This window comes from Paroedura picta, chromosome 3 (assembly GCF_049243985.1).
Source record: "Paroedura picta isolate Pp20150507F chromosome 3, Ppicta_v3.0, whole genome shotgun sequence".
Taxonomy (NCBI): domain Eukaryota; kingdom Metazoa; phylum Chordata; class Lepidosauria; order Squamata; family Gekkonidae; genus Paroedura; species Paroedura picta.
Genome location: NC_135371.1, coordinates 10,820,941 through 10,961,876, shown reverse-complemented (window position 1 = coordinate 10,961,876; position 140,936 = coordinate 10,820,941). Strand labels below are relative to the sequence as shown.

Genomic DNA, 140,936 nt, shown 5'->3' with positions numbered 1-140,936 from the left:
AGATGAGAAGAAGGATAAAAAAACTGATTAAGAAGAATCTGAACTTGCGTTGTCCACCTGCCTGCATTGAACTACAAAAGCTATTTATGGGACAGAATGAGATTCGTTGGCTTGCTGGATGACCCTATTAGTAGCTGGATAAAAATGTGTTAGTTTAGCTTGATCTGCCAGCTACCTTGAATGCAATAAATCATTTGTTGCTTTTGAAGCATCCTGAGCTTAAATATTTCTGTTGTGGGACAACGTACATCTCCATTGTGGGTCCAAGTGAGCTGCTGTGCAAAGCTCAAGGTGTCAGGCTTTTATTCTAGGTTTTGATTTCTTTTCAGGTGTTGTCATGATGAATTATTGTTTTAACTTCTTCTCATGTCACTCTTAATGTGGCAGAGCTGCCGCAGCAGTAGTAAAGGTGTGTGCGTGGGGAGTGAAAAGGTGGCAAAGGGTTTGGGTGGTGATGTCAGTTCCGGTGACACATCACTTCCAAGGGTTGTGACAAGGAGGCTTGGCCAACTGACATCACTTCCTGAGGTCCTCGAAGCTTGAAAATTTGTTTCAAGGGCTCCTCCACAGTCAAAACTTTGAAAAAGGCTGGTCTACAGTTGTTGAATGCTGTAGTCATATGTATCCATTAGATCAGTGGTCCCCAACCTTTTTGAGGCTGGGGACTGGCAGGGCAACTGCCCGGCCGCGCATGCTGTGCATGTGCGCCCGCGCCCGCGCATGCTGTGCATGTGCGCCCGCGCATGTGCGCATGCATGGCCCAGCCGCGCATGCGCAATGCGCGGCCACGGTCCTGATTCCCTCCCCCCCTTTCGCAGTAAGAAGCTTTCTGGGCCGCAAGCTTGCGGCCTGGGAAGTTTTTTACTGCGGGGGGGGGCGGGGAGAGGAAGCCGCAGCCCGACGTCAAGGCCTTCGCGGCCCGGCACCGGGCCGCAGCCCATGGGTTGGGGACCACTGCATTAGATTGCCAAATGGTAATTCATAGCAGTACAGATACCACCATAGCAACAGACCTGTATATTTTGGTGTGGCTCCAAGAGTCGCCAATTTCATTGTGCTCCACCCCACCACTGCCTGCAGTCAGGGCTGGCCCTCCCATTAAGCAGGGTGAGGCAACGCACCTAAGATAGCACATCACAGGGCACCGTTATAGAGCATGAGGTCACATTTATGACTTGACCACATCTGAGTCAGGTACCAGAGGAATGTCTTGAGTCATCTCCGTTGAGCAGGTTGGAAACTATTTTTAGCGTTTTAAAATAATTAAATATGCAAAAAAGGATGAGCATTTCACTGTGCAACTTCATGTCCATACAAGTAGCCCTTTAAAGAGGAGAGGGGGAAACCAAAAAAGGAACTTCTCCCTTTTCATCAATGCCTCACCATTCAAGAGCTTGCATTCCCTCCATCTTTGGCTGAGTAAAATTGATTTGACTGTAAACTGCTCAGGATTCAGTCTAGTAAATTTTGCTTAGAATCCTCCAACTTTAATGAGTTGTCTGGAGCCCCTTTGCTCTCAAAATTTTACTGTAAATAGTGGAGGGATAATAATGCGTGTTGCCCTGTTCCTTGTGGAAGAATCAGAGGATACAAATATAATGTGTGGAATAGAGATATGGGACTGTGGGTTTAAGATTGGGATTAATGGAACTGAATTTAAAAAACGTTCTCCTCTGTTTGTTTCATATCTTCCTTATTATATTTATACAACCTGGGGGCCCATGAGGAATTGTGGAAGGGGGCAACCATTTGAAAAGCCCGGCTCTCTCCTGAAAAGCCCCCCATTCCTGATTCCCTTAGACGGAAGAGCCACGAGCAGGCTGGTTTCTTTTCCTCCAACCAAACGCAACTCATTTTTCTTTTTGGAATACAATCAGTTCTCTTAACACTTTTTGTTTCACACAGCTAAATTACAAAGTCACATTTTCCTTTGCCTGCGGATATTCCGATCTCCTTTAGTTTTGCAGCATTTATCATCCACATAGGGACCGGTCATATTGCTATTAGACAGTGACCAATCAGTTTGACTGTTTCATCACCTGATGAAACTGCCTTACATGGAGCCAGTCCATTGGCCTCTCAAGGTAAGTATCATCCATTCTGATTGGCAGAGGCTGTCCAGCATAGAATTCTTTGGTCCTTTCAAGTAGTGATGCTGGGGACCGAACCTGGTACCTTCTGTATGCAAGCCAGCTGCTCTCTGACTGAGCTACAGCCCGTCCTACGTCGCTACTTGTTGATGTTATCCGTTCAGTCGTGGCCGACCCTCGGCGATTCCATAGGAAAGTCTTCACCATGCACCCGTCTCTGACTGCTTCTTTTACAAATCATAAAACTATGAACAAAACACATTCATTGGCCACAGATCCATAAAGTCTAAATTGCAGGTTGACACATAAGGCCGTTAAATCAGCAAACAACAATACCACAATACCTTTTATTCAGATCAGCTAAAACATTGCTACATGGCTCATTAGCTCATGCTAACTGATCTGGCCCTAATAACAGGTAGTGTATTAGTATTGTTTCGAAAGCCAAACTGGTTAGATTACTGGAATTTGCTGTTAGGGGATGTAGTGACAGCTTCAAAAGGAGATGAGATAGATTAATGGAGGAGAGGTCTATCAGTGACTACTAGCCATGGTGACTGAGGGGAACCTTCACATTCAGAGGCACTAAAGCTTTGAATCCCAGAGCCAGGAGGCAACGTCAGGGGAAGGCCTGGCCTCCATGCCCTGTTGTTGGTCTTCCAGAGGAACTGGTTAGCCACTATATCAGAGGTAGTCAACCTGTGGTCCTCCAGATAATCATGGGGCTCATGGGAATTGTAGTCCATGGACATCTGGAGGACCACAGGTTGACTACCCCTGCACTATATGAGACAGGATGCTGGATTAGATGCACTGCTGGTTTGATCCAGCAGGGCTGTTTTTATGTTCTTATGGTTTATATCCCCTGGGCCAGGACCTTCTTGATTCTGGCTGCAACCTGGTAGAATGAACTCCCAGAAGAGCTGCGGGCCCTGCAGGAATTGCCACAGTTCTGGCCTGCAAAATGGAGTTCTTCCACCAGGCGTTGGGTTGAGGCCAATGAACTGATAGAACACCATCAGAAGAGCCCTCCTCCGTAGCTTTCTTCCATCTTAGATTAAGGAGGGATCTGCACAATTGTCAACCTAGCAGCTCTAGTGATCTGAAACATTTTTTAAAGGTTTTAATGTTGTTAAATGGTTTTGCTGACTATCATGTATCATATCTTCTGGCAAACCGCCCTGATGGGGCTGTGCCAAGAGGGCTGCTTATAGAAATCTTCTAATTAATAAATAATTGGGGGGGGGCCAAGCTGAGGGTGTCAATATGATGTGGAATTTAATATCTTCCTCAGATGCTTATTACAATGCTTGTTTTCTCTTAGATTCAAGTGGGTAGCCATATTGGTGTGAAGTAGCAACAACAAAAATAGAGTCCAATAGCAACTTTAAGACCAACGAAGATTCATTCAAGGTGTGAGCTTTCGAGTACATGCACTCTGAGGAAGATTGCACGCACTCAAAAGCTCATGCCTTGAATTAATCTTTGTTGGTCCTAAAGGTGCTATTGGACTCTGTTTTTGTTGTTCTCTCTTATTTATATCTTGCTTTGCTCCCCTATCAGGAGAATCCCAAAGGGCTGCTTTGTGTCTAATATCAAAACAACACATATGTTAAAGAAGAGCTTTATTATATTTGTGTGTTGCCATTTCCCTGTAGCTTGGTTTCACATACATTCTCCCTAACTGCACCTCAGTCAGCAAGTCGGCTTCATCAAAGGCTTTCCAATCATAACTCAGGCTTGTCATTTGCGCATTTGATGACTTGAAGCTCTCCACACAAGGCATTTTTGGTGATAAGGTTTCCAGCAATGTCATCGCCCTATCTGGAGAGGCGTTATAATGAATGGTGTTCCTCTCAGCTCAGGAGGGATGGCATTTACCAAGGGGGGGGGGGGCAGAGGGAAAGCCATGTCATTGTTTATTAGCCTCTGCCAGATATGTTGAACTAAGGTCAGGCTCTGAATGAGGGCTGCTAGCCGAAATGCTGAGCGCAAGTAATTTATCAAAAATGCTACATTATCTAATCAGCCCACACAAACCAGCTTGCCAATTAAGACCTATATCAGAGCCCCTGCCACGTGCATGCTCTTCCCCCCACCCCCAAACTTTCTAAATTAGGATGGATGGCAAGTCTAGATAGGCCTTCTCCATGAGCTGTGACTTCTTTGTGGCCGTGACTTGATTATGGATGAAATACCCTCCCTGCAAGAGTTGACCTAGCACTTGAAAGGATGAGCTTTAGGACTTAAAAACCTCACTAATTTGTTTTGCTTGGGAGAGGAATGGGAAGGCGACTGTAAGCCGCTTTGAGCCTCCTTCAGGTAGGGAAAAGCGGCATATAAGAACCAACTCTTCTAAATTTCCTCCTCATTTTTATCTAGTGATCACTCTTTTGATTCTAACTTTAAAACTGCTGCTTTGATCTGCTGCACTTAGCTGCGGTCTTTATTGATAATTTTATCTCTTGTTATTTTGATGGAGTTGTGATACACTTGCTGGAGTTGTGACAGTGTTGCTGGGGGACAAGGGCAGGGACTCAACAGAATGCTGCCCCATTATGTCATAGGTATATGAGACCCCTTGGTGGAGGTGGGGATATCCCACTGCCAGGCCACCACCGATCAGCTGGCTGGTGAAGAGGGCTTATTCCCAAAACAAGCAAGGCCCAGGCGATGTGCTTGTCTATGTGGTTTCCAACATGACCAGGAGGTGATGCCATTATGTTGGCACGGCGCTCTGGTATTTGGGCAACGACTCTATGGTAGAAACCAAATTTACTGTACAGTTTTTGCCCAAATACCAGAGTGTCGCCCCAATGGAAGTGATGAAACACAGTTGGCTGGGTCTATCTCCCACTCCTGATAAGTCTCCTTCATCCCCTGCTGGGCATGATGTCATGATGTTATTTCTCGCTACATAACTGGAAGTGACTTCATCTTGTGGGCTGCTCTAACTTGCTTCATTCAGAAGCCACTTGGGTTGTTGAGGCTTGAGGGTGAGATAGAGACCTTGTCAGTTAAGCTTTGTGTCACTCCAAATAGTGGTTTACCTCAGGAAGTGTTAAACCTCTGTCCAGCAGTAAGTAGAGGAATGATGACCAGGGGGAGGAACAAGAAATATGTCACCCATGTGGGCAGGGGCTTAAAATATGCGTATTCCTACCCATAGAACAAGCAAACCTACTTCCATTTCAATATTTCCACAAAGGTTATACCAGAGCAGGTTTGGGAAAACATCAGAGCAAAGCTTGGGAAAACTTTGAAGATGGATGATAAAAGAATGACATCTTAAGGATGATTCATAGAAACCTGTTCCAGTTTGAAAGCCCTGTTGGGCTGTTCCCACACAGATCTTTTAGTCTGCCTGAGCTTCCTGATTGCAGGGCTCTTTTGGGGAGCATCCAAATGATGCAGGAAGAGACCTCAGTGGAGTAGAATACTATAGAATCCAGTCTCCAAAGCAGCCATTTTCTCCAGGGGAAGGGATCTCTGTATGAAGCCCTCCAAGACAGGCTGGTTCCTCATTCCCCAAGGAGCATTTTTACTGTTGACCAGCAGTGTTTCACTTCTATCCATTGTCTCTCCCATTGTTTTTGCCATGCATTTGTTCAGGACCTGTACAGGTTCTCCTGACTGAGCTGTCAGGGCTCAAGTAGAGCGTAGCGTCCCTCATGTATGGACGACACCCATCTGCCTGAGGTGAATTAACCAGTACTTTCTTTACCCAACGAGACAGGCCAGCGAACTACTGTTTGCTCCTGGAGCCAGCATCATTAAATACAAGGGATTGCAAAGGAAATCCTACCCCTGCAAATGATCAGGTGAAGTAGGGCTCAGGTTAACAGCCCTGCACCAAGAATGAATGGCAGAAGTTCCTTGCGTGCGAATGAATGCAGAAGTTGGCAACCTGCCTCAGTAGGTGCAGGGGGAAATGCTAGCAGAGCTAAATCCAATTCACTTAGCATCGTGCTATTTTTATCTCTGTGCAAAGAGCAGCAACCTGTTTCCCCCCTGAAATATCCTCGCCCTTCTCTTTCACGGTTAAAAACTCTGAGACACATCCTTCTTGGCTGATGGCCAAGGGACTCCAGAAAGAAATGCTTCCACTGAATGCTCCTTCTGCTTTCAGATAAGGGAAGAAAAGAATACAAGAATTATCACAAAAAAATCATCTGGATGCCCCTGGGAAGTTACCAAGCGACTAAGGCTGCCATCCTCCAGGTGAGGCCTGGAGATCTCCCAGAATTAGATCTCCAAAGATCAGTGCCCCTGGAGAAAATGGCTGCTTTGGACTTTGTGGCATTTAATAACGATAACGATAACGATAACGATAACGATAACGATAACGATAACGATAACGATAACGATAACGATAACGATAACGATAACGATAACGATAACGATAACGATAACGATAACGATAACGATAACGATAACGATATCCAGCTGAAATCCTTCCCCAATCCTTGCTCTCTCCTGGCTGATGCACCTCCCCCCTCCCCTAAAACCTCTTCCTCCTCAGTCTCTACCCCCAAATCACCAGAGATTTCCAAAACTGGAGTTGGCACTACAAGCAATGCATATTTGTCAGCTTTCCACTGACAATCATAGAATCAGAGTTGGAAGGGACCTTCTGGGTCATGTAGTCCAACCCCCTGCAGTATGCAGGGACAAATTCGTCAGCTTTCCGCAGGGCCTGTAAGACGGAGCTCTTCTGCCAGGCGTATGGCTGAGGCCATGGTAGGGTCCCAGAGGTACCCTTAACATCAGTTAGATCAAAACCCTCGCTCCAAATGAAAGAGATTTCTTGGCCTCAGTTGGACAGTGGGAGAGGTTGGAGGAGAGTTAGAACTCTATATTGCCATCTTTTAATGTTAGTCAATGTTTATTTGTTATATTTGTAAGGGGTTTTAGGGGACTGGACTATTTTTTTTTAATTGTAAACTGACGCGAGTCCAAATGGAGTATGGTGGTATCTAAATATATAAATATATAAATGAACAAACAAACAAACAAATAAATAAAATAGTTGCAAAATATATATCCCACCTTTTAGACCAGCATGGTTAACAATTAAATTAAAAACTACATTATAAAACCAGTTAAAACAACTGATAAAACATATTGAAAAACAGCAACTGAAACTTGGGGAAGGAAGAAGAAATCATTAAGGAAATACTGGATTTTAAAAGAAAATCTATTCACTGGTGGAATACAGTGGTGGAAGCGGACAGACAAATACACTAAGAAAGGGAGTTCCAAGGTTTTGGGGCCACAACCAAAAAGGGCTTTCCTTAGGTTGCTACCAGCATAAATGTGGAAGTTGGGACCAAGCAAAGCTGAGCATCAGAAGATTATTGTAGTGGCTGAGTAGGACCATAAGCATGTAGGGATGCCAGTCTCCAGGTGGGATCTGAGGATCCCCTAGAATTACAGCTCATCCCCAAACTGCAGAGATCAGTTTATCTGGAGAAAATGGCTGAGGGTGGAATCTATGCCATGGCACCCCAGTGAGGTCCCTGTCCTCCCCAGGATCCATCTCTGAATCTCCAGCCTAACTCTGGCTACTCTAGCCCCCTCCCCACCTTCGGCCAGTAGTCCTTGGGCCCCTGGCAATCCGATAAGCATGAAGGAGATTATTTTGGGGATTTATTTCCAACACCTGATCGTCAGAAGTACACTGCCTTGCTAACCAAATTAGATATTTATTTTAGCCCACTCTTCCCCAGAGGAGTTCAGGCCCCCTTCCTGTGCACAAGGGGAATTTGTTTGTGAACCTTACTCCATAATAATACTTCTGGCAACCCCTAGCAAAGTATGGTTCAGCAAGGGAGATTGCACAAGCATCTCTGCATGGCAGAGAAAGGCCATGCTTGCTGTAGTGAGGTTAACATCCAGCAAGAGGATTCTAGTTATCACAGAGTAACATAATTAATTGCAGGATGGGGACTAATCAATGACCTTTCTCTCACCTGGGATTGCTTAAACAAAGAATCCTTGAACTCTGGCAATTTGCTAATCCTCTCAGCCCACAGTGCTAACATCCTGAGCCATTCTTCTCCTAATTTCTTCTCTCATTAAGTTATCTATGAGCCATTTCCCCATCTATGTGCACCAGATCCTCAGACTCATTTTAACATAGTGGCTCTGCCACACCCAAACACCTATTCAGGTAGAAATACTAATGCTGCAGCTACCTGAGAAAATTCTTTTGGAATTAGCTCATTCTGGAGGTTTAATTCAGTCAAGGTTTCTTTTTCACACACTTGCTAAAGCCATTATCTGGTCTGTGTTTCTTTATTTCAGATGGGTGATTAGGGGCTAACCATTCAGACCTAGTTTTAGGACACATTTTTGAGTATTTAAACACCACACTGGACCCAGTGTTGTGTGCTGTCCCTGGATCCACAACACACACCCAACTCTGGTGCCGATTTGTCTATCTGCTTCTCTCTTCGCGGACATCTGCACATCGGAATGTAGCTATTGATATTTTTCTGACGCAAAATATTGATCCTCTTTTGTACCATTTCAACTATTTTCTTTCTTCTTGTAAGCTTGTTTAGTTTAAACAGTGTAAATATGTGATAGGAACTTTTTCAATAAAAATCCTTTTTTGGATTAATCTCAAAGTTTGCCTCTGCCTGAGATTTTTGGCTAGGGTCTCCCCCCCCCCCCCATTATTCATAAGTGGAAGATTTCTGCTCCCTCTCACTCAGCGAGTTTCCTAGAATTGCTCATTCCCCCATCGTATATTTAGGTAACATTAAAATGGGGAATTTTACTAGCGAGAGGAGTGACAATGGGATCTGTACAAGTGTTCACCGGGGTTATTCCCTTAGAAACTCAGTTTAAGGGCAACTAACAAACTTTGTACACCAAAACTCAACACACATACAAGAATTTAAACTAAAGAAAGCAGGTTTAATGGGTATAAGAGAGGGAGTACGGTGGGGGGGGCAGTGGCACTATAGCAACCGCATTGATAGGAAGACGTCTGCAGAATAAATGACTAGTGTCTTTGGAAAAAGAAGGTACAGTCTACAAAAATGTAGGAATCTGCATACTGGATCCAAGAACACACACATGGAATATGAATGCATGCCTACACGTAATGGGGACTAATGAGAATCCCAGAGAACACACACAGAGGGATGCTGGTGTCTGGCTTAAATATAAAATCTGTATCTTTGGGATAAGGCTGGGTGCTTTAGTTCCTAAAACAATGTACACGAGGTGTATAATAAAGAAACTTGAAGACATGCAATGGTCTTATCTGTTTTGAGACAAAACCTTGGGCAAAACCCCAGTTTTTCTCAGAATAGGAACAATAACTGTAATTGTGAAGTAATGTTGGAGAAGGGTGTTTGTGGGCAGACTTCTCCTCAAAGCATGATTATAAGTGGGTGGGCAGAAGGGACTGTGTCGGTGCTTGGCTCTTGTGGCCCTTTCTTGCATGCCCAGGGAAATGCTGATCACCACTTTGGGGTTGGGAGGCGAATTACCTCCAGGCCAGACTGGCTAGGGATTCTTGGGGTTTTTTTTGGGGGGGGGCATCATCTGTGCATGGAATTGGGTTCCCTGTGGGTGGGCAGGTAGTTGTGACTCTCCTGCATTCTGCAGAGGGTTGGACTAGATGACCCTGGAGGTCCCTTCCAAATCTATGATTCTAGGAGAGGTCTGGCCACTAACAGCCTCTGAACATGGAGGTTTCATCATTAATTCACTTAACTATCTTGCATCTTTTCCCTAAAGCTCCCAAAAGTCTATTTGTTGTTGTTGTTATGTGCGAAGTCGTGTCCGACCCATTGCGACCCCATGGACAATGATCCTCCAGGCCTTCCTGTCCTCTACCATTCCCCGGAGTCCATTTAAGTTTGCACCTACTGCTTCAGTGACTTCATCCAGCCACCTCATTCTCTGTCGTCCCCTTCTTCTTTTGCCCTCGATCGCTCCCAGCATTAGGCTCTTCTCCAGGGAGTCCTTCCTTCTCATGAGGTGGCCAAAGTATTTGAGTTTCATCTTCAGGATCTGGCCTTCTAAAGAGCAGTCAGGGTTGATCTCCTCTAGGACTGACCAGTTTGTTCGCCTTGCAGTCCAAGGGACTCGCAAGAGTCTTCTCCAGCACCAGAGTTCAAAAGCCTCAATTCTTTGACGCTCGGCCTTCCTTATGGTCCAACTTTCGCAGCCATACATTGCAACTGGGAATACCATAGCCTTGACTAAACGCACTTTTGTTGGCAGGGTGATGTCTCTGCTTTTTAGGATGCTGTCTAGATTTGCCATAGCTTTCCTCCCCAGGAGCAAGCGTCTTTTAATTTCTTTGCTGCAGTCCCCATCTGCAGTGATCTTGGAGCCGAGGAAAATAAAATCTCTCACTATCTCCATTTCTTCCCCATCTATTTGCCATGAATTGAGAGGGCCGGATGCCATGATCTTTGTTTTCTTGATGTTGAGTTTCAAGCCAAAAGTCTATAACCATCGTGAACTCTGGTAAAGGGCCTTAATAAGGGGTCAAGAGTGTCATCCCGTGAAGCAAGAATTAAGTGAGTGGAAATTTCTTGGTGCAGAAAAAAAAGGATGACTAAAGAGAGACATGGCTAACTTTGCATAATTTATGAAATGATACTCTCACATACACAACAAGGAATTGCCCTTTTGTGTGTGTGTGTGTGTGTGTGTTCCTTGTTGTGTTGGATGACCCAAAGCTTCAATGTATGTGAGAGTATCATTTCATAAATTATGTAAAGTTAGCCATGTCTTTCTTTAGTCATCCTCTTTTTTCTGCACCAAGAAATTTCCACTCACTTCATTCTTGCTTCACGGGATGACACTCTTGACCCCCTATTAAGGCCCTTTACTCGAGTTCATGATGTCTGTCATATCCTGTCCTTGCTTCAAGTAGCTCCGCCCAAGGGAATGTCCCATTTTATCCTCAAAATAACTCAGTGTGGTAGATTAGGCAAGAAATAGTGACTTGACCAACATCACCTGGTACGTTAGTGAGGCTTTGAAAGTCCGGAAGTAAGATTGAAGCCTTCACTCTTCTGGCTGGTTGGATCTGATTTGTTAAAGTTTCTCGGCTTTCTCCTGCCCTCTGCTAGCCTACAGGGCCCCACACAATCTGTTTTCACTCATTGCAGTTTCCTCTGGAGGTGGATCCTTGACCTTGGCCTTCAGTCACAGAATTGCACTTATTTTCCTTTTTACCCAAATTTCAATCATAGCTCTGCTGAGTCATGACCTGACCTAGGAGCTTCTCAGGCTTGCCCAAAGCGTGGGTGGTCGCAACACAACAGATAAACCCCCTTTGTGTAAACTCTCCGTCTCTCTCTCTCTGCAGTGCCTCAGGAGGTTAAAAAGTAAACATTCCGACCGGCCAGAGGAGCTTGGACAAACCGGTCTGTCTCATTTGGGTCTCCAGTGAATCTAGTTTGACTCCGGTATCTCACTTGATCTCAGCAGGGGCAGACCCCATTGTCAACACCTGGCCCTCTGCCTTTGTCCTCGGCCACAGTGCCTGGCTTGCTGGAATTCACGGAATGCCACCGAATGGTATGTTTCTGTGTATAGTTTCCTCCTTTGTTGTAAATCCTCAGCTTGGACGTCATCTCTTGCTGAGTCATCATGGCTGCACCAAGCCCAGAAACAGCTGGGCCTGTGACAGATACAGAGAAAGGGAGGAAACTCCTTCACTCCAGCCAGTAATAGTAGAAGTCCTTTTTTGTATGTGTGCATGTGCCCAGTGAGGGAAACCATGTTCCAAAAATAGAGTCCAGTCACACCTTAGAGACTAACAGCATTTATTCAGCAGCATTAAGTTGCATAGCCCAGAGTTCACTTTTCCAGATAGCTCCCCACTGGTATATGCAGACCTGTAATGTATGCAGAGGTTTGAGCAAGCCAGCAGCAGGGTCATGAAATTCAGGAAGCACTGGCCAGTGTTAATTTATGAAACTTATGAATGGTCTCTGCTTTTCTTAGAGTTCAGTGTTTGCTAGTTTCCTTTCACCCTTTATTTCCTGCATTTCATAGTGCCGTGGGCCCTGCTTTCACCCCCCTTTCTGCAAGTCCTAAATAAAATGTTTACCCAGCAAGGATTCATTCCCAGCATCAAATGAAGATGGCTCCAGTTAGGGTTGCCAACCTCCAGGTGGTGGCTGGAAGATCTCCTAGGATGACAACTGATCTCCAGATGACAAAGGTCAGCTCACTAGGAGAAAATGACTGTTTTGAAAGGTGGACTCTACGGCATGAGAGCCAGCTTGGTGTAGTGGTTAAGAGTGGAGGAGCTGTTTTAGTGCCGTTAGGGCCTCGATCTCCTCAGGGAGTTCGTTCCACCAGGTGGGGGCCAGGACAGAGAAGGCTCTAGCCCTGGTTGAGGTCAAGTGGACTTCCTTGGGGCCAGGGATCACTAGCTGGTTGGAGGTGGCGGAGTGCAGAGCTCTTTGAGGGGCATAGGCAGAGAGGCGGTCCTTCAAATACATTGGTCCCAGATTGCATATGGCCTTGAAGGTAATTACCAAGACCTTAAGCCTGATATGTAATTCAACTAGTAGCCAGCACAGTTGTTGGAGGGCAGGCCAGATGTGGGCCCTCCATGGTTTTGCTGTGAGCAGCCTGGCTGCTGCATCCTGAACCAATTGCTGTTTCTGGATCAAAGAAGGGTAGTCCTGCATAGAAGTCTAGCTTGGAGGTGACCATGGCATGGATCACTGTGGCTAGGTGTTCCTAGAGGAATGTGAAGGCGACTGTAAGCCGCTTTGAGCCTCCTTCGGGTAGGGAAAAGCGGCATATAAGAACCAACTCTTCTTCTTCTTCTTCTTCTTCTTCTTCTTCTTCTTCTTCTTCTTCTTCAGGGCAAGTAGGGCATGAGTAGTTTGGCTTGGTGAAGGTGGTAGAAGACCAGCTGTACTACTCTTGTGTCTTGTGCCTTCATAGAGAGGGAAGCATCCTGGCGGAGTGAGCCACTGATAGCTGCACACTGTCCAGGTTGGGCAGATGCACTTCCTCGCTTGGACCCTTACTGCCCACCCACAGCACCTCCATCTTTGAAGGGTTGAGTTTCAGATGACTCTGCTTGAGCCACTTCGTCACTGCTTCCAGGCAGCTGGTTAATGCTTCTGGCGGAGAATCAGGGTGGTCATCCATCAGGAGGAAGAGCTGGGTGTCATCTGCATATTGGTGACGACCCAGCCTCAACTTCCATACCAGTCGGGCAAGAGGGCACATGAATATGTTAAATAGGATTGGAGGGAGGACCGTATGGCCCCTTCCAACTCTTTTCTTGCCATTGACTCTACAGCAGGGCTCTTGGTCTGAGTAGAAGGAGGTGTTAGTCCGGCTGTAGTCACACGTGAAGTCACACAGTTTGGAGGCTAGACAGCCTCTGTATGATTCCATGACTCCAGGTTGTAAAATTCCAGGAGATTTGGGAATGGAGCAATTCAAAAGCAGGAAGACGAACTGAAAAGAGAAGAAAGCAGTTTTCAAGAAAACTGGCTCTGCTCTGCTCTGCAAATGGGACACAAGTGGCTTTGTACGAAAAAGTAAAAATAATCTGTTATCAGCCAGGAGCCAAAACAGTTGTGTCTGAAATAACACCAAATGGGCATTAAAAGGGATTATAAAGGCTGTTTGAAAGGGGCCCAAATGTTCCAGGCATAAAACAACCATCCCAAGTCCCTTGGGCCTTGATATCACATGTGAAAATGCCCCTTGTGTCAAAACCACGTTTGACGTTTTTGCTATGATGCCTGTTCTTTGGTATTTATGTGCCTCTGTCAGTTAATTGTGCTCTCATGCCTTGTTAAGTCTTTGATCCCTTAGCTAGCCATCCTGCCTTAGATCTTAGGTGAATGCTCATGCTTCCTGCCCCATCCCCTCCCCGCTGGAAATCATCTGGGAGACCATCTCAGGGACCCTGGCTGCCAGGACTGTCTATTTTTTCAACATGGACCGTTCTCACCCAAACCATTTGGTTAATGTGGACTGTTCACATGCAAACCATTTGGTGCTGAGAGGGGCTGTGGGCACTGGGTAGATAAGGAGGTGCTTGCCTTGCATCTCCAGTCTTAGCAAGGACCCCATTAAGATCGAATCACTTTCCTCTTCAATAAATTGCTTTCTTTTTCTTAAATGATGCCTGGTTATTGGGAGCATTATTAGATTCTCACAGTTTGGGCAGCTCAGACACTACTGGCTCACTGATAATAGCGAAATAGCACATGAAATCACTTCAGTGCACATTAGCTCTAGTCTTCCTTCTTAGTCTTTGAGCACCTCCAAAGAATGTTAACAGTTAGAAACTTCATCTTGTGGCATACCAGAAAAAGCCTGTGAGACTATGACTGTTTATGCACTTCACTGCCCCAGCTCCCGTGCAGGAGCACAAATTGGGGGCAGATGAGGCGCAGATGAGGCGCACCGGGCCAAATGCTCCCTTGTACGGGTACAGGAATTGGTGGTGCAACCTGCCACAACTAAAACTCCAGCCTGCAGCCCGGCATGAAACCTCTAGTGTGTAAATGGTCTATGAGAGAGTCTGGGTTGCTTGGTCCAACATCCTCTATGGCTGAATTTAGGGTTTCGGTATATAGCTTTGCTCCAGGCAATAGTGGGTAAGAGGCCATCATTTGATAAGTAGGATGGAGATGAAAAGAGAGGCTCAATATGTGGAAATGGGCAATTAAAACTTTTCATGGCAAAGAGATCAATCACAGCCCATTTGGCCTCTATTATTAAAGCAATAGGTCTTTTTCTTTTTCTTCCCTTTTCACCTAGCCATTTGCCAACCTGACATCTTCCCAGTCTACTCCATCATTCCGACTGATGTAGGAAACATGGCACAAGTTAAATATGCTGATGAAGGCAGCCCAAACAGTTAAGGGGCTCTGAGAACCATCCAGTGGGTAGTATAATAGTATCTCTTCCAAAAAGGAATTAGCAGACAAAGTCCAGTGACAAGACTAACAAAATTTGTGGCAGGGGATTAGCTTTTATGAGTCACTGCTCACGTCTTCAAATACCCAGATGAAAGACTTTAAAAAATCCAACATTATGGATTGCCACAGGAGAGTGCTTACATCTCTCCCCCTACAAAGGTTTATAGCTTTACTCTGTTGGGATTGTATTCTCTAGGATTACCAATTTATTATGAGAGAAAAAAAAACCCAAGCCAGTCACAGCCTTGAGCTAGCTGTTATCTCTTGCAGAGGAAGCTGCTGGTGTAGGGACAGGCGCAGGGGATTGTGGGGGGGGGAGGGGGGGGGAGGAAGCAAAGAAATTGCCAGTCTTTGTACCCCCAGGGTGCAACCCAACCAGCCCATTCCTTTTGCAGTCAGTTCCACAGCGTTCCACATCCCTCCCTCCCTTGTAAAAGTGCATAAGGTAGTGGGAGCATTTGCTTAAACCCATTGTTGATTTTAATTGGCAAAATTGTGTGCAACCGTGTTGGACTGTGCCTGAGAACCAGGGGGAATTGCGCATATTCCCCATTAAACTTTGTTAGCTGTCCTGTTGTGAAACTGCAGGGCCGCTAGCTGGCTCCGTTCTGCCTTTTTGTGTAAGCATACTAATCAAGATCTGTCTCAGTGGTGAAGTTCATTGAAGCCATAAAGACAGTCCAGCCGCTTCCAGGAATTCATACTTGAGCAGGTTTTGCATATATATGTTTGCAGCATGTTGTCAGGGGAACAAAAGGCATGAACCTCTCTCCCCCCCCCCCCATGTTTACTAAACATAGCACTGGAAGGACTTGCTAATTTCTTTCTTCCTGGCTTGAGGTTCCTTGGACATCTGGTTTTTCAGAGAGACTTTTCATAACACTGAGGATGAGAGAAAGAGAGTCAGGTTAAGGAGCTGTGGTCTTAGCACGAGGAAATCCAAAGGAAGATGAGGATTCCACTCATATATTTAACTCTGAACCTGGCCCAGGGGTTAAAAAAAAACCAGATACTGGGGCTAGGCACAGATTTGGGGTATGTTTGTAAATAAAAAATCCCAAAATGAAATTAACATGCATTCTTAAACTTAAAAAAAAAAACTTAAAGGAAGAAAGGGCCAAATTATATTTTAGGGATTATTAAGAAAGGAGATATATAAAAACACCAATATTGTAGAATGCCCCTGTACAGATCTATGGTGTGTCCTCATTTGGAATACTGTGCACAGTTCTGGTCACCTTATCTTCAGAAGGACATTTCAGAGCTTGGAAAAGTACAGAGGAGGGCGACCAAGACGATTAGGGGGGTCTAGCACCTTCCCTATGAAGAAAGGCTGAAGAATGTGGGACTTGTTCATTTAGAAAAGACACAACTAAAGGGGTACATGATAGAGGATTATACAATTATGCCTGGAGTAGACAGAGTTGACAGAGAGAGATTTTCCCCCCTCTCCCAAAATACTAAGACAAGGGCATCTTAGAAGCTGATGGGCAACAGGTTGAGAACAGATCAAAAGGAAATACTACTTTACACACAGAGTGATTAAAATGGTTTTTTTTAACAGGGTTTTATTATTATGGGGTTTTATCCTGTGACCCGCCACGAGCCGGCATGCTGAGAGTGGTGGGTAATAATTATAATAATAAATAAATAAATTTTAAAATGTGAAATTTGCTGATAGAGGATGTAGTGATAGCAACAGAAATAAATAACTTTAAGAAGGTATTAGATCGATTCATGGAAGTTAGGTCTATCAGTGGTTACTAGCTATGGAACCTCCACATTCAGAAGCACTATGTCCATGAATCCCCAAGCCAGGAGGCAACATGAAAGGAAGGCCTTGACCCTGTTGTTGGCCAGCCAGAGGAATTGGTTGGCTACTGCGTGAGACAGGATGCTGGACTAGTTGGACTATTGGTCTGACCAAACAGGGATCTTCTTACGATCTTAAAACCCTGAGATCTCATGAGGCTATGCGGTAATGTCAGCCACCATTCCGAGAGTTGTTTAGCAATCCCGTAACACTCAAAGCCTGCAGGAGCAGCTGGAAAACAATAACACCACTCAAGGACAAGTCAGGAAGAGGAGCTGCTGCAGTGGGGAGCTGCAAGGGGGAAGAGAGTAAACATTAACGAAGGAGACAGAAGTACCCCTGCTAGGAAAGTCAGGCAGATTAAGGAAATGGTGCTCTGCCTAGTATTCTCTGGAGCTTATGGGGCAGGGCACAGGAAGTGTTGTGCTGTTGCATAACACATTGATGTAAATACCATAGAGCAGGGATTCCCAACCAGGGGTCCATAGATCAATGAGGGTCTGGGAGAACTCTGAAGTGGCATGGTATTTGTGTGTGTGTGTGTGTGGGGGGGTCCAGGCTGTCTTCTGAGCTTCTACTCTTCTTTCTGGTTTATATAAGGCAGAGCTGACAAAGTAGTGGTAAAGGTGGGGGAAGGGAACAAACCAGGGCTGAGGGTGTCGATAGTGATGTGACTTCTGGGGTGTGTGTAGCAGGGAGGCATGGCCAACTGACATCACTTCTGGGGCTCTTTGAAGTCAGAAAAAATATTTTAGGGGCTCTTCCATGGTCAAAAAGTTGAAAAAAGCTGCCATAGAGATTTGGTTGACTTCTCAAGTATCTCAAAATTTGGTGATGCTGTTTCCAGGGTGTATTTTGCATCACAGCAAACTCGCAAAAAGACTGCCAAAAATGACATCTTATTTTTAAATTCTTAATGTATCACCATTTTCACAGCGTGAAACCTATCATGTTATTTATTTATTTATTTTTTGCATTACAAATGCTGGCCAGAGTTCTGGCAGCATTTTATCAGTGGGGCTTCTGAAACTAGCTTTACGGCAACTTTTCTTGTGTTACGGCACTGAGAACGGTCTTTTATTGATGCATAAATGTCAGCGTGTTTTGGTCTCTTCCTCTTTTCTGCTCACAGTCCCTCGTCTACCAATGGGAGCTTGAGCACCTGCTGCTGATACTCTGCTTTTGTCAGCGATCACGTGAACATGCTATTTGCCCTGGCAACCCAGCCAACTTTATTGCCATGTAAATTAGTAGAAATTACCCTGTGCTATGCATTTTCTCCACAGTCTTTTGTGAATGCTCGTGAGACCGCAAAACTCTACCTCTAATCAGTGACCGGAGGAGGGTGGGAGCATGAGGTGCCTGCTTCTGATTTCTGCTTCCTCAGTGTCAGTGATCATGTGAACATGCAATTTGATTCCGTCTCCCATTGCCCATAATAGCTTGAGGACAGCCTGGGTGTTCTGCATGGCTTTTTTTTAAGGAAGGAAGGGGCTTTACCTGAGCTCCGGGTTGCTGATAGCCAGTTTAGAGAAATTTCCCCCAGAAATCAGTCCTTCATAGCTTGATTTTCCCAGACCAAGGCTCTCTCTTAAAGATACTGACTACAATTTAAATGCTAATTGTGGCCAACATTAGTTGGAATATGAATGATGTTGCCTAGCAATGGAATTCCCTCCTCACATACACATCCCTCTCCCAGAGTTACTGTAGGAACTTTTTAAGGTGCATAATTGCTGGGGGGAAAACAATGCAGTATCACAGTGCATGCATAAGTGGAAATGTTTTGAAAATGTATTTAAAAAGGGCGATTTAAAAGGGTTGGGTAACTAATTGCATTGAAAACTGACACATGCATAATAGGCCCAGTTATGCATCCAAAAGTAATGGCAACACATATTCTGGTTTCTCTTCAGATCCCTTTTTATAAAAGTAATGGCAACACATTGCTCATTATCTTTTGCGCTCCATTGAGTGAGCATGGGGAATGTGGACCGTAGGGGAAAAGTTTGCATAGCAGTACATAGTGAAAATGGGTTGGTAGGGATTAGAGATTGGCTTGAGCTGTACTCACTGTTTTCTTCTGCTAAGGCATGGGGGTAGAGGGCCCTGTATGAAGGACTGAGCTGCCTACTAGTAACTCAAGGGTGGTCAGCTTTTCCTTGCCAATGGGGCGCCTGTCTCTTTAACAACAGCCTGACGTGCAGGAGTGCAGGAACACATGAAGTGACAGGAAAGAGAAATGAGTAGACCTCTGTATGAGCAGAATAACGTTGCAGGTGGGCTCGTAGCCAGGAAGGCTGGATCTCCTACTTGAGGAAAGTGGCGTCGAAGAGGGAGTGGATGCGGGGAAGCGGGACTCCTGGGTTCTGTTCCAAGCCCAAACCAGGGCGGGGAATATGATCTGGCAGTGAGGCAGTGGCTGCTCTATACGTGAGTAACGGGAGCTGCTGCTGCTCAGAGGGTTCCCCTGGCTGATGTCAGACCTTGCTGGCGTCTCGGTGGTGATTCCAGCGTCTGACCCTCAGGGTGTAGACGCAGAGAGAAAGGGCAGGTTGCACAATCCCCTGGATTGCAGGGCTGGTCAGAGCCGGTCAGTAGCTGACCTTCACTTCCCCATTTCTCTGCTTTTTCCCCCTTCAGGCAACTGAACTCAGACACCCCCTAGGAGTAATACCATAACTCCATTGCAGGGGGTGGAAGTGCCTGGGGCAAAGCCAAGTAATCATTAGACTGGCTTCCCGGATTAATTGCCGGACCTTCAAATAGAGTGCACATTATGTGGGAAAGACTTTAAAAAAAACAAACAGCAGCCGTGTAGGTATGTATATAATCACAGACCCCAGAGGGGTGAGAGAAATGCCAGCTGTACAAACAGTCATTTAGTGCAGCGTTCTTAAAATGAGGGCAGGGAGCAGTTGTGCAATCTGACAGCGGTATCCCAGCACTCTTTGCCATTTGCCACTCGGTTCCTCAGATACAGCTCCTAGATCCAAAGGCAGCTTTGGACCAGCTCTGGTTATTGTGTCTGGTGAACAGGTTTAAGATATCATAGTAGCTGGAGACCATTTCGTTCTCCGTTTTGCACATGTTGTGTTCTTACAGGCTAATCGTGACAACTTTGGCTTGAGAAATTCCTGGGGGTCTGGAGCAGGGCTTGGGGAAGGTAGATGTGGTGTCTTAGAATCTGTCCTCCAAATTCAACATTTCCTCCAGGGCAGGGGTGGCCATACTATGGTTCTCCAGATCTCAATGGGCTACAATTCCCATGTGCCCCTGCAAACATGATGCCCGCATGATGCCTGCAGGGGCTTATGGGAATTGTGTCAATCTGAAGAACCACTGTTTGGCCAACCCTGCTCCAGGGGAACTGATCTCTTTTGGGAAAACTCCAGGTATCACCCGGAGGTCAAAAATATACATTGCGGAGCTGCAGTATAGAGTCACAGTTAGATGCAACTACGTTCCATTTAGGTGCTGAAAAATGCAAAACGCACTCTCATATTGCACGTTATGCCTTCACAGGAAAAATGCTTAATAACAAAGCATACATTTAAATGAATACACACAGGATTCCACTAATTTGCTAAATACACTGATAAGTAATACTATTAATTATTGGTAAGATGCAGATGCATAATCCCACTCATTCAAATGCTCATGCAGTGAAATAGTCCTGGGACAAGTCAGAAAAAAATCCTGTCACGAATGTACAGAAAAACACATTCTAATCTTTCTCCCTGTGGACTTCCTGGGAAATTCCAAATGTGTCCTAAGAGCACAGGGGAAAGCTGGCAAAGACCAATTGCTGTATATTCTAGGGCAGGATCCAAAGGCAAGGCAAGACAGGATTCCGGTCAGTTCCTGCTTTGCTAGACTCTTCACTTTTTCTCATGCCGACATGCTTCAACTGGTACAGCCAAGCTCAAAGCACCTTAAGTATTATCACCCAGAGGTCAGCGGCCTTACTGATGGCACAGCCTCAGTAATTCATTGTCAAATGGAAGAAATGGTGACCTAAGTTGCAAAATTGCCCTGACCTGGCTGGCCCAGGCTAGCTGGAGCACCTCTGATCTTGGAAACTAAGCAGTGTTGGTCCTACTTGGTGGTTGAGTGGGAGATCCCCAAAGAAATCTGGGGTTGCTATGCAAGCCATCTCAGAACTTCCCTTGCCTTAAAAACCATACAAGGTTGCCATAAGTCAGCTGTGACTTGACAGCTCTTCACCATTTTACACGCTGCCAAACTCTTTTTTTACCTTGGCCTCTGTCCTGTGTTTGTTGACTGCGGCCTGTTTTTACAGTAAGGAGCTACTGGCAATGTTTTTCCACCCCTAAAAAGGTAAAGGTATCCCCTGTGCAAGCCCCGAGTCATATCTGACCCTTGGGTGATGCCCTCTAGCGTTTTCATGGCAGACTCAATTTCATGGCAGACACGGGGTGGTTTGCCAGTGCCTTCCCCAGTCATTGCCGTTTACCCCCCAGCAAGCTGGGTACTCATTTTACCGACCTCCGAAGGATGGGAGGCTGAGTCAACCTTGAGCCGGCTGCTGGGATCGAACTCCCAGCCTCATGGGCAGAGCTTTCAGACTGCATGACTACTGCCTTACCACCCTGTGCCACAAGAGGCTTCCCCCCCAGCATAGAGATAAAGTTGATGGAGAACATTTCACCAAATAAAGTTCTGGGTGTTTCTTTGGAATTAAAAGGACATAGGAAAAGTGCTGGGGTGTGTGTGAGGAGGATGCTACTGTAATGGCAGAAACGTTGACAGAGAGAATAAAACACCTTGCAGACATCAGGGCGCTCTAAACATTTAATAGAAGCAACAGGCTCTCCATATAGTCCACTGTTTCTCCAGGTGAACCAATTTCTGTGGCCTATAGATCAGCTGTACTACCAGGAAATCTCCAGTTACTATCTAGAGAGTAGCAATGTTAATTTTGCCATTACAGCATCTTCAGTCATTTTGTCATTCCAGTCTTCTAAGCTTGGACAAACAGTGCTTTCCCAGTTTGCTGCATAAATGATTCTTGTTTCCTTGTCTTGATGCTCCCCTCCTCCCCTGAAACTGCTGTCTGTTTTCTTTGCTGGAGGTACCCCCAAAGCAGCTGCTCAGATTCCTTTCCCCCCAGGATGGCCTGCCCCCAATCATCTGCTTTTCGGCTGATACTAAACAGGATTCCTGCCAGAATCCCTAGCAAGTGGGCCTCGGGGGCAGCTTCACTGTGGATGAAGATTGTTGGTTATTTTCAAAAGCCCAGGAATGACTGTTTATGCACTGTAGGTTTCATGCCGGGCTGCGAGCTGGAGTTTTAGTTGTGGCAGGTTGCCCCACCTCTTCCTGCACTCACATGGGGGAGCATTTGGCCCAGTGCACCTCATCTGCCCTCGATTTTTGCTCCTGCACAAGAGCTGGGGCAGTGAAGTTTCCAGTGCATAAACAGTCAATGAGAGTGATTCAAGAAGTCCAAGAAGAGTAAAAAAAATAGGCAGCAGTTGCAGGGGATGTGTTCATCCAAAGTGTTTCCCAAAAATGAGCCACAATATCTTTGAATTCAGACTAACCAATAAAACACAAATCATTTTGTGAACATCACTGAATGTTAAGGGAGGAATGTAACGGCCTGATCTTTTAAGAGGTCTGTAGAATTCTGAGCAGGAGGAAATAGCCCAGTCTTGCCAGATCTCAGAAGCTAAGCAGGGTCAGTACTTATTTATTTGTTTGTTTGTTTGTCCAATTTATATCCCACCCTTCCCCAAGGGCTCAGGAAACCAAGGAAGCCTATGAGGTGGAAAGCCATGCTAAGTTACTTCTGCCTTGAAATTCCATTGTTGAGAGGTGTCCTAAATTGGCTACATCTTGATGACGCTTTACACAGAGAGAGAATCACACACACATACACACACACAGTCGATTTTTCCCAAACAAGCAAACTTTGTTGAAAGAAAATCTCTTTATTGGAAATATGCAGTCTGAAAGCTCTGCCCATGAGGCTGGGAGTTCAATCCCAGCAGCCGGCTCAAGGTTGACTCAGCCTTCCATCCTTCTGAGGTTGGTAAAATGAGTACCCAGCTTGCTCCTAGGGGGTAAAACGGTAATGACTGGGGAAGGCACTGGCAAACCACCCCATATTGAGTCTGCCTTGAAAACGCTAGAGGGTGTCACCCCAAGGGTCAGACATGTCCCGGTACTTGCACAGGGGATACCATTACCTTTTATAACAAATTATGCATCTCAAAATCCTTGCAAAGACTAACTCACCTCAAGACAGCCCCCTTTTCTACCCTATCTCCCTACGCTCCACCCTCCCCCCATAGGGAGGTTTAGCCCTGAATGCAGGTTTATTATTATTTTTTTATAATTTTATTATTATTATATAAAGCATTTACAGAAAGTAAAAAAAGAAAAAAGCGACCAGCTGATAAGTAATTATTTCATAGTCTATACATCTATACAAATATACCATACGTAGTATAGTCTAATATTATCTCAAGAAATATATAGTCAGTTCCCATTGCATATTGGTCCTAACCTAACAGTTACTGCTGTCTTTCTTAAGAAAGTCCAGATAATCACTCCACTGTTCATCATATTCTTCCGGTGGTTTCTTCTTAACCATGTTAGTGAGTCTTGCCATTTTTGCTAAGTCCGCTAATTTGTCAAGCCATGTAGAGATAGTTGGAGTCTCAGTCGCCTTCCACCCACACCAACCGTGCCGCCGTAGTTGCATGGAAGAAGAGGATTCTAGAAGAACTTGATAAAGCACTTGAATGCAGGTTTAGACCATTCTTACCCCGCCTTTCCTGAAAATGAGTTAGTTAGACACAGCATCACCTCTGGACTCCAAGGTCGAGAGAGAATTTTTCTTAAACACCTAATGGATTTACAGCACATTCTGCCTGCTTAAGCCCTTGGCGAACTCTCTGTTACAAAAACTAAACATGACAAACATTCTGGAGTTACAGTTACCAGTCCTAACTACTTCACTACATAAATATGTGTACAAATACAGAAATGTAAATATATAGCAAAAGGTTTGTGGTTACATGATTTTGACAGAACAACTATCGGGTTGTAGTTTTGGTCTTCTGCAAAGAAGGGCCGAAGCTCCTTCTAAGGCCAAAGGTTGAGGGAAATATATGGTAACCTTTATACTAGTGACAACACTGGAGGATAATTTCAGATGGTGCATAGGGGGAAAGTTAGTGGAAGTGAAATAGGATGGTATTAACTAGTGTTGCTGGAGAGTTATAGGAATGCCATTTCAGGGATTTCACTGCTGGGAAAACCATTTAAAGCCAAGTTTAAAAGCAGCCTGGTCTAGAATAGAGTCAAGCTTAAACTGCCATGTATTTTAAAAGCATTTCTTGGTACTCCATAATAGCCACATCTATCTATCTGAAGAAGTGAGAAGTATCTCAAGAAAGCTCTTACCCTGTCACAAACTTTCTTAGACTTTAGGGTGCTCCTGAACTTTACCTATCTTGATCTATGTCCATAATAGAAGAAGAAGAAGAAGAAGAAGAAGAAGAAGAAGAGTTGGTTCTTATATGCCGCTTTTCTCTACCCGAAGGAGTCTCAAAGCGGCTTACAGTCGCCTTCCCTTTCCTCTCCCCACAACAGACACCCTGTGAGGGAGGTGAGGCTGAGAGAGCCCTGATATCACTGCTTGGTCAGAACAGTTTTATCAGTGCCGAGGCGAGCCCAAGGTCACCCAGCTGGTTGCATATGGAGGAGTGCAGAATCGAACCTGTACAAATTTCTAAGGAATAATCCCATGTGGTTGGAAGCAAGGGAGGGAGTACAGGCTGCTCCAACTGTGCTCCCAAATGAGTATTGAATTTGGACATAATCTACACACCCGGTCTGCAGTTGTTGTCTCAGTAGCAGCATGTCCTCTGTCTCAGAACCCCTTGGTGCAACTTGATAGCTGCTATTCCATCCAGTACCAACAGGTCTCATAAAGTTTACAACTTCTCCTCTGTCCTCTGGAAAAAGTCCCTGGGATTTAATAAACAGGCAGACTTTGACCCTGAGACGGTTTTCTCCCCCCAACCTTTACTTTTCATCTTGAAGTCTATAAAAGAAGACTTCAGAGGAACCCAAACTCTTTCTCGCTACTTGTGTGATCTTTTATGAGGGTCTGCCCACATGTATTAGACTGCCTCTGATTATTTGGGGGAGGGGATGTCTCTAACAGATGTCCTGAGCTAACGTGCTTTGTGTTGAGAGCCAGCATGGTCTAGTGGTTAAGAGCAGTGGCTTCTAATCTTGATTCCCCGCTCCTCCACATGCAGCCAGCTGGGTGACCTTGGGCTAATCACAGCCCTGATTGTGCTTTTCTCACAGAGGAGTCCTTTCAGAGCTCTCTCGGCCTCACCTCCCTCACAGGGGGTCTGTTGTAGGGAGAGGAAGGGAAGGTGATTGTAACTTCTTCTTCTTCTTCTTCTTCTTCTTCTTCTTCTTCTTCTTCTTCTTCTTCTTCTTCTTCTTCTTCTTGTCTCTGTAGATCTGCTGATGACTGACCTTGAGGTCCAAGGCAAAATCGTAATCCTGTGCTGTAATCAGCCCATATGAGGCTATATCCCAACTGCCAGATCCAGTCACTTAAAACTCACACTGATCAATAGTGTGCCCTGGCAGGAAGATCTATTGAGTTGTACTGTATATAAATTGGGGAATGTGGAGGGGTTCTCAGTTCAGTTCTTGCCTCCTGTACCATCATGCTGGGGTCACAATAAAGAGCTGAAATGAACTCCCAGTGTCGAGGGATCTCTGAACCCCCAGCAATAACACTCTGAACCCTAACTGAAAAGTGAATCCCAGCTCTTTGGACACCGTTTTCTTTTGGGATGTCCCCCAGTAATTTTCCGTTCGGAATGATCCTGGGCTGGTGTTTTTCCGTTAAGGTGGCCCAGCCCTTAAGAATGTCTCTGGGTGTTTGTAGCTGCATATCCCTCTCCAACATTGCTCCATCCCGTGTGTCACCCTGTAGGGCTGCACGCTTCATTCCCAGATTGCCTCATGCCTCTTTGCTAGCCCTGACCTGTTCCTCACACACCTGTGCTCCTGCCCTTCTCAGGAAACTAGTTTAGCGGTTTGGCAAGAACGCACGGAACCGTGGTTCTGCACCTTTACGCTTCAGTGTTCCCCCCCAAGCGAAATTAGACATGCACGTGTGCCTTTTGTGTTCCATGTTGCTCCCCTGTGCGTTTTGCATTGAGGTATCAGTGAGTCAGAACAAAATGTCTCCCCAGAAGCCACACCAGGGCTGCTTCCGCAGGGGGACTTTTCCCCACCACCACCACACGGAAAGCAGGAAGCTCAGAGTCCACGCAACGTCACGCTCACTCCAAACATGAATTCTGAAGTTCCTGGAGATTTCCCTTTTGAGTCAGAGAAAACCAAAACATGTTTTGCTTAGGCTGAGGGGGAATATCCAGAAGGTTTGCTGGAAAAGGAGAGCTGGACTTTACACTCCATTTTTCTCTACCAGAAGGCGTCTCAAAGTGGCTTACAATAGCCTTCCCTTTCCTCTCCCCACAACAGACACCCTGTGAGGAAAGTGAGGGTGAGAGAGCCCTGGTATGACTAAAGAAGAGTTGGTTCTTATATGACACTTTTCTCCATCAGAAGGCATCTCAAAGTGGCTTACAATCGCCTTCCCTTTCTCACTCCACAAGAGGCATCATGTCAACCACCTGGTAGGGCTTTGAGAACCTCCTGGAATTACAACAGGCTAAAAGAGCCTCTTGTGGCACAGAGTGGTAAGGCAGCAGACATGCAGTCTGAAGCTCTGCCCATGAGGCTGGGAGTTCAATCCCAGCAGCCGGCTCAAGGTTGACTCAGCCTTCCATCCTTCCGAGGTCGGTAAAATGAGTACCCAGCTTGCTGGGGGGTAAACAGTAATGACTGGGGAAGGCACTGGCAAACCATCCTGTATTGAGTCTGCCATGAAAACTCTAGAGGGCGTCACCCCAAGGGTCAGACATGACCCGGTGCTTGCACAGGGGATACCTTTACCTTTACTCAGGCTATGGTGATCAGTTCACCTGAAAAAATGGATACTTTGGAGAGTAGGTTCTTCAGGCAGTATTCCCCAGGGAAGTTCCTTCCCTACCACAAACCCCCCCTTCTTCAGCTACCACCCCAAACTCCAAGAATTCCCCAGAGTTGGCAATCCTATTGTGAAAAGATCTTCTCTTGGATGTTAAAATTATATATATTTATTCCGTATGATTTTTCTCTGTGTTCTTTTTCTAAAATAGAACAAAGCTTGGTAACAAAGGGAGGTCAGGGCGTTTTTGAAGGGGTATTTTTTAATCATTAAAGAACCTGTTAGTGACCCCCGGCCTTCCGTGACCTGCCTGTTTTCAAGACCTCTGCTTTTCCGGTTCTTCCCTGCACGCATAAAACACTCACCTCTGGCCTCGCTCGGTAATTGTGGCCAAATATAGATCTCCTCTCTCCATCTTTTCCTACAAGCTTCTTAGATGATGGTCACCCCAGCGGGCAGGCAGTGAGTCACGCTATAGGATGAGGGAGGCCCCGTATAGGGAGAGAATTTCAGGAGAGCAGACAGCAAGGAGAGTCTGGACAGAGTCATCCGCTTTCACTGGGGCCAGTGTGCGTGTGGGGGGGGAGGTCCACAATCACGGCTTCTCTCCATCCTACCACAGAGAATGAAGGTGACTCAAGGCCATTAGAGGAATCTCCCATTAGGACGGGGAAGTGATGGGGTCAGACATCAGAAGTTCCACTGGAATAAAACTGCAAGTTACTTTGATTGCGTGTTGGGATTGAAGAGCAGAGGAGACCTTTCCGCCCAGGGCTTAAACCATTTGCTTTTTAAGCCAGGCCCACTTCAAAGAGTCTCAGCCACCCACTGAGGCTCCCACATCTCCTGGTGTGGCTTTGCAGAAAACAGTGGACAATCAGTAATTTCCTCATAACCAGCCGGTACCTATAGAATGCCAGTTTTTCTGCTGTCGTGCCATAAATGGCATTCAGATTTTAGCTGCTTAGTGATTAACATTTATCTCTGGACTAGGCCTCACCTGCAAGTTTATGCCTTTCAAACTGCTGTAAAAAGCACAAGAGCAGGCCCGGTCATTTGTTTTGGTTATTTGGCAACCTTACGAACCACAAAGAGCCCAGAGTGACTTTGGACCACAGAATTCCACAGACAATGTCTCTATTTTTTTTTCATAATTATTAAAAATGTGAGGGGGAGGATGAAGACAAGGCCTGCAGCCAAAGACTGGATTAGTTTGAATTCAAGAATGCAAATCAGCCTTTCTTACAAGCTTCAACAACAGTATACTACAGAGTTCTACAATCCAAAAATAGAATACTGTGAAATGCTAACAAAAAGTGCAGACTCTTAACAGAAAACCTGGATATATTTTCTGTTTTGTGTATCTTCATCCAGGGTCAGTTAGAATTCACAAATATGTCTTCTCATCTTCATATTGGTCTGGTGGGCCACAGCCTTGCATGACAGTATTTTAAAGCATGCTGTTTCAGTCTTGATTCTTTAGGGTGGGTAGAGATGCACGCCATGCCATGACAACGCTGCATGGAAGCCATGATCCAGAAATAAATAGTTTGCTTCTTTGTTTCATGCTAAAAACTGGGGTTCTGGCCCAAATGGCAAGCCAGCAGGTCTTGGTTTTCAAAAAACAGAGACATAAAGGAAGAAAAACCATGAAAAGCCTGTATTCTGCAGAATTATGGCTCCATATGTCTGTGAAGGCCCTGTAAGTGTTCATTTGTGATTGCGGCAGAAGCTTTCATGGGCTACCTGCAAGAGCATAGTTGATCACATTCATAAAGTGAGCATGCGCACATGAACACATAAAGCTCCACTGAATCAGAGCATATCGCTAGTTCTGCATCTTCATAGATTCAGGTGGGTAGTCATGTTGATCTGAAGCAACAGAATGAAGTTTGAGTCCAGTGGCACCTTAAGAGGAAAAAAATCCATCTAATTTCACCTGAAATCCCCTCCTCTCTCTTAAAAACTGCATGGTAATAGCAACTTCTAGGACCAGTTTTCTTAAATTGAAATCAAAATGTCATCTAAATTTAATCGGGTCATAGAGGTGAACTGTCAGTAAATACTGCCACATGGTGGCCAAATTCTGTTACTGCAGCTGGTCATGCTGAGCGTTTACAAAAGGAGTTCCTTCTACACTTTTTCTCCTTTATGCCCTCGTGAACAGCCATCTGTTGTCTCAGTGATGAGTGTGCAAACATGCATGTGCTACATGAAAGACTCTGAGGATTGTCAGGCACTAATCACATCCGAAAACAGAATACATGCCCCTCTGAAGCCCTTATACAGAAAAACATCAACAGAACAAAGCCATGGATGTCCATGGACTACAATTCCCATGAGCCTCTGCCAGCAATTGCAGTCCATGGACATCTGGACAGCCTCAGTTTGGCCACCCCTGAGTTCAAGTGTCGGGCAAGGATCTTGGAGATCCAGATTGAAACTTTCACTCTGCTGCATATGGTATGAAATATTTTGTTGCTGTTGTAAGCTACTTTGGGTCTCCATTTGTGGAGAATGGTGGTATATAAATGAACACATGAAATGGAGTGGGGGACTGAGAGAGACATGACATCACCACTAGGTTTTCTCAGCAAGTGGCATTGGGTCACCATCTGACAGTGATTCCTCCATGCCCCCAGTGTCCAGTTACAAACCAGGCAGCTTTCAACCCCTCCTTCCTCCTCTGCAGATTCAATGCAGTGCAGGGAAGCCTTTCTGCTGTAAGTTGTTTTTTTTTAAGTCCAGTTGCTCCATTGCTTCCTAGGTTAGGGGTTGTCAACCTGTGGTCCTTCAGATGTTCATGGACTACAATTCCCAGCGTTTGCTGGCAGGGGCTCATGGGAATTGTAGCCCATGGACATCTGGAGGACCACGGGTTGACTACCCCTGTCCTAGGGGACAGGGAGAGCTGCAGGAAAGTCCTGTGGGAACTCTCATGAGCAAAACACACTTGTGATACAGCATTTCTGAACATTTGATGGAAGCATGATTTTTAGTGAGTATTTGCAAGTGCTGCAGAGTGCTAGTTATCACGAGATATGGGCTCTTGTGGACTCTTCTCTCTCTGGCTACCGTCAGCCCTTTGCAAGTGGCTCCACAGGGCTGTGTTTTAACTTTAGTCTGGGTAACCGATACTGTATCCATGCGCAGTATGGCAGTTATGTCCCCACGCACGAATATGATAGGGAACATGGCTCAAGCAGAGCTTTGCTTCTTGGAAATGTTCCCTGTACTAGAGTAAAGGTTATACAGCAATAAATTTGCCACAGAACACCGCCCCCCTCCCAGTTATCCCCGCATTGACTGATCGCATCTGCTATTACCCTATTATTTCTAGGTCACTTCGACTTCCTTTACTGCCGGGCTATAAATATCTTTGTAGTACACCCTGTGTGTTTTCCAGATCAGCATTTCTTTATCGGAGCGGGCAGGAGAAATGCTTCTAGAATTCTCAGAATTCCAGTTGTACAAGGCAATTCTAGGCTGGCACTCAACCCTGTCTGAAAACAAGCCCTCCTACACGACTGGAGGGAGGATGAGGGACATACATCCAGAAATTGTTTACCCCACTGCCGGCACTCCGGGCATATTGATAAGAAAGACCTGCCTTGAGGTTAATACTGTCTCATGCAGGATTGTTAATACTGTCTCACCAGGATAGCTCAGATGAGTCCAGTCTCATCAGATCTTGGAAGCTAAGCAGGATAGGATAGGCCATGCAAGGGCAACCTCGAAGGAATACCAGGGCCGTGATGCGGAGGGAAGCAATGGAAAACCACCTCTGAAGCTTCGTGCCTGGAAGTCAGACAGTCTAAGGATCTCCTGGCTATAGTACACACATGCCGTATGATAAATAAATAACTCTTCCTTGCATCATGTTGTCCTTTAGGGCTGGCTGGCTGCAGCTTTTGAGGCTACTGGGGAGGATTAGGATTTTTGCTTTACTGGAAGGGCATGTGGGTTGCACAAGGAGGGTCTCGTGTTCGGTCCCTGGCAACTTCAGTGGAATTATTTCGGGCATCTAGCGGTAGTGGGGGACAGCAGTGGACAACAACAACAATAACAACAACTTATTTATTTAATTTATATACCGCCCTCCCATGCGGCTCAGGACGGTATACAACAAACATTTTACATCAAAACAGTTAAAAGCCTTAAAACAATACATAATCAGAAATCTTAAAATCTCAACATCTCTGTGCCAACATCTGTCAGAGGACATGTGTCTGGGGGAGGCCCGTTTGAAGTTATTAGGATCACTGGCTCCAACCAAATGTTTAGTGGAAGAGCTCCATCTTGCAGGCCCTGTGAATCCGCAATGTGGTACCCGTTCAGGAATGGTTGCCTTCATCATTGGATGCTTGTCTCGGAAACCCCCAACATGTTGTGATTATCTCCATGGCGGGTGTTTTATGGTGGTTCCCATGACTTGTTCTCTAAAATTCCCAAAGTGCTGACAGGCTTGATGTGGTTGAGGATCCTTGGCCAAAAAGACCAATAGATTGACACAGCAGAAGGCACCCTCTGAAGTTCATCATCGCTCGACGGATATATGTTTGTGTTCATTAGATTTCCCTCCTGTCCTTTCTCTGAACAGGTCAGTCGCCAATCACAATCCAGACGTTTAGATACATGTGACCACGGGATGGAGGCCCCAGTTTTACTTCTGCCTGCACCTTGAGTGGAAGATGTTGCCATCTACCTTCCACCTCAGAATTCAGCCAATACCTGAGTCTTTAAGAAAACCAGAGGTGTTGTGACAAAATCCAAAAGCTTTAGGTTAAGGCCTGAACAATCAGTAGGCCTCAAATAGAGTCTGAACCAGGAAATTCTTAAAAGTGAAAGGCTTGTTTCAGTTGTCATGTGATTTTCAGTCTTTTGGTTACATCGTAGGTTGGGTTGCCAGGGATTTGTCACAGCTCTGCGGATACCAAACCTGCCATTTTCAGGAACACTAAGGTAGTTTACTTAATTCAGTCGTTGCAGGATATCTTTTATCTAGTCAGCGGGAATCTGCAATTGTGCCTTAAGCTTGCACTATAATAACAGGATATGGACATAAATAGTTTTACGGTGTTCTCCTACCATACTGTATGCCTGATTTCCAATCTATTGGCGCTGGAAGTCATGCTATAAGAAAGCTTGGGCAGTCAGGCTACCCAGACCCCCCAATGTCTCTAGCCAGGGATGCCACCCTATGAGACCAGGGTCTAATGGACACACCACCACACATACACGCTAGTGGCAGCGCATAACTCAGGAAAGCTCTGGTAGCTTCTTTGGAAAAGCTCGGCCCTTAAGCGTTCACGTTCCCTTGCAGTGGTCATGGCTCCCTTCTTGCTTTGCTCTCTGGCTGCACAGCCATTTCTTCTCAATGGAACAGCTAGTGCTGCTCACCACTCCGTTGTTTAGGTAAGCACATTGCCCTTCTCCTTCCACTTCAAAGCTGCAAGAGAAGAACAACAGAAGAGGGTAGGTCACCTGTGAACATTGATGTGTTTGTTTTGTGCTATTTTTGCCTTTTCTTTCATGCAGATACTGGGTGAGAAACAGACTCAATAAAACTTTTTAAAACTAAAATAAACCAGAAAATATGATTTTTGGCAGCTACAGTGAACAGTTTCATCTTTTAAGGACTTAAGCCTTTTAAATTTAAATGGTTTTTATTGTTTATTGAATTTAATTGTTTTATCGAATTGTTATAAACTGCCTCGAGATGTCTATGCTGAGAGAGGTGGTCATAGAAATCAAATTATAAACAAACAAACAGCCTCAGATCACTACAAATTTACTTTGTAACAGCCACGCATAGCCCTATACGGTGGATCAAAATATCTATACAATGGGGCCAAACAGAACTAGGGCAAAGATTGCTGCAAAATTAAGGGCTCCTCAGGTTTTTTTTTTGGGGGGGGGGATTAAAAATGAAGAAGAGAAGAAAAAACTTATGAGAAGATCTTGTGAGATTTAGGCCCAACCCCAAACAAATGAATACCTTGCATACATCATGCCAGGGAAGTTAAGGAAGGGTTTGGGCCCCTATCCCAAGCACTAAGCCAGAAGGCAACTAATGTTGCTGTGAGCTGTCAGCTAAGTGGGAGAAGCCCTGAGGGTTGCATATTGGGGGAGAAGAGGGGGACATAGCTGGGAAAAGTGGCAGCTGATGAGAGGGGAATCTGGAGCAAGCAGCAGCGGAAAGGCAAGAAGGAAGCGGGAAGTGGAGCTGGAGGGGTTGAGAAAGGAAAGGACAGGAGAAGAGGGAAGGAAGTGGAACAAGAGGGAGGTGGAATGAAGTAGAGATGGGGCAAATAGAGGGTAGGCCCAAAGGGAGAGAGCCAGTGTGGATGTAAGAGTTAGCACCTGAAGTAAGGTGCCGGAAATAGGGTTGCCCTTTGTGAGGTAGTAGCATTCTGCTCCCTAATTAGTGCTCACTAATTTTGGCAGTGGAGAAAAATGGGGAGGTAAGGTACCCATGATGGTGACATAGGAGGAATTTCCCCAAAACTTTGCTTAAGAAAGTGGTGGAATTTCTAGAGCAGCACAGAGGAAGTGATGACACTGCCCAACTCCATTCCCCCTAGGCACACTGCCCCCTCCCGCCCCCATGAAATCAGCATTTGCTAGACCAGGGCTGTCAGCCCTAGGCAGAAGCCTCCTTTTTGTATCTGTGTTAAGTTATGAATTAAAGCAAAGCAGATGTGTGAAAATATCCTTAGGAGTGCCTTTGGATGTGGTTTCTTTTACACACAAAATGAGAGAGGAAGAAAGTTAAGGAAACAGGAACTTACTGGTTGTTGAAGGTGGTACCATCAAGCCATTTCCAGCTTTCACCGGGTTCTCTGAGAAGGCCCACCCAGTGGTTGAAGGATCCTTTATGAGACACTGCAGAATTCTGATTTTAAAAAAACAACAAGAAAAATTGCTTTTCATAAAGATGGCCTTCCTATATGAAGAAGAGCTGGTTCTTATATGCCGCTTTTCTCTGCCAGAAGGAGGCTACAATCGCATTCCCTTCCTTTCCCCACAACAGACACCCTGTGAGGGAGGTGAGGCTGAGAGAGCCCTGATATTACTGAAGAAGAAGAAGAGTTGGTTCTTATATGCCACTTTTCTCTACCAGAAGGAGTCACGAAGCAGTTTCAAATCACCTTCCCTTCCTCTTCCCACAACAGACATCCTCTGAGGGAGGTAAGGCCGAGAGAGCACTGACAGAACTGTGACTGGCCCAAGGTCACTCAGTCGGCTGTGTGTGAAGGAGTGGAGCATCAAACCTGGCTCTCCAGATTAAAGGTCACTAGGCTTAACCACTGCACTACGCTGGCTCTCCAGCTCCAAGGATGCCAACTTATTTGATGAAATAATCCCCCCCCTATCATGGAACAATTGGCAAAATTTTGTCTATAAAAAGCCAAGATTTTCAACTGGCTTCACACTTTCCTTCGGGGAGGGAGTAAATGTGTAAAGGTATGACCATAAATTTCACACCATGCACATGCATGACCAGCACAGTCTGTTGTATCTGTCCACACCAGCCTCAGAATCAAGCAGAAAGGCTTTCACAATTAGTTCCACTCCCACCGGAGTCGACCAAGTCCTATCCCCGTCTTGTCCTAAGCTTCACTTTTTGTTCCTGGCCTGGAGAAAATGTGCAATCTCATGCACATTACAAAGGCGAGGTCTGAGATCTGATGGCAGGAGAGGCCAACTCCAGTAGCCAGTGGCATCTGTCCTCCTTGACTGCACCATGACCCACACCTCCCTCCTTTTGAGCCACAGGAAGAAAGGTGAGGTGTCCATCTTGGGTGGCAGATCTCAGGTACCATCAAGGATGGCAAAATGAGAGAGCTGACCTGACCAACAGGAAGATCTCCCAGTCAAGCACCACTGGAATGGAGTTCCACCTGACTCAGCATGGCTTCTGTCTGTCTGGATTTGTCAGTGTAGTAGCATCCTGCCATGGCTTCTGTGTGTGATCTTGTTGCTCTGGCCTGGGAAGGATGCATTATTTTACCCATCTTTGTCATCCCATTTTGTGCTGTGCCTTGGATCTGTTATATAGACTTAGAGTTATGTTGATGGGATGGTGCCAGATGATGGAGGAAGCTGAAGTGGTATTCGTAGCTCAGCGTGGGTGCTGAAAGTGGCACCGGGGTTTGTTCTCTTTGGAAAGTACCGAGCCCACCTTTTCTAAATTAGGGTGTGTTAGTACATCATAGAGGGGGGCAACTGGGAAATATATTTATCTGTATGTACTCGACAAAACAGTTTCAACAAGAACTCTATTTCGTTTTATCAATAAACCTCTTTTGCTGACTTGCCAAAGTTGGTTCATTGAGGAGTTTGTGGGAACATGACACTGTCCCCCTTCTCATTCATCTCACCGACAGGTAGATGAAGTTTTTGATGGGCGCTGTCAGTCATCCTAGAGTCGCTCACCCAGAATGCAGGCAAGCAGAAATTCTTAAGTGAGAAATTGGATTGAATTCTGACTAAATGAAAATTCTGTTGACAAGAGTTTCAATATGCAAAGAAGTGCAGAGTGCCAGGCTTCTTAAAAGAATCAAATAATTTGTATTGTGAAGCAGAACAACTAAGTATAGAAAGAGAGAAGAGATACCTAACTGTCTAACTGTTCCGTTGTCTTCATTCTGTCTGTTCAGGAGACAAACAGCAAGGAAGTATGCTCAACAGAACAGGAAGTCTCCAACGAGCCAATGAGGACATTGGGAGAGACTATTTGAAAAAATATCAAGAAGTTCCTGATCTAAGTATGCTAAAATAAACATCTCCTCTAACGCCCCCTGCAGGATGCTATATTTTGCTCAATCAGGCACACTGCAGATATTTCAAATTGCATAGTTAAAAAATTCATTGAAGAGAATTTTGCATGTGTGCATTGTGCATGGCAAAATTAAAAACTACTAAGATCCATACTAAAAAAAGAACCTCAAGAGACAGCACTATCTTTGGACAAGATATTCTGCGCAAGCTCGTTTGCAGCACAGCCAGGTAAAAAAGCCACATGCATAACAGCTGAAAGGTGTTTTTGCAGCCTGAAGCATAGCTGAGAAATACAGCTGCCCAGTTTATTCAAAGGTAATTATGAGCTCACACCTAAATTCATACAATGTCCGTGTGACTACCATGTTCCGGAGGCTGCATTAGCAGTTCCTTTTCTTACCAGTTTCTCTAGGTTATCAATCACCGCCAAGGAAGCCCCAAGAGAGGAGCAGTTCCGCTGGCCAGCTTCCCAGGTCCCTTCCAGATCCAAGACGTGAAAGCAGCTCTCTTGGTTCATGATCCAGCCATGTGGGCAACAAGCACCAGCAATGATGGAGGAGGAGGACGGCAAATTGGGCTTAGCCACTGACAAGAAGAATCATCATTGTTTTATGGGCTACATTTGTACTCTCCATCCTTTCCTCGAGGGGCTTGGAATATCAACAGGCATTACAGAAAGGGCAAAAGAGCTGCCACTTCATATCTCTGAACTGGCTTTCTTGCAGGGTCTAGTTCAGAGGATGGCAATCAATCTATCTATTTTTATAACCCGCCATTCCCTAGATTGCTCAGGGGGATGACGGCAGGCATTAGAAACAGTCCACACAAATTTAGCTATATAATTTTAAATTTAGGTTTTTATAAATGTTTTACGAGATACTTCCTCTTCGATTAAACATTTTCCCCAAGGGGGCTAGATAACGTTGGATGGATTCCCCCCCCCCCCCCTGGATGGATGGATTTTCAGGCAGGGAGGCCGGCATTTTTTTGATTAGTCCATAGAGTTCAAGAAGTTTGAGTCTATGACTGGTTCACTTTCAAGCCTTGATTTGCATAGAGGTTTACATTAGCACTATTCTGTCCACATAGATCCCAGTTCGGGATGGCCACCATCTTCTCAGGGATCCTGGGTAGGTTTTGATGACTTGATCTTAATGCAAATTATGGTCCAAGATAGGGTTGCCAACTTTGGGTTGGGAAACTCCTGGAGATTTGGGGGTCGAATCAGGGCATCAGTCAATTAGCCATTCAAGAGACCAGGTGTTTCTTATTTAATTTTCTTGCTCCTTCCTGAGCTAAACAATCTCACACTAGTAGCCATGTTGGTCTGAAGTAGCACAATAAAATCAGAGTCCAGTAGCACCTTTAAGACCAACAAAGATTGAATCAAGGTGTGAGCTTTCGAGTGCAAGCACTCTTCCTCAGATTATGATCTTCTTACCTTGATTAAATCTTTGTTGGTCTTAAACAGGGGTAGTCAAACTGCGGCCCTCCAGATGTCCATGGACTACAATTCCCAGGAGCCCCTGCCAGCATCTGCTGGTTTTAAAAGTGCTACTGGACTCTGATTTAATCTCACACTAGTTCCTGATAAGCGCGAGCCAATTGTTGCCCTTCTTCAAAGAATTATTTGCATACTGTAATTTCATTGGTTAGAATATATGGCTGAGTTTGGGCCAACATTTAAGATGTTCTCTTTGCAGAACCAACCTGAATTTTTCTCTTTCACTTCAGTATTAATTCACTGCAGGGAATGTTGGGATTGTGAAATCATGGTTGGGGGGGGGATGGACGGGACAATGACACTAGAGAATGTCATAGCAACAAGCAATTTCTTTGGGCAATACTAAAACTGATACCAACCCCAAGGGCCTTTTTGCAAAAGAATAACAAAAAGAAAGGCACAACTGGAAAAAATTCTACAAAGCTATTTTTTGATTTGGGTGTTAAAAACACTCAGGTCAGTTACTGACTTTGAGAGAAGGTGGACGCGGGTATAAAAGGTCAGCCAGACAAGTCTGCGTGCACAAGGATGCCAGAAATGATAGTTTGTCGTCGCTCTTGCCAAAAAGTCTCAGCTGATTTATGGTGACCTCTGGTGTGGTTTCCAGGGCAAGAGATGATCACAACCCAGGTGCTACTTGGAGGTCTCTCAACCAAATGCTTAGCTTCCATGATCAGATCAGGTGAGGCCAGCCTGAGCAATTCAGGGCAGGGCAGGAAACAATAATATGCCTGGGTGTTAACTTGCTAATTTGAGGAACAATGGTTCCCAATATTTGCTTATTAATTATTAAATTTATTCTTCAAGTATTTAAAAGGCTGCCAGGAGCACAGTTGTTCTCTCGTGCCCCAGAGAGACGGACCAGAACCAATGGGATGAAATTAATTCAAAAGAAATTCCGTCTAAACATCCGGAAGAAGTTCCTGACAGTTAGAGTGGTTTCTCAGTGGAACAGGCTTCCTTGTGAGGTGGTGGGTTCTCCATCTTTGGAAAATTTTAATCAGAGGCTAGATAGCCGTCTGACAGAGGTTGATTATGTGAAGGTTCAAGGGGGTGGAAGGTGACAGTGGATGAGCGATTGGGATGTGAGTGTCCTGCATAGTGCAGGGGGTTGGGCTAGATGACCCATGAGGTCCCTTCCAACTCTATTATTCTATGATTCTGCGATTATTTAAATTTTTAATCCATCCTCTCTTGGCATGTGTGTATATATGTGACAAATACACATGCCTGTGGGTTTTCACACTTGATGGTCTGCATCACCAGATACAAATTCACCTTAAAATTTAACCATAGGCTACAGGCAGAGGTGGGGGGAATTGAATTTCTAAAATGGTTTTTCACTGTACATGAATTTCTACTCACTTGTAAAAACAAAGACAGTTGTTATCAAGCCCACAATCTGGATGGTGAATACTATCAGAACAATCCACGTGATAGAGTTTTGGACTCTGGAGTTTGACTGAGCACCTGCAGGGTTAACACAGAAGACAATTAACATCAGATTTTCCTGTTTATTTCTATCCCGCTCTTTCTTTATGGAGATCTGGTCCCTTGTTTATTCTCACAGTGATTGTGTGAGGCAGGCTATGTTGAGAGCTAGTACCTGCCCCAAAGTGAACCTCAGTCTAGAACCTTGGCCATGCCCCCTACTGGCCAGTAATTAATTGGCAGGGTGCTTTAATGAATGGTGTCATGATCTAGAACAGGGGTAGTCAACCTGTGGTCCTCCAGACGTTCATGGACTACAATTCCCATGAGCCCCTGCCAGCAAATGCAAATGCAAATGCTGGCAGGGGCTCATGGGAATTGTAGTCCATGAACATCTGGAGGACCACAGGTTGACTACCCCTGATCTAGAATATGGAGAGATGGAATCTTATAAAATGATCTGCCTCACTTACTGCTATGGAAAGCTCTGAACAAGTACAGAACCTGTTACCACCATGTCAGATCAGGACCAAAGGCTTGAATGTTTAGGATTATGAGATTCCCCCCTGAGCCACTGGTGTGCGTGTGTGGTAGTAGGGTTGCCAGATCCAGGTTGGAGAATTCCTGGAGATTTGGGGATGGAGCCTAGACAGGGCCAGTTCCTCAGTGGAGTACAATGCTGTTGAGTGCACACATCCGTTTTCTGCAGAGGAACTGATCTCTGCAGAGGAACTGATCTCTGGAGATGCACTGCAATTCCAGGGGATCCCCAGGCCCCAGATGGAGGGCTGTACCTGGGCACCGGAAGTAAATTATTACATTGGGGAGGTCTGCAGGAGCATTGGTCACTTCCCCTTGACATTGCAAATGACTGGAACAGGTGTGGCTATGACACTACACAGCAGGGCGTAGTGGTCAGCATGCCATTATATAATCTGGGAGGCTCTGCTTCGAATCTCTGTTCTGCCATAGAAGCTCACTGGATGCCCTTGGGCCAGTCACTCCTCCCAGTCTAACCTACCTCACAGGGTTGGGTTGTGAGGATAAAACCAAAGGAAAGGATAATGTTGCAAGCTGCTTAGGAGAAAAGCAAGGTATAAATGCCTTTTAAAAGATACAAAAGATACAAAAGGTGTAGGTTTGCAATAGGAGTAATCAGCACTCTAAATCAGCCTTTCTCAACCAAGGTTTCATGAAACCCTGGGATTTCTTGACGGCCCTGGAAGGGTTTCCTGAATGGGTGAGAGTTAATTAGATTTTTAATATGTTTTTTTCAATCTGTTAAACATTTTTCAGGAGATATGACCAATATATGGTCATGCCAACCCACCTGCCCCTCCCAGATTGGCCAGTGATGGCCTGGAGGGGGCGGGAAGGGGAAGGGCCCTGGGTGGGCGTGGACACAGCTCTGCACCCCAACCCTATTCTGCATGATCAGGTCACTTCTAGGGTTTCTCAAAGGGCATTTCAGGGGTTTCTTACTAGTAAAACAGTTGAGAAAGGCTGTTCTGTATCTTCAGTAGAATGCTGTAGGAGCATTTTTGTATATGAGACTTAATAAATGGACTTGAAGCCACTTTTGGTCAATTTATTTGGAAGCTGAGGGGCATGGTTTGCAATAAAAATGAAAGGTTCGTCTCACTGACACAACAAATTTAGGCAGGAAACACTTTGTGCCTCACATACGAAAAATGCTGCTCCACACCAAGTTTTCCCCAGTTGTATTCAGTTTGTCAACATCCTAAGGACATCTGGCAGGGCCTTGGATCTGATCCAGCAACACAGACCTTACGACAAAGAAGAGTTGGTTTATTATACCCCGCTTTTCACTGCCTGAAGGAGTCCCAAAGCGGTTTACAATCTCCTTCCTTTCCTCTCCCCACCACAGACACCTTTGTGAGGCAGGTGAGGCTGAGACTGGACTGCTCTGTGAGAACAGCCCTAGTACGGCTGTGACTGGCCCAAGGTCACCCAGCTGACTGCACGTGGAGGAGAAGGGAATCAAACCCGGCTTGCCTGATTAGAAGCCACCGCTATTAACCACTACACCACCCTGGCTTGTGAGAAGCCCAGTTTACCTTTTTCCTCGCTATTGCTTAAGTTGAAGTCAACCCACTGCTCAATCAGCGTCAGCTCGTCCGTACGGTCCTTCTCATTCCCACTGAATGGTTCTCCTTTAAAGGACAACAACAAGTGACCATGGATTCCAGCTATAACCTCCACAGAAAGTTTAGATGAAACTGAACTGAGTACTAGTGCGAAAGAATGTGGCGGGGGAGGATCTTTGGGGGTCAAACAGTGCTATTTAGAGACTGGGCTTTGTCCATTGTTGACATTCAGTGGGTTAGTGAAGGAAGGATTGGATGGAGTGAAACATGGCATTCAACAACACCTCAGCATCATTTCCCGCTGCGTAACAGGAAGTGACATCACCACACTGTAGGATGCTCTAGGACAGGGGTAGTCAGCCTGAGGTCCTCTAGTTGTTCATGGACTACAATTCCCATGAGCCCCTGCCAGCATCCATGAACATCTGGAGGATCACAGGTTGATTACCTCTGCTCTAGGAATAACTGTGACTGGCCCAAGGTCACCCAGCTGGCAGCATGTGGAGGAATGGGGCATCAAACCCAGTTCACCAGATGAGAGGCTCTCTTAACCACTACACCACACTGATCAGTACAACATTAGCTTTCTTTGAAGGCCCACACATGTACAGCCTTGGCTGTTGTTGTCACAGACTATGGGCCACAAAAGTTCCAGAGCTCTGTGTCCCAAAAAGGAAACTGATTCTGCCAGGTTGTCTTGGGATGTCCTCCCATTTGATGAAACAGGAGATCAGAAACAATGAGTACAACATTAGGATCAATGGATCTATTTACTTCCAAAATGTCTGCTACGATTATGTTTCCAGCTGTGACTAGCTCTTCCTATCTCAGGCATAATGTCACATTTCTTTACCTTTCCCTTGGGAGCCAGATGTTGCGTTTGAGTTTTCAGAAGCTGTCGGCTGCGAATCTTCTTTCCACCTGCAAATTAGAAACTTATTCCAATTGGGTAGCCATGTTGGTCTGAGCAGCAGCAGAAGAAAATCTGAGTCTGGTAGCCCCTTAAAAACCAATAATGTTTACCGGGAAAGTGAAGTAGTTAAAATATAAAGTGCTGAATGTCAATAGCTGTATTTTTGAAATGTCATCATGTCACTGCTCTCTGCTATACGTTGAGCATCTGCTTTGAGAGTCTGTGAACTTAGGCAGATTGTAAATGGGTGGGCAGAAGGGAGTGTGTTGGTGCTGGGCTGTTGTGGCTCTTTCTTGCACGCTCAGGGGAATGCCAATTGCCACCTTTGGGGTCAGGAGGCGAATTTTCTCCAGGCCAGACTGGCTAGGGATGTTAGTGGTGTGTGTTTTGCGGGGTGTCATCATCAACTGGAGCCACTATAGTTGGGCAGGTAATTGCTAATTTCCTGCATTCTGCAGGGGGTTGGATTAGATGACTCTAGAGTAAGGTGACCAGATTGTCCCACTTTTGGAGGGACATCTGGGGGTACCTGGCAAACTGTACTTATGCTGAAATGAAAAAATATATATTACAATACTATTTTTGCGTTCTGTGCATTCTATGAAACTTTTTGTTGCTCCATATAGACCAAATTTTTAATCAAGAACCCCAGCGGTCAATGGTGTCCCGCTTTACCAATGTTAAAATCTGGTCGCCTTACTCTAGAGATCCCTTCCAACTATGTTTCTATGACTCTATGTTTTGCCATCCCTCCTCTCCCCAAGAGGGATGCATCATAGCTGGCAGAGGAAAAAGGTCACTTACCTTAGAAGTTGACTTCCAGTCCCCTAGTTCAGAGAGAAAGAATGAAAATTTTACTAAATTGGACTAAAAATGAATGAATCAGAGATAGTAATAACTATGAGGATGCCATCTGAGAGTAGACCCCGTGAAACGTGGCACTTACTTCAGAGTGAAATGCATAGAATTGGGGTGTGACTTGATTAATCATGTGAATTTTAACTAGTTAACAAAATTCAATTAATGAGAGTGAGTATTAGGAGCTATGTATGCCTTAGTACTCCCTTTAAAGCAGGGGTAGTCAAACTGCGGCCCTCCAGATGTCCATGGACTACAATTCCCAGGAGCCCCCTGCCAGCAAATGCTGGCAGGGGGCTCCTGGGAATTGTAGTCCATGGACATCTGGAGGGCCGCAGTTTGACTACCCCTGCTTTAAAGAGGCATTCCCTTCAGTGTACAGAACGAGGGACACCAGTTTGGTGTAGTGGTTAGGAGTGCGGACTTCTAATCTGGCATGCCAGGTTCAGTTCTGCGCTCCCCGACATGCAACCAGCTGGGTGACCTTGGGCTCACCACGGCACTGATAAAGCTGTTCTGGCCAGACAGTGATATCAGGGCTCTCTCAGCCTCACCCACCTCACAGGGTGTCTGTTGTGGGGAAAGGAAAGGGAAAGCAATTGTAAGCCACTTTGAAAAGCAGCATATAAGAACCAACTCTTCTTCTTCTTCTTTTTCTAACAAGGCACCTGTTATCTGCAATTTCGTAACTATTTGTATTAGGATATTTTTAAATCATTTGTAGCTCAGGTAACAAGGATGCACTTTTGGTGAGTCAAAATGTTTTAAATTAATTAATCTGAATGGTTAACTGACTAAAAGGTACAGCCGTAACACATAATCCTAGGACTGTATCCAATGATGTCACAGGATGTCTGTCTGTGTAGATAACATTATCTTGTTGTAGCCTGTGTGTTTGTCCAGAAAGTGTGTTTTGATATGATTAGTAGTTGGGAGGGGGATGAGTAATAGTTTTTCTATTGAGGGGATATCAGCAGATTCATGGAATCATAGGATATAGGAATTTCTAACTTGGCTCTTAAAACTGAGCAATTAAAAAAGAAAAGAAAATTACAGGGGAGTCTCCCAGCTGAATCACTTAGGGCAAGAAGCAATCAGGATGTCCAACATTGGCACTTAAGCATTGGCTGAAGTTTTTATTCTTGTTCATTTCAAAGTATACTGTACCAGGCCTCTGCTCCTGATACACAGAGGCTGATAGCTGATAGCTGTATACAGTCACTGATGTAAGAGCCTCTGAGATGCCTGATTTATTTTGGGAGGGGGGGAATCAGGGGATGACCCCCCCCCACTCCTTCCAGCTTCAAACACAAGGCTGACTGGAATCCTTTTGCACAGCTCCCAGCCTGGCCCCAGTTAACATCCCCCCACCCAACACGTATTAAATGATGTGCAGAGACCACACTGTGTGTGGCTGAATTTTTTAGTGGTTGTATATCGTCCTCAATCCAGGATATTTTAAATCAATATTTTTATTATTCACCCACTTTGAATGTATCTGCCCCTCACTAGTTTTATGCCAATAAGGGTATCATATGGTTGTACTCTCAATGAAAAAGCATGCTTTAGCTAATCAAAAGTTAGGTACTGAAATAGTGGATCTATAAAGGTTAATCACAACAGTTCATTTGTAGAAGAAGTTAGAAAAACAGGAAAGAGGAATATGTATAAGGTGGTGTTTGTTTCTTTTTTTGGGGGGGGGGAGATGGAAATATCTGGCAGAGTACTGATAAACATCCCCTTGGAAAACAGGATGAACCTTTCATTATTCCTTATAGTGTTTCTTCTTTCTGAAAATGACCATCTACTTCCTGCTTTCAATACGAGGGTGGTTTGCACCCCTCCCTCTGTACACCGTACCCAATCAAGGATTGATTAAAATAAGCAAAATTAATTTGGATATTTGATGCTATAAACCAGTGGTCCCCAACCCCCCGGTTCGGAGACCGGTACCAGTCTGTAGATCAGTCGGTACCGGGCCACTGCTCCTCCTTGTCCTCCTTCCCGGCTGCTGCCTCAGGGGCTGCCCTGCCACTCTGTTGCCGGCTCACCCTTGGTGCTCTCCGGTGGCCACCATGGCTGGGGCTCCCCTTCGGCGTGGCACCGCGCAGCTGCTGCTGGCAGCGCCCCCCAGCGGGCAGCGGGAAGTCAGGGGCGCCAGCGGGAAAGCAAACGGAGCTGCCCCTCCCCTCTGTGGGCCACTTTGGCTGCAGTGCATAGCCCAGCTGAGCGCACAGTCCAGCTGCGTAGGTACCAATTGTTTGGCTACCAGAAAATGCTAGTGCATTTTATAGCATGTATGTGGTCTAAACACCAACACAGAATGCTTCTTCCACATATTCAGTTATTTTCTTTCTTTTTTAATGTGGCTGCACAGCCAGCTAGTAGGAAAAAGCATTAATTAGTATAAATAAATGATTTTCCAGTTGAATAAAAATCATTTGGACACTGTCTGTGCTGAGATTTCACTGGGACAGGAAGATGTATAAGGTGGCGTGTGTGTGTGTGTGTATGTGTGGGGGGTAAGGTGGAAGTATCTCCCAAGTATTGATAAGGATGAACAGAATGCATTCCTTCACGATTCTTCTAGTGTCTGTCAAAAAAGTTGTGCTGTTCACTCTCTATCACATCTTCCCACCCTTCAGGAGCTAAGGATCCTGTCCATGGTTTGATTTATTTATTTTACTACTTGGAAATTTTTATTAACTGCCTTTCAGCACTCAAGATGCATACAATACAAATAAAATTGAATGTAAAATAAGACAATATTTAAAATCTCAATTATCCACCTCACAGAGTGTCTGTTGTGGGGAGAGGAAGGGTAGGTGATTGGAAGTCATTTTGAGACTCCTTCAGGTAGTAAAGAGAGTAGGCTTTTATAACCCACTTTTCACTACCTGAAAGAATCTCAAAGTGGCTTACAATCACCTTACCTTCCTCTCCCCACAACAGGCATCCTGTGAGGAGGGTGGGGCTGAAAGAGCTCTGACAGAACTGCTCTGTGAGAACAGCTCTAACAGCACTGTGACTAGCATAGTTAACAGTGGGGTACAACCCCCCCCCCAAAAAAAAAACCCAGCTCTTATTGCCTTATGGATAAAATTAATGGTGCTGGTTTTAACCCACCTGGTTTCTTGTACTTGCTGTCTGTTCCTGGGGAATCACAGTGTGGGATTTGTGAGCCCCCGATTCTCTGCAGACGGTACAAAGCGGGATTTGCTCCTCCACACAGAAGAGATGTACGTCTTCTCCATGTTTTTCACACACATCCTCAGCTGAGAGTTCTGTTTCCTCTGCAGTTCTAAGTCTCGGGCTATCTTCCATTTTTACAGGTGGTTCTAGATATGGCTTTGTCCTTTAGTCCTGAACGGTGACTTTCTCTTTCAGATCTTTCCCCTGAGGATCACTTGGTACACGTATAACCTCAGTTGCTGGGGTTTACACACGCTTCACAAAAATTGTGCTCGCAGAGTCACGTGGCCAGATGTTGGGAGAAGCCTTCAAACACACCAAAGGCTTTCTCTCCTTGACTTTTTAAAGTCACTGCAGAAAACAGAGGGGACATTCTTACACATTCAGCAGGAGTGATAAGAGATACACAAAATGTAAGCAGTTAAAGCTTTCACAGGTGGGCGGGGCTTAGTTTCGGGGTGCGGCTCGTTTAATCGAAATCCTGTTGAAATTAATGGGCCTGGTTACTTGTGACTAGCTCAATTATTACTTCAAGGGGATAGAAATGTGACTAAAGTTAAGTAGATCTGGGCCTTTATTTTTAGCCTTTTCACTACTGGCCCATTAACATTGGGGCAATAATATATAAGAGTGGAACATCCTGTCCCTTCATCCAGAGGGAAGTTCAGCAGGTCCAGGAAACAAAAACTGATTTCTGGAACCCTTTAATAGATGCTAGATTCGATAGGGCCTGGCAGGGGTAGTCAAACTGCGGCAGGGGCTCCTGGGAATTGTAGTCCATGGACATCTGGCGGGCCACAGTTTGACTACCCCTGGGCTAGAGACTGTGTCGTTGGATGCATATAGTGTGTCTTCACCTAGCAGCCATACCGGCACAGGGCAAACAGATTAATGCTGGAGCCAGGAGGCCATGAAACGCAAAAAGGACAGTCTGTGACATTTTTATGCAAAGGCACTGACTGTTCACAACAGCAGTAACTTATCACATTTTTTATCATGCAGAAACCTGTTCTGTCTGTACACCGTGTTTCATCTGAATTGGGGTCCTATGAGATTGTGGGGTTGCAAATACTTCTTCATGTCATGTTTGGGTGAGGCTCTAGTTTGAGGATATTCCCATAATTTCTATGGTAAAGAACACAGTGGACATGGAGAATTTCCTAGAGCATCATTATAGAGGTCATTTTCCAGCCCTTGTACACCACCCTGAGCCAGCTTGCTGGGAGGATGGTCTAAAAATCTAATAAACATAAACCTTTCTTCTTCCAGTCCTCGGATCTTTGATGGTAAGGGACTGGGGCTAAGGATGGGATTTAGAAGAAGAAGAGATGGTTTTATACCGTTCTTTTCACTACCCGAGGGAGTCTTCAAGCGGCTTACAATTACCTTCCCTTCCTCTCCCCACAACGGACACCCTGTGAGGTAGGTGGGCCTGAGAGATCTGTGACAGAACTGCTCTGTGGAACAGCTCTGACAGGACTGTGAGGAGCCCAAAGGCACCCAACTGGCTGCATGTGGAGGAGGAGAGGGGAATCAAGCCCAGCTCTCCAGATTACAGGCCCTCGATCTTAAACCACTACACCACCCACCAAAAGCAGGCTAATGGCATGCCCCTAACAACTGAGAATTCAGTTCCAGCAGGGAACTCATAACTGACACCTGACTAAAAGTTCTTTTAGTCAAACAAAACATGTATGTAGGCTCCTGGCGATCCCAAACCATTGCTTGGTGTGAAAAAGTGGAGTCAGTGAGAGCTGAGAATGTCAAAAAGCTGCTTTGTTAGTCCTGTGCAAAAGAAGGCAACGGCAAACCGCTTCTGATATTCTCTGACCTCAAAAGCCCTATGAAGAGGCTAACCAAACCAAATTAGATATAGTACTAGAAGGCAAAATCTCTCAGGTCAGACTGCTCTCAGTCAGCCACTGGGGAAGAAGTGCAAGCAGTGCTATTCTTAATGGTGAAACTGGACGAAAGCCAGAAAAGGACATTCAGTTGTTGTTGTGGATGGATGGAGGTAAAAGGAAAGCCCAAAGCTGTTCAGCACATGGAATAAAAACATGGTATATGAAAAGTAAGGAAATAAACTTGAATTGAGAAATGGAACATGTCAATCCTAAGAGTGAATGAACGACAGTAGATTGGATTGGGACATTTTCTGTCAGAAAATTACCAAGAATTTTATTTTGGAAACGACAACTGCAAAAGACATTTAGCTGTTCTGTCACTGAGGCAAGATGCAGCACAAGAAACCAGAGGCTATAACGCAAAGCCTGACCACATAATAGTTGGCTGCAGCAGAAAGGACACGCAGTAATGGGTTTAAACTACAAGTACGACGATATAGGCTAGACATCAGGAAAAAAACTTTCATAGAGTAGCTCAGCAGTGGAATAGGCTGCCTAAGGAGGTGGTGAGCTCCCCCTCACTGGCAGTCTTCAAGCAAAGGTTGGATACACACTTTTCTTGGATGCTTTAGGATGCTTAGGGCTGATCCTGCGTTGAGCAGGGGGTTGGACTAGGTGGCCTGTATGGCCCCTTCCAACTCTATGATTCTGTGATAATATCCATCAGACTTCATGGAAAGCCTATCAACAGACACAATTCAGATTTATGTGCCCTGCTATAGATGCTGAAGAGGAAGAAACGGAAAGCTTTTATGAAAGTGTTCAGGAAGAAATCGATCACACACCAACACAATGTGCTGATAATCAGAGATGACAAACACAAATGTAGGACATAAAGCAGAATGAATTGTTGAGGAAAGATTTGGGCTGGGAGCACGAAATGAAACAAGAGAGTGATCTAGAGAATTCTGTGAAGGAAAGTTTTTCATTGCAAACACATGTTACAGACGACTCATAGAATCATAGAGTTGGAAGGGATCTCCTGGGTCATCTAGTCCAACCCCCTGCACTATGCAGGACACTCACAAGATTCCTAGGCAGAATGGGTGTGTGTATGTGTGTTTCCCAGATCCTAGCCCAGCAAACTAACCACTACATCATTCTAGCTCTTTATAGTTCTCAAGTCTCAGTTGCCTACCTGGTTTTCTGCCGCCTGGGCCTCCTAATCCTCAGACCAGTTCGGAGGGAAAATGGGACTCCTGGCTGAAATCTCTAGACCACTCAGCTAGAGCTCTTCCACCAACATCTGTGCCTCTGTCAATTCTGACTTGGATGAGGTGGTTCTCAAGGAAATCAGCAGCCAACTGAAATGGGAGCTGTGAAAATCATCATGGGATGGAGCTGGGCAGAGCTGTGGGGGTGGGGAGCAGGTTCACGATGAACTGGAAGGGCTAAATCTGTCCGGTGAAGCCTTCGCCAAGGCAAGCGAGGCCTTAAATAACGGAGGGATGTCAACACCAAGAGGGCAGAGGCTGTTTGGAGTGATGGGCACAAGTGTGACCCAGAGTGACCCATAGGTGTGGAAGAAGGGAACAGATTTCCCCACTGGCTGCAAAAGTGCAGAATGGGCAGCTTCAAAGATTCTCAAATTACAGGTCCAGATTCCTGTTTCAATGGGACGTTGTTCTTTGGAATCCCCATGGGTGAGGAAAGAACCGGGAATAAATTGTAGGTCTGTGGGTGGGATGTTTATTTTTTAAATCTGTCCCTCGAGTTCCTGTGGCCTTGGGTTAATTGAGATCTTTTGACAGGGGTGTGCGCCAGTCCCATTAAAGGAGCACTTGATCCTGACAGATTGTTCATCCCACTAGCAGTATGGAGAAGATAAGACCCTTTGTGGGTGACCCCCCCACACACACTTACTCCCCACTTCATCGTGACATCCAGCATGGTAAAAAGTAGCAGGCTTGAATCTCAAGAGCCAGCTGGGTTGCCAACCTCCAGGTGGGGCCTGGAGACCTTCAAGAACAACAACTGATCTCTAGACACCAATTTTTTTGGAGAAAACAGCTGGGAGGGAGGGGGAGAAAGGAATTCATTAACCCTCCCACAGTGACCTTCTCCTGAGGATTTCACTCTTGTAGCTGGGGATGGTAGTCAGAAAGCCACAGAGATGTAAAAAAGCAACAGGAAGGAAGGAAGGAAGGAAGATCAGTGGTGACCTGTGTAGATGATAAAGGGTACAGAGGAGAGTGCCGAAGATGATCTGGGGCCAAGGGACCAAGCCTATGAACTCCCCCTCACTGGCAGTCTTCAAGCAAAGGTTGGATACACACGTTTCTTGGATGCTTTAGGATGCTTAGGGCTGATCCTGCGTTGAGCAGGGGGTTGGACTAGATGGCCTGTATGGGCCCTTCCAACTCTATGATTCTATGATTCTATGATATATGTGTGGGGGAGGTTTAGGAGGGCCAGTAACCTTCCCAACTGGCTGGTTTTTCCAGTGGAAGTGATCTCTGCACTCTGCAAGTTACAAAAGTGAAGAATGATAAACCGTAACTTGGTTGCTGATGAAAATATTTTCACATTTGAGAAACTACTAATATCCAGTAAGGTAGATTCAGGTGGGTAGCCGTGTGCGCCTGAAGTAGCACAACACAAATTGAGCCCAATAGCACCTTTAAGACCAACAAATATTTATTCAAGGCGTGAGTTTTTGAGAGCATGCATCATTAAAGAGAAAAATAGGAGATTACTACAAGTGCAATTTTAACAGCTGAAAGAGTACATTAATTTTAGGGCCTATATTATCATTTATAAGATTAAAAGTCTCAAACAGATGTTTTATTAAAGATTAATAATATTAGAATTTCCTGTTAACAAAGGAAATAAGATTCCAGTTTACACTTAATAAATCTAGAACCACAGTCAGTTACAATTCAACCCTTCATGGGAATTTAACAAAGAACCTTACGGGGGCTTAATAACTAACAGATACATTGTGGCCAGTTCAACAAAGAAATGATGCATTAAGTACTGCTCCAGCCCGTTGCAAAGGCAACGGAGAAAGGAGATAACCTTCTAGATGAACTGATTGGCCTCTTCAAGACTCAGGTCTCTCATCCCCTTCTCTACAGTATCTTCAATGGCTTTTTTCTCCGCTTGGGGCAGTTCTGGCAAGGCAGCCATCAGCTCACAAGAGATTTTCTCCACTCTGGCCTGGATGTTGCTCTCAAACTCTCTCTTCTTCTGGAGAACCAGATCCTCTATGGCTTGTCGAGCCTCATCACATCCCCCTGCTAACTTCAAGCGCTCAGCCTTGAATTTGGGATCGGAAGGCTCCAAGGAAATAAGCCTGCCAAGGCTACTAATCTCGTCCATCAGGTATTTGGAAGACACTTCTGTGTAGGTCTCTGATATCATTTGCACTAAATGAGCCATGTTGGAAGCGTTGAACGCCTGCTTATAAATCAGGTCTTTTACAAAATCATTGCTGCAGTAGTTTTCAATCCCACGGAGGCTTTCTGCTGTGTTAACAAACTCTGCAATGCGACGGCTGAGGCAGGAATCTATGAGGCTGGAAATCATCTGGAAGAAACGGACCATCTTCTCCCACTGCTCCTTCACTTGTCCCAAGGCATCCAAGCCTTTGATCAGCATCTTCCTGGCTGTATCAAAGTCAACCTCCCTTGTCTCACACGATCTCATGGCAATGAGTATCTCTGTCAACTCTTCATTGTGCTTCTTGAAGTTTTCAAAGCTCCTCTGGTACTCTTCTGACGTCACCTTTAGCATTTCTTTACTCTGTGAGGCTTTGAAATGGGCGTTGGTCAGTGCGGCTGATCCCTCAGTTTGTCCTTGAGGATCATCTTCATATTTTGCCATGTTGGGCGTCTTGGGAGCAAAAGGCGGCACCCTAGTGTGTGATTTGCTCTTGCTGTCAAAGAGGGCAGCTTTTTGCACTAGATTTTTAATTTCCCCCCCCAGGCATTTTGCGTCTGTATTTTGCTTTTCCGAAGTTGCTGCTTCAGCCAGGATCTGACAAACTTCAATAACAGAACGGCATATCTCTACTGCCATCCCTTTCATACTGCAGTCCTTTTCTTGACTTATCTTTGCAAGAAGTTCCTCAGCCCTTTCTTTTATCCAAGAGGATTTGACTTGCTGGTCTTTCTCATTGTAAAGGAGGCTCATGTTAATGTGGCCTTCTTTGTCCACCAGCTGATTCAGGGCATTTCCCAGTGATGTCAGCTGCACAGACAGGGAACAAATATTACCCAATGCGATGGGGTCGTCTTCACTTTCACTGTTTACCTCTTTGGCACTGTTGTCTGCTTTTCCAGTAAGGATTTTATAGAAATCGGTAGAAAGGTTGCTAAGCAACCGAGGCATGGTGGTCATGCTTTCTGTGAGACTTGAAACAAAATTCATAGCTATAGCACCCCAACCCTCTGGAATACTATCCATTGCCTTTCTGTAATCCTGGTATGTTTCATCCACTTTCTGTTTTACGCTCTTGTAGTACTCCTCTGCCTCATTCTTGGCTGCTTCGGCTGCCTCTCGTTTGAGCTTTGCACCTTCCAAGGCCCGTCGGGTTTCTTCCAGCTCTTTTTCATACCCACTTTTTGAGCTCAAGCAGGCTTCCAGCAGCTCGTGGATCAGGTGGATGGTGTCATTGAATTTGCTCTGGACTGTCAAGGCTAAGGAAGCACATTCGTCAGCAGTGGATTTTGTGCTGGCCAGCTGCCCGGGAAGAAGTGCATGCACCACCTCTGTGTACTGGAAGAGAATCTGGACAATCCTTTTCATTTGCTCTGGGACACTCATGGAGAGGAGTCTGATCTTATTCATATTATTGTGAGCAGTGCTAAAGGCCTCCCAGCCCTTGTTGCTCACCTGCATCAGGCAGGTGAGGAATGAGTCTGGATATCTGATGTACTCAAATCCTCCTGCAGGTGGATTCTTGTTAATGGAGAAATCCCCCTGGCCTGCTGAGATGCATGCCAGCTCCCCTAAGATGGCAATGGAGATGGGGCCAGGCATCAGATACTCCTCCCAGTTGGCATAGGGCTTCATGAGCAGCTCCGTCTCCTTGCGGACATTTTCCGCTCTGCAGACATCCCTCACGGCTTTGACCACATTTGAATCTTTGCATTGCACGGCCATCATTTCCCTGGATGAAGCAAAGAGCAGGTGACAGGGTAAGATTATGGCTCCATTGGCCAGACAAAAGATCATTCATAGAGGGTGGAGATCTAGTCATTATGCTGCATGCCTCGCAAACAATGTGTTTTCAGTAAGACTGTTTGTCCCAAGAGGAATGGTGACATCATTTGGCGGGAAATGTTTCATTAAGCAAAAGGTGTGTTTCCTGCAATTACACAGGAGATGAAGGGAACTGCTTCTTTTACAAATACTAGAGAGAGAAAGACTCCCAATAGGCTCTGAACAGGGATGCAGGGGGAGGAAGCGCTCCCTCTTCAAGCAATTTTCATGCATGGAAACAGCTCTGGGGACTTGATTTTTCTGCCTGAGTGCCCCCTCCCCTTAAATCTCTTGCTTCACAATCCCTTGCTGGAGTACCAAGCTTGAAGATGGAAACATTCTCATCACTTTGTTCAGAACCCCTCGGTGTGAATCTACCCCAAATAATTAAAACAGAACATAGTTATTACAACCATTGGTTTGTGTGATATCATCACAAAATGGGCAATCATGTTTTATATTAAAGATGCCAGCGTGGCCTGCTGCACTAGAATATGGAGACCTCCTTTGAACCCCCCAACCCCACCCTGCCCTGGAAGCTTATTAAGTGACCTTGGGACGGACATATTCTCAGTCTAACCTTCCCCACAGAGCTGTTGTGAGGACAGAATAAAGCATGGGAGAACAATCATACACAACACAACAAATCTACATCGACTCCTCTCCACAAGAAAATACTTGCTGCTTAGAAAGCCCCACCCCATTAAGGACTGTGACAAATCAAATGAACTGACCCTGGGTTCAAGAAACGTCTTTGGATGGTTCACCTCGTCAGGCAGCTTGTTTCCCAAGGCGGGAGACACTGTCCAAGAGGACTGGGCTGTATTCGATACCAAGCAAACAACCTTAAGAGAGGGAAGAAACAAAAGGCTACAATCAGAGGAGCACAACTAATGCCCAGGGACATCCGGGGGAGAGGCGGTCTGGCAAATCTTTGAGTATGAAGCTTGAAGTATAGCTGGCATCTTGAATAGAAGTTGGAAATGAATCAGCACTCAAAGTAAGATTTAGTTGATCAATATTATCTTAAACAAGTCAGATATGGTCCCTTCAGCTGCCCTCTATCACCATTCTGAATGACTGCTATTTCTGGCTTATCTTCAAAGGTAGCCCCATGTAGAGTGTGTTACAGTAGCCCAGTTAGCTTTATTAGGATTGGCAGGCTAATTGAGTCCGGGAGCTGGTAACCCAAGCACAGCATACAGAAGGCAGCCCCGGCTCCAGGCTGATTCTGCACTTGCTTTGTTTTTTCTGTTGTGGATCCTGCTGAATTCAGATAGATTTGAACTCGGGTCTTCCGCCATCACCCCCCCCCCCCCCATTCATCATCTTCACCTCCTCCACTAATTACCTCTTTGGCAGTATTGTCTGCTCTTCCAGTAAGGCTTCTATAGAGATCGGTAGAAAGCTTGGAAAGCAAACGAGGCACGATGGTCATGCTTTCTGCTAGACTTGAAACAACATTCATAGCTATAGCTCCCCAACCCTCTGGAATATTATCCATTGCCTTTCTGTAATCCTGGTATGTTTCATCCACTTTCTGTCTTATGCTCTTGAGGTACTCCTCTGCCTCCTTCTTGGCTGCTTCTGCTGCCTCTTGTTTGAGCTTTGCACCTTCCAAGCCCCGCCCCATTAAGGACTGTAACAAATCAAATGAACCTACCCTGGCTTCCAGAAATTTCTTTGGATGGTTCACCTCCTCAGCTAGCTTGTTTTCCAAGGCTGGAGACACTGTCCAAGAGGACTGGGCTGTATTAGATACCAAGCGAACAACCTTAAGACAGGGAAAAAACAAAAGGATCCCATCAGAGGAGTACAACTAATGCCCAGGGAGCGCTTTGCTCAGAGGCACAGAGCAGTAGGTTAATTCACAAAAAGGAGAAATCTACACATTTATTGAAGGCGGTTTTTCAAATATTGCAGCTTATATCCAGGCCTGGATATCGCAGGGGAAAGGTAGGGTCATCACGGATCAATCATGCATGTTGCAGAGGGAACATTTAGAACGCTCCAAATCAAAATGGAAATCGAATTCAGTGTAGACTGCAGGCATTCATTCGATCTGGGAGTGGGTAAAAAGCCCCGTGCAAACTAGACCCCAGTAATAACTGTCCCCATCTATCTGGAGAAATGGGAGCACTTACCCCTCTTGAGTCGAGTGTTCTCCTTCGATTCAAGTTTTATTTTTGAAGCTTAAATACCCTTGGTGATAGGGTGTGTATGTGGAATGTTCTACCACATATTGTGGGAAAGCCCCCATACAGCTTCAAGAAGGGGGCTGCTTTACAGTAAACCGAAACTTTAGTCTCCACACGTGACAGGAGACAGATGGTGTGTAATGAGAGGGTCTGAGTCAAGTCACCTCAGCATGTATCTGAGGAAGTGTGCGCCGATACGAAAGCTAATACCTTGAATAAAACTTGGCTGAACTTAAAGATGCCCATTGATTCACGTTGTTCATTCCACAATTAGTTCTTCCCATTAATCTCCAATCTTAACACATTTATGGTCCCCCCTCCAATCTTAACACACTATGGCCCCCCCTCCCAGAAATTTAACTCAAAGCAAATGGGGACCTGGAAATTAATTTTCCCTTTGCAACATGCATGATTGATCCGAGGTGACCCTACCTTTCCCCTGCGATATCCTAGCATGAAAATATAAACTGCAATATTTGAAAAACAGCCTTCAATAAATGTATAGATTAATCTCCAGGTCCCCATTTGCTTTGAATTAAATTTCTGGGACGAGGGACCATAGTGAAGAAAACAAATGGGCAGAACTAATTGTGGAATGAACAACGTGAATCGATGGGCATCTTTAAGTTCAGCTTTATTAGCTTTCGTATCGGCGCACACTTCCTCAGATACATGCTGAGGGGACTTGATTCAGACCCCCCCATTACACACCATCTGTCTTCTGTCACGTGTGGAGATTAAAGTTTCGATTTACTGTAAAGCAGTCCCCTTCTTGAAGCTGTATGGGGGGTTTCCCACAATATGTGGTAGAACATTCCACATACACACCCTATCACCAAGGGTATTTAAGCTTCAAAAATAAAACTTGAATCGAAGGAGAACACTCGACTCAAGAGGGGTAAGTGCTCCCATTTCTCCAGATAGATGGGGACAGTTATTACTGGGGTCTAGTCTGCACGGGGTTTTTTACCCACTCCCAGATAGAATGAATGCCTGCAGTCTACACTGAATTCAATTTCCATTTTAATTTGGAGCGTTTTAAATTTTCCCTCTGCAACATGCATGATTGATCCGTGATTTTCCCTGCGATATCCAGGCCTGGATATAAGCTGCAATATTTGAAAAACCGCCTTCAATAAATGTGTAGATTTCTCCTTTTTGTGAATTAACCTACTGCTCTGTGCCTCTGAGCAAAGCGCTCCCTGGGCATTAGTTGTACTCCTCTGATGGGAGCCTTTTGTTTTTTTCCTGTCTTAAGGCTGTTCGCTTGGTATCTAATACAGCCCAGTCCTCTTAGACAGTGTCTCCAGCCTTGGAAAACAAGCTAGCTGAGGAGGTGAACCATCCAAAGAAATTTCTGGAAGCCAGGGTAGGTTCATTTGATTTGTTACAGTCCTTAATGGGGTGGGGTTTGGAAGGTGCAAAGCTCAAACAAGAGGCAGCAGAAGCAGCCAAGAAGGAGGCAGAGGGAGCATAAGACAGAAAGTGGATGAAACATACCAGGATTACAGAAAGGCAATGGATAATATTCCAGAGGGTTGGGGAGCTATAGCTATGAATGTTGTTTCAAGTCTAGCAGAAAGCATGACCATCGTGCCTCGTTTGCTTTCCAAGCTTTCTACCGATCTCTATAGAAGCCTTACTGGAAGAGCAGACAATAGTGCCAAAGAGGTAATTAGTGGAGGAGGTGAAGATGATGAATGGGGGGGGGGGGTGATGGCGGAAGACCCGAGTTCAAATCTATCTGAATTCAGCAGGATCCACAACAGAAAAAACAAAGCAAGTGCAGAATCAGCCCGGAGCCGGGGCTGCCTTCTGTATGCTGTGCTTGGGTTACCAGCTCCCGGACTCAATTAGCCTGCCAATCCTAATAAAGCTAACTGGGCTACTGTAACACACTCTACATGGGGCTACCTTTGAAGATAAGCCAGAAATAGCAGTCATTCAGAATGGTGATAGAGGGCAGCTGAAGGGACCATATCTGACTTGTTTAAGATAATATTGATCAACTAAATCTTACTTTGAATGCTGATTCATTTCCAACTACTATTCAAGATGCCTGCTATACTTCAAGCTTCATAAAGATTTGCCAGACCGCCTCTCCCCCGGATGCCCCTGGGCATTAGTTGTGCTCCTCTGATTGTAGCCTTTTGTTTCTTCCCTCTCTTAAGGTTGTTTGCTTGGTATCGAATACAGCCCAGTCCTCTTGGACAGTGTCTCCCGCCTTGGGAAACAAGCTGCCTGACGAGGTGAACCATCCAAAGACGTTTCTTGAACCCAGGGTCAGTTCATTTGATTTGTCACAGTCCTTAATGGGGTGGGGCTTTCTAAGCAGCAAGTATTTTCTTGTGGAGAGGAGTCGATGTAGATTTGTTGTGTTGTGTACGATTGTTCTCCCATGCTTTATTCTGTCCTCACAACAGCTCTGTGGGGAAGGTTAGACTGAGAATATGTCCGTCACAAGGTCACTTAATAAGCTTCCAGGGCAGGGTGGGGTTGGGGGTTCAAAGGAGGTCTCCATATTCTAGTGCAGCTGGCCACGCTGGCATCTTTAATATAAAACATGATTGCCAATTTTGTGATGATATCACACGAACCCATGGTTGTAATAACTGAGTATGTTCTGTTTTAATTATTTGGGGTCGATTCACACCGAGGGGTTCTGAACAAAGTGATGAGAATGTTTCCATATTCAAGCTTGATACTCCAGCAAGGGATTGTGAAGCAAGAGATTTAAGGGGAGGGGGCACAGGCAGAAAAATCAAGTCCCCAGAGCTGTTTCCATGCATGAAAATTGCTTGAAGAGGGAGCGCTTCCTCCCCCTGCATCCCTGTTCAGAGCCTGTTTCATTATTACTATTACTATTACTATTACTATTACTATTACTATTACTATTACTATTACTATTACTATTACTATTACTATTACTATTACTATTACTATTATTCGATTTATTTCCCGCCTCTCCCCTATAGGCTCAAGGCGGATAACAATAATCCTAACCCCATTAAAACCCATTAACACCCCCATTAATAAAACTATAAAATACTAACATGACGGCAGACAATTGGGGATCTTTCTCTCTCTAGTTTTTGTGAAAGAAGCAGTTCCCTTCATCTCCTGTGTAATTGCAGGAAACACACCTTTTGCTTAATGAAACATTTCCCGCCAAATGATGTCACCATTCCTCTTGGGACAAACAGTCTTACTGAAAACACATTGTTTGCGAGGCATGCAGCATAATGACTAGATCTCCACCCTCTATGAATGATCTTTTGTCTGGCCAATGGAGCCATAATCTTACCCTGTCACCTGCTCTTTGCTTCATCCAGGGAAATGATGGCCGTGCAATGCAAAGATTCAAATGTGGTCAAAGCCGTGAGGGATGTCTGCAGAGCGGAAAATGTCCGCAAGGAGACGGAGCTGCTCATGAAGCCCTATGCCAACTGGGAGGAGTATCTGATGCCTGGCCCCATCTCCATTGCCATCTTAGGGGAGCTGGCATGCATCTCAGCAGGCCAGGGGGATTTCTCCATTAACAAGAATCCACCTGCAGGAGGATTTGAGTACATCAGATATCCAGACTCATTCCTCACCTGCCTGATGCAGGTGAGCAACAAGGGCTGGGAGGCCTTTAGCACTGCTCACAATAATATGAATAAGATCAGACTCCTCTCCATGAGTGTCCCAGAGCAAATGAAAAGGATTGTCCAGATTCTCTTCCAGTACACAGAGGTGGTGCATGCACTTCTTCCCGGGCAGCTGGCCAGCACAAAATCCACTGCTGACGAATGTGCTTCCTTAGCCTTGACAGTCCAGAGCAAATTCAATGACACCATCCACCTGATCCACGAGCTGCTGGAAGCCTGCTTGAGCTCAAAAAGTGGGTATGAAAAAGAGCTGGAAGAAACCCGACGGGCCTTGGAAGGTGCAAAGCTCAAACGAGAGGCAGCCGAAGCAGCCAAGAATGAGGCAGAGGAGTACTACAAGAGCGTAAAACAGAAAGTGGATGAAACATACCAGGATTACAGAAAGGCAATGGATAGTATTCCAGAGGGTTGGGGTGCTATAGCTATGAATTTTGTTTCAAGTCTAACAGAAAGCATGACCACCATGCCTCGGTTGCTTAGCAACCTTTCTACCGATTTCTATAAAATCCTTACTGGAAAAGCAGACAACAGTGCCAAAGAGGTAAACAGTGAAAGTGAAGACGACCCCATCGCATTGGGTAATATTTGTTCCCTGTCTGTGCAGCTGACATCACTGGGAAATGCCCTGAATCAGCTGGTGGACAAAGAAGGCCACATTAACATGAGCCTCCTTTACAATGAGAAAGACCAGCAAGTCAAATCCTCTTGGATAAAAGAAAGGGCTGAGGAACTTCTTGCAAAGATAAGTCAAGAAAAGGACTGCAGTATGAAAGGGATGGCAGTAGAGATATGCCGTTCTGTTATTGAAGTCTGTCAGATCCTGGCTGAAGCAGCAACTTCGGAAAAGCAAAATACAGATGCAAAATGCCTGGGGGAAAAAATTAAAAATCTAGTGCAAAAAGCTGCCCTCTTTGACAGCAAGAGCAAATCACACACCAGGGTGCCGCCTTTTGCTCCCAAGACGCCCAACATGGCAAAATATGAAGATGATCCTCAAGGACAAACGGAGGGATCAGCCGCACTGACCAACGCCCATTTCAAAGCCTCACAGAGTAAAGAAATGCTAAAGGTGACGTCAGAAGAGTACCAGAGGAGCTTTGAAAACTTCAAGAAGCACAATGAAGAGTTGACAGAGATACTCATTGCCATGAGATCATGTGAGACAAGGGAGGTTGACTTTGATACAGCCAGGAAGATGCTGATCAAAGGCTTGGATGCCTTGGGACAAGTGAAGGAGCAGTGGGAGAAGATGGTCCGTTTCTTCCAGATGATTTCCAGCCTCATAGATTCCTGCCTCAGCCGTCGCATTGCAGAGTTTGTTAACACAGCAGAAAGCCTCCGTGGGATTGAAAACTACTGCAGCAATGATTTTGTAAAAGACCTGATTTATAAGCAGGCGTTCAACGCTTCCAACGTGGCTCATTTAGTGCAAATGATATCAGAGACCTACACAGAAGTGTCTTCCAAATACCTGATGGACGAGATTAGTAGCCTTGGCAGGCTTATTTCCTTGGAGCCTTCCGATCCCAAATTCAAGGCTGAGCGCTTGAAGTTAGCAGGGGGATGTGATGAGGCTCGACAAGCCATAGAGGATCTGGTTCTCCAGAAGAAGAGAGAGTTTGAGAGCAACATCCAGGCCAGAGTGGAGAAAATCTCTTGTGAGCTGATGGCTGCCTTGCCAGAACTGCCCCAAGCGGAGAAAAAAGCCATTGAAGATACTGTAGAGAAGGGGATGAGAGACCTGAGTCTTGAAGAGGCCAATCAGTTCATCTAGAAGGTTATCTCCTTTCTCCGTTGCCTTTGCAACGGGCTGGAGCAGTACTTAATGCATCATTTCTTTGTTGAACTGGCCACAATGTATCTGTTAGTTATTAAGCCCCCGTAAGGTTCTTTGAAGAGCCTCTCGTGGTGCAGAGTGGTAAGGCAGCCATCTGAAAACTTTGCCCATGAGGCTGGGAGTTCAATCCCAGCAGCCGGCTCAAGGTTGACTCAGCCTTCCATCCTTCCGAGGTCGGTAAAATGAGTACCCAGCTTGCTTGCTGGGGGGTAAACGGTAATGACTGGGGAAGGCACTGGCAAACCACCCCGTATTGAGTCTGCCATGAAAACACTAGAGAGCGTCACCCCAAGGGTCAGACATGACTCGGTGCTTGCACAGGGGATACCTTTACCTTTAAGGTTCTTTGTTAAATTCCCATGAAGGGTTAAATTGTAACTGACTGTGGTTCTAGATTTATTAAGTGTAAACTGGAATCTTATTTCCTTTGTTAACAGGAAATTCCAATATTATTAATCTTTAATAAAACATCTGTTTGAGACTTTTAATCTTATAAAGGCTAATAGAGGCCCTAAAATTAATGTAATCTTTCAGCTGTTAAAATTCGACTTGTAGTAATCTCCTATTTTTAAACTCTAGAATCTTTCTAGATTTATTAAGTGTAAACTGGAATCTTATTTCCTCTGTTGAGAGGAAATTCTAATATCATTAAATCTGTTCCACATTTCTGGTAAGGCCTTGGAGGAGGAGCGTGTCTCATGGCTTAAATGCCACTCAGTGCTTAACACCCACTCAGGGCAGCGGTCCTACCCCTGAGCGCCTCCTCCTCTGACCAGCTTGCTTGTCTGTCTAGCGGCCAACCAATCGCCTCCTGGCCCCCACCCCTCCTCCTTCCACTTCTGTTTGAGGTTTGGAGGCTGCAGATCTCTGCTGCTCAAGAGCTGCCCCTGTCGATGAGTTCCCTAAAAGCTGCCTACAGCCTTTCCAGGTCCTGGGGAGAGGGGGAGGCCCTCTGCATTGTTCTTCCACCCCACCCTACCACATCTAGTGCCCATTGTATTCCTGAATGCCCATTGCATTCCTGGCCCCTAGACTTTAATCAAATATCTGTTTTAGATTTTTAATCTTATAAATCAGTGGTCCCCAACCTGCGGGCCGCAGCCCGCTGCCGGGCCGTGAAGGCCATGGCGCCGGGCCGCGGCTCCCTCTCCCCGCCCCCCCGGCAGTAAAAAACTTCCCAGGCCGCAAGCTTGCGGCACGGGAAGCTTCTTACTGCGGGAGGGTGGGGAGAGGGAATCAGGGCCGGCCGCGCCCATGTGGGCGCGGCCCGATGCGCGGGCGCGGCCCGTGGGTGCGGCCCGATGAGTGGGCGCGGCCCGCGGGCGCGGCCGATGCGTGGGCGTGGCCCCTGCGGGCCGCGCCCCTTTGCCCTGCCGGTCCCCAACCTCAGAAAGGTTGGGGACCACTGTTATAAATGATAATATATACCCTAAAATGAATGTAATATTTTAGCTGTTAAAAGTTACTTGTAATAATCTCATATTATTCTCTTTAATTATGCATGCACTCGAAAGCTCACACCCTGAATAAATCTTTATTGGTCTTAAAGTTGCTGTTGGACTCAATCTTTGTTCTGCTACTTCAGACCAACACGGCTACCCTCCTGTATCTATCTTACTGGATATTAGTAATTTCTTAAATATGAAAATATTTTAAATTAATTAACTGGCGCAAAAAGCTGCCCTCTTTGACAGCAAGAGCAAATCAAGCACAGGGGCAAATCCTTAACTCGGGAGGAACTTTCTCCTTTGTGCTAGATGCTCATCGGCAGGCCATGGTCAGCTGCAACATGACCGCCACTCTGGCAGATGCTGCTGATAGGGCCTCATGGGCCTCCTCAGAGGTATGCTGATCCTCATACAGAATGGATTGAAATGACTCCGAGGGAATAAATAAATAAATTTCTGTCAGTGTAATGTTGTCATAGCAGAGATAGGGGGGGTCTGCGCTGAACAAGGGGTGCCTCGAGCTCCCATTGGTGGACGAGGGACTACTGGCCGTCCCGTCACCCATTGATATATGGTGGCATAGGGGAGGAAACCAGAAACATGCTAATGTTTATGCATGCAAAAACAGGTGCCCTCGGTACCATCATAAAAGTCGTAAAGCTAATTTTAAATACTGCACAGAAAAGACGCAGTCGCCACTGTGAGGGGGGAGTGCAATACAGAATCAAAACTACTATGGTTGGTTTTCCATGGAAAAAATGATGCCATGTGCAGAATTTTTTTTTAAAGATGTCTTTTTGGGCAGACTTTTTGCGAGGTCTCCTGTTGTGCATAATACTCCCAGAATTCCTCCCTAGCAATCAGCAGTGACATGAGCAAATGCATAGAATTATTCTCACTGCTGTCTCCCTCCCATCATGAGGTTAGGATGAAGCAGTGCTACCTGGAGACCTGAGGGCATAGGGAAGATGAATCCCACCTGAACAATGAATATTTCAAAGTGTGCATCTGCCTCAGTTGCAACGGACAAATGTGCACTGGAACACTGGTCCAAAATAAAATGCAGCAGTGTCTAAATGTAGAAAAATAGTCAGCTAAGGTGACTAAATGCTGTGTGGAAAAGGGTTGTTACATAGTTGCTAGCTGGGTTCAAAAGGGAAGGGCAGGAAATGTGACTTTTCACAGCCTGGCATGACAAACGGCCTGCTGAAATAACCTTCTTCTGCACAACTTATTAAAGGCACAGATTATGTCACCCCCCTTTTTATGAGAGGCACTCTCTCAGACACAGACAAGCAAACGTGGGGAGAATAAAAAGAAGCAGACCCTATTACTGTTCCTGTTCATATATATATAAATTGTTCCATTTAAAATTTGTAAAGCTTGTATTACACTCTGTATTATACGTTCAGCAGTAGTTAGCATTGCAACAACTTCATTTGTAATTACCTAACCTCATCAAGAAATGCAATCCCCTAATTTTCTCACGGGCCTTTTATGCACTTGTCTCTTCCTTTGTTTTTACTGTGCATCCCCCTTGGGTATATTTTTTTCTGTTCTGCAAGTCAACTCACACATTGCAGCTGGGTTGGGCTTTCATTTTGCTCCTGCATAGATTTAGCTTCCTTCAGGGCTCAGTTAGTTTATCATTCACTATACATCCATTTCTTTTTAAAGTTCTGGTCCCATTTTCCCCTTTCTATTTATATATGCTTTAAACCAGTGGTCCCCAACCTTTTTATCACTGGGGACCGGTCAACACTTGACAATTTTACTGAGGCCTGGGGGGGGTAGTCTTTTGCCGAGGGACGTCGCTGCCTGAGCCCCTGCTCCACTTGCTTTCCCGCTGGTGCCCCTGACTTCCTGCCACCCGCTGGGGAGCACTGCTATCAACAGCTACACAGTGCCACGCCGAGGGGGAGCCCCAGCCATGGTGGCCGCTGGGGAGCACCAAAGGTGAGGTGCGGCCCGGTACCGACTGATCCACGGCCCGGTACCGGTCCCCGGACTGGGGGTTGGGGACCACTGCTTTAAACTCCAACGTAGGCTGTGCAGCTCAATTAGTAAGGCCACGCCGATTGAGTTTACAGTTCTTGCTTTTGAAAAGTTCATATTTTAAAAATCATACCATGTACCATGTTTTCAAAACAAAGCATGGCCAATTATGAGAAGAAAATAATACTACTCACAGGTAGTTTTGAACTCATAAATTTCCTACCTTCAGCCAGGTGTCTCACTAATTAAGCTATACAGCCTAGGTTGGATTCTAAAGCATATAAATTCTAAAGCATATAAATGGCATCCAAAGGTTTCTCTGAAGGGTTTAAAAGAAAACAGCAATGTAATGCCTTGGTAGAATTGTTTAAAATAGAACACAGGAATCCAACTCTATTGAGTTCCTTAATTTGACAAGCTGAGTGGAGAAGGAGAAGGGAAGATGGCTGCACTTGAGAGCATTTCTCCACACACACACACACACTCACTCTGTGTGATGCACATGTCCAGAGCATGTCCAGAGGAGGGCAACAAAGTTGGTGAGGGGTTTGGAGACCAAGACATATGAGGAAAGGTTGGGAGAGCTTGGTCTGTTTAGCCTGGAGCGGAGACGACTGAGAGGGGATTTGATAACCATCTTCAAGTATTTAAAAGGCTGCCATGTAGAGGATGGAGCAGAGTTGTTCTCTTTTGCCCTAAAGGGACAGACCAGAACAAATGGGATGAAATTAATCCAAAAGAAATTCCATCTCAACATCTGGAAGAAGTTCCTGAAAGAGTGGTTTCTCAGTGGAACAGGCTTCCTCGGGAGGTGGTGGGTTCTCCATCTTCGGAGATTTTTAAAGAGGCTAGATAGCCATCTGATGGAGAGGCTGATTCTTTGAAGGCTTAAGGACGTGGCAGGTTAGAGTGGATGAGCGATTGGGATGTGAGTGTCTTGCACAGTGCAGGGAGTTGGTCTAGATTAGCGATCCCCAACCTGTGGGCTGCGGACCACATGTGGGCTGCGAAGGACGCCTTCTCTCCCCCCCCCCCCCCCGCCCTTTTACAACACACTTCAGGTGTCATTATCTCCCATCACTCCCAGATGGGACTATCTCGTTGCAGAGAAACAAGATCAGGGTTTCCACTGATTTGTCATTGTCATGAGTTAAAATTTCCATGGAAATAAAATGTTCCTTATGTTCATTGTTGTTGCGTGTCTGTATCTTATTTTGAAGGGATGTTTAAACATTACCATAGCGATCAGAGAGTGTTAGGGCAGTGGTTGAGAGTAGAGAACTACCCCTCCCCCTCACTGGGCCTCAGTAAAATTGTCAAGCGTTGAGTGGTCCCCGGTGATAAAAAGGTTGGGGACCACTGGTCTAGATGATCCAGGAGGTCCCCTCCAATTCTATTATTCTATGATTCTAACCACCCTATGGTAGCTTTAAAAAGAGCCTTCCTAACTGGGCATTTGAAAGGACAAAACATTTGGGACTAAGATAGCTTCTTGTCCTGTACAAACTTGCCTGCTAATTAGCAACCCTTTTGAATTTACCCTGGTTTTCATAGAATCATAAAGTTGGACCATCCTTGTTCAACTTTTTCTCTGTTGAGAAATCCCTGAAATATTCTTCAGGCTTTCAGAAACTCCCTAAATGGTGTGATTGTACAGAATATGGTTAGGAAAATTAGCTGTGTGCATATGCCCACCCTGGGCTGCTCTCCTTCCTACTGCCTCCAGGCCTATCATTGGTTATCATTGGGGGGGGGCAGCAGACAGACATGACCATATATAGTCATATTACCCAATAAATGTTTAACATTTTAAAAATAAATATAAACTTTTACCTTAATTAACTCCCACCCATTCGGGAAACCCTTCCAGGCCAGTCAAGAAACCCCTGGGCTTCACAAAAATCCTAGTTGAGAAAGCCTGGTGTAGACTAATCCACAAGATCCAAAGTCTTTGTGGCTGCCATGATGACTACTTCAGACATGCAAGGGGGGGTTGCAGCTGCAAAGTGACCAGGGGGTTCAGCCTTCCACCATGTCATATTTGTTCCAACATACAAGGTTATGATCTACATATAAGGTACTGTACGCTGCTGATCAGATTTCTCTTCACATTGGTTGCTATCAATAGCCATTTTGTAGTCCGCTTTGAGTGTTAGGCAGAAAGGCAGGCTGGGTGACCTTGGGCTTGCCACAGCACTGATAAAGCTGTTCTGACTGAGCAGTAATATTAGGGCTCTCTTAGCCTCATCTCCCTCACAGGTTCAAGTGGGTAGCTGTGTTGGTCTGAAGCAGCACAACAAAACAAAATCAGAATGGCACCTTTAAGACCAACAAAGATTTCTTCAAGGAGTGAGCTTTTGAGCGCTTGCACAAGGTGTCTGTTGTGCAGAGAGGAAGGGAAGGCGATTGTTAGCCATTTTGAGACTCCTTTGGGCAATGAAAAGCGGAATATAAAAACCAACTCTGCTTCTTGAACTAACACTAGTGTTCACTAGGTTTTCTCATAAGCAGGAGTCTTAACAAAACATCCCAAATTCCCTGTTCATCAATTCCTGGATTAGCTATGTTAGTCTACTGTAGTAAAATGCAAGAAAATAAAATCATTCTTATATCCTGCTTTTCTCTACCAGAAGTCTCAAAGTGGCTTTCAATTGCTTTCCTCTCCCCACAACAGGCACCGTGTAAGGTAGATAAGGCTGAGTTGTCCAAGCTTTGGTTCAGTGCTTATGAGAAAGTCTGATTACCGCTCTGTGAGACCACCACTATCAGGGCTGTGATGAGCCCAAGGTCACCCAACTGGCTTCATGTGGAGGAGCAGAGAATCAAACCTGGCTTGCCAGATTAGAAACCACCACTCTTACCCAATAAACCCAAGCTGGCTACACCAGTAGCACCTTAAAATTGAACAGTGTTTATTCCAGCATTAGCTTCCATAAGCTAGGGATCACTTCAACAGATGCAAAGAAAGAAAACCCTTTCCCACATTTTCCACTGCAAATTTTTAGTGCAGTCTGAATGGAAATGAGGCAAACCACTTTTCTTAAGTTACAGTGTCAGGTGAAGCGAGGGCCAACTCAACAAAAGCTCATGTTGCAGCTGTGAGAATTTGAAGATCAAGTGGACTCACATTTTGTTTTCTCAGCTCAGAGCCCTAACTAGCTAATTTTGCACCCGAGGCAAAAAATAACATTGTGGCCCCCTATATCTTCTTCATAAATAAATAACAAGAAAAATAAGAAGTTTTACTTTAGTGATGATATACTACGGTACTTCTGCACCTTTCAGCTTTGGGCAGCCCTTCAGCTTTGGGCTCCTTCCCAGCTGCAGTTCAAGGATATCTTTCTTATTTACAAACTCAATTTCTATACCTTTGAAACAGATAGCTTTTTTTTTTTTTAGGATTTAGGAGGGGGCTGTTAAGCAAGAATTAATCAATCTTTTGATCCCCCAGTGTTTAATGGTTAGCCCTTTTATCGCCTGTCTCGACCATTCTCCAAAATTCTTATCTGCTCCATTATTACCAGGGAAGGCAGATTTAACTGCTTGGGATTGTAAGGCCAAAGGCAATAAGGAGCTTTCAGCCTCTGATGAAAGATAAGGAAAACCAGGATGCCAGACTTAAGTTGTAACACCTTCTTGGTTTACTCCTAAAGGTCCAACTGTTAAAACTGATGAACAAAGGTTGGTAGTCAACCTGTCTTGACTCTTTAACAGTGTAGAGGCAAAACAAAATGGCTTACAATCATCTTCCTTTCTTTTTCCTACAACAGACACCCTTTGTGGAAGAAAACTCTCCAAAACGAGCATTGCACTGAGGCTCATTCTTGCTTGCATTATTTTCATTAAAAATTATATTGAGTCTTCATCAGCTTGTTTCTTCTTTGCAGATTTCTACAGCTGATTGGTCTCTGTTCTGTGAGAACAGCTCTAACATCACTGTGACTAGCCCAAAGTCACCTAGCTGGCTGCATGTGCAAGAGTGGAGACTCAAACCTTGCTCTCCAGATTAGAGGCTGCCACTCTTAAGCCAGCAGAATGCTCAGAATTCACATAAGCCCAAGGAGGATAGGGACTTTTGTAGGTATGTTATAAAGACTAGCCTCAAAAGCATTCATCTTCCTCAGGGGAACTGATCTGTGTAGTCTGGACATGAGCAGTAATTCTGGGAGATGCCCTGGCCTAGAGGCTGGCATCCCTCAGTCTTGGGCTGTTTCTCAGGATGGAATACCAACATGTAAATATAGCTTTAATAAATAACCAGAAAACAGAAATGCTCACGTTAGTTCCAAGATCACTAAGTAAACTTTGTGTTCAAGCAGGAATTCGAACTCAGGTCTACATTCTAATTCAGTATTCCAGCCACTACCCACAACAGGTTCTTCTTCCTGTACCATCATAAAGGCCATCAGAATTTTGACTATTTGAAGGTACAATACTATGAAGAAAATAGCAATTTGTAATGAACCCAGAAGATTCCCACCAGCCATTCAAAGGTGTTTTCTATTGACTACCTTACTATAATGCAGAAAATAGAAAAAAAACTTCATTTGAATTTTTTAAAAACTTCACTTGAATTTTAATGATAGCAGCATGTCATTAAAAAAGAGCCTGAAGAGAAGGGTTTTTTTTTGTCGCCTTTTTCCTACCCAGTCTCAAGGCAGCTTACAATTGCCTTCCCTTCCTCTCCCCACAACAGACACTTATTGAGGGTGAGAGAGCTCTGAGAGAACTTTGATTCACCATTAAGGAATAATTAAGGAAGTCAAAACTACCATATCTGTCAGGAAAATGGCAGATTCTAGGAGATTATCAGGATAATATTCCATGAAGGAGATTTTTCTCTCCCTCGGGCTATTAAAAATATAACCTCTTTGCAGTCGAAGGTCAGTTAAAAGGGGGAGGCGGAAAATAACCCGACCATGCGTTTGCAACATCTTTTGCCAAAACACAAAAAAGAGCTCAGCAGCACCGAAAAGACACCCCGCGCGCCCAACAACCAGACGCGCGAGCGACCTCTGCAAATATCTGATTGGCTAATTTTAAAAAGGGCCGTGTGTTGTCTTCCCCGGCGTTAGCGGTTCCTCTTATCCGGGATATTAGCCGTTCGGTCTGAAACGCGTCCCGGGAGGGCTCGCTGATTGGATGCACGGCCTCTGTCACTCAATACCTTTTGGGAGTGGCCAAACTGTAGGTCTTCGGCTGTCTACGGACTACAATTACCATCAGCTGCTGCCAGCATAATACTGACACGAGCTCATGGTAATTGTAGTCCATAGCCATCTGGAACGCCACAATGGCTTCAGACCAACGAGGCCCGCCGAGTCTCTCTTTGCAGCTGGTTTAATTTATGCCGTTTACGCGCCACCTCGCGCTACTCTGATTGGTCCAATGTAGGCGTGCCTGTTAATTGTTACCTCCGAGGTTCTGCGGAGCGGAGGTATGCTCTGCGCATGCGCTGTGTAGAGCGAGGTCGGTTGATAGAACGTTAGCGACCGTTGGCGGGGCGTTGAGAAGAGTGGGGTGGGCGGCAGTTTGCGGTCTTCAGTAATCCTCACAGGCGCCCTCTGAGGGCGAGGCGGGTCGTGGGGAGCCAATGGGAAGCAAAGGGAGGAAGATTTTGGGGGAGAGGCGATATGGGGAGAAGGGGGACCCAGAATCCCAGTTCATGAAGTTGGGATCTGGGGGAACAGATAATATGACGAGGAGGCAGACGGAGAGGAGTCGAGAGAGTGTCTAGGATGGCCCACTTCGTTTCTTGTCGGGACTTTCCCGGCAAGTAAATGTTGGCCCAAAACTGCGACCTAGGAAGAGATTAAATGTTTCCTCTATCAAGCAGCCCTTAAAAAAAAAAAAAGGGGGGGGGAGCTGCTAGATATAACATTGACTCGTGAGAAACTAGAGTCGCTGGTGAGTGACAGATGAGAAAGTGGGGGGCTGAGTCCTGTGGCACCTTTAAGACCAAGAAAGGACTGGAAGGTATAAAGGTGTTTTCAGAGGGTAGCCTGATAGATCAGGTCTAGTAGGACCTTAGCTTTTAGGGTAGAACAAAGTTTGAGTCCAGGGGCCCCTTTAAGATCAATTAAGTATTATTCAAGAAATAAGCTCCTGTGTGCATGTGCTGTTCTTCAGGTTTTGGGGGCATAACTCTTCTAGCATAACCCTTTGTTGGATACCATATAAAGGGAAAGCTAGATATACACTGCTTGTTTAACAGTAGGGGAGAATTCAAAGAATGAATTAACAGGATGTGGACATTTGCCTAGGTGGGAATTCAAATGGTCCGTTGAAGTGCGCAGCTTTTGCCTGGTGCACAAAATGGGAAGCGTTCTATGGAGCAGCCACAGCCGTTAAAGAAGAAATGTCTTGTCTTGACAAATTGCAGTATGGGAATGGATTCCAGAATGTGATTCCATGAAATGTTGCATAGGTGTTTTCCCCTGTTTCTCAAATGTCCTTTCATGTGGCTGGCTTTACAACCTGAATTCTAATGTACTGTGTATTGACTACCCCCATCTCATTGGTTGTACTGACTGCATAATTTGCCTTGAGTCCAAGTGAGAAAAGTAGACTAGAAATTAGGTAAATAGAATAAATAGGCTGTGGGATTGCTCTGCAATGTAATGTCATTATTTTTACAATGATCTGGGTCTTGTATTTCTAGGCGAGTGTATGATGTTTCTGTATAGTTCTTGAAGCTGAGACTTGGAACCATGGATGGAAGAAAAGATTTAGATAGACAGCTGGACCCTCCTGCCATCTTCAGAGCTCCAAGGCCCAGGGGTAAAAGAGCAATTCGTTATCTTGTTCCCACGTGTAGGGATTTGTTCATGTTTATAGCCTGCCCTGCTAAGAGCTTAAGGGAATGTTGCATAAATAGGAAGATCAATCCTACTTCCCCAGGGCTGTCAGCGTGGGATTCCTCAGCCATGAAGTGCTAGCAAAACTAGGGAAATTGTCAGTTACCTGTATTGCAAATAGTTTTTTCTTTGATTATATTTGAATTTTAGACAATTGCATCTTATTGCATTTTATGGCCCTTTGATCCTGCTGTTTATATATTTGTTGTTTTTAATATATATATGTATGTACATACATACATATTTGCCATTATGGCAACAACAAAGCAATTGCATTAAGATTAATTTGATTTTGCGTCTGTATTTGAAAAGTGCTATCATGGAGTGATATGGGTTTGGTTATTAAACTCCCTAAGGGAGACAAGGCACCTTGTGGAGATTTCAGGCTTACTGATTATGAAAAGATCACAAGGAAACAAAACAATCAAATTGTTTGCTGGGAGGGCAGAGAAGAACATTATTGGCCAGAGGTGGATTGTAATTAAGCGGAACATATATCTTTCGATAGCCTCTCTACTCCCTCTGGTGGTCACAGTGCCAGTTGGTACGTAAGGAAAGAGGTAAGGTGAGGAAGCTGGTATTTGCTTCAAAGGGAACTATATTAACTTTGAAGGCATAAAGTGTTATAGACAGGGTCTCCTAAAACACAAGAAGGGTATGAGTTTAGGCCAACCCTATCTGTTTTTCTTCACTAGCTGCATATGCACAGTTAACATGGGAGCAATGGGTATGGGAGCAAGAACGCTAGTCCATCGTTCCCCGCTGATGTGTGGTGTTAGTGACACAAGCTGTTCTCTGTTTCCCTGGTCACTCTGTCCCCATGATTAGGAATACCGCTTTTTTGAGCCTCCTGATCATGGGGTTGCAGTTTCTATACATTCAGCTTGCATGTTCATAGGCATTGTGCACATTCCAGTGTGGGTGGGTCAGGCACGCTGCCCCTGCTCTTCCTTCAACATGCACTTGCTTGCACTATGCTGTGTAAAAGACTACCGTTGTGTGAGAGCAGATTGTAAAGCAGGGCTGCCAGTTTTTCAACCAGCTTCAATATCTGTGTTTTGATTGATTGTTTGATTAAACTTATTACCCGCTACTCCCAACAGGCTCGCTCATGGCAGGTTACACTAAATCCCACTACATAAAATCCCAATAAAACCTCATTAAAATAGACAACATCAACATGGCAGTAAAATAACCCCGTCCTATAATGGTACGCCCGCTGGAAGGTATTGGTGATGTGTTTTCTAGCTGCCATTCGCTGGCAGTGGCTCCTGGGAATTGTAGTCCATGGACATCTGGAGGGCCGCAGTTTGACTACCCCTGGTCTAGGATCTCCAAATGAAATGCTCACTGTGCTGTGATGACTGACTTTGAGCTGGTCTCTTAAGTTTCGCCAATCTCACAAAGTTGTTATCAGGATAAGGAAGAGGGGACCGTGTATCCTTCCATACTGAACTCCATAGAGAAGGGTGGGATAAAAACCTACAGCAGGCCAGGTTGGCTTTTTTTCCCTACCCACTAGATATTTTAGCTTAAATTGATGCCGTCTCCTAGAATTGGGCATTTTTTTCTCAGATTTACAGATAAATGATGACTTAAACCATCGGTTTCTTCCACCACCCTACGCTGCAGAGTTAGATTAGAAAACATTTGCATAAACACACCTTGGCACTCTATGCTCAGTTGCTGATTTGCTGTACATTAGGTTTTAATATCCCTTAACACAGTTGTTGGCTGCTGTTAATGGCAGCATCGGAATTAATCTTTCTCATTGTAATTTTTAGATTCCAGTTCTTGACTATTTGAATTTGCAGGCTTCATTGAACCGGAATCAACTCATAGTAATGTGGACACCACTCATATGTAACAGCAGCACTCTCTTCTGCCACTTGACATGGTGTAGTTGTGTATCAATTAAGAGTGGCAGTTTCTAATCTGACAAGCTGGGTTTGATTCCCCACTCCTCCACATGCAGCCAGCTGGGTGATCTTGGGTTTGATAGTGCTCTTCTGACCAAACAGTCCTGTCAGAGCTTTCTCAGCCTCACCTACCTCACAGGGTATCTGTTGTGGGGAGAGGTAGGGAAGGGGACTGAATGCTGCTTCTAATTCTGGAAGAGACCACTCAAAGCAGAAGTGATCTTACAGATAAGTGGCTTGTACACTGTCATTTCAGTTCTAGTCTCCTGTACCTCTGTGCCAAACTGCATCTCTTGATTTCTTGATCTCTTGATTGTATCTGTTTCTCCCCTAGGTCCAAAAGGACTAATCCCGCCTTCGCATTTCCAGAGCCGGTCAGCGCCTCCACTAGCAGCTCCTGTTTCAGGGCCTTGGAGTGCTACTGCTTTTCATAATTGGGAAGCAGCTGAACTCAGAAGAGAAAATCAGCAGTTAAAGGATGAGCTTCATAGATGGGCCTCAATGGGAGATGGGGGCAGGGTGCCGGACAAAACCGAAGAAGCTGTTGCCAGAACCAGGTGAAAGGCCTTGCATCTCTTTACTTCTTCCCTGATCCAGTTGACCTTGCATTAGAAAGTGGCATAGAATTTATTTTTAAAAAAACATAGATCCACAGACCTGAACTTCTGATTCTTGGGGAAAAGCTGCCATTTACAAAGATCAGTGTAGCTAAGGAGACCTGGTCTGTCTTTCAATCTCAGTGGTCCTCTGCATTTCTAATGTAAGAATTTCCCAGCCCAGAGTTGGCGTCTCTTTTTTGATATACGTTGCTGGTCGATACCCTGCATATGGTGACGTTTTGACTGAACTCGGCTTCACTGATGTGTGGTTCTTCGGTCCTTGGTCCTTGGAGGGGGAGCCACGCTGGAATCCATTCCCTGTAGTCTCAATTAGTTGGTTCTAGAAAGGTGCCCCCGGGGGAGGAAGACGAAGAACTTTGTGACATGCTTTTCTTCCCTTCTTCATAGGTCCTTGGACAGAGAAGCTGAGCCCTCAAATACACGTCACACGTTGGCCATGTCCCAGCAGGCGGAGATCATTTCTCACCAGCTTCATGAGATCCAGAGGCTAGAGACTGAGCTTGCCTCCCTGCGAGTTGCCTCAGCCCAGCATGAAGCAACAGCAGCCAGTAGAGAAAATACCCTATCCCACCTCCAGGGAGAGCTGACAGAGCTCAGAAGGCAAAGCCAGGTGGAGTCCACTGCCTTGAAGGCAGAGCTGGAGGAAGTCAGAGGGAGCAGCAAACTGATGCTTGAGGCCCTGAAGGACGAACTAAAGCATCTGAGGAGCCAGGCTGGCTTGGAGGCAGATGGCTTGAGAGAAGAACTCAAGTCAGCCAAGAAAAGATACATTCATGACATTGAATTGGCACGAGAAGAGTTGCAGGGGGTGCTCAAAGAGGCAGACGCTGAGCGGAAAAGGCAGGAGGAAAGAGCCCAGGAGTGTCTACAGATTGTGCTCAGGGAGCACCAGGATGAGGTAAGTGCTGAAAGAAGAGCATTCTGGGAGATGAGTTTCTTCAGGAAGGTGTCAAATGAAAACATTAGGGGAACTGGGAAGGCTGAGTGTCAAGCTTTTACAGTCTCTTCCTTCTCACAGCTGTCTAGACTCTCTGAAGTTCACCAAGTTGAAGTTTCTTCCTTGAAGCATCAAGCACAAACACTCCAGAAGGATCTGGAAGCACAGCAGAAGGAAGCTGCCCAACTACGAGAGGAAAGGGATGTTGTCCAGAGTCAACTCAGGTACGATCCATTCTTCTAGACTTCTTCCCCGCCCTCCACCCAGGGCACTCTCAGGGTTTCTCCCCAGATTGCTCCAAAGAGAGCCTCATGTTTCTCTCCTCCAGTGTGGCCAAGGCAGAGCTAACTTCCCAGAATGCTTTGCTGATGCAGCTGAAGACCTATGTTGGGGAGCAGGAATTAAGGAAGCCCAGTCTGGAACGGGAGCAGCTGATTGGTAGAGTGCAGGTGAGGTCCCAGAAAGGAGGCCTGAGCACTCCAGATGGTAGAGGTTCTCTTCAGTGATACCCTTTCTCTCCTGCCACAGCAACTGGAAGAGGAAAAGGGGGCCCTGAAAACAACAGCTGAGCTCCTCCAGATTCGTCTGGCTTCGCTCAGTGATATCCTGACTCTACAGGAGGCAGAGCTGGCCAGGAAGGTAACAATATCTGAGCACACTGGAGGGTGCAATTTCCATACAAATTTGTGGGCAGAGGTTAATGTGATTGGTCACAAAGGATAGATTAAAATCCTGTAAAAATAATTGCCTTTGGGTCAAACTACATGGTAAGTCTGTGACTAGAAAAATGTTTTTGGCCTTGAAAAGTGTGGTGGAAATAAGGATAGGTGATGGAGAAAAAGAGGGCGTCATTAATCCCACTCACTCTGGTCCTTAGTCAGTTGCCCTATTTTAAGTGCCAGTGGAGGAAACAAGTACAAAATAGGTATGCGTCATTTTTTTTCTGTATCAGGGAACAGGGGGAAAACTTGGGGAAGAATCGGCTCTCATAGTACCCTGGAGTCCTGACTTCCTATCCTTCTCTTTTTCTATAACATACCTGCATTCAATGCTTAAACAATGTTTAAGCTTCAGTTTAATGTTTTTAGGAGAGCTAGGAATCCTGCCCTGTCCTGGATGGCCCAGGCTAGCTCAGTTTCATCATTATCTCAGAAGCTGAGCAAGTGCCGTGGCACTCGCTGTGCCGGGAGTGATCAGCCGCTTTGGTGGCCAAAACGCTCAAGCCTAGGGGAGAGGGAGGCCCAGGGACTGGGGGGGGGGGGAGAAGGAGAGCAGTGCTCGCCAGCGGGCACAAACGCGCAGGCGTGGCAGCCCGCTGCTGAGCGCTGTGTGGAGAGTACCGCTCCCCCCCCCCCCAGTCCCTGGCCTGAAAAAGGTTGGGGAGCACTGCCCTATGGGATTGCCATCAGTTGACTGAAACTTGGTGGGGAAAAAACATGAGGAAAGGGCATCACAATACAGGTGTTGTGTCCTTGAACCCTCTCAGGTCCCTCTCAAGGATCCTCTTCAACCTGAGTCTTCTCTGAAACTTCAGTGCTTGTTGAGCCGGTGGCGGGAGAAAGTCTTTTCTCTCATGGTGCAGCTGAAATCTCAGGAGATTTGCCACATGGACGCCACTAGACTGCTACAGAGTAAGGTATGTGCTCTCGGATAGAAGGCTGAGTCATGAAGGAAGAGTGAGCAAGTTAGGAACAAGGGGTCCTGGGTTGTACAAGAGGGGGGCTGACACAGCTCATGGGAAATCTGGAAATCCCCACTGGGAAGGGTCCCATGGCCTAATGTGCAAGGGAGACTGGAAATTAGCCTTTCCCTTCCCTACCTACAGGTAGAAGAGCTTAAGGAAGAAGTAGAATGCAAAGACCAGAAGGTGACGCTGTTGCTTCACAGCCTTGAGGACAAGACAGCAGAAGCTGATATGGAAAGAGTGAGAAACAAGGTAACATTCTCAAGCTTCTGGCAGTGTGGCCATTCAGGGAGCTAGACTAAGCCTTGGAGGATGGGGCTGGAGAGTGTGCCCCCCCCCCACTGCACATACAGAAATACTCTTGTATAAATGCAATACTAGACTGCTTTAAATGGGATTTTGCTGCGGAATAAAGTCTTTCTCTTATATGATCTTTGGCTCCAGACTCAGACTACTGGAGAGTGTATTTGGGATCTGTCTCGTTCAGGGGGTGATGTGGCTGACCATTCCATTCGCCTTTCTTACAGACTCTTCATTCAGAACTGTTACACTCTAAAGAACTAGGACAAAAACTCCATCAGAGGGCAGAAGCTGGTAAAACTGCCCTTCGGGGACTGGCAGAGCTGGTCTGCAGGTAACAAGAACAAAATCAAAAGGGTGGGGCCCACAGTCCCCTCGACATTCCATTAATCATCATTATATGGGTCATGTTGATGTTGATTATTATCTTCTGGTGCCTGGAACAGTTTCCACTTTTCTTCTTTTTAAGCTCCTCCTTGAGACTGACTCCTTCAGAAGAGCCAGCTTCATATAGTGGTTAGAGCAAGTGGACTAGGTTCAGGGAAACTCAGGTTCAAATCATCACTCTGTCCAGAAGATGTGAGTTTAGGCTATTCCAACACACTTAGCCTAACCTGCTGTCATGGAGTCCAAAACTGAACCCCATGGATTCCTAGGTCTAGGGCAGGGGTAGTCAACCTGTGGGCCTCCAGATGTCCATGGACTACAAGTCCCATGAGCCCATGGGAATTGTAGTCCATGGACATCTGGAGGACCACACACACACAAAAAATAGTCCTTTGTAAAAAAAATGTGAAGTTGATTAAATGTTTTAAAAATAGTTTTGTTGCTAGGCAACACGACACTCTAAAATCTTGCAGAATAAGAAAACAAGAAAAGCTGTTCGATACCTTGCATTAGATTGGATGACACAATCTTAAGAATCCCCAAAAGTCAAAGGATGTGGCTTAAACAGGCCGTCCATTGCAATGCAAACATACCATGGTCCAGGCCTCAGTCCACCAAAATCACCAAATTTACCCGCCTTCTCTCAGGTTCTTAGTTCAATTATAGTATTGGGTCATCTGGCACCAGGTGATGGTTATGATCCAATCATGATCTTGCTGGAACCTTCTAGAAAATTGCCTCATCACTCCTACTCCCCCCCCCCCCATCCTGTGGGCCATAGATTCCCCAAAATAGGTAAGCATCACATTCCTAACTCTAGCCTTGAACATGTTAGGGGCTATGTAGGCAGAGAGGCCCAATTAATAACACCTGCAAGGTGGAATAAAACCACTAGTGTTGGGAGGAATCAGGGGTGTATCACAGGGTTGCTGTGAATATAAAGATTCAGGTTCAGATCCTCACTCCATCACAGAAGCTTCCTTGGTGTGACTTTGGATCAGTCACACAGCCTAACCTACCTCACAGGGTTATTGTAAATATAAAGAAAACGATGTAGGCTGCTTTGGGTCCCCATTGGGGAAAATGATGAGACACGTGAAGTACATTTTTCCTCACAAATCACTGTAACTATTTAGCACTGCCGTCCAGTTTTTGCTTCTTTTCTTGGTAGTGTTTGTCAGTCGCCTCAGCTGCCTCAGAATAGAACTGTCCTTTGTGCCTGAATTCAGTCCCAAGCAAAATTGATGGTGTTAATTTGATTTCATAGCAGGGTTTTATAATTCAAGTGGCTGGAAGGTCAGATTCTATACCATGAAGGTATTCCTATGGGTTTCATCAATAGTGTAGTGGTTAAGAGTGGCAGTTTCTAATCTGGTGAACTGAGCTTGATTTCCTGCTCCTCCACATGCAGCCAGCTGGGTGACCTTGGGCTAGACACAGCCCTGTTAGAGCTGTTCTCACAGAGCAGTCCTGTCAGATCTCTCTCAGCCCCACCTACCTCACAGGGTGTCTGTTGTGGGGAGAGGAAGGGAAGGTAAGTCGCTTTGAGACTCCTATAGGCCATGAAAAGAGGTGTATAAAAACCAACTCTTCTTCTAAGTTGTCAGTTTAGATCCACTGCCAGTGTTTTGCTTCTTGAACTATATTCCAGGCAGTGGAATTCCGGCAGGACGGAAGAGAAGCCTCAAAAGAAGATTCATTTCCAAAATTCCACTATCTGGTGTCAGTCTTTCTCACAGTATGAAGCAGGCAGACTAAAAGTGTTGCCACAACGCTTGTGAGGTGATTTCTAAATGTCAACCTAGGGGCCATTTTGGCCTGCTATTTGTGTCTTTTTGACCCTGAAAATGAAACTATGTCCAAGAGATTTGCAGGGGAGGAGGGGAACCTTGTAAGGCTCTGGTGCCTAATGTTTGAAATCCCTGTTTATTTTAGACTTCACGTTCCCTATATTTTTTAATGTAGCCTTTCTCTGGATTGTCCCTTCACAGGCTACACCAACAGCTGATGGACCAGGAGGAGGCCTGGAAAGCAGCTTTGTCACGCCTGCTGGGACTGGGAAACAGAATCTCCTTTGCAGCCAAGAGAGTTGACACCATCCAAGGTGATGGAGTGCGATTATGCACTCCACAGTGCCGCCCTAAGCAGTGTTATAGTCTTCTAATTCTATTGGTCATCAGTGAGCTTAGAACAGTGGAACTTTGCTTAGGATGGCATTGTTAAGCTGGCATTTCTGCACCTAAGACAACAGTTTTATCTGGCCTTTCTTATCCTAATCCAGATGCAGTTTCTTCCATGTCTTACTGGTTAAAATAATTTCTTAAACATTGGCTCTTAGTACAATATCTTGGTCTCTGGGTGTGAATGTATGCAACCATTGCCTGCTGAAGGTTGTAAAGTCCAGGGACTCTAGCTTTCTTTTATTTTGATTACTAGGGAGAAAGCCTGCTGCAGCCCTAAATTCAGCGGGTGCTAGCGGGACAAAGGTGGAGTGGGGAGGCAGCTCTGGCAAGGCGTGGAGCAGCTGATCTTACCCACCTCCCCCTCCCAAGGGGGAGGGGCGAGCACATGTCGCCTTTGGGGCTGGTGGGGCTGGGGCTAGCTGCCGCTGCTGCCACCTAATCCCCAACCTGTGAGGCAGTGCAGCAACAGTGGTGACCTCCTCCCTGCCGCAGCCAGAAACTCCTTGCAGGTCCAGCCAGTGCTGCGGCCTCCCCCAAACCACCGCCACTGTAGGCTGTGCGATGCTCTCAGCGCTGCCGCTACCTCCTCTCGGCGGTGTCCGGGATGCCTCCTCAGCACCGCTACCGGCCAGGTAGAGTGGTGGGGTGCCGCAGGTGCAGCAGCCACGGTAGGGAGGCTTGTGTAGGGCGATGGTGGTTGGAGAGGCTTGCGGCCAGGTAAGGAGGGTGGTTCCCAATTAGGGCACGGCCATGAAGCGGGTTTGTCCAGGTGGAAACTGATGACGGACACTCTTAGGATCCTGGACACACTCCACCCACCGACCCATTACCCAATTATTATAGGGCCACAATGGTTAGGATTATTTTTTATTACATGTAGAATATAACAGCCACACTACAAATTTAGACGTTTCAGGCAACTTAGTCCACTTTGCATCCCCAATGCATTGTGTTTGACAACAGTTTAAAACAAGCACCTTTTCATGACCACTAGGCACATCTTGATCAACATCAAAATGTTTTCTTTAGCATACCAGACATTCTTCAGACAAACTCCACCTCTTGGGGGACATAACTTTATCTCAGACTAGATTTCCAGGAAAAAAACTGGCTGTGTTTACTCTTAAGCATGGCTGAGCAGTTGTCAACACTTGTGTCCTTTAACCTAGAGGGAACATCTTTGTGTATAGTCAATTTCTAAAGTGAGTTGTTTCTGTGTTAAGAACGTAGTTACATTCTTGCCACTAAGTAACTGAAAAATCTCTCTTGTAGGACTTGTATGCAGGAAAATAGCATTAGCTAAGCTTCAGCAAGAGGAGAAACCTGGCCCTACTAGATTGGACCAGGATGGGTAAGTTTGAAACCCTCACCTCAGAGTAGGATGAAAGGTGGCACAGTTGAGAAGCTGTGACTGATACTTTCTTCTTAAGGGGCTAACTGCCTTGCATATAATGGATACATCTTCACAATGACAAAGGGAAGTCTGGATTATGGGGATTGCCATTTTACATGAAAGAATTGAGATTGAAAGACAGCCAACTGCCTGAGGTCATCCAGTGGTTGAGCATCAGCTTGGCATACTGAAGGCCCCAGGTTCAATCCCAGGTATCTCCAGTTAAAGGATATGGCATCAGGTAATATGAAAGGCCTCTGTGCCTGTGACCCCTGAGAGCCACTGCCAGTCTGAGTAGACAATACTGACTGATGGACCAAGGTTGCACTTCGGTATAAGACAGCTTCAAGGAGCCAGGCCCTTCCTGTGGATCACCCCAGCTGCGGCGGGCGTTGCCCGGCCCTCCCCCGCCGCGGGGACGGGGCGGGCCTGCGTTCCACCTCAGCCGACGCCTAGCAGCTGACTTAGAACTGGCGCGGACCAGGGGAATCCGACCAGGGGAATCCGACTGGCCTTTATGGCTAAAAGGGCATTTGATCTAGAGTCCAAATGCAATACTTGATTCTTTTGGCACCAATGGCTTCAGGTAAGATTTTTCTTCAAACAGGTTTTAGTGTTTAATGGGTTAGACCACAGAGAGTTGAGGATTAAAGTCCCCGGTTTCTTGAGGAAAGCAGCATCCCTGGGATTTGGGATTACTGAGCAAATTCTTGTCATCATGACAGGCCTGCCGCTGTCTGGAAACTGTACCACCAGAAGAGTGTTTATAGAGTTCTTGTGGGATTTCTGACCTCTTGTGGGGGGGATTTTTCCTCAGGCTTCATCCACCTTACGAAGACCTGCAGGCTGAGTTGCAGATGCTGCACGAGGAACGGGACCGACTCTCAGTGGAGCTCAAACGGGGGGCACAACTTATAGAGAAGCAGGTGGCTGAAGTGCGAGACAAAGGTAACTAGCCCAGGTCTTGTTACTGCAGAGATAAACTCATGCCCAGCACAAATGACTTCAGGCTACAAGAGGGGAAAATGACATAACTAAATATTATTTTGTGTGGAGTAAAAAGAATCTACACTTAGAAGAAGACTCACTTTGGCTTCTGTTCTTCCCAGAAGAAAAGTGAATAGAAAGTATTTAAATATCGTGGACTTCTTACATGCTTGTTTTCTCTGTCCAGAGGAACATTCAGTTGTGTGAGTTCTCTCTTGTGGCCTGTAGTAGTACAGCCCAGATTCAGACTATTTAGTGAGACTGTCTCTAGGCCTCCTCTTCCTATGTCAGAGTCTTCAGTGCTTTGGGAGCCCAGGACAATTGTTTGGTAGCAGGAGGAGGAGAGGTATCCTTGTCAAGCCTTGTTTCTGTATCTTTATTGGTCCCTCTCCATTCTACAGCGGAGTCTGATCTCAAGGAAATGAGGGAGACGGCACAGTGTCTGCAGGGGGTTCTAGAGGAGAAGTTGGCAACGGAGCAGGCCCTGAGGCAGAAGCTGGAGGCCACAGAGAGGCAGCTGGAAGAAGTGCGTGCAGACCTGCGGGAGGCTGAGGAAACTGCAGAGAGCACAAGACAGGAGCTGGGGCAGTTACGAGAAGAATACGAGAGAGGTGTGCATAATTTGTCATTGAAAATGGTGGGACGGAGAGCATGCTCAGTTCTTCTTTCCGGTTAGAGAAGATCGAACTTCAGGGTTAGAAGAGAAAATAAGTGTTTAAACACTGGTTCATTGTTTCCCCACAGGGCTGCAATGGGGAAAAAGTTGCACCTTAAAGACCAACAACATTTCCCATGGTACAAGCTTTTGTGAGACAGAGCTGACTTTCACAAATACAAAAGGGGGCAGTGTGCAACATGGCATAAATTAAATTACATCCAAGCCAAAAAAACATACAATTGTGATAGAAGTCAGTAACTTTTAAAATTGATTTTACATTAAGATCAAAACCCACTAGCCCCTTAATGATGAGGGGGGAGGCCCCAATACGATGGCATTGTTGCTGGCCCCAACCATAAGCTTGGGGGAAGAGCTCTGTTTGAAGGCCTTGCGGACCTGCTCAAGTTTGGGCAGGGCCCTGATCACACTGTGGAAAGTTCATTCCCACAAGCAGGAGCTGAGAAGGCTCTGGTTGAGGCCAAGTGTATTGCTTTAGGGCCAGGGACCACTAGCCAGTTTGCAGTGGCGCTAACAGAAGTGCTCTCCGAGGGATATAATCACTTAGGGAACTAAAATAATACCAGGACCTTGAACCAGATCCAAAATTCAATTGGGAGCCAGTGCAGCTGCTGAAGGACCAGTCGAATATGGGCCCTTCAGGGTGTTCGAGTGAGAACCTACGCGACTGCATTTTGGACCAATTGCCATTTCTAGAGCAAGGACAAGGGAAGGCCTGGACAAAGCAAGTTATGGTAATTAAATCTGGAGGTGACTGTTGCATGGATCACTGTGGCTAGGTGCTCTGGAGCCAGACAGGATGCTAGTACCTTAGCTTAGTGAAGATAAGAAAAATGCCAGCTGTGCCACTGTCATAACTTGAGCCCCCATTGATAGGTATCAAGGATTACGCCCAAATTCCTAACTGTCTGTTATTATCCTAACCAAACAAGGGATGGTATGCAGTGAAGCAAGACAAACCTGGATGGATACTAGTTGTCACTTAATGCAAGGACATGTACACAGGATACATTCTGTGTATCCATAAAGACTTTTGTGTGGGGAGCTGCTTCAGTTTACACCTGTGCCCTTCAGAGATGCCAGGGTACATTTGTGCTGCTTGCAAGGGACTGGATTTGGTACCTCTTTTGTTTACACTACGGATGCAACTGTTCTGTGCTTTATGTCCTGGGTGTCAGGGACAGCTCTGCAGACTCCGGCAAAGGAGATTTCCTAAGTATATAGTGGGTCACTTTTGACACGGTGGGACACAAATCATGCCAACCTGATGTCTGCGGAGCTAGGACGGAATATAAATTTAATTATACATTTAAAAAAAATCATAACTGAAATGTAGCTGTGTTTTAAAAGATACGGGTAGATGCAATGATAAGATGAGCAAAATCCACCAAGAGTAGAACACACTAGAAATAGCATCCTTGAGGACCTGGAAAATTAGAGGTGAAGAAAGAGAAGTTGCCTACCCAGGGTTGGGACATTTCTGGGGATTTGGGGGGTGGAGCCTGAGAAGGGTGGGGTTCAGGGAGGGGAGGAACCTCACCAGGGTATCATGTCACAGAATTCATCAGCCGGAGGACGTGATCTTGGTTGTTTGGAGATGAATTGTAATAGCGGGAGCTCCTTTGGTGAACAAGATGGAAGAATATGTGTGCATGTGCACTCACACATGTGTGTAGGAGGGGGAACATTTTTTCCTTAACAAGAACTAGAACCCCTTCTCTCAGCCCTGCAGGAAAAGGTGACAGAAGTGGAAACGCAGCTGCACGGGGATCTGTCAGAAATGGAAAAAAAGCTCAACGAAGCACGGCGGGAGCATACAAAGGCAGGTAAGCAGCAGAAAGATGATCTGAGAGAGTTGTTGGTTACCCAGGGCAAAAAGATCACATGGAGCCCCACTGTGGTTAAAATGTAATAAGTAATAAATTAATGACCCAAGACCTTCTGTTTGGAGCATTCTGCTCCTTACCACCTAATGCTGGAGCTGCCTCTGGGGGAAGTGGCTCTGTGGTGAGACACATGATTTATAGACAGAAGATCTCCAGCTGAAATCTATCATTTCTAGTTGAAAGATCTCAGTTGGCCTCAACCATAGAAGAGCTCTATCTCGCAAGCCCTGTGGAACTTGGAAAGTTCATCAGGGCCCTGATGTTCCTGGGGAACTTATTCCATCAAGTAGGAGCCTGGTCTAAAGGTAAAGGTATCCCCTGTGCAAGCACCGAGTCATGTTTGACCCTTGGGGTGACACCCTCCAGCATTTTCATGGCAGACTCAATACGGGATGGTTTGCCAGTGCCTTCCCCATATATATAGAAATATATTTCTTTGTGGTCAGGAATCCTTGGTTGGTATTACCTGACCACAGTTCTCCGGGGAATGTATTCAGAAGGACGTTCCCTCAGATGCACAGGGTCCAAACCTGCTAAGGTTTTAAAGATTATTACTAAAACCTTGAACCAGATCTGGAATTTGACTGGAAGCCAATGCAGCTGCCACATAACTGGTCTTATGTGGGATTTCTGTGGTGTGTATGTAAGAACCCGGGCCGCTGCCTTTTGCACCAACTGTAATTTCTGGACAAGGGTAAAGGGTAGGCCTGTGTAGAGTGAGTTACAGAAATCAAGTCTGGAGGTGACCATTGAGTGGATCACAGTGGCCAGGTGTTCCAGGGCCAGGTAGGGCACTAGTAGCTTTGCTTGGTGTAGGTGGAAAAATGCCAGCTGTGCTATCTTTGTGACCTGAGCCTCCATTGTTAAGGAGCCATCAAAGATCTCTTCCAGCTTTCTGGCCAATGATGCCACTGTAAGTTGCACCTCCTCCAGCCTGGGAAGGCATGTTTCCTCATCTTCCTCCCCAGCCAGAGGACCCCTATCTTCCAAGGGTTCCGTTTAAGGCGTTTTGCTTGAGCCATGTTCTTTCTCTACAACATACACAGAAATTAATCATACGCTAATGCCATATATATATAAATCTTCGTAGTATGCGTTTTGAGAAGCTAAAGCCTTGTCTCGAAAAGCATTTTTTATTTCCACCACCCACCCCAATTTCTAGATTTCCTATTGGAGAATTTAAAAATATATATATCCTTGAGGAGACAGAAAAAACAGATCCTCTGCCTGATTTTCACATCTGGTAGGAGAGCTGGGCTGGACTTCTCACTGGGACTTTGAAGAATAGCTGCCAGTTGGCATAATCTGTTCTCAGCTAGAGGGACCAAGAGTCTTAAGTTCAGATGGCAGCTTCCATCTTAGTGCAGGACAACAAAAGTCTTGGCGTAGTGGTTAAGAGCAGCAGCTTCTAATCTGGCAAGCTGGGTTTGATTCTGTACTCCTCCACATGCAGCCAGCTGGGTGACCTTGGGCTTACCACAGCACTGATAAAGCTGATTAGCAGTAATATCAAGGCTCTCTCAGCATCACCTACTTGACAGGGTGTCTGTTGCAAGGAGAGGAAAAGGAAGGCGATTGTAAGCCACTTTGAGACTCCTGGTAGAGAAAAACGGCATATAAAAACCACCTCTTCTCTGTTCCCAGTTCTGCTCTCTTTCCTGCTACAATTCACCTACCATTCTGCCACCTCTCTCTGCCACTGCAGTGGTCACCCTACGCCAGGCTGAGCGACAGGCAGCAAGGGACAAAGCCCATAGCGAGGAGCTGGCCAAGCTGCAGGAAGCCGCCACCCAACAGGAGATGGCACGCCTTGAAGCACGTCTGCAGGAGCTTGAGAGGGACAAGAACCTGCTGATGGTACGGTGATAGCGTGGGGAGGGAGGTATGGCTGCCCCTTTGGAAACTGTTTGGGTTAAGGGCTGTCTCCTTCCTTGCACAGGCAACATTACGACAGGAAGGGATGTTGGCACAGTATCGGCAGAATCGACTGAAGGCAGTCCAAGCCTCGGCTGAATTGATTGAAAAGGGAACAACTCGAACACCGTCTAAAGGTATAGTGTCACTGGCTTGTCATAGCATGTTTCTTTTCCTGTCTCCCATACCTGGCAGTTATGCTGTCTTTCCATTACCTTGTAGTCCTGCATATTCTGACCTTCCCAGATTCTTAGGTGTTTCCCATTTCCCTTCATGCCCCAAACAGCCTCCATAGTGAGAACCTTCTCTTACCTCTAGCATCTGAGAGCCAGCTTGGTGTAGTGGTTAGGAGCACAGACTTCTAATCTGGCGAGCTGGTTGATTCCACGCTGCCCCACGTGCAATCAGCTGGGTGACCTTGGGCTCACCACAGTACTGATAAAACTGTTCTGGCCGAGTAGTAATGTCAGGGCTCTCTCAGCCTCATCTCCCTCACAGGGTGTCTGTTGTGGGGAGAAGAAAGGGAAGGCGATTGTAAACCACTTTGAGACTCCTTTGGATACAGAAAAGTGGCATATAAGAACCAACTCTTCTTCTTCTTCTTCCTTTGGTCTTTCTCACTCCAGACCCTTCACCAGTTTCTCTTGCTTTCACAGAGTCTCTCTCTGCTGTGCTGAGTGATCTGCAGGCCCTGAGTACAGCCATCTTGGATGAAGAGAAGGCTGAGGAAAAGTCTGATGACGATGGAGGCACCAGTGCAGACACCTGAGAGTGCTTACTAAAGGAGTATTTGAGGGGGTGAGAGGGAGAGGAGAGTAATAGATGTCAATGTGAATAGAAGACCGATATTTTGAAATAAATATTATTTTGGTAGTCCCATGGCCTTTTTCTCTTGAGGGGGGGAGAAGAACACTCTGATACAATTGGATTCTTCTTCCCACAATCACTGGAGGCAGGAAATTGATTGCGCTTTCCATCTCTGGGGGGAGGAGGAGCCCACCCTCAATCATTTCCCCACCTCTGCCTGAGAGAGCACTGGATTTAGAGAGATTTCAGAGCCACAAGTCAATACCAACAATTCTATCCAAACCTGCCCTGATCTTGTCAGATCTCAGAAGCTAAGATGGGTGACCTCCAAGGAACAACAAGGTCATGATGTGGAGGTAGGAAATGGAGCCTGGAGGTTCAAAGAGTCTAAACTGACTCTACTTTGCTTCCAAAATCTGGCAAGATGCAGCTACCCAGGTTAGATTATTGTAATTAGGGAAGCGTTCTTAAAACTCCAAAATCTACGCCTGTTCAAATAGGGTTACTTGCCAGTGTTTAAAGCTAGAAACTTGGATTTAACAGCATGACCAAGATAGGATTCTGTGAAAAAAGGCTGGTGGTGCAGGATTTGTTTTTAGATCCTGATCGTATTTGTTTACTCAAAAGTAAGCTGTACTGTGCAGCTCTTTTGGAGGAAAGGTTATTCTGAAGTAAATATACACAGGGCTATGAACCACCAGGTAGGTGTCTGGAGGTCTCCTGAAATTAGATTTGCTCTCCAGTTAGGTAAAAGAAATCAGCTTTCCAGTCCCTGCAAGCTAATTCCCCATGTTAATCCGAACGTACGTCCAGGTGCTTGGTGTGTGTGTTTAGTAACCACAAGGATCATTTCCCCTGAAGGAATTAGCTGCTTTGGAGGATGGATTCTAGCATTGTATACTGCTGAGGTTCCTTTCCAGCCTAAACTTTGCCCTCACCAGTTCTGCCTCCCCCAAATCTCCAGTACTTTCCCAACTCCAAGTTGGCAACCTTAGTTTGCAGTTTAAAAAAATCAACAAAACTGTTCTCCTAAGACTGCAGACCTTTTTCGTGGGTTGTTGCACTCAATCAGTTTGAACATATCTGCAGATTTTAGGCATGAGCGATCGCACAAAGGGGCTCCGCCCGCCAAATCGGAACAACAGGTAGAATCGGACTGCTCCATACAGCGCAGCTCTCGCGCATGCGCCACAGGTACCGCGGCCCACCCAACATCCCTCGCTCCATAGAATGCGCTCCGCAATGGGGACCCGCCCACCCCGGCTGTCAGACACCCACCAATCAGTAGCTTTCCGCACTAAGCCCTACCTCTCCAGCGCGCGCTCATACTTCCGAACCGCCCCTTCCCATTTCAACCAATCAGCGAGGGGGAAGGAGCACTGTCTGGCCAACGGGAAGCTGCAGCTGCGCCCTTCCTCCTTTCTCTCGCCGAAGCCGGACCAATCAAGGAGCAGCGCGCGCCGCTCAGAGCCCGGGCAGCTGCTGCAGGTAGCGGCGCCTGTGGGAACGGCCGGCCCCGGCTTCTGGGCGGTGTCGCTCCCAAGAAACCCGACTTTGGGAGGGCCTCGTCGCCCCGGGATTGGCAGGTTTTGCCGCCGCGTTGCTGGGGAAACCGGGGGTTCGCTGGAGCTTTGGGAGGAGAGCGGCGACCATTACGCCTCGTTGCTGGGGGGGCCCGCAGAGCTCGAGACAGCCCCCCCCCCCGTGGGCGTGAGTCTAGAGCGGCCTTATCCTGCTGCTCCAAAGGGCCGCTGATTTCTGGGCAGCCCATGATCTGCGCTTCCTCCCCGGCACAAGGGGACCGGGAATGAGGTGCACTGCTATGGGCACTGGAGGCTTCTAGAGCCAAGGTGAGAGGTTTTCTTCAGTCGTGACACTGGCAAAGGACATCCATAGGCACCACTTGGGTGTGTATGTGTGTGTGTGTGTGTGTGGGGGGGTAGTATTCCTTTTGAACTAGAAGGAGCTCTTCAGCAAAGGGCCTTTGAGAATGTCCAGGGTTAGCATTTCACTGTGACAGACCGGCTGTAAAACTGGGAGCACTCTTTGTTGCTGGTGTTCTGTGCCATGTGGCAGATCAGAGTAGCGGCTAAAGTCAATGGACCGGTTATGTCGGTGAAACTTTCCTTTCCCGGGTGTGTCACTCGATGGGAAGTCGAAACGGTGTCATACAAGAGCCAGTGAACCCATCCTTATCTGTAGCAATCTCAGTCGGCACTGCTGGCTGGCTACATTCTCTCGCATTCAGGGATGCTACATTTTCAGGAGTGAAGGGCTCAGTTGAGACTGGAAAAGCTCAGTTCTCCAAAGCACAGCTGTTACTGCTGTTGCTGACTCCTGTACAAACTTTGTGAGGCCCATCGTCACCATTTGAATCTCGTTGGAGTTTGCCCTCCTCCTGAGCAAACCCTGAGAGGCATCCCACCTGTGCTTGTGGAAACCAGAAGGGACCAAAGATGCTTTCGGAGGCCCTCCCTTGCTTCCAGTTACTTCGGATGGGCCCAGCTTCGCCCGGGGACTCACCCAATCGGGACCTTTACACCTTCCGGCCCTCCAGGCCAAGCTGCACCTATCGGCTGGGCCGCCGTGCCGAGGTCTGCGATGTCACTCTGGTGTCGGAGCAGAACCCGGCCTTGATCTCACGGATCCACGCGGAGATTCATGCGGAGAGGGATGCTGACAGTGCGACTGAGGAGTGGAGAGTTGGCCTGGTGGACTGCAGCACTCACGGTGAGTTCTTGGGGTGGTCTTCGGCCAGGGCACGGGAAAGTGGATCTGGATCCAGGCGTTACAATCAGACTCACAGTGGGTTTAACCCCCAGATGGTAGCAGCTATTTCAAAGGGCAGGGGTTCCCTGGGGACTCGACTCTCAGCATAGAACTCTGCCTGCCTTGAAAAATATATGCTCCCTAAAGTGGATACTGCCCTCTTTTGCGGAAACATCCGTGCGTTCTGGGCACAATTCCTAGGTGGGTTGTGTCAAGTTATCCTAATGCAAGTATGGAGTTGTGTGATCTGTTACAGTGTAGGGGGAAGGGGGGCACCAAGGCTATCGATGGGGAAATCAGTTTGAGACAAATGCAAACAGATCAAAGGATTCAATCAACTTTATTTGCATTCAGCTCAAGGTCAACACAATTCAGAAAGTTTCCGCAAGTTTCTCAGTGTCAGCCTTGGCTAGCTCATATCTGTCAAAGCTAATATCCTGGAGTGAAGAGAGAGAGAGAAAGATTTAAGACCCTGCCTTAGTTTTGCTGGTTTATTGCTTGGGGGGTCTACTAAAGCTTCTACAAGGGCTACAGAGGGAGTCTTGTTCCATCACAATATTCTAAACATGGAGAGAGCTTCAGCTGATAGGAAATAGACATTCATGACTTCCTTGCAGGCCGTATCTTATTTGATGGGGCATAACTAGTGCGGGCCTGGTCCTTGAATGAATTTTGGAGATCTCCGGTATCTTGATCATATTGTGCTGGAAAACTGGGGACCAAGAATGGGATAGAGGCTAAGAATGGCAGACCGGGTTCTGGGAGGACCTGTGTTTGAATCCCTACTCTGCTATGAAAGTTTGCTGGGTGATTTTAGCCCAGTTGCCCTCTCTCTCTCTCTCTCAGCCTTAACCTACCTTGCAAGGTTGTTGTGAGAATAAAACAGCAGAGGGGAGAAGAATGTTACAAGCAAGTGTGCATACCCAGTAGAGAAAGAAGAGCAGGACAAACAAATGCTTCCTTTCTGGGATGCTGGATTAAGGAAACAAATAAGGGTTTTCCTGCAGGGTGACACTTTGTGTGGGATATTCCTTTCATTCCGATGTATTATGATTATTGTTGCTGTTGCATTTATTATCCTCCCTGTCTTGGGAAATTCAGGGCGGATTACAGTAACATATTAATACAAAAATATAGATTTAAAAATAAATACATTAAATTAAAAATTAAAACCGGAATTAAACTTCTTGCTCGCTCCTCTGCCATGGGGAAGAGAGGGGAACCATAACATGGTCATCTGTGTTTGTTGGTAAATTCTCACAGGGAGGCCAACTGATTAGATCAGGGGTAGTCAAACTGCGGCCCTCCAGATGTCCATGGACTACAATTCCCAGGAGCCCCCTGCCAGCAAACGCTGGCAGGGGCTCCTGGGAATTGTAGTCCATGGACATCTGGAGGGCCGCAGTTTGACTACCCCTGGATTAGATTATGTTTTTAGGCCTCAACCACAGGCCTGGCTGAATAGCTCTGCCTTACAAGCCCTGCAGAGCCATGGGGCTCTGATTTCAGATGACAGAGCGTTCCGTGATTGAGGCCAGTTTGGTCTCTTTGGGGCTGGGGGTCCTAAGCAAATTGTGCTGGCTAGATTTTAAAGCTCTCTGGGGAATATACTAGGAAAGGTGGTCCCAATATAAAACTCTTTCCCTTGGAGAACGGGGATATCCTTGACTGATGGGGCAAGAATATTCTCCATTTGTCCCAGTCACATGGGCTTTCTGGGGAAACTGGAGTCATTTTTTTTAAAGCAGAAACACACCATGTAAAAGCCTGAATTGTGAATTTACAAGGACTGGGGTCCGGCTATGCCAGGGGTCCCTGACCTTTTGACCCTAAGGACACATTTGGAATTCTCACACAGGGTGGCGAGTGCAACAAAATGGCTGCCGCAAGTGAGCGGAGCCAACCACACCTGACCCTGTCTAATTTTCTAAAAACACTTGGTAGGCACTGTGTTGGGACTCCTGGATAATGATGCTTCATATCCCACGTTTACCCCGTCTAGCATGATTGGTTTTGCCTGACAACTATAGGTCAACAGAAGCTACGTTAGATAAATCCAGTGTTATGGTCTCTCATAACAGAAACAGAATCTGAGATGGAGTTATGCCAATACAGAGGTGGGGCAATGGAGATAGATCCAGGCCTCATTCTCAATAGCTTGGACTCCTAGTGGGACTCCAGCCTCTGTAGACCTCTGAATGAATTTCTTTTCCTTCACTCCTGAGAGGAAAAGAAAAGCCCTGCCACTAGGGGACATTAATATGGGTGAAACCTGCCCTTTGGAGGCTACTTTTTTTGCTGATAGTCATAAAACACATTAGAATATGTGGTACATCATGCCCCCATCTCCCTCAGTAGAAAAAGCTTCTGCATGCTTAGGGATGCTGGCTCTGGGTGGGAAATAACAGGAGATTGGGGCGGGGGGTGGATTGGAGCCTGAGGAGGGCAATGGTTGGGGTAGGGGGGAGGAAGGGACAAATAGGGTAAAATGCCGTAGAGTCCACCTTCTTAAGTGGCCATTTCCTCCATGTGATCTCTCTCACCCAGCGATCAGCTGTAACAGAGGCAGATCTCCAGCTAACACCAGCAGGTTGGCAACCCTCCAAGCCAGCCTTTCTCAGTTTTTTTTACCATTGAGAAACCCCCGAAACAGTCTTCAGGCTTCAAGAAACCCCAGAACTGGCGCGATGGTGCAGAATATGGTTGGGAAGCCGAGCTGGGTACATGCCCACCTGTAACCTTTCCCCTTTTCCAGGCCATTTTGGGAGGAGGGTCAGCATGATCATATATGGTCATATCAGCTGATAAATGTTTAACAGATTTATAAAACATATATTCCCACCCATTTGGGAAACCATTCCAGGGCCATCAAGAGACCCCAGGGTTTCACAACATCCTGGTGGAGAAAGCCTGCTCCAAGCCACGGCAGTGACCAAACGTTTTCCTAGCAAACGGGTAAACACCGCTCTTTGTTGTCCCATAATCCCTCCAGGTACTTACGTCAACGCCATCCGCATACCCCACGGCCAACGGACGGAGCTGAACGATGGAGACCTCCTGACCTTCGGCCATCCCAACCCAGTCCCAGAGGGCTGTGCCCTGCCGCCCCCGCACGCCGACTCCGAGTTCTACTTCCTCTTCCAGAAGGTCCAGGTGCGACCCCAGGACTTTGCTGCTATCACGGAACCCAAAGCCCCGGGGGATTTGTCGGGCGGCTTCCGGCCCGTGCTGCCTTCTGGCAACCACCGCATCCGCCCCCTGCCCCGTCTCTCGCCCACCTCTTTCTCTTGCCGCTCCAAAGCCACCCTCATCCTCAGCTCCATCGGGAGCCTCAGCAAACTCAAGCCTCAGCCGTTCACCTTCTCCCTGGGCCGGAGTCGGACTACGGAGACACCCGCCCAGCCGAGAGCCTCTCGGAACCGCCGCAAGTCAGCTCACACGCTGCTGCCGGAGCTGGAGGATGAAATCACACGGCTCGAAGAAGAGCAGCCGCCCCAAGAGAAGGAGCCGGGAATCGGCGGCTACGTGCATTGCCACAACCCCCCCGTGCGGCTTCAGCAGAGGGGGCCGGAGAGAAGCAGGAGCTTGCAAGAGGATGCGGGGCCGAAACTTCACATCACGCCCAGCGGGTGAGTCCCATTCGCCTTTGGAGGAAGCGCCACGTTCAGTCCCTGCTGCTGGTAGTTAAAGGGGTTCGGACAGCCTCTGGTCTTAGGCAGACTTAGGTAGAGCAGCAGCCTGGCTCCACATGAGGCAGCTTTGATTATGCTCAATTCCATGGTGAATTGAGCATAATCCTGTTTTAAGTTCTCACGAAGGAGGAAGAAAAACACTCAGGGGTCAGTGTGCAAAAGGCAGTTTAACAGAATAGAAGGGCCGGTTGCTCGGGGGTAGAACACAGCATGGTTTTGCTTGCATGGTTAAAGGTAAAGGTAAAAGTATCCCCTGTGCAAGCACCGGGTCATGTCTGACCCTTGGAGTGACGCCCTCCAGCGTTTTCATGGCAGACTCAATACGGGGTGGTTTGCCAGTGCCTTCCCCAGTCATTACCGTTTACCCCCCCAGCAAGCTGGGTCCTCATTTTACTGACCTCGGAAGGATGGAGGGCTGAGTCGACCTTGAGCCGGCTGCTGGGATTGAACTCCCAGCCTCATGGACAGAAACCTTCAGACAGCATTTCTGCTGCCTTATCACTCTGTGCCACAAGAGGCTCTTAGCTTGTATGGTTAATTAAGCCTTATTCTGATAACCGTCCTTCCCTGCATGGCCCAGGGCTGGTAACAAGTCTCCAGCAATCCAATGTAACGCATACAGGTTATATATGAAATATCTATAATATGTATTAAATAATTTAGGTTTGAAAACCTTCAAATACCACTTATTTACAGTTAAAATTTATATTCTACGGATGTTCTGTGCTGAAGTGATTTTTTTTTTGGGTGGAGGGATTTTCAGGGATGGAGGGAGACCAGCATCTGTGGATCTTATTTCTGGGCCTCAGCCATAGGCCTAGCAGAACAGGATCAGGGCCTGACATCCTCAGATAAAATCTCAAGCTGCAGGATTGGGAAAGAGCTCCACCTGGGGGGAGCCAGCTAGAATACAGTGTCAGGAGTTTGGTGGCCTCCTGCTCACAGCAGCCAGGGCTAACCCTGTTTAGCTTCTGAGATCTGAAAAAATAGTCCTGACCTGGATAATCCAGACTAGCTCAATCTATACCATTTGACGAATTCATATATATATGCTGTGGAACTGAAAATATGAAGATTTTATTTTTAATTTGTGCTGTCATGAAAAGGGGCATGTTTCATTCTCATACATAGCCATGAATGGGATTACACTGGAGTAGCACTCCTTAGGGTTTACACTGCAAGTTGTGCATGGTTATGAAAGTACATTATGTAAGCCTTCTTTTAGGGGCATCATCTTACATTTAGGATCATTTTCCTTTTGCATAAGTAGAGTACAGAACATTTCCCAAGAGCAATCGTGTTCAAAGGTCCATTACAATGACAGCCCATGTGTTTGTTGAGGATGCCCTATGGTTGGGAGCCCCCCAACCTCTTTTGAGGCATTTTGAGGTTGGGGCAGCAGGTATCACTACAAAATGGCTACCGTTAGAGATGAAGCCAAACACACACAAGAGAAAAGTCCATGAGGAATACAAACACACACAAAGACCTGGAAGGGCTAAAGAAGACATAAGAACATGGGAGTCCTGCTGGATCGGACCAATGGTCCATCTAGTCCTGTCTAGGGTTGCGTGCTTCAGCGTCCAAAGGGGCCATCGCGTGGAAGGGGGTGGCAGCCTACAACCAGGCATGTGTGCGCCGACTGACGCATCAGTGCTGGCGCTAACCCTCCCCGCCCGCACCACTGGCTGCTTCGGCCTGGAACGGCCGCCAAAACTCACAGTCCTAGTCCAGTCTCACCCAGTGGCCAGCCAATTGCTCTGGACAGCAGAAGAGGCCAAAGCCTTCCAACTTTTCTATACTTTAGTACATTTGCATCTATGCCTTTCACAGCACAGCAACACAGATTTAGGTTTCGTAAGATTTTTTTCCCACTTCCAGATGGCTTCAAAACTTTCAGTAAGTTTGCATTGCTAATCATACAGCGATGCTGCAGGGAGGACTGAAAAAATGGAAAGGGTGCTTAGGAAATGTTCCTTCCTGGTTTTCTTTGCAGGAAACGGCGTGGTCGGCCACGGAAGAACCCTCCGGGGGGCACCTGCCAAGTTTTCTCGCAGACTCTGTCTGCGTCGGAGCCGTGTGCCGCTCCCCGCTGCTGCCTTCCCCAGGACGAGATGGTGGAGTGGGTCCAGTGTGACGGCTGTGATGCCTGGTTCCACGTGGCCTGCGTGGGCTGCAGCTACAGCGCCGTGCAAGACGTGGATTTCCGCTGTGCCGCCTGCCGCTCTTAATGGACGTGGCCAGCAGGGTGGAACAGACCCCCCCCCCCCGAAATAGGTGAGGTAACTGCACAGTGGAACAAACGCAACATGTGCATCTGTGTACCTATGCATACTTTTGCTAAACAGCCAAGCTTGTCACACGCCAGTGAAAATTTTGCACAACTAATGTTAGCGTGGCGAGCAGCACACATGGGCAAGGGATTGGTGATCATCTAAACTATCACAGGACTGTGGCAGTCCAACCAGAACTACAGGAAGGCTTTACTGACTCTTAAGCGAACCCAATCCAGCCTCTCTCTTTTCTTGGTTAAGAAGCCCTGTTGAATGACCATCTGCATCTCTCTGAAAACCAGCAGGCCCAAACCACAGGACAGCTGACATATATATTCACATGGAGTTACCGAGCTGCAGGTATTTGCAGCAAGGGAGTCTGAAGGACAGGCTTGATGGTGACTCACTTGAACCGAAACAATTAATGTGCATAGACATTGCTCTTGTAACGCCAAGCCTGCAGCAGAACAAAAATTGGTCCTGCCATTACGCTGCTTCAGGACAGTGGCAAAACTGTGTGAAAATGTGGATGTGGTTATGCCATCTGGCAGTGGTACATCGGTGCAGGTCTTCCAGTGGCATGAAGCTCTTTGTGCAAAAAAGGTCACATGCGGCTCATTTCACGGCATTGGGGGGTGGTTGACACGTATTGCGTGTCTCCAGGGGGAGGAGCGGGGAGAAAGGCTGTTGGGATGGAAGTTTGGTTCATGCTTCTGCAGCACAGTCCAAGTTACAGCAAGCTCCTAGGAAGAAACATTTGAGAACGGTGGGTGGGAACCAGCACAGATCATAGAATTAGGAAGCTATTCTTGCCCTCCTCTGACCTGTTTACTGGAACAACAAAGACAGGGGGGAAATAATTTTTAAAACAATCTTCAAAGTTGTTCAGAGAATTGGCCTTGTTAGGGTAAGAGCATAAGGGCCCTGCTGGATCAGACCTGTGGTCCATCTAATCCAGCATTCTGTCTCACACAGTTGCCAACCAGTTCCTCTGATAGCCAATAGCAGGGTGTAGAGGCCGAGACCATCCTTGATGTTCCCTGACCTTCCCTGAGGCTGCCTCCTGGCTCTGGGATTCAGAGCATTAGTGCCTCCGAATGTAGTTCACCTCAGCATGGATAGTAGCCGCTGGTAGACTTATATCCTCCATACATTTATCCAATCCTCTTTTAAAGCTGTTTATTCCTGTGGCCATCACTACAGCTTCTGCATAAAGTAGTATTTCCTTTTTTCCATCCTGAACCTACTTGCCCATCAGCTAAGCTGGATGCCCTCGAGAGCTAGTATTTTGGGAGAAGGAGAAAAAATTCTTTGTCAGTTCTCTCCACTCCAGGCATAACTTTACAAACCTCTGTCGTGTGTCCCCTGTTGTCTCTTTTGTAAACTGAAAAGTCCCAGGTTGGAAACGGCTGGGTTAGTCATGTACACGCAAGCACCTTCTTCTCTCCCCGTCTTCCTGGAATTGAGGCCTTTGTTTGCAAGATGTACCGACATTTAGCCTGCCTGGCCTACAGCTTTGGGCCAGGAAGAATAAGGAACATACAGCAAACACAAGGACGTTATTTGGCCCAATAATATCAGAGTCCAGTAGCACCTTTAAGACCAACAAAGATTTATTTAAGGTGTGAGCTTTTGAGTGCAATCACTCTTTCTCAGAACTGTTCAGTAATGTTCCCCAGTTCTGAGGAGTGCTTGCACTCGAAAGCTCACGCCTTGAATAAATCTTTGTTGGCTACTGGACTCGGATTTTATTGTGCTACTTCAGACCAACACGGCTACCCATTTGAATCCTTATTTGGCTCAGCTATTCTTCCAGTCCCTCTTCCAGATCACATTCCAGGATAACACAAATGGTACACTCAAAAAATCCCGCTTCCCACTGCCATAGCTGCTGCTGCTGCTCTTCCTTGGGGCAGGGAGGGAGAATCACCCAAGAGACTGCTTATTTGCTTTTGCTATTTCTAGCAACTGCTTGCTAGGGAATTTGCTTTTTTGGAACGCTGAAATCAAAAATAAGCTATGTGTATAGTTCTGAAGGACCTCTGCAGCAAGAATGATGGACCCAATAACCAAAGACTCACTGTTACGGAAGGTGAAAATAAGCTTTGTTGCTGCCAGTGTGTTCTGTTATCTTTGGGAGGGATGGAATGTTTTCCACTTTGCTACAGCATCTCTTGCTTCACAGCAGGCATTACTGGATCGAAATAAAAACCCGAATTGCAAACTCAGTGTCTCCCAGGAAGGCGTATTTATAAATACCCGAGTTTCCTCTGGCTGATGCCCAATGCCTCTGCCCTTTTCTGGTCTGCCATACCAAGGCTGGGAGTTGATTAAGGGTATATTGCACACGATTTCTGACCACCTTCTACCACATGAGCTGCAGGAGAAGAGGTCTCTGGATTCTTTTTGACCTTGCACAGCAGAATGACCGTCACAGGGACCAGTGCACCTTTAGCAGACGAGTGTATGTAGAAGCACTCCCTGAAGGGAGAAAGTGCCCAACAGCCCAGGGTAACATGAAGCTACAGCCTTCTACACTTCATTAAGATGAATTAACATCATCAGTTGACATCCAAAGACTAGGAATGCTCCTCCAAGGCATGGCTGTCATGAAGGGTCGTCCTTCAGGCCTGTGCTCCCCACCCCTCGCAACCCTCATCTTGGTCACTCCTTCCAAAAATTCTTGTGTCATCAACCTGCCGGGGTTCTAGCCAGTAGCGGGCAGCTCTGCATACCTGAATTTCTTCTCCATCCCTTTGTTTCTTCAGATTTGTTGAGCATGGTGGCCTTTCCTTGCTACCCATGCAAATAAATTTGAGGTGGGAACTGAAGTAATGGATACCACCACCAAAAAGCCCCTGCTGTCACTCTCAAGGAGAAAAAGCAAGGATTTGCTGCCCTTTCTCAGCTGGATGATAACCCATCTGCTACAACAAGGCAGTCCCAAAGGGAAAGGCAAGGAAAAAGATTGGTATAATATACTATTCTAAAAGTTGTTCCACACAGCGGTAGAAAACCCTGTTCTCATGAGCAGTGGTCCCCAACCTTTCTTAGGCTGGGGACCGGCAGGGCATCGGGCCGTGCCCACGGGCCGCGCAATGCACAGGCGCGGGCCGCACCTGATTCTCTCTCCCCACCCTCCTGCAGTAAGAAGCTTCCCGGGCCGCAAGCTTGCGGCCTGGGAAGTTTTTTACTGCTGGGGGGGCGGGGAGAGGGAGCCGCAGCCCGGCACCGGGCCGCGGCCCGCAGGTTGGGGACCACTGCTCATGAGGAATCAAAAGAGAAGAAACAGGATCCAAGCCATGGCACAAGCCCCCCCCCCCCCAGCATCCACACCAAGACTTCCTCTATTTTGCAAGACAAGTGACACACAATGTAATTTAGCAATTTTTAATGGGGGGCTGTTATAAGAAATGTATACATAAAACAGAATATCAAGAAAAAATTTAGGTTCCATAAGAAATTACAAGGTAAATCATACATTTTGGTTTAAAATGATCACACGGTAAAATCATTATGAACTTTGGTTTTAAAAGATCACACGGCAAGTGATGAATCTTGGTTTTAAAAGATCACAATGTAAGTGATTTGACTTTGATTTTAAAAGACTACCTCCTCCGCTTACACGCCGGAGCCCACAATACACATTGAAGACTTAAGGGATTGGGGTGGGGGGGGGAGATGTAAGGAAGAGATAAACCCTACCTGCCAGATTCATATCACTACAGAAGTTTTAAGGGGCTTATGAACTGAGCAAAGGAAGACAGAAGACATTTATCCCATTCAAAGCATATGGAGGAATGTGCTGCTTTAGCATGTTACACGGCACCGTTTAGAAGTGATATGTGTAATATACAGCTCCAAGAAGCATCCCAGGCTTTCAGGGATGGGCAAAGACAGCCCACATGAATTCAGTCATTCCCCAACCCAGCCAAAAGGGGAACAGTGGTGATACAGGAGAACCCAAAAGGCATGTTGAGAGAGACCGTGCTAAAGGTTCTCCCAATTCCCAAGAACTCTTGTCTTGCTCATGGCCAATTCTAGAGCTTCTGGAGGACAAATACCTAATTGGAATAAATTTGATTTAGCCATTGACCTAAGTCATGCAAAAACAGCACACACGCATGGTAGAATTCATTCTGGGCTATACCATTCCAGGATATACTTCCAATGGGGGGGCAGTTAAATATCAGGAGGGAAAAAAGGTCATAGCCTACCGTTTCCACTTGTGTGCAAAGATTTTCCCCATGTGGGGGAGGCATTTCCACCACCGCATCCCCACCTACAACTTACAGTGCGATAGTCCAAGAATAGTTTTGACACCTGTAGTTGATGTGGCAATAAGTACCTATAAAGCCCTCATTTCAACGGCAGAAATTTACATTAAGTTTTCCCGTTAAGCCTGACCATGTGTGATATCCTGGACATCTTTATTTTACAGGCGGGAGGGCACAGCAGCAACACTCCTGGCTGACAGTCTCCCCCAAAGGAATTAGTAGAGATTTAATGGAGAACAGCAGACAAATCTGTGAAAAGCACCTGTCCAACATAGAGGCGTTCTAAGAAACCAATCGATAAACACTGATTACAGGAAATTAGACACCGCTTCCCCTTGGATTCTAGGGCATGGGGATTCTTACTCATGCTCCTCTGACAGTGAGCAGGGACACACCAAGAAGTCCTGCATGCCTGGTTTAAAAGACAAAAGCAAGATTAAAAAAAAAGAAGGCCTCTCCCCTTCCCAAGTGACCCCCTGGGTTAAAAAAAAACAAAAAACAGTCTCCCTGTGATTAATTCTTCCAGACAAACAGACAAAAAAAAAGTAGGAAGGGGAGATTTGTTGGAGGACCCTTCAGCTTGAATGCATCGGCTGGCCCATAACAGAGGTGCCAGATGTGGGGGGAACAAAGGGGTCTCCTTCATGGAAATGGGGGAGGTAAAGGGTGGCAAAGGTAGCCGCGTTGAAGCCCTGAGGGTGAGGAGGAGGGCCTAGCTGGTGGTGGGTGGGGCTGAGCCCGGGGGGCTGAGCTTGAAGCGGCCCAGGAGGGAAAGGCAGGGGCAGTGCAGAACCGTCGTATTCATCCCGCGAGCCGGCTCCTAAGTTGCGCTTGCCCTTCTGGCGGCGATTGCAGAACCAAACACGGACGACCTGCAGGTGCAAGGAGGGGGAAGACACACAGATTACCACCAGGGCATGCAGGGCCTGCCCTCTGTCCCCACACCCCTACCTCGCAAACTGGTTATCGGAGAGAGTTGTACAAGCCCTCTCCTTTGGACAAGGAAAAAACCCCTGAAATCTGCCCCATCAGGGGTAAGAAGAATCAAATCAGGGATCCCTCCCCTTCACCTGGCCCTTTTCCAAAAGCTGAGTGGCATATGTCACTCTCACTTTAATTTTAACCCTCAACCATCCCTTGGAGGTCGGTTAGGCTGAGAGAGTAACAAGCCCAAGGTGAGCTTTATAGCTGAGTGAGGATTCAAACCCAGGCCTAGGCTTGGGGTGGTGGGTTAAGAGGGGTGGTGGGTTAAGAGCGGCGACTTCTAATCTGGCGAGCTGGGTTTTATTCCTCGCTCCTCCACATGCAGCCAGCTGGGTGACCTTGGGCTCGTCACCACACTGACACAGCAGTTCTCCAAGAGTTCTCTCAGCCCCACCTACCTCACAGAGTGTCTGTTGTGGGGAGAGGAAAGGGAAGGCTATTGTAAACCGCTTTGAGGCTCCTGGTAGCGAAAAGTGGCATAAAAAAAAACCCTCTTCTACTCCCTTCTGGATCCGCCACTCAGGAGCAAAGAGGCGGGCACTCACATCCTTCTCCAGATGGAGGTCATCAGCAATCTGTGAGATCTCTTGCAGGTTGGGCTTGGGGCAGCGCAGGAAGTAAGTCTCAAGCGAGCCCCGCACGTTAGTCTCGATGCTTGTGCGTTTCCGTTTCCGAGCCTGGAGCAAGGCAGATTCTGAAGCACACAACTGGAAAACGGTATATAAATATAATAAATAAGAGATGTGTCCAGCAACACTACTTAGATGTTGCAAAAAAACAAAAAAAACCCCAATAGTTGGATGAGCCCTTCTGTCCCTGTGGTGCAGCTGCAAGGACACCGTATCCCACGTCCTTCTTGAACCACAAAGAAGAAGAGTTGGTTCTTATATGCCGCTTTTCTCTATCCAAAGGAGTCTCAAAGCGGTTAACAATTGCCTTCCCTTTCCTCTCCCCACAACAGACACCCAGCAGAGAGACTCTGTGAGAGCAAGAAGAGAAACTGGTGAAGGGTCTGGAGTGAAGAGGACCAAAGGAAGAAGAAGAAGAAGAATTGGTTCTTATATGCCACTTTCTCTACCCGAAGGAGTCTCAAAGCAGCTCACAGTCGCCTTCCCTTTCCTCTCCCCACAACAGACACCCTGTGGGGTGGGTGAAGCTGAGAGAGCCCTGATATTACTGTTCAGTCAGAGCAGCTTTATCAGTGCTGTGGCAAGCCCAAGGTCACCCAGATGGTTGCATGTGGGGGAGAGGGGAATCAAACCTGGCTCACCAGATTAGAAGTCCGCACTCCTAACCACTATACCAAGCTGGCTTTATACGGAATCAAAGTTAGTACTATCTATTCAGACTGGCCATGGCTCTCCACCTTACCCACTTTAATATATTTATCATAAGGCAGAGTTATATGCACAAAGCATACAATAATATAAAATTTGTCATCAAACAGGTGCAGCAGTTACGAAGACAGATTGGGCAATCCCCCTAAATACTAACATCTGAGCTTTCAGCCCACTCAGTCGCAGCCGAGGAGATTGTAAAAGAGCTCCATCATATCTCCCTGGAAAGCACGACGCGCCTGTGACAGATGGGACAGAGTTCGACAGGCTGCACCACAATCCGATCCTGGTATTTTGCCCCCAAATACATTGCCCAATATCACGGCCTTTTATATGGACCGACAAGCAGCAAAAAAGGAAGGAGAAACAAAATCCAACCCGAAATAAGAGTTGAGAAACTTAAAAGATAGAGAAAACTAGAAATGTGCTTAATGTATGTCAGACCATTGGTCCAACGAAGTTAGTACTGTCTACTCAGATGGGCCATGGTTCTCCAGGGCCTTTCACCTTGTCCCCTATTATTTATCATTTATGCTGTATTTAAAGCACTCAAATATATAAAAATAGTAAAAGCAATAAAAACAGCAGGGAATGACACTTTGCTGTCTATAGATCCAAATGACAAAGGGTGCCTGCACTCGAAAGCTCACGCCTTGAATAAATCTTTGTTGGTCTTAAAGGTGCTACTGGACATATATTGTGACATATATCGTGACATCCGAAGACCTAAGGTGTTTCGATCTTTACAGGTCTTCCACAGACATCAGTATTAAGCACCCACCGATTTTTTTAAACACACAGATAAACATTTTATGTCTGGATTCATGTATTTAATACGTATGCGGCCTATAGGAACAAGTGTAACTCCCTGCTATTTCTATCATGTTTTATATTGAACTCCTTAAATAAAACACAAATGATATATTTACTTTAAAACACATTTTTCGTTCTCAACCTTTTTAGGATTTCAAGGACTGAACCTGAGACCTTCTGCGTGCCCCTGAGGTGCGTCCCATCCGTCCCCCTCCCTTCCCCGCTCACACCTTATAGTCATGACCTGACCAAAAACGCAGGGGCCCAGACTGAACCTTCCCACCTCCGTAGCTCACCTGTTGGAGGTTTTCATTGCTGTCCGCCTCATGCAGCCAGCGCTGGAGGAGTGGCTTAAGTTTGCACATGTTCTTGAAGCTGAGCTGTAGGGCCTCAAAGCGGCAGATGGTAGTCTGGCTGAACATCTTCCCTGCAGGAAGACAGAGAGGGGGCGGGAAAGAGGAATCAGGAACACTGACGACACCTTTAGTTGTGGGAATTAACAAATCATAGAGTTGGAAGGAACTTCCAGGGTCATCTAGTCCCACCCCCTGCACAATGCAGGAACTCACAACTACCTGCCCACCACAATCCACCTAAGTTCATAAAATCAGCATTTCTGTCAGATGACTATTTAGTCTCTACTTAAAAACTTCCAAAGGAGAACGCATAACCTCCTGAGGAAGCCTGTTCCACTGAGGAACCGCTCCGTGAAGAACTTCTTCCGGATGTTTAGCCGAAAATTCTTTTGAATTAATTTAAGCCCATAGGTTCTGGTCCGACCCTCTGGGGCGACGGAGAACAAATCTGCTCCATCTTCCATATGACAGCCCTTCAAATATTTGAAGATGGTTATTATATCAACTCTTAGTCGTCTTTTCTTCAGGCTAAACAGATCAAGCTCCCTCAATCTTTCCTCATATGACTTGGGTCTCCAAACCCCTCACCATTTTTGTACCTCTCTCTGGACACGCTCCGGTTTCTCTACATCTACATGTCTTTTAAAGGTAAAGGTATCCCCTGTGCAAGCACTGAGTCATGTCTGACCCTTGGAGTGACGCTCTCTAGCGTTTTCATGGCAGACTCAATACGGGGTGGTTTGCCAGTGCCTTCCCCAGTCATTACCGTTTACCCCCCAGCAGCAAGCTGGGTACTCATTTTACCGACCTCGGAAGGATGGAAGGCTGAGTCAACCTTGAGCCGGCTGCTGGGATTGAACTCCCAGCCTCATGGGCAAAGCTTTCAGACGGCTGCCTTACCACTCTGCGCCACAAGAGGCTCTTACATGTCTTTTAATACAGCCCCAAATCCCATTTGCCTTTTTAGCTGATTCATATTCGGTGCATGGTCTACTAAGTCCCCCTGATCCTGCTCATATGTACTCCTGCCAAGACAAGACATATGTACTCCTGCCAAGGCATTTGATTTTTCCTACCTAAATTTAAGAAATTTACATTTCACTATTAAAATTCATTTCATTCGTTTTAGCCCAGTTTTCCAGCATGTCAAGATCATCCTGTATCATGATTCTGTCTTTTGGTGTGTTTGCTCCACCTCCCAGTTTAGTATCACCTGCAAATTTAATAAGCACCCCTTCTATTCCTTCATCCAAATCATTTGTGAATATGTTGAACAACGCAGGGCCCAGGACAGATCCCTGAGGCACCCCACTTGTCACTCTTCTCCATGAAGATGAACTATTTACAAGCACACTTTAGGTGCGATCTGTCAACCAGTTCTCAATCCACCTAACAGTAATAGGATCCATACCACATTTTAACAGCTTGCCAATAAGAATATCATGCAGAATCTTATCAAAAGCCTTACTGAAATCAAGGTAAACTATGTCCACAGCATTCCCATGATCTAGCAAGGTAGTAACTTCCTCAAAAAAAAGAAATGAGGCTAATCTGACATGACTTGTTCGAGCTTGGGAATTTCATTAGAGCAATATGTGACTTATTATTTTAAAAGACTGGAATCCTGGCTTCTCCTCACACACCCCATCACCAAGAAGGCCTTGAGGCAGCTAAGAAGATAAACAGATCAGTATCACATTTAACATAGCAAAAGTCTTTCTCTCTCAAGTGCCTTCTTAAAGATAAGGGTTCTTTGCAGCACTTCCAAAATACTCCCTTAGGCGAGGCATCCCAGGGGAAAAGGGCTTACTGCTAAAAATGCTTGTTAAAAATTATGCAGGTTACAAATTGAGAAAGGCTTTAAAGGTAGAAACCAAGTCCTGGAATTAAACCCAGGAATAAGCAGACAACCAATCAAAGGAGCTTTTTCAAAAGAGGCAATGTGCACTTTCTAAAAAAGAAAATTAGCAGCTGCATTGTGAATTAAGGTCTCTGGCTTTTCTTCAAGGGTAGTTTACTATGGTGAGCATTATAGTAATTGTGCCCAGAAGTTAGAGAAAACCTTGGAAAATAGTGAATACTTGAGAAGTGGTTATTCAAAAACACCCAAGTGTTTATCATGGTACAGCACAAATATAAGGTCTGCTTAAACTTTACAAATTAAATTTCAGGAAAAAAATACTTGAATCTGGAAACTCCATGTGGAGACATACTGAAAAATTGAACTTAACCTTGTCTGTAAGAGACATTTACTATATTCCTGTTCCTGTTAAGAGGCGAAGCAGATTGATAATAGAATTGTTAATGTTTTAAACTCTCCAAACCCTAAATTTTATACCCAGATATTCAGATAAACCTCATATTTAAAACAATTATCTGTTTGGTTTCGTGGTCTGGTTTAGGGGACCCAGTTAGGTTTAGAGGTTAACAAGTGGCCTTTAATCTGGAGAACTAGATTTGCTTCCCCGCTCTTCCACCACAGCCAGTCAGCTGGGTGAGCCTGAGCCAGTCACAGTTCTCTCAGAGCTCTCTCAGACTCACCTACCTCACAGGGTGTCTGTTTGGGGGAGAGGAAGGGTAGGTGATTGTAAGACGTTTCGAGACTCCTTCCAGTTGTAAAAAGCACAATATAAAAAAAACCTCTTTGCTGTCTTTGTCATAAAAGAATTAAACTGTGTAGATTCAAAGCTTTTAATCAAATTTAAAATGTTTTATGGAGGAAGAAAGAATTCTCTCAGAAACCTGTTTTTTGTTTTTTTTTACTTCTAATGATATCCTTTTCTACTGGGGATCAATTTGAGCCCCTTTTCCAAGAAAACCAAATCTTCATTTCCAGCACTTTGTAAGGCTACCCACCATACAGCACACCCAAGGCAAGTCCGACATCTGCTTGCGTGAATCCTAAAGTGATCCTTTTGTGCTTCAGCTCCTTGGCAAACTGTTCCAGTTCTTCTGAGGTGGGAATCTCCTAGGGGAGAAGAGAGGAGGGAGGGCTTCCGTTAGGAAAGCACGAAAACCAAGACTTCCACCCACCACCCCACTCCCCACATAGCTCCCAGCACAGACAACCAATTAGCATTTAACTGGTCTGACCAGTACGACTGTGTTCTATCAGGTAAACACCAGTTTACAACAGATTGCGTCAGGTTCCCATTTCCTCGGCGGTTTTCTGCTCAAGGGCCGGTAATTTTTGAAAGTCCTATGAGGAAAGGCTGAGGAACTTGGGAAAGCTCAGCCAGGAGAAGAGGAGGTTGAGAGGGGACATGGTTGCTTTTTCATTGTTTGAAAGCTTGTCCGTTGGAGGAGGGCAGGGAACAGTTCCTGTTGGCAGCAGAGGAGAGGACCCGCAGTATGGGTTTCAACTAGGTGGAGAACAGTACCAGGGGAAAAAATTTCACAGAGTAGTTCAGCAGTGGAATCGGCTGCCTAATGAGGTGGTGAGCTCCCCCTCAATGGCAGTCTTCAAGCAGTGGCTGGACAGAGACTTGTCATGGATGCTTTAGGCTGATCCTGCATTGAGCAGGAAGTAGGATGAGATGGCCTGTATGGCCCCTTCCAACTCTATGATTCTAAGAGCTGGCTGCCTTGTAACATCTCTGTGGAGTACCATGCCATAGGGCAGAGGTGCCCAAACTGTAGCATGCTGCTGGCAGGGGTTCATGGTAACTGTAGTCTATGGACTCCTGGAGAGCCACAATTTAGGCACCACTGCCATGGAGTCTACCCTCCAAAGCAATCACTTCCTCCAGTGGGACTAAGGATGCCAGCCTCCAGGTGGGACCTGGGGGTCCCCTGGAATTACAGTTCATCTCCAGGCTACAGAGATCAGCTCCTTGGAGAAAATGGATGCTTTGTATTGATAAGACTCTATGCTATTGCACGCCACTGAGGTCCCTGTCCTTTCCAGGTGCCATCCCCAAATCTCCAGGAGTTCTACAACATGGATTCGGCAACCCTAAGGGGAACTGACCTCTGTATTCTAGAGATGAGCTATAATTAGGGGATCCTCAGGTCCCACCAGGAGGCTGGGATCCTTAAGTACTGGATCTCTTTAACTGGAGAAGCTCGGCTTTGAAGCTGGAATCTTATGCATCGAAAACAGAGGCTCTATTGAGTCACACCCCTCCCTAGGAGGAGCTTTTCACAAATAGTAATGCTTAAACCATTAAAAAAAAACTACAGTCTATTACAGAAGTGAAGCAAAAAGTTCAGAGTGACTAAGACTCGAGTCCATTAGCACATTTAAAGTCCAACAAGATTTCCAGCGTAGGAACTTTTAAAGAGTCAAAGCTGTTTTAATGACTCATTTCCCAACTTGGAGCTGGCGACTCTCTGAAATAAGGTGTCTGAGGAAAGAACACCCAGCATTGTGTCTGTTTTTTTCCTTGTTCAGGCACCCTGAGAACTTTCCCAGAATGGATAAAACTCCCAAGATAGAGCTAACCCCTTCCTTCCCCAAGGCCATGAGGCAACCTCTGTCTACCAACTCTTGGCTATGAAGTCACCTCTATCTACCAGTCATGATCTAGACTTCCAGTGTGAAGCAACCATCTTTTCATTTAAGTGTCATTCCTATTGTTTTCTCTTTACACAAAAAAATTAGAAGAAAGAGTTGGTTCTTATGTGCCACTTTTCTCTATTCAAAGGGGTTGCCAAGTGGGCTTACAATTGCCTTCCTCTCCCCACAACAGACACCCTGTGAGGGAGGGGAGGCTGAGAAAGCCCTGAGACTACTGAAGAAGAGTTGGTTCTTATATGCTGCTTTTCTCTACCTTCCCTTTCCTGTCCCCACAACAGACACCCTGTGGGGTGGGTAAGGCTGAGAGAACCCTGATATTCCTGCTTGGTCAGAACAGCTTTCTCAGTGCTGTGGGGAGCCCAAGGTCACCCAGCTGGTTGCATGTGGAGGAGCAGGGAATCAAACCCGGCTCACCAGATTAGAGGTCTGCACTCCTAACCACTACACCAAGCTGGCTCTTAAAGGAGTTCACTAGATCAGGGGTAGTCAACCTGTGGTCCTCCAGATGTCCACAGACTACAATTCCCATGAGCTCCTGCCAGCAATTGCTGGAAGGGGCTCTTGGGAATTGAGGTTCATGAACATCTGGAGGACCACAGGTTAACTAAGCTCTGACTGATGGCTGTTTAGCTACATCACTCAGCAAAAACAGCTAGAACTAGGTAAACTTGAAGCTTTGTCCAGACTTTGACTCTTTTAATGTAATATTAACAAAGCTGGACTAGATCAAGAGGTCGGTAACATTGCCTGCTAAGAGAAGCTCTGACAGATTTTATAATGATGAGTTCTCAACACAAAGACAGACTATCATGAGAGGGGAAGAGATTCTTTTCAGCTAGTGCTTCACACAATAAAGTATTTTTGACTGTCCCTCGGTATAAAGGGCATGCCCTGCCATGGGATACTAAGTAACAATTTAAGCATTATTTAAAAACTTTGAAATCACTGAATTGGGTATTCTTATTGGGATTCTTAGCCATTGCAACCAGACATACAGAATTTTACTCTTTACACCAAGTCAGCTTGGTATAGTGGTGGCTTCAAATCCAAAGTGCCGGGTTTAATTCCCCACTCCTCCAAGTGCAGCCTGCTGGGTGACCTTGGGCTAGTCACAGTCCTGTTACAGCTGTTCTCAGAGCATTTCTATCAGAGCTCTCAGCCCCACCTACCTCACAGGGTATCTGTTGGAGAAAGTGAAAGGGAGGGCAATTGTAAGCTGCTTTTGAGACTCCTTCAGGCAGTGAAAAACTGGATCTAAAAACCAACTCTTCTTCTTTTGGTATTCCTAGAATTCCAACCCCATTATTTTGACAGAAATTATATTTAAATACTAAAGGAATTTTCCCAGTACATGTCTTCAGTAACGTGATTCAGGCTCTGTGGATTCCCAAAGTCCATTGTCTTAAAATCCTGGTGATTGAGCCCAGACTATCCAGAGAGAATTCAACTACCAGCCATCAACAAGACCTTGATCAGTTGGCCTGAACTGTCTGTTCATCTTCCATGTATTGTTAGCAGCTCCTCTCCTGAAGATTTTATCGGAATGGACTTGAATTCTTTCTCTGCTTCTCACCTGCCTTGGAAGCCCCTTGCATAGGTAGCCGAGGAACTACTATTTACCCTATGGGGAAATTTATGAGTATCTCTACACATCAGGGCAAACAGCAGCATACTGTAACCCTGACTAAATTTGGCCCCTACATGCCTGGGTACTATTGAGTTAACAGAGGAAAACTCCCAAGTATACATCTGATGGGTTTTGCCCCCAATGTGTTAATACTGCAGGGAAAACTAAATATCACTACTGCTTGTTACAGTTTAACCCCCCCCCCCAAATCTATTGACCCTTTGAATGGAGCTGCAGCTCTGAATAGCTGCAAAAGCATCTTTTATCCCTGCTAGAATCTCAGGATAGGTACCTGGACTCAAATGTTGCCAACCTAGGGAGTTAAAAGCAACAAACCTTTGCATAATAGGCCACCAGCACACACGCAGACGGGACCATTAAATCTAGAGGAGCGAAAAAGTTCAAAAGACCAGCAAAGCACCAAAAACCAAGAGAATTTACTGTACTCCTAAAGGGCCCAGCGATGCAGGGCTTCCCTTCATCTGAGTAACAAGGAAATGAAGAGCCAGGTCAGTCAGTGACACAAAACACAAGGCCAAAGCCTTGTGCAAAATCAGATTAAACTAATAAAAATATTTTTTAAGTCTCCAAAAATTCCCTACATGCTGCATCAACAGGCTTTGTTGGGGAAATCTCTCCTTTGGTAGTTCTTCACTTCTTTGTTCTAAAGAGTTACCGAAACAGATTTCTCTGACAAAGCCTTTTGGCAAAACGCATAGGGAAGCTTTGGAGTAAAAAAAAAAAAAACTTTTCTAACCAGCTGATTTTATGCCATTGGCCTTGGGCCTTGTTTTTTGTTCCCTTCCTCTGACTAATTGACTTGGCCCTCCTTGTCTGGAGGAGTCAAGCTAATACACAGAAACCCCCCCTCCACACCCTCTCTTCAAGAGAGGTAAACAAGTCCCAGGTATTTGCCAGGTGAGCTCTTTTTTATAGCAGACTTGTTCTTTTTCGGCCTAGGGCCCAGCCTGCAGCAAGGATCACATCATGACCGAGAATCTTGTTACGCAACAGCCCTGGCATCATCTGCATTGAGTGGTGACTTCTGCTTGACCCTGGTGGGCCATTGAAACGGGGCTCTCCCAGAATCCGGCAATTTTTATCTGAGCCACTACCTGTCCTCCTCTGCAGAACAGCAAAACAAAAAAACAAAGAACCTCCCCAAAAACTCAAAGGATAAGGCAAGAGGTCCCCGCTTCTAAAATTTTGGCACATTCTTGGAGCTCCTTTAAGGATTCGGTGTATAGCAAGCTTGGTGTAGTGGTTAGGAGTGCGGACTTCTAATCTGGTGAGCTGGGTTTGGTGCCCCGCTCCCCTACATGCAACCAGCTGGGTGACCTTGGGCTCGCCACGGCACTAATAAAACTGTTCTGACCAAGCAGTGATATCAGGGCTCTCTCAGCCTCACCCACCCCACAGGGTGTCTGTTGTGGGGACAGAAAAGAGAAGGAGATTGTAAACTGCTTTGGGACGTCTTTGGGTAGAGAAAAGCAGCATATAAGAACCAACTCTTCTTCTTCAATAATCTCAGGGCTCTCTCAACCTCATCCCCCTCACAGGGTGTCTCTTGTGGGGAGAGGAAAGGGAAGTTTAATGTAAGCTGCTTTGAGGCCCCTGCAGGTAGACAAGAGTGACATATAAGAACCAACTCTTCTTCTTCTAGCTATGTTAGACTAAAGCATCAGAACAAAGCTCAAGTCCAGGGGCATCTTTAAGACCAATAAAGTTTCATGGAAGGCAGAAGCTTTTGTATGCATGCACATTTCATCAAGTGACCCTGGACTCAAACTTTGTCATCCTTTATTGGCAATGTTCCTTGCAAAGACCCACCTCCCGGCCCCTCTGTTATGCACATTAAAATGTTAACGCACTTTCACACTTCCTGCATTATGTAGGAGGTTGGACTAGAGGACCATGGAGGTCCCTTCCAACTCTAGGATTCTGTAGCTGCCATCTCTAGGATGCAGCAATTGGCATAGACTGGTACATAGCTCCCATTTAGCAGCTTAATTTCCCAAGGCAGATTTTTGTGTTGTAGTAAGCACTGAGAATAATTCCTGTTAGCTATTGAGGGCATGTCCCCATAGGACATTTAGAGGGGGTTGGAACAATACTGGGCACACATTTCCATGTTAGCATGTTACTAGTGGATATAGAAAATCCCAACGACAGGAGCTACACCAGCACAAGGCCCCCACTCCCACCCTCTGCTACTCACATTGGTGGCCAGAAAGTCAGACCTGAAATACCCAGTCAGAGTCACAGGCCTACCACCCAAATGCTGCAAGGCCTTGATCAAGTCACCCTCACTCAACTTGAGTCGGTGGCAAAAGCCAATAAAGCATTGTGCTTGCAACATTGCACTAAGACCCCGGAGTTCAGCTGCCAGCCCCAGATTGGGAAATCCCTAGAGATTTGAGGCTGGAGCCTGGGGAAGGCAGGGTTCGGAGAGTCGAGGAGACCCCAGCAGAGCCCACCTTCCGTTTTCCCCAAGGGAACTGATCTCTGTACAAAAATCTAAATTAATAAATAAAAAATAAATAAATAGGATGAGCCTCGGGAACCTCTAACAAACGTTTAGAATAAGAAGAGTTGGTTTTTATACCCTACTTTTCACTGCCTGAAGGAGTCTCAAAGCGGCTTACAATCGCCTTCCCTTCCTCTCCCCACAACAGGCACCCTGTGAGGCAGGTGAGGCTTAGAGAGCCTGGATATTACTGAAGAATAGTTCGTTCTTATATGCCGCTTTTCTCTACCAGAAGGAGGCTCAAAGCAGCTTACATTTGTCTTCCCTTTCCCCACAACAGATACCCTGTGAGGGAATTGAGACTGAGAGAGCCCTGATATATCCTGCTCAGTCAGAACAGCTCTATCAACACCATGGGGAGACCAAGGTCACCCGGCTGGCTGCATTTGGAAGAGAGCTGAATCAAACCCGGCTCGCCAGATTAGAAGTCCACACTCCTAACCACTACACCAGGGGTAGTCAAACTGCGGCCCTCCAGATGTCCATGGACTACAATTCCCAGGAGCCCCTGCCAGCATGTGCTGGCCCTCACAGGGTTGGAAAAACATCCCCTGAAGTAGAAATTTGAGGTTTGGGGGATGAAACACCAGCTCATCCTGACCATTTCTCCACTGCAGCCACTCACTGTTTCCTTAGAGCTGCTACAGCCGACAGCAGCAACCCCCGAGGTACAGAGCCCATTCATCTTCTAGGGTGGAAAGACTTAGGGGCAGCCATAAGGGGCAGAACCTTCATCTTCCCCGATTTATTGCAAGGAGTTCTGCAACAGCCAGTACTTTTCCTCTCTGCTTGTTTACACCCTATCCAAAGAGGGGTGCAGACTTCATTGCCGCTGTTAACTGCTGGCAACAGCAGACTTACAGCTGTCCCCACAGGGCTTCCGAGATAAGAGACATTCAGAGGTAGGAGGTCATTGTCTCCCTCTGCATCACAAGCCTGATATTCCATGAAGGTTTCCCACCCAAATACCAACCAGGGAATACCCTTTCTTAGCTTCTGAAGACATCAAGTCAAGGGGAATTGACTGCCTCGCCTTGCAAAGGAGTAAACTCCCCCTAACTGAGCACACACAGTGCCTATAATCCCCTTATTTTTATTTATACCTTCCCTTTCTTACCTGGTGGGAACTCAAAGCAGCTCAAGTCATTCTCCTCGCCTCTGTTCTATCCTCACAACAACCCTGTGAAGTCGGTTAGTCTGAGAGTGCATGAGTGGCCCAAGGTCACCCAGCAAGGGATTTGAACCTGGGTTTTCCAGTGCCTGATCTGATACTTTAACCACAATTTATTTATTACATTTGTATACCGCTCTCTCCTAAGGGCTGAACTGTGGCTCTCCAGATGTCCATGGACTACAATTACCACAAGCCCTTGCCAATAGGCTATGCTGGCAGGAGTTCATGGTAATCGTAGTCCATAGACATCTGGAGAGCCACAGTTTCACACACACACACCGGCACTATGCCATGCTGGCCCTCATAAGAGAATAAAGGCACCCAAGACCAGTAAACTTTGAAGCAATTTAGAAAATATGGCAGAACTAAGAGCTAATCAATGAGCAAGGGTGGATCAGAAGAGGGTGTGTGTGTGTGAGGGGGAGGTCTGTTCATAAGATTGTTGGGGCTGGATTCTTATCTGCCCACTCAGAGAGATCAAGATCTCTTTCACCCAAGTAAGGGAGTTTCCTTAACTCCTCGCTACACCCCAAACATCAGTTATCTTATGTTTTGTGAATACATGTGGGATGGGCCAGCTCAGTCAACAGCTGCACAGAACAGGTGAGGGTGAAGGTTTAGGATCAAAGAAGGTGAGGCTCTGAGATTACAAGAGAAAGAACTTGGCCTTCAATAGAAACCTTTGAATGAGGGGCATGACCCATGAGCCCTCAGGGAAGTGCAGCACTTAAAACTGGATAAATTAAATGGTGGACATGCCCAGCGTTGTCCCTATGAGGCTAACAGCCAGAAGTTCAACAGGTGAAACTTTTTGTGACACAGCAGTGAGAAAAGCACAGAACAGGGCAACTAAAATGATTAAGGGGTTGGAACACCTTCCCTATGAAAAATCGGTCAAAGACGTAAGGGCTCTTTGGCTTGGAGAAGAAAAGAATGAGAGGGTGACATGATAGAGGATTATGAAATTTTGCACGGGGTAGAGAGAAGGTAGAGAAAAAAGTAAGTCTCACAATAGACAAGAGCTCATGGGCACTCAACGAAATTAACAAGCAGTAGGTTCAAAACAAAGAAAATGAGAAATTAACACATAATTGGCAAAGACTAATTAACATGTGGGATTCACTGCCTTATCAAGGCAGCAGCTACAAGAGGGGACAACATAAACATGAAAAGCATTGGCTGCATTTGCCTCTGCAGGCCAGGGTCCAGTGAGATGCAGAAAAGACAGGCAACAAACCCAAAGACGGCCAATTAAGTTTTCAGTCAGGGCGGGATTCAAAGGTAGAGCTCTGAGAGATCCCTTTCAGATATTGACACAGGCTCGAAGCACACAAGATGGACCCAAATCCAAACACCCCACTGTGCCATGGAACATGCTGAGCGACTGAGCCCCTCTATCTAACCTACCTCTCAGGGTTGTTGTGCAGATAAAACGGAGGGACAGCAATGTTGCAAGCCACTCTAGGCCTCTACTATGGAATAAAGCAGGGTACATTAAAAAAAAAAGAAAGTCCTTGTTCCCCGGGTATTCAACCAAGTGGCTAGCAAGCCTCAAATGAAACTCCCACCCCTGTACTCAATATGCCCTTATCTTCCCCTTTACAATCCCCCAAAGTCTGGAGGGCAGCTTTATACTGGATGCAAAAGCTGCAGAAGAGAAAACACACACAATTTACAATTTTACCCCACGAGGGATCAAAAAGAATCCCATGATAACGTGTTTTCTATTTTGGCACTTCATGATCCACTCTAAGAGGCAGCTTTCGAACCCCCCACCCTGTGCCCCAACCTTCCCCTCCATCTCCAAGCCTTATTCTCAGTCCCAAAGCACTGGATCCGGAATGCTATTTAATTTGTGTTAGATTATAATTTTATCAATTCTTCTTCCCAGTAGAAACTGATTTGCCTAATTTAGCCATTTAGACGACCCATCAACGCTAAGAAGGTGAACCCTGCAATCAAGTAACAAGTGCCTCGAAGCATGTACAGAGCACTTTTAACTACCCAGCAATCACTGCCAAATCGTGTCCCCTTCCACCAGCACAGATCTGGGGCTAGGGTTCAAGCCTGACAGTTTGTAGTTAGTCCTGCCACCTTCCCAAAGAAAAATGTACACCATCACCCATTTGGCCCCTTGCAACCCAAGGACATAACCTTTGCTTCAAAGAATCTAGTGCTCTGCCTCCATCCTCGCCAGCAGCAAGGATCTGCCCCTCCTGGCAAGGTTTTGGGAAGGGAAGATCTGATGAAGAACGGGGGGAAAAGGAAGGCTCCTCTTTCAACTTCATGGGAAAGGGCAGGAGAGAAAGATGTGAAAGTTCCCCAAAGCTCCCCAGGCCCTGTTAGCATAAAACCTGTTTGCAAGAAGCCCCGCTAACTCCCGAAAAGCGTTTCTTTGACAACCCCCAGTGTTGACAGCGTCGCCTGTAGCTAAGCCTGTTTGCCCACTGACGGTGCTCCCACTGATGTCCTCCCTCCTAAGTCTTTCTTTTGTGCTGGGAAACATGGGGCTAGCCCCCCCTCCCATGCCTTTGCATTTGAATAGGCCACTCTTAGTGGTCAAGAGGGCAGAGATTCGGAACCTGAGAGCTATCCAACTTGCCGTTCAATGCTGCTTTTCTCTACCATGTAGCACTGGGTTTAAAAAAGAAAAAAGGATTCTGCAGAGAATTCCAATGTCAGAAAATATAGGAGGCAAGAAGTAAAGAAAATAAATTAAAGTCTCTGGAAATAACAGGACATGGTAGAGAGAGGAATTACTAGGGTGTACTCTAGCCTTAATCACCTGTGCCTCTTACCTGGCATTAGTAATAAGGCATTCCACATCTCGCTCTTTACCATGTGGCAGCCATTTTAATACATGCTCATAAAATTCAAAATGGCGGCAGGAAGCTACAGCGGGTACAATCTAGATCTCCGTGCTTGCTTTGCAGGTAGAAATCTAGAATCCTCAGAACCAGTGGCTGAATGAATGAATGAATGAATGAATGAATGAATGAATGAATGAATGAATGAATGAGCAAACCAGCATTCCTGCTATTATTTGGATGAGGCAAAAAATAAGAAGAGAGAGAAAGGCAGTTCAGGTAGGCCCAGGCATCAAAATAGTTATTGTTGTCTGACTGGGTTAAATTAACAGCGGTTTTTAAAACTCAGATATTATAAAGTAAGGTGACCAGATTGTCCCACTTTTGGAGAGAAATCTGGGAGTAGCTGGCCAATTGTACTTATGTTGAAATTTAAAAATATATATTACAATGCTATTTTAGCATTTTATTTAGCATTTAGAATACTGAGCCTTCGGGGAGGGCGGTATATAAATCTAAAAAATAAAATAAAATAAATAAAGAAATAAATAAATTTTTGTGTTCTATGCATTCTATGAAACTTTTTGTTGCTCCATATAGACCAAATTTTTAATTTGTCCCAAAAGTGGGACAATCTGGTCACCTTACTCATAACCATGACACCAAACTGGCTCTTGTAGGTTTTTTCTTTTAACAAAAGTAGAAACAGAAAGAGAACAGACAGATCAATGGATTTAAGCAAACAATGATTTCCCCTTAACTACAGAGTCTTCACACAGATGAAAAGTGGAGCAGGAAAGATGTCGTAAGATGCTGTAAGGGTGGGGGGAGAAGGAAATAGCCTCTGGGTTGCTGGAAGAGATTGTTGCCTTTCCTTCCCACACTCCAGTAATTCTGTAACAGTAATACCTATAGACACAGGTTTTACAAAAGCTAAGCAAGCTACAGTTTGGGTCCAAAATTTTGAGAGGGCTCTGAATAAAAAAATTTAAGATAACTAGATTACCACTGTTGGTAATGCTCTTAAATGTGACAAAGCTGTTATCTTAAACCAGCCCTACTTGGAAAGAATATTTCTCAGGTCCTTCAATCAACGGAAGAAGCAGACTGCAGAACTTCTAGCAGATGAGTTGAACAGAGAGGGCAGGAACAATGCTCAGAAAAGGCCACACATTCATACAGCCAAGCCACAGATTCTCACACAGAGGGACAGGATGAGTAGATAATATTTAGCTTGAAGCGGAGAGATGATAGGAGAGCCATCTTCAAGTATCCGAGAGGCTGTGACGCAGAGGATGGAGCAGAGTTGTTCTCTGTTGCCCCAGATGGCCGGAACAGAACCAACGGTTTGGAATTAAATCAAAAGCGTTTTCAGCCAAACCTTGGTAGAATTTCCTGACAGAGCAGTACTTCAATGGAACAAGCTTATGCGGGAGGTAGTGGGCTCCCCTTGGAAAGTTTTTAAGCAGAGGCTAGAGAGCCATCTGACAGCCATGCTGATTCTGTGGATTTCGGCAGGGCAGGAAGGGATGGCCCAGTGCTCAGCTCTCCTGATCCTTGTCAATTGCTACCTTGAGGTCAGGAAGGTATTTTCCTCTAGGCTAAATTGGCTTATGGATCCTAGAGGTTTTTTTTTGCTTTCCTCTGGGCACAGAGCAGGGTTCACTGGGTGAGTGAGAGGGGAAGGGTAGGTGTGGATTTCTTGCCTTGAGAAAGGGGATGGACTAGATGACCCTTGGTGTCTGTGTTTCTCTGTCCACACAGTCACCCATCAAACATGTGTCAATGTGGCTAGCAGCTGTAGTCTTACTGGTATGCACTTCAAGAGAATACAGCATCTCACAGGCAACAATAACTGCTAACCAGAACTAGTTTGATTTTACATTCTCGTCTGCTGGACGAGAAGAGAAGCTTGGCAGAATAGATGGGAGGCAAATGAGCCACCCAAAACATGTTACTTTTCCCCAAAGCTTTGGCAACAACTCCCCAATTACCAGTGTTTGCAATAACCAGGAATCTTGCACCGATTCAAAGACTAAGACAGTTGTATTCTTGTACACACTTCCATGGCCTACTCTATGAGAAATAAAAAAAAGAAAATCTGGGAATCTTTTGTCTCAATTCACTACAAACTTTCTGGACAGCCATGTATGCATCACTGTTTACTGGTGCTTAGTGAAGGGACTGCCAAAGGAATCCAAAGCAGGATTGTTTGACCCCGTCAATCATCCCCCTCCCCCCCCAAAAAATAAAGTGGAATTTATTTATTTTTATACTGCCTCAAGAGCTCAGGGCAAAAAATAAAATCACAGACATGTGGCAAGAGAGTTAAAGATCTCCCAGGGATATTAAATGAGTGGACCTGAACAGTTCTCCATGAAAGCCATAAAACTATTCCCTAAATTCTAATGTCAGCTAGCCTAGCATCTCAGCACCAGTGTATTAATTCAGCTGCCCAGTATCTCGGAATTCTCTCAGGAACTCCCAAGCATCAAAACAAAATTTGAGTCCAGAGGCCTCTTTAAGATCAACAAGGATTTTATTCAAGATATTTTGTGAGCACACAAAAGCTGGTACCTTGAATAAAAATTTGTTGGTCTTCAAGGTGCCCCTGGACTCAAACTTTATTCTGCTGCTTCACACCAATACCACTACCCACCTGATCCCAATTCTTGAAGACAGCCTCAGGAATTCACAAGTTATCACTTACAAGAGTCGGAATGCCAAGGAAGCAAAGCACAGGGAAGCAAAACACGTTAACAAATTGTCTTCTGACAGCCTCAGCTCCGCTCACCTTCGATCTAGACCAATTCCCCACATGCTTCCCTTCCTCCTCTGCCAGCCCCACAGGAGAGCCAGTTACTCCTGCTGCTCCTCTGTTCTCAGCCTTCAGACACACTAAACTGCAATTCATTTCAGAGGGTAGCCCTGCTGGTGGGCAGCTAAGTCACTTCAAGGACAACCGCATTCTCAGAGACCTACAAGAATTTTAAGGCATACACCACCTTTCAAGAAGCAGGGCTCTCTTTGCTGTATACATTGTCAGGGATCAGATGAAGACAGCTTTGACACTCAAAAGCTTATACCCGACATATCTCTAAGGTTCCCCCCCCCCCCCCCCGGACTCAGATCTAGCAGCTGTTGGAGTGGTACAGCTGCATCCTTCCTAGATTAACACTGGATTGAGGAGTGAGAAAGGTACAGCAGTTAAGTCCCAAGATAATCCATCAGAAAACTCAACTAGAAAGCCATTTCCACAGCTGTTGGAGTGGTACAGCTGCATCCTTCCTAGATTAACACTGGATTGAGGAGCGAGAAAGGTACAGCAGTTAAGTCCCAAGATAAGCCATCAGAAAACTCAGCTAGAAAGCCATTTCCACACAGTTCTTACCTGCTGGATTGGAGCAGCAAGAAAGTGGATGATCCCAAAAACACAAGGAAGGAAAAACTAATCTGTCCAATGGCTTAATCTTTGTTATCTCTTTATTATAATAATAATTTCCACGCCAGGTGGAAATTAAAATAATAAAGAGATAACAGAGACTCTTAAATTTGGGGCTAATTTAATGATCTGCTTGGTCATTTTTTGCTCTTTCCTATACTGCAGAAGTATGCATCTTCAGTGCAATCCTAAACAGAGTAACCAAAACCCCCTGAAGCTAGTGTTAATTTCAAGAGGGGCTGGAGTATTTTAATTGGGGGGGGGGAAGAGAATAATGATACAGAATTCTAAATTATATGGAGAAAATGAAGTTTACTCAGGACAGACTACATTAAATCTTTCACCAGATTTTGAAACCAGCTAGCATCCGATGCAGGAGGTTATGACCACTGGCTTTAAATGCGGATTATACAAATTTATAAAGGACAGACTATTAGCCATGATAGAATTTCCAGCTGCTGGGGCTAAAACACAAGGAAAGCTTATCACTTTTGCTCTGTTTCCAGGCTTCCCGGAAACCCTGGGATGGCCACTGTTGAGAGAGGGATGATTAACTAGAGGGACTTTGGTCTAACCCAACAGAGCTCTTCCTATCTAGTAACAGTACAGACAGTCAGCTTAATATCTGAACAGTAGCTCTGGGGCTCAAACTTGCCTCGGGGTGGGAAGTACAGCTCATTCTGGACACCATATTTGGGGGGGGGGGGTGTCTCATGACATTATGGTCTTTGGATTTTAGTCAGTCAAGGAAAGCCTGATTAAACAGAACCTCCTGTGAAAAGAATATATTGAACCAGAAATGTTGCAGGGCTGTTTTTACGCTGTAATTTCTTCATTGGCTTTCTATGAAGCCCCCCCCCATAAGGCTCAGGGTGGTTTACATAAAGTGTCAAGAAATATACATAGAAATATAGTGGCAGTAACACAACAGTGGTTCCATAATTCAATATAACAGATTATAACAAAATAAGGCAGTTCACACCTTTAACACTCAAAAAAGAAGAATTGGTCTTTATATGCTGCTTTTTCTCTACCAGAAGGGGCCTCAAAGCGGCTTACTATCGCCTTCCCTTTCCTCCCCCCACAACCGACACCCTGTGAGGAATGTGAGGCTGAGAGAGCCCTGATATCCCTGCTTGGTCAGAACAGCTTTCTCAGTGCTGTGGTGAGCCCAAGGTCACCCAGCTGGCTGCATGTGGAAGAGCGCTGGATCAAACCCGCTTTGCCAGATTAGAAGTCCACACTCCTGCCAATACACCAAGCTAGCTCTGATGAGTAACTGCATCATTTCTCATCTGAAACATTAGACCAGGGGTAGTCAAACTGCGGCCCTCCAGATGTCCATGGACTACAATTCCCATGAGTCCCTGCCAGGGTTCGCTGGCAGGGGCTCATGGGAATTGTAGTCCATGGACATCTGGAGGGCCGCAGTATGACTACCCCTGCATTAGACCAACATTCACCCATACCGCCTCTGCTTTTCAGTTTTTCAGACTCTAAGATTCATGGTGCAGACTCCAGCCTTTTTCTCTTTTAACTATGCTCTTTTTCTAAGTTAAAGGCATCAAAAACAGATTAAAATGCTTTTTTTTAAACTTCATCTCTCTCCCCAGTGGAGATCAAAGAGATTTCAAGCTTCTCCTCCATTTTATCCTCACAACAACCCTGTGAGGTAGTTAGGCTAAGAGTATCCGACTGGCCCAAGGTCACCCAGAAAGCTTCCACGACAGACTGGGGGTCCAAACCTTGGCCTTCCAGATTTTATTCTGACACTAATCACTATAAGGTTTCCTTTTCCATACCTGTTATCCATCCGCACAGCCAACTAGTGGGGTAGATAAAAATAATCCCCATTTCCCGAGGGGCAAAAACAGTCTGAAAGGATAACTACAATATGAGTAGCAGGTCTAGACATCAACGACAGAACTGTGGAAGACAGAAGTCTACCAGCTGTGGATTTGCCTGTCACTGCAGCATTACAGAGCAGGAAAAGACACCTGATGAAATTCCAGCCACTACAGCTTCCTTAGCTAATATGTGTCCCGATGCACTACTAGATAATGGAACCCAGGAGAGGAAGAAGTCATTTATCACCAGGATGTCGGGACTTGGTTTGCTTTGAAATTGAATACTGTGACAAGAACCTTCTCAGGGTTCCAATCATTATTTACAAATCTTGCTTATTAAAACTTTTCTATGTCATCTTTTCACCTGGTTCAAGGCATTTTAAAGTACTAACTAAGACAAACCAACTCCCAAATTCCCTCCCCCAAACACACACCACACTGACAGCCCCATGAAAGTGACTAAACAAGGAGATGGCAGATCACCCAGGGACACCCAAAAAGCTGCCTAATTTAAAAAGAAATTGGGGTCCAAGTCTTGCAAGTACAGAAGAAGAAGAATTGGTTCTTATATGCTGCTTTTCTCTACAAGAAGGTGTCTCAAAGTGGCTTACAGTCGCCTTCCCTTTCCTCTCCCCACAACAGATACCCGGTGAGGGAGGTGAAGCTGAGAGAGCCCTGATATTACTGAAGAAAAAGAGTTGGTTCTTATATGCCGCTTTTCTCTACAAGTACATACATAGGTACATAAGACAATTGTTTCCAGCCATAGGCCATTACAATGCAATGCAATCAATATATCAGTTGATATAAAAACAGTAAAAGAATTAGAGTAATACATGCGGTAGTCCATAGATAATAAAAGACAATAAGAATTCAGGTTTCTAGCTCTCTGGTGGCATAAGTTTGGCTCGAATTTTCCTTGCGGCTAATGCAAATAGGGAAACATTATAACTAATTAGGGGATTGGTATCTGATAATAAAAAGACTATTTTGTCCAAATTCATAGGGAAGTTCTGGCCACTCAAACATCTCTCAATATATTTGGTTCTTGGCTCCAAGTATAGTGGGCAATCCAAAACATAATCTCTACAAGTAGGAGTCTCAAAGCAGCTTACAGTCGCCTTCCCCTTCCTCTCCCCACAACAGACACCCTGTGAGGGAAGTGAGGCTGAGAAAGCCCTGATATTCCTGCTCGGTCAGAACAGCTTTATCAGTGCTATGGTGAGCCTAAGGTCACCCAGCAGGCTGCACGTGGAGGAGTGGGGAATTTAACCTGGCTCGCCAGATTAGAAGTCCACACTCCTAACCACTACACCATGCTGGCTCCCAGGTGTAGCATCCCATCCGCTCAGTCTCTCTGCCCTCCTGGAAATAGCCAGTCCAAAAACAACAGAGCCACCCTGCAAACAATGTTCCACAGTACTACAGAAAACCTGGCAAACAGAAATTAAACAGGACATTTCTCCAAGCTGTACTCCCTAAAACACGTGGTCACTCTGAACAGGAAAACAAACAGACCGATGTCAGGAACGCATGTGGCTTCCGACCAGTATTAACACAGACCTCTTAATTAAGTTGTGGCTACCCAAAGTGAGGGGCAGTCTCGGCTCAGTGCCTCTGGAGAAGCAGGCTACCCCACAACCCAAGAAGACAGTATTCCAGGAAGGGTCTCAAAACATCTATAAAGGCATATAAGAGGCCCTTTCAGCCCTTACCCCCACAACCTCCTTACCTCATCTCCGCTGCCACCTTCTTCTTTGACCTCTCCGGAGACGACGGGCTCCTTGGGGCTCTTGCTGCCATCGCTTTGGGGGCTGCTGCCTGCGGTGAGAGCCTCCTCGGGCTGGCTGGTAGGGCTGCTGGTGGGCTGCAGATCGTAGACAGGCGACCCGGTCTCCTGGCTGCTGCCAGGTGCGGCCGGAAGGGCTAAGGTGGGAGTGGGAGGCACGAGGCAGCCCCCGGCCCAGGGGTGACCGTAGTAAGGCCCCGGCTGGTCACAGTCTCGTTCCAGTTTGATGTCAGGCTTTGGGCCCGGGCAGGCCTCCCCAGACTGAGTGACCCCATAAGGCCCCACCACCATGCCAGGAGGGTGTCCCCAGGCATCCCCACCGGTTGGGAAAGTGTACCAAACTCGGGGTGCCTCTCCACCTCCTGGGTGGGCTTCCACCACCCCTCCCTGAGGCCCATAGTCAGGCTTAAAGACGAAGCCCTGTCCAGGAGTCGCCCCGTTGAAGTTCTCAGGCAAGTAGCTCCCCGCGGATTCGTGATGGGGGGCGGCCGGGTGGTTGTTCAGATGGATGCCCTGGCCAGGGAAGGGGTACGAGCGGCCCAAGTGCCCCGCCATTGTGAAGGGAAGCAGCCCGGGAGCCTAGACAGCAAAGCAGGCACCTGACACACACACACACACACAAAAACAAAGGGAAAAGTGAGCAAAGAGAAGGGACCCAAGCACCCACCCTTGCAAAAAGTGGCAGAAGCCCAAGGGGGACCCTAGGCGGCCAACCCCAAGCAGCTGCGGCCCAAGCAGCTCCTCCCCGCAGCCGACCCTGCAGTCTGCAAAGCGCGGCCTCTCTCTACCTCGCTTCTGCCGGCCTTACCACGGATCCGGGGAAAGGCTCCGTCGGGAGCCCTTAAGCCGAAGGTCGGGGGCGAGAAGAAACCGCGACCAGCGCAGTTCCAGTCAAGGAGCGGCCGGGAGGGGAAGCTAGGAGGAGGCTCAACCACAGAGCGGGAAAGCGGCGGGGAGTTAAGCCGGAGGCAAGACCCAGCAGGGAAGTCACAGGCGCTGCGCTCGACGGCTATTGTAAGCCGCCTTGGACGCCCGCGAGTCGAAGAAGAGGCTGAGAAGGGCCGCAAAGAAATGCACAGAAACCCAAACCCACCAGAAGCTCAGCCAGCCAGAGACGCTCCAGAAGGCAGCAGTCAAGCTAGTCAAGAGGAGGAGGAGGTGGAGGAGAGGCCGGTGGGGAGAAGAAGGGACCCCAGGGGCCCGGGAGAAGCGAGGGGGAAAGAGGACGCTGCCCACGGACGGGAGCCCCGCATGTCTGGAAAGCAAGGGGCAGGGGAAAGCCGGAGGTCCGCCATCCTATGCTTGCAGCAGGGCCCGGCTTAATAAAGCCCCCGTGGCCACGCCTCTGCGCCAGGTATGGGCCAGAGTGGGTGACTGGAGGGGGGGGGGTGGAGATGGACACCGTCCCGCCCCATGGGAGCTTCAAAAGACCAGTCAAGGTTGGCTTCTCAATGGAGCTGCTTCTTCCTTCCCCCCCCCCCTCCCCTCCTCCAAAGCCATGGTCCTTCTCGAGCGCTCCCCATCAGGGCCTATTGAGGCCCAGACAATAGAGCCTCCGACCCGCCCTGGGCGAAGATTGCTGGGCGAGATGGCGGGGTGGGAGGGGAAAGGGTTTGGGAAAAGGGCGATAGGGTGCTTCAAAGCCAAAGGGGAAACGGGGGAGGAGACCTGAAGCCTCAAAAGAGGGCCCACCGAGGGGCCAAGGCTCCTTGCCTGGGGAGGGGGAGACATTTAGGGGGGCAGCAGTAGCCCCCCGTGGAGAGGAGGGTCCCACGGGAATGGGGAGAGATGAAAGAAGGCTTGGGTGAACTCTTCAAAGGGGAAAATGAAAGGGATTAATAATAATAATTAATTATTATTATTTATTCCTTATACTGGTGTGTAGATCCCCCCAAGGAAATAGTCACCATGATGGTATGATACAGGCAAAAGTCAGGCTCCAGAGGCAGAGCTTTCTCTGTTAGGCCCACACCCACTGAGTTTTAGGACTGGTGGAATAGTGTGCTGTTGATAAACCTGGTGGACTTCTGCCTGTCATTAAAGGGAAAGAGGCTGTCCGCAGGCATAGCTCCACCTGCATTGAGCAATGAGAGGGCTGGTTAGTCAGATGTTAATAAACCTGGTGGATTTCTGCCTGCCATTAAAGAGAAAAAGACAGGCATATCCCCATCCCCATCTCCACTGAGAGGAGTGGGTTTGTCAGCTGTTAATGAAGACAGCTGATGGATTTCTGCCTTCCATTAAAAGAAGAGAAACCCAGTGGTTTTCTGCCTATCATTAAAAGGAGAGAGGCAGGTAGATGCTCCACAAGCAAAGCTTTACACCCCCAGCACACAGAGCGTTGAAATGGGTGGGCTAAGTTAGCTGTTAATAAACCTGGTGAATTTCTGCCTGCCTTTAAACAGAAGAGAGGCCCTGCCAAGTAAATCTAGCCAGTGTTGGTGGGGGGTAGTGTGAGAGGGGTGAGGGGAGCAGGATGCCTGGGTTCTTTTGGGGGAAATTCCTATTGGCTACAGTAGGAGGCGGGGGATGGAGAATGGGGGTGGGGGCTAGGTTTCCATACCAATTTTCAGAGGCTCTTATTCTGGTACTGTATAGGTGAGTTGCAACCACAGCTATGCAAAGTTGGACACGCCCAAGGCCATTTAGGTACCTAAAGCTGCACTTTGAGTTGGCCGGGTTCCCACCCAAGGCCTCTACCACCTTTGTTCAGGGGAAGAGTTAATTGGGTTTAATAAACTCCTTACAGCCCCCTCTTAAATAGATTTATTCAGATGTAAGTCCCCTTGGCTGCAATCCTAAAAGATGCTTAGCTGTGAGTAAACCCCACTGGAATACAGGGGCCTTGCTTCTGGGTGAAGCTTGTTGTTGATTAACTCTTCTCTCCTGATTAACTGTACTTGGGCTAGGTGCTAGGATCACTGACTTGGGAGTAAATCTTAGATCAGCCAGAATTACTTCTGAGTAAACATAGTTTGTTGCTTATAGTATGGGTAACGCTGCAGCTGAGCGTAGCTCCTGTTTGCAAATCCCAGTGCTCTACAGAGGCACATACTTCCAAATAAGCCTGCATATGCCCCATTAGTGAGATTTATTTCTGCGTAAAATAAATGCCTACTCGGAAATGCCCCATTGCATTTAATTTGTTCCTGTTTATTTAATGGAATGTGCATCCTGGTTTTATGTAGGTTCTTTCAGGATTACATAGCACTGTTCAGTTCCCCCCCAAAATGAGATCTCCCTGGCATTTATGTCTAGGTTTATGCATGCATCCCAATCCTGTGAAATCATCAGAAGTAAGTCCCACTCTCAGTGGTACTTACTCCTTAAATTGAATAGGAGTCCGGAGTCTTAAAGATGAAAAAAATCATTCAGGCATAAGCTTTTGAGAGACAGATGAGTCATGATGAAGCTGATGCTGGAGTCAATATTTTTTTGGCTTTAGGGTGCCACTGGACTCCTGTTTTATTTTGCTGCATTAGCAAGATACTCCTGGTGTGACAGTCCCACAGAATTGTGGCTAGTATTGGGGTAAGAGCAAATCCCATGGTTCATTAATACCAGCTCTCGGGAAAATGAGCACAATCGTCCAGCAAATCCTGTGGTGTCTTACTGGGGAAGAAATTAGTCGAACCCTAACCCTACATTAATATGTGCCTAGTCAGTCCCACTATAGTGAACAAAGTTACAGCCGAGAATAAACTTAATATTGGTCTAGACCAGCCTTTTATTATTGATTGATTGATTGAATACATTTATATACCGCCCTCCCCGAAGGCTCAGGGCTGTTTACATGGAACGGGAACAGTAACAATACATACAGAGAAGTCATAAATCCTTAAACTTGGAACAATGGAACAGTAATGGATGACAATACATTCATAACTTGAACTTGTTGGTCGGCCCGTGAGTGGTTGGTACAGATGTTGGCTTCAGTTTCATAGGAGGGAGGCTCGGGGGCCCAGTGGAAGAAGATGGAGCTAGAGGACCTCAACCAAAGGTCTGGCAGAAGAGCTCCCTTTTGCAGGCCCAGCAGAACTGTTCTGTATCCATCAGGGCCTTGATCTCCTCCGGGAGCTCATTCCACCAGGTGGGGTCCAGGATGGAGAAAGCTCTGGCCCTCCTTGAGGTCCAGCGAGCTTCCTTGGAGCCAGGGATCACCAGGGAGTTGGAAGTGGAGGCACCCTTGAAATAATTTTTCAGATTTCAAGGAGGCCCGGAAGTGATGTCGGCCACACCCTCTGCCATGCCCCCCCCCAAGACATCACTGCCATGCTCCCCCAAAGTGACATCACATCCCTTAGCTCTCCTCTTGCTTCCTCCCTGCCCACTTTTACTACTTCTATGGTGACTCTGCCTCATGTAGGCTGGAAAGAAGAGAAGGAGCTGAGTAGACAGCCTGCCCCCCTATACCATGCGGGCTTCCATGGGCTCCCTTCAGAACTCCCACAACCCCCCAGGGGTCCATAGACCCTGGGATGGGAATCCCTGGTCTAGAACCAAAGAAATGAGGGAGCAGATTCTTCTTTAAATGTTTTTGCTGTTAATGTGCGTATTATCAGAGTAAGGCTTGCACCCTAGGTGTTCCCTAAAGGTGCTTAAGAGAAGTACTAGAACACAGTTTGGGCCCCAATGCACCTTTAAGACCAACAGAGTTTACTCCTGGGTATAACCTTCCATGGGTATTAATACCCAAAATTAAACTCTTATTGGTCTTAAAGCTGCTACAGGTTCCAACAACTTGGATGTGGGATATGGCTTCAGGGAATGTGATTGGCCTTGAAGGTCAGGCCAAAGGCCCATCAAGTACAAAATCTTCCTCCTTTCAGTGTCCCAAGCAGATTTCTCCAAGCAGGAAAGCTCTATAATAGCCCTTCCCCCCCACTCCCACCCCATTTCCCCTCCAGCGGAAATTTCCCAGTGCTTTCCCCTCCAATCACTGAGCAAACAGATGTTTCTTTAGCTGCCTTCTCCTTGAAACAGGGGGAGGGGAGATAGAGTGTGTTCAGGTAAGGTAACGCAATCAGGGTGGGCTGGGCTGTTTTTGTGATAGGCCTCCTAAATGGAATTTGTTCTGTTCGATTGGTGACAGTGGGTTTACTGCAGCTATTACCCGGTTGTTCAGACCTATTAAATATTTTAACCTCTTTTGCATATATTTTTCAGGATAGGAGAGGTAGTATTGCAGGATAGGAAATGGAAGACACCAGAATGCCCTCAACAAATAAACAAATAAATAAATCCGGTAAATGAATGAATGAATGAATGAATGAATGAATGAATGAATGAATGAATGAATGAATGAATGAATGAATGAATAAATAAGTAAGGTGGCTGGATTAGTGTATATACACAGACTTTGCAGAAATGAAATGAATATATATATTTAGGTAGGCAACTTGCATGTATATGTTTAACCAAGATACAACCGTCAGGGGACTCAAATTCCAATTAAGTGCCTTCATCACAAGAAACTCCATGCTAAGGATTTCATCTTCTGTACAAGCTCCATCTGTAACATATGCAAACTGATGCAGCTTTGGGGGATAGATTTCCTCAAGCTATGCGGCTATAAATAAAGAAGAAATCCCAATAAGTTGCAGAATATATATATTTCTTCTTCACTTCTCTGAGTGCTATCTGAGAACCAAACATCACTCGCGTCCAGAATTAGGACATATCTTTAGGCCTATATATTCACAAGTTTCTAAATAACAAAACAATGCCATCAAAGGACTTTCCTGTCGGGTTCCCATGGACATTTCCCCCCCTCATAAGTCATATCAATTTTAGAATAAACTCTTGTGGTGCTTGGAGGAAAAGTTAGGCTATAAATCTTCAACTGTACTCAATGTAATGGCTTCACTGTTCAAACAGTATCAATAAATCCACTCATAACTGTGATGTGTTGGCTTGGCTTCACCAGGATTTCCACATTCATCCCTTCTTTCATTTTGAGTGTCAGCATGCCTTTCCCCTTCAGACAATAAAAAGCCCAACAGAATCCCACCCCCATCTTTCTTGTAGAGGGTTCCTTGGTTCGGCCTCTAACCACTGCACATCACTGCCCCTCAGACACTTCAGTAATGCTTGGTTGACATTTAGTGCTCATCAAGGCTTATAAAGTGATCAGATCTCAACTGAGAGCTGAAAGGTAAAGCCACAGGAGTCAAGTTCTCCCCCTCCCCCCTCTCTCTCAACCCCTCCCTCCCCAAGAGGTGTCAAAGCCCAGCTACTAGGACAATGTATCAAAGGGCCTTCAGTCCCCATTCTCTTGCTAAATGAGCTGTCAATTTATCAATGGCTCTTGCCAAGGCCTTGATGGGTCTCCCATGGGGTTGGTTTCCTGGACTGCTATTCTCTCTTGGCCAACTGGGGTTGTGGGGGGTCCCCCACTGCCCATCTCCAAAAGGTCCCATCAGCTTCCCCCCAACAACGAGGCATTCACACCTCCCTAGCCTCTGCCACTGTCCCCTCCCCAAATTTATCTACTTTGGTTGTAAACAAGTCCTTCCCCCCTTCTGTAAGGTGGAAATCAAGGTCATCTCTCCCTTCTAAACTATATGAGCAGCCTCTTTTCATCCACACACTGGATAATCTTGAGAATCAAGACTAAGAATCTGTTCTGACTGATAAAACAGTTTGAGTCCATTGGCACCTTTAAGACCAACAAGTTTAATTGATCTTACATACCAATTGGGCCAGTCTCCATAGTTCAATCTTTTCCAATGGTACTAAAGTTTGAAGTTCCGCGCAGTTTGTCCGGCAACAGAGAGAAAAGCTGAGTGAATGGGTCAAACCAGAATGTGGAAATACTCCTATTTATTTATCTCCCACCCCCTCCCTAACGACTTGGGGTGGGTTAGAGCAAAACAGAATACACAGATAAAATAAAATGCAATATAAAAGTAATTAAGTTTAGTAATTTAAAATATTAAGCAATTAAATTCAGGGAGGTGCAGAGGGAGCGCCACAATAACCTTTAGCTGACAAAAAACAATTTTATTATTGTATTTCATTTGATGGATTTTCGGCAGGGAGGCCAGGACATCCATATATTAAATCTGCATTAATGCTAAGTTCTGGGGGTGCGGCAATGTTACTCTCTTACAGTAAAATAAAACAATATGTATTGTGAAGCCAGCTTGGTGTAGGAGAGCCAGCTTGGTGTGGTGGTTAGGTGTGCAGACTTCTAATCTGGAGAGCCAGGTTTGGTTCCGTGCTCCCCGGTAGGCTGGACATCACTAGAAAATGGGTGTGGTGTTTGCTCTTATTATTGGGTGGGGATGGGGGGGTTATGGAGTGGGTTTTTGCCACCAGTATGGTTTTATATTTGTATGTTTTTATGTGGGTTTTAAATCTTATTGTAAGCCGCCACAAGCCAGTGGGATCTGGGAGTGGCAGGTCATAAATTGAAAAATAAAACAAACAAACCATAAACATGTGAGGGCCCCCCAGGGGGCCATATTGCCCCTGTTGAAAATGGCTGGTCTAGGCCCTAGACTCTAGGGGACTGCTGATTTGACTATCGCCTCTGTCTAGCAATGTATGCCTTCCAGAGATTTTGAAGCCACGTAGGGGGAAAAAATCAGAGATTTCTGAGAAGGAAATGAACTACTTGCTTATCCAGCAGAAACGTGCTTGACTGCTTTAATACGCATAATTTAAAACAACATATAAACTGGTGCTGTTCGGTAATTTAAGAGAAGAAATCTCTTTTCGAAATTATGAATGTGCCTAATAATAGAAAGATTGGCAAATTGTTACGTTGCTCCTTATTGTCACTTGGTGGATTGCAGACGGAAGTAAACAAAACAAAACATAAGGTTATTATTAGCCACAAGATGGCTTGCAATGTATTTGGAGAGTTTGTTTATTAAATAGGTAATATGATGCCTTTGGATCTAGAGCTGGCTGATGGGCCCTTCCAAATGATACGAATAGTGCAGATGCCTTTCTGTGAATGACACTGCTTTCCCCTGGTTTTCAAAGTGTATCACAGGCTTTCTCAACCAGGGTTTCATGAAACCCTGGGGTTTCTTGACGGTCTTGGAAGGGTTTCCTTAATGGGTGTGAGTTAATTAATTTTATTGATTCCCCCCAAAAAAATTGTTATCAGCTGATATGGCCATATATGGTCATGTTGACCTACTTCCCCCCCACACACACACACACACTCAAAATGTCCTGGAGGGGGTGGGAAGGGGAGGGGCACCAGGTGGGTGTGTACACAGCTCTGCTTCCCAGCCATATTCTGCACTTCTGGGGTTTCTCGAAGCCTGAAAAATGTTTCGGGGGTTTTTCAACGTTAAAAAAAGTTGGCTGCTGTTAGCATATTGCCACGTGGAACATTGCTCCCACCTCATAGTTCCAATTTGCTTGCAGATGCCGTGGTTAGGAGAATGGACTTCTAATCTGGTGAGCTGGGTTCGATTCCCTGCTCCTCCCCCACAGGCAGCCAGCTGGGTGACCTTGGGATTGCCACAGCACTGATAAAGCTGTTCCCACCCAGCAGTAATCTCAGGGCTTTCCCAGCCTCACCTCCCTCACTGGGTGTCTGTTGTGGGGAGAGGAAAGCGGCTTTGAGACTCCTTTGGGTAGAAAAAAGTGACATATAAAAACAGACTCTTCTTCTTCAGTAACATCAGGGCTCTCTCAGCTTCACCTCCCTCACATGGTGACTGTTGGGGGGGGGGAGGAAAGGGAAGGCAATTGTAAGCCACTTTGAGACTCCTTTGGGTAGAGAAAAGTGGCATATAAGAACCAACTCCTCTCTAAGCCTCACCTCCCTCACAGGGTGACGGTGGGGGGGGGGGGCTATGCCCCCAAAAGAGCTTTACACTCCGCTGCCACCAACCGGCTACTGGTCCCTGGCCCAAAAGAAGTTCGCCTGGCCTCGACCAGGGCCAGAGCATTCTCTGTCCTGGCCCCCACCTGGTGGACGAGCTCCCAAAGGAGATCAGGGCCCTGACGGGACTAAAACAGTTCCGCAGGGCCTGCAAAAGGGAGCTCTTCCGCCAGGCATTTGGCTGAGGCCAGGCCAGCCAACCAACATCTGCAGGGCCCCGCCCCCTCCCCTCCCCCCAGAAACCCACTAAGACTCCTTGAACTGTTCGAGTTACAACAGTTTATGTCATGATACACTGTTATGTTATACTGTAACCCGGTTTATCAATTAATAATATTAATGTTATTATATGTATGGTTTCATGTAGAGTTTCAGTTATATGTAAACCACTCTGAGCCTTCGGGGAGGGCGGTATAAAAATATAAATAAATAAATAAAGGAAAGTGGCACATAAGAACCAACTCTCTTCTCCTTCTCCTTCTCCTTCTCCCACCAGTAGGAAGAAGAATGCTCTCTCAGTCCCACCTACCCCAAAGGGTATATGCTGTGGGGAGAGCAAAGGAAGGCAGCTTTGAGACTCCTTTGGGTTTTGAAAAACAAGGTATAAAGCACAGCTCTTCCTATTATTCTTGTCATTGTGTTCTTCCACAAATGATCCAGGTTGGCTTTACTACTGAATTCAGCAGGTACTCTTCTAAAGGCACAGAAGCCCCTCCAGGGAAAAGGGGAATTCTTGGAAGAGAAATCTGGCCAGTAGTTGAAGGCTGATTCTGTCATGAGTCATACTCATCCAGACAATGGCCCATCATCCCTGTCATTGTCAGGTATTGTGTCAAGAGGGACTTGACTGTATCACAGAGCCTGGGGGGAACAAGGACCTATTTTGGCTGTTCATAGATTAATGGACCCTTCCAAGAGGAACAGAAGAGTAAGGATAGATTCAGGGGGGCAGCCACCTTGGCCCAAAGTAGTAGAACACATTGTGAGTCTGGGGGCACCCTTAAGACCAATAAAGTTTCATTCGAGTTTTTTTGTGCCTGCACACAAGGAACAGCCCTGCTGGTTCCATGCAGACAAATGGTACATCCTGTCCAACATCTTGTCTCATTTACGGGCCAACAACAGGGCATAGAAGCCAAGGCCTTCGTCTGAGGCTGCCTCATTTAGGTGTTACCTGGAGATTTCCAGAGGTTGCAATTTATCTCTAGATTACTCAGCTCATTTTCACTGGATAAAATGGCTGCTTTGGAGGTAGGGTTGCCACCTCTGGGCTGGGAAATACCTGAAGGCTTTGGGGGTGGAGCCAGAAGTGTGTGGGATTGGGGGCAGGGAGGGACCTCAGTGGAGTATAACGCCATAGAGTTCACTCTCCAAGGCAGCCATTTTCTCCAAGGGAACTGATCTTTTTAGTCTGGAGATGAGCTATAATTCTTGGGGATCCCCAGGTCCACTTGGGGACTGGCATCTCTATTTGGAGGGTAGACTCTGTCTAAGGAAAGCCAGCTTCGTGTAGTGGTTAGGAGTGCGGACTTCTAATCTGGCAAGCCAGGTTTGATTCTGCACTCCCCCACATGCAGCCAGCTGGGTGACCTCCGCTGATAAACTGTTCTGACCAAGCAGTGATATCAGGGCTTTCTCAGCCTAATTTCCCTCACAGGATGTCTGTTGTGGGGAGAGGAAAGGGAAGGCGACTGTAAGCTGCTTTGAGACTCCTTTGGGCAGTGAAAAGCGGCATATAAGTACCAACTCTTCTTCTAAGGCATTTCACTTCCACATGTCCCACAGCCTGTTGTTGTAATATCTGAAATAGCATTCTGTCATTTTCTGGTTTAACAATTTTAGAGGCCAGTGGCACCTTCAAGACCAGCTATGTTTTATTCATGGTTTTACCTTGAATGAAACTTGGTTTCTCTTAAAAGTGCCACTCAATTCTAATTTGGTTCTGCAGCTTCAGACCAACACAGCTACCTGTCTTCTGAAGGGAGGGGTCAGTCCTAAGAGAAAGTGGCTCTTCACTTACTGTGAGGAAAGATGGCTTCTCGGTGAACGCAAGATAAAGTGACTTCTCTGTGACTTTGAGGAAACGTGACCCGACAACTTTATTCTCTTTTTGCCCCAAGTTTGGGGCTGCCATTATAACTTTGATCCCTACTGTTTGCTAACCTTCCCTGTCTGAGCTTCTTGATTCCCTTTCAATAAATGTTATTTGTTTGTGTTTTGGTTTTGACTGGAGAATCCACAATCCTATAATCATTAACCTGGCCCTTTTTAAGGCAAAAAAGAGTTACCAATTCAATCAAACAGGTTCTAACTTAAATTCAACAGGTCATCAGCTCTGGAATGATTCTGGACTGCTGGCCAGTTCACCCATTCTCTCAGTGAGTGATTATGAGGAAGAGTTGGTTCTTATAGGCCGCTTTTCTATACCCGAAGGAGTCTCAAAGCGGCTTACAGTTGCCTTCCCTTTCCTCTCCCCACAACAGGCACCCTGTGAGGGAGGTGAGGCTGAGAGAGCCCTGATATTCCTGCTCAGTCAGAACAGCTTTATCAGTGCTTTGGCAAGTCCAAGGTCACTCAGCTGGCTGTATGTGGAGGAATGTGGAATCGAACCTGGCTCGCCAGATTAGAAGTCTGCATTCCTAACGACTACGCCAAGGGGATTAGATAGATTCCTGGAGGATAGGCCTATCAGAGGCTACTAGCCATGATGGCTGAGGAGAACCTACACATTCAGAGGTACTTGGAACTTGGCCTCTGAATTCCAGAGCCTGGAGGCAACACCAGGAGAAAACCTTGGCTTCTATGGCCTGTTTTTCGGTGTCCAGAGGAACCGATTGGCCACTGTGTGTGACAGGATGCTGGAAGAAGAAGAGCTATTTTGTGTGTATCCCACTTTTGACTTCCCTCAAGGAGTCTCAAAGAAGGTTACAATCATCTTCCCTTCCTCTCCCCACAACAGACACCCTGTGGGGAGGTGGGGCTGAGAGAGCTCTGAGAGCACTGTGACTGGCTAAAGGTTATGGTCAGTGAATTAAACGCTGCACAAAATAAGGCAACCTTTCAAGCCCCGTGGAAACTCAATACATCCCATGGAGCTTGTTCCGGAGGGCAGGGGCAGACACCAAGAAGGCCCTCTGTATCAGGTGGCTTCAGGCACCGGGAAGACTGGTTAGGCTGGTTCAGAACCTCCTGGGTACTGGGGGAGGTGCTGTGACTCACTGGGAAAGCATGCATTCTGCAGACAGGCGGCCTTCTGCCCCTGCCACCTGCAGTTAGATAGAAGCCTGCTACTAAGGCAGGGTGGTCTTCTGTGCCTGAAACCCCTGAGAGCTCACTGCCACTCACAGGTAGATGCCAGTCTCCTGTGAGGCCCCTGGAATTGCATCTCAAGCTAGAGATGGCTCAGTGGTATTGTACCCCACTGAGGTTTTAGCCTAGAGAGGAGACAACTGAGAGGGGATCTGATAACCATCTTGGAGTATTTAAAAGGCTGCCATGTAGAGGATGGAGCAGAGTTGTTATCTCTTGCCCTGGAGGGACGGACCAGAACCAATGGGTTGAAATTAATTCAAAAGAAATTCCGTCTAAACCTCCGGAAGAAGTTCCTGACAGTTAGAGCGGTTCCTCAGTGGAACAGGCTTCCTCAGGAGGTGGTGGGTTCTCCATCTTTGGGAATTTTTAAACAGAGGCTGGATAGCCATTTGATGGAGAGGCTGATTCTGTGAAGGTTCAAGAGGGTGGCAGGTTACAGTGGATGAGCGATAGGGTTGTGAGTGTCCTGCATAGTGCAGGGGGTTGGACTAGATGACCCAGGAGGTTCCTTCCAACTCTTTTATTCTATAGGCCCCTCTTCTCCCCATAGCCTGACTGGGATATTGGGGAGCATAACAAAATGGCCAGTAGGAACTACAAATCAACAATTATGAAACAACTTTCCCAAGGAAGTCTGCCCGGCCCCTTCGTTGCCGATTTTCAGTAGTCAGTTGTAGAGAGTCTTATCTAGGACTGCAGTTTGACTGGTTTAGTTTTCGTTATTGGCATTTCTATCTGGAGCTTTCAGTTGTGACTTTTTATGGGTTTTATCCTAGCTGTTTTTATTGCGTGTGCGTTTAAAAATGTTTTATTCCTATCGTAAGCTGCCTAGAGCAAGGGAGAAAAGCTGCTGATAAATTCCAATAAATAAATTAATTAATTGCAACAAGGTCCATAGGGCAACATAACTCACACAATCCTGCAAGCAGAGAACAGCGTCACAGATGCAAAGTTGAGGCAGGTTTCACGGGGAAAAGGAGGGGCTGAGAAAGCAGGGCCCTGACCTGGATAGCCCAGCCCCATCTCTTGGTAGCTAAGCAGGGTCAGCTTCGGCTACCATTTAGTAGCCAAACAAATCCATGGTCACTGTGCAGAGGCAGGTAGTGGCAAAGGACCTCCAAAGGTCAGTTGCCTTGGAAACCTTACAGTAGTGGTTCTCAGCCTGGGAGTTGGGACCCCTTTTGGGGTCAAATGACCCTTTCACAGGGGTTGCAGCAGGGCAAGTAGCTTGCCTGTGGGGGGGCACCATCTACACACAACTGCCTGGCGGGGTAGATCGAGATAGAGAGTTGGTCTGTCTGGAGCTGCTGAAAAGAGCGAGATTGGCATGTTGGGACAAGAGGCAGAACTGAACTGAGAAACCCCGGGGAAAAAACAGTTTATATACAATCATGAACAATGGATCTTCACGCCATTGGTCAGTTTTGGTTTAATTTCTGTGAAAGAGCCCTTGCATAATTTTATGGTTGGGGGTCACCACAACATGAGGAACTGTATTAAAGGGTCGTGGGATTAGGAAGGTTGAGCCCTAAATTAGATGTGGTTTTGCACCAAGTTCCAACCACAATGGAGCCAGTTTGGTGTAGTGGTTAGGAGTGCGGAATTTTAATCTGGCATGCCAGGTTCGATTCTGCGCTCCCCCACATGCAACCAGCTGGGTGATCTTGGGCTCGCCATGGCACTGATAAAACTGTTCTGATCAAGCAGTAATATCAGCGCTCTCTCAGCCTCACCCACCTCACAGGGTGTCTGTTGTGGGGAGAGGAATGGGAAGGTGAATGTAAGCCGCTTTGAGCCTCCTTCGGATAGGGAAAAGCGGCATATAAAAACCAACTTTTCTTCTTCTTCTTCACAAGGAAGTAGCCGAACTCCCAAATGGTCGAATGAACCGCAGTGCCTGAGACCACAGGGTTAAGATGCTGTCGCCCCACATTTCTTCATAGTAGATGTGGCGTAGAGGTCAGAATGTCAGACATGGAGTGGGAGGACCTCAGTTTGAATCCCTGCCCTGTCATGGACGCCTACTGGTCAATCTGCGGCCTCACCTACCTCACAAGGTGACAGTTGTGAGGATACAACAGAAGATGAGTTGGGGTTTTAATAGTAGTCCTTGAGAGAAACCAGTGTGATGTACTGGTTGGGAATGGTAGACTCTAATCTGGAGCACTGGGTTTGATTCTTTACTCCTCCACCTGCAGCCAGCTAGGTGACCTTGGGGTAGTCACAGTTCTGTCAGAGCTCTCTTGGCCTCACCTATCTCACAGGTATCTGTTATGGGGAGAGGAAGGTGATCGTAAACCATTTTGAGACTCCTTTGGGTTGTGAAAAGCAAAGGGATAAAACAAACGCTTCTCTAAGACAACAGCTCTGAGAGCTCTGTGACTGGTCCAAGGTCACCTTGCTGGCTGCATATGGAAGAGTGGGAAATCAAACCTGGTGCCCTTTAACCCCTGCACCATGCTCAGGGAGGCAGGGAGAGTGCTGCTTGTCATTATCAGGTGTGGTTTTATCAGATCACAGGCCTTATCGAACCGCAGTTTCCTATAGCCCCATTTGAGATTTCCCTGCAGCAGCTGGCTGGTTTCCTCTTTGACACTTGTCCGACCGATCTGTTACAAGCACAAGCTGCAGCTGAGCCAGGACGTGTGGTTCTCTAGGAGCACGGTTGCCAGCTTTGGGCTGGGGAGTACCTGGAGACTTTTGGGAGGGCGGAACCAAAGAGGGCAGCGCTTGGGCCAAAACGCCATGCTTGGCCGTCTTCTGAAGTAGGTCTTTCCTCTAAGACAGGGGTAGTCAACCTGTGGTCCTCCAGATGTTCGTGGACTACAATTCCCATGAGCCCCTGCCAGCGTTTGCTGGCAGGGGTTCATGGGAATTGTAGTCCATGAACATCTGGAGGACCACAGGTTGACTACCCCTGCTCTAAGAGAACCGACCTCTCTAGCCTGGAGATCAATTGGAAGAGAGCAGGGATGTCCAAACTGTGGCTCTCCAGATGGCCATGGACTGCAATTCCCAGCACCACCTGAGGGAGATCCCCAGCCACCACCTGGAGGCTGGCAACTGTGACCTAAGAGAGACAGGCCAAGAAGGTACCAAACAGCAATCCCCCCCTCCCTTGAGAAAACCACAGCGACACACAAACAGGCAGGCAAGTGGTATTTCTTGTGTCCTTCTTCTGTTTCCAGCCGTTTTCCTCCACGTGCATGAGGCACGATGTTCAGCTGCAAAAGCACATCGGCAGCGCATCATCCAATGTGTGGAACGTGGTACAGAGAAGTGCGCAGCAAAGGTGAAGAGGCGCTACTGGGGAAGCAGGTCTGCGGCAGGAGGATTTAACCCCCGTCTGGCCCGTCCTTGTTCCTTTTTAGCAGAGCTCCAAAGTCTTTAATAGCGGCCGAAACAGGCAGGGGAGATGCCCCATGGGGGGAAACGAAGGCCGGTCGGCCTGCGAGAGTCGTCTTTTCCTGGCTCTCTTCTTCCCCCTAGTGGAAGTAGTGAGACGGACACGCAGTCTTTTCCCAATCGGTTCCTTCCCTCCCACGAATTCGGCTTCATAGACAACAAAATCGGCAGTTAGATTTGCAGCAGTTAGATTGGCAGAGAGTAATCCTCAATGGATTTTGAAGCAGATACGTGAGCGGCTTTGCACAGAGAGGCAACTGGCAACAGAATGAGGAAGAAGTTTTATACCCCACTTTTTATACCCCGCTTTTTACTACCTGAAGGAGTCTCAAAGCTGCTTACAATCACCTTCCCAGTTTTGCATGACCTCCGAATATTCTGCCTGCAATAGAACCCTCAGTCAGTAACACTGAAGAAATGAACTGAAAATAGGTATATATCTGGAAATCGGAAAGGAATTAGCTGAAGAATTCCCACCCACCCTACAATTATTTCCAAATACTTTTGTCTGCGTTATATCTGCATTGTGGCTTAAAGGCGCCAGCTTGGTGTCGTGGTTAAGATTGGTGGCATATAAACTGGCTAGCCGGGTTTGATTCCCCGCTCCTCCACATGCAGCCAGCTGGATGACCTGGGCCAGTCACAGCCCTGCTAGAGCTGTTCTCACATAGCAGTTCTGTCAGAGATCTCTCTGCCTCACCTATTTCACAGGGAGAGGAAGGGAAAGCAATTGATATTCCTTTGGGTAGTGAAATGTAGGCTATAAAAAACAACTCTTCTAAAAATGACTATGGTGGTAGGCTTGCGAGCAAAATCAGATCAATAAATCTTTAGCCACAGGACTTCAGTGATGTCACAGAATGTTCATGAACATTCAGCCCGCTCAGCTTAAGACTGTCTTTTCCCTTCTCAGTGAAGAATCCGGAGCTCCTCGGCCTGCCCCCCCCCCCAGGCACACAATTGCTCCACTGGTTGAAAACAATCTCGGGAACTGCTTCGAACTGTCGTAAAGTGGATAGCAGCTGCAGGCATAGAACCCTCTTCCCCCTGGGGAAACTTTTGTGCCATTCCCAGGACTTGTGAAAGGGAGGAATGTTCTCTTCTCCCCTTCTCCCTTCCAGCGGCAGACCCTTGCACTGATTCTCTCAGTGCCTCTTGGGGGAGGAAAGGACAGCAAAGTTTCTTTCTTTGCACTCCACTCTACTGTTGTGAAAGGATCCTGTACGAAGGGTCATCTAGGGGTGACAATGCCAGCCTAACAGATTCAGGTTCAGCTCTACCTTGTGCCATGAAAGCTCTCTGGATGACCTTGGGCCAACATCTTACTTCTCCCTGCCTGACCCACCTCGCAGGGTTGTTGCAGAAGCAAAACGGGCAAGGGGAGACCAACATAGATGGCTCCAAGCTCCTTAGAGAAGGCTTTCTCAGCCAGGGTGTTGTGAAACTCTGGGGTTTTGTGATGGCCCTGGAAGGGTTTCCCAAATGGGTGGAAATTAATTAATATTTCCTTTTTTTAAAATTTGCTAAACCTTTATTGGATGCTATGACCATATATGGTCATGTCAAACCTACCTGCCCCTCCAAAAATGGCCAATTTTGAAGAATATCTCAGGGGTTTCTCAGTGGCCAAAAGGTTGAGAAAGGCCCCCTTGGAGAGAAATTCACTAGATCAGGGGTAGTCAACCTGTGGTCCTCCAGATGTTCATGGACTACAATTCCCATGAGCATTTGCTGGCAGGGGCTCATGGGAATTGTAGTCCATAAACATTTGAAGGACCACAGGTTGACTACCCCTGCACTAGATGTAAAAAGTACATGTTAATCATTCATAGAATCCAAGCCACTTGAACTCATCTGCCACTTGCTTGGCAGAAGTTCTCTAGTCCTCAGATTTACAGGACAGACTAAGATGGGACCATACAAACATCAGGGATACAGAACAGACCAGTTTGACAAGGGGTGGTCCCACAAATGGTTGGATCCTGAAATCTATATTTCAATCGTCAAACCTATTTCTCTCAGTACCCGTCCCCCATTCCCTCAACCTAGGCCTTCCAAATCGTTACAGCACAAAACCAGAGAGCAGATGTCCAGAGGCAACATCTTCCCAAGATCCCTAGACCACCAGAGAAGTCAGGAGAAGGACGCACAAAACACCCAATTAAGACACATGTACAACGCTTGTAATATACAATGTGTACATTTCCAACCAACGTGCGGCTTCCGGCACAGAGACAGAGACAGGATTTGAATGGGCCCAGAAATGCAAGGTACAGCATGACAGAGAGGGAAATGCAGGGGAATGGATCAGTGGGACACATCTGTCAGGTTTCATTCTGACTTGTGCAGATTCTGTACCCCAGAAGCGGAATTAGGTAGCTCTATTGACATGCCCACATGTGCAAGAGCGTGGGGACTGAGATTCCCAGATCTCCGTGGTCTAGGCTGAGGGTTATCATGAAGGGGAAATCTGTGATCTCAATAGCAGCCTGCTGCAAGAGGTGTGTGGGAGGCCATAAGCATAGACAGCTTCAAGAGGGGGATGGATAGACATTTGAAGCAGAGGTCCATCTCTGGCTATTAGCCACTCTGTCTGGGGCAGTGATGCTCTATATTCCTGGTGGGCAACCGTAGGAGGGATTCTGATGGCAACT

General features: G+C 46.3%; 6 protein-coding genes and 1 long non-coding RNA gene across 20 annotated transcripts; 3 read left to right on the top strand and 4 right to left on the bottom strand.

Moving 5' to 3' along the window:
* Nucleotides 1-31,016: 31,016 nt before the first annotated feature.
* Nucleotides 31,017-46,057, bottom strand: LOC143834383 (C-type lectin domain family 2 member B-like). 3 transcript variants are annotated; one of them, XM_077331192.1, is made up of 8 exons: nt 45,632-46,052; nt 42,452-42,474; nt 41,588-41,655; nt 40,705-40,800; nt 38,561-38,665; nt 36,092-36,276; nt 33,699-33,802; nt 31,017-32,356 (listed from the first exon to the last, which is right to left on the bottom strand). In XM_077331192.1, the coding sequence occupies exons 1-8, from the start codon at nt 45,827-45,829 to the stop codon at nt 32,215-32,217; spliced, it is 921 nt and encodes a 306-aa protein (XP_077187307.1). In that variant the 5' UTR covers nt 45,830-46,052; the 3' UTR covers nt 31,017-32,214. The 3 variants fall into 3 exon arrangements, with proteins under 3 accessions (XP_077187307.1, XP_077187309.1, XP_077187308.1); XM_077331194.1 differs by lacking the exon at nt 45,632-46,052 and adding an exon at nt 42,594-42,733; XM_077331193.1 differs by lacking the exon at nt 40,705-40,800 and having other exon boundaries at nt 45,632-46,057.
* Nucleotides 46,058-50,231: 4,174 nt separating this feature from the next.
* LOC143834253 (uncharacterized) lies at nt 50,232-55,061 on the bottom strand. The gene is made up of 4 exons (XM_077330914.1): nt 54,951-55,061; nt 54,470-54,580; nt 53,541-53,651; nt 50,232-52,714 (listed from the first exon to the last, which is right to left on the bottom strand). Exon 4 carries the CDS (start codon nt 52,708-52,710, stop codon nt 50,623-50,625), a length of 2,088 nt encoding a protein of 695 aa, XP_077187029.1. The 5' UTR covers nt 52,711-52,714; nt 53,541-53,651; nt 54,470-54,580; nt 54,951-55,061; the 3' UTR covers nt 50,232-50,622.
* Nucleotides 55,062-56,261: 1,200 nt separating this feature from the next.
* LOC143834254 (uncharacterized) lies at nt 56,262-61,559 on the top strand. Its single transcript, XM_077330915.1, has 3 exons — nt 56,262-56,373; nt 57,176-57,286; nt 58,337-61,559. Exon 3 carries the CDS (start codon nt 58,341-58,343, stop codon nt 60,426-60,428), a length of 2,088 nt encoding a protein of 695 aa, XP_077187030.1. The 5' UTR covers nt 56,262-56,373; nt 57,176-57,286; nt 58,337-58,340; the 3' UTR covers nt 60,429-61,559.
* A 7,560-nt stretch (nt 61,560-69,119) lies between these two features.
* On the top strand, nt 69,120-86,550 carry CCHCR1 (coiled-coil alpha-helical rod protein 1). 8 transcript variants are annotated; one of them, XM_077330859.1, is made up of 18 exons: nt 69,120-69,371; nt 70,596-70,714; nt 73,045-73,267; nt 73,718-74,228; nt 74,349-74,491; nt 74,596-74,716; nt 74,796-74,906; nt 75,754-75,903; nt 76,093-76,203; nt 76,479-76,585; nt 78,630-78,742; nt 80,094-80,172; nt 81,032-81,162; nt 81,603-81,812; nt 83,602-83,703; nt 85,469-85,620; nt 85,703-85,814; nt 86,334-86,550. In XM_077330859.1, exons 2-18 carry the CDS (start codon nt 70,645-70,647, stop codon nt 86,444-86,446), a joined length of 2,559 nt encoding a protein of 852 aa, XP_077186974.1. In that variant the 5' UTR covers nt 69,120-69,371; nt 70,596-70,644; the 3' UTR covers nt 86,447-86,550. The 8 variants fall into 8 exon arrangements, 7 of the variants coding, with proteins under 7 accessions (XP_077186974.1, XP_077186976.1, XP_077186977.1 ...); XM_077330861.1 differs by having other exon boundaries at nt 69,120-69,403; XM_077330862.1 differs by lacking the exon at nt 69,120-69,371 and adding an exon at nt 69,431-69,454.
* LOC143834453 (uncharacterized) lies at nt 84,664-87,640 on the bottom strand. The gene is made up of 3 exons (XR_013229786.1): nt 87,528-87,640; nt 85,990-86,180; nt 84,664-84,794 (listed from the first exon to the last, which is right to left on the bottom strand). It is a non-coding gene; the product is annotated as an uncharacterized LOC143834453 (long non-coding RNA).
* A 317-nt stretch (nt 87,641-87,957) lies between these two features.
* On the top strand, nt 87,958-97,436 carry TCF19 (transcription factor 19). The gene is made up of 3 exons (XM_077331138.1): nt 87,958-89,214; nt 92,246-92,882; nt 94,942-97,436. The coding sequence occupies exons 1-3, from the start codon at nt 88,941-88,943 to the stop codon at nt 95,174-95,176; spliced, it is 1,146 nt and encodes a 381-aa protein (XP_077187253.1). The 5' UTR covers nt 87,958-88,940; the 3' UTR covers nt 95,177-97,436.
* A 1,158-nt stretch (nt 97,437-98,594) lies between these two features.
* POU5F1 (POU class 5 homeobox 1) lies at nt 98,595-124,201 on the bottom strand. Of its 5 annotated transcripts, none has more exons than XM_077331084.1 (6): nt 123,526-124,196; nt 122,661-123,316; nt 105,842-105,953; nt 102,926-103,056; nt 101,025-101,186; nt 98,595-100,367 (listed from the first exon to the last, which is right to left on the bottom strand). In XM_077331084.1, exons 2-6 carry the CDS (start codon nt 123,270-123,272, stop codon nt 100,071-100,073), a joined length of 1,314 nt encoding a protein of 437 aa, XP_077187199.1. In that variant the 5' UTR covers nt 123,273-123,316; nt 123,526-124,196; the 3' UTR covers nt 98,595-100,070. The 5 variants fall into 5 exon arrangements, with proteins under 5 accessions (XP_077187199.1, XP_077187200.1, XP_077187197.1 ...); XM_077331085.1 differs by having other exon boundaries at nt 123,811-124,195; XM_077331082.1 differs by having other exon boundaries at nt 122,661-124,195.
* Between the last annotated feature and the right edge of the window lie 16,735 nt (nt 124,202-140,936).

Excerpts from the sequence above, each read along its gene's own strand:
- LOC143834383 (XM_077331192.1), bottom strand. The coding sequence starts at position 45,829 with ATGGAAGATAGCCCGAGACTTAGAACTGCAGAGGAAACAGAACTCTCA. Across the intron at positions 40,801-41,587 it reads ATCTGGCTCCCAAGGGAAAG|GAGAACCATTCAGTGGGAAT; the intron begins GTAAAGAAATGT and ends TGTCCTTTAAAG. Across the intron at positions 36,277-38,560 it reads AACTGTCTTTGTTTTTACAA|TGGCTAAGCCCAATTTGCCG; the intron begins GTGAGTAGAAAT and ends TCTTCTTGTCAG.
- LOC143834253 (XM_077330914.1), bottom strand. The coding sequence starts at position 52,710 with ATGATGGCCGTGCAATGCAAAGATTCAAATGTGGTCAAAGCCGTGAGG.
- LOC143834254 (XM_077330915.1), top strand. The coding sequence starts at position 58,341 with ATGATGGCCGTGCAATGCAAAGATTCAAATGTGGTCAAAGCCGTGAGG.
- CCHCR1 (XM_077330859.1), top strand. The coding sequence starts at position 70,645 with ATGGATGGAAGAAAAGATTTAGATAGACAGCTGGACCCTCCTGCCATC. Across the intron at positions 74,229-74,348 it reads TCAGGGAGCACCAGGATGAG|CTGTCTAGACTCTCTGAAGT; the intron begins GTAAGTGCTGAA and ends TCCTTCTCACAG. Across the intron at positions 81,163-81,602 it reads GGCTGAAGTGCGAGACAAAG|CGGAGTCTGATCTCAAGGAA; the intron begins GTAACTAGCCCA and ends TCCATTCTACAG.
- TCF19 (XM_077331138.1), top strand. The coding sequence starts at position 88,941 with ATGCTTTCGGAGGCCCTCCCTTGCTTCCAGTTACTTCGGATGGGCCCA. Across the intron at positions 89,215-92,245 it reads GGTGGACTGCAGCACTCACG|GTACTTACGTCAACGCCATC; the intron begins GTGAGTTCTTGG and ends TAATCCCTCCAG. Across the intron at positions 92,883-94,941 it reads CTTCACATCACGCCCAGCGG|GAAACGGCGTGGTCGGCCAC; the intron begins GTGAGTCCCATT and ends TTTTCTTTGCAG.
- POU5F1 (XM_077331084.1), bottom strand. The coding sequence starts at position 123,272 with ATGGCGGGGCACTTGGGCCGCTCGTACCCCTTCCCTGGCCAGGGCATC. Across the intron at positions 105,954-122,660 it reads AAGGTGGCAGCGGAGATGAG|GAGATTCCCACCTCAGAAGA; the intron begins GTAAGGAGGTTG and ends CTTCTCCCCTAG. Across the intron at positions 101,187-102,925 it reads GCAATGAAAACCTCCAACAG|TTGTGTGCTTCAGAATCTGC; the intron begins GTGAGCTACGGA and ends ACCGTTTTCCAG.